Here is a 104,921-nt window from a genome sequence, read left to right as displayed (position 1 = left end):
CCATGTGCAAAGCAAGTGTCCTTTTGCACTGTGCTATCGCCCAGGGAGTTACTGCTTCTCGTCAGAGTGCTCAGGCTCTGTCTGAGCATTGACTGAAGCGGGTGGGACGTGAGCAACGCTGACAAGGATGCGTGTTCCAAGCAGATCCGGGGGAATGTTCGTTCGGCAACGATGGCCAAGAGGCAAGTGGAGCAGAACGAGGCACAAGCTCAGGGACGCGCAGAGGACGCAGGTCACTCGGAGGCTGGAGACATGTCGAGTGCAGGGGACAGAAAACAAGGGGAGCATTCCAGGGAGCCGGGGTCCCGCGCTGGGGCTAAGGCTGCCAGCGGGTCAGGCACACAGATGAGACAAGGAGGACAGCAGGAGGAGATGCTGGCCGCTACCATGGAGGCAAGAAGGTGCTTGGACTACCTCCCCGCCACCCCCCACCCCACCCCCTGCAGACAGAAGAAGAAACGGAAGCGTCTGCGTGTCCCCCGCAGGGAGGAGGTGTTGACATGTTAGACAGGGGCGGGGAGGAGAGAAAGAGGAGCGAGCAGATGGTCCCGTGGCGGGGCTGCGCCACTGGAAGGATGGAGCTGTCGCTTACAGAGGCGGCCGAGACCAGGATAGGCAAGTTCCGCTGGGGAAGGCCAGGGCTGGGTTCTGGATTCTTGCAAGGTCCAGGCGCCTCCCAGTGGCGGGGTGGGGAAGGCGTGCACAGATGGAGTTCCAGGGAGCAGCACTGCACAGATTGGTAAGGTCTGGTGCCCGGTCCCCCTCTGTTTCCTCTGCTGGCACCTGTTTCCTGAATCCCCCGCGCCATCGAGATGCTTGGCCTCAGGGTCTGTGACAGGTGCGGACCCCAAGTGAGAGGACCCTGTGCTTGGCTTAACGCTCTGCTCTTGCCGTGCTGACATTCTCAAGAATCTTGGTTTTGTTGGGTTTTGTTTTTGGGGGGGCCACTCCCGGCTGTGCTCAGAGCTTACTTCTTCTGGCTCTGTGCTCAGGGATCACTCCTGGCAAGGCTTGTGGGGGACCCTAGGGGATGCCAGGGATCAAACCAAGATGGATCACGTGCAAGGCAAGTATCTCCCCCTTTTACTATATCTCTGCCCCCTCTTTCTTGTCTTGAGGGGCTATACCCAGTAGTGCTCAGAGCCTGATGCGGTGCCAGGGATCAAACCCAGGCCTCCTCCTGCAAACCTTTGGGGCTGCCTCTCCAGCTCCATAGCAAGGGTCCAGCATCTTCATTTGCAGAGGTCTTGAAAATCACACAGCTGGTCCTGCTCCCAAATGGGTCCAAATGGGTCTCTTTACCCCAAACTTTTCCTTTGAACACTGTCTCCTACCCAGCTCTTACCCTGACATCTCCATACAGGTGATTGGCTGATACATTCTTCGGACAAATGTATCCCAATTTGTAAATTCAGAACCTCCTCTCATCTGTACTCCTCTTTCTGATCCACCATTCCCACACGAAACCTAGAGTCAGACTTGCTACTTTCCTGACATTCTCCATCCATCACCCAAACCCCTAGTAAGTCCCTTTGTCTGTCAGTGGTGGGGTGAAACCTCCCAAGCGGTGCTGCTCAGGAAGACCACGGCTGGGCAAGGTGGTCAGATGCTCAAGCCCTGCGGTGCAGGGACCACACCCAGATGCTTGGGATCCATCCATGAGGTACTGGGATCAAACTGAGGTTAGTGGGTCCTAACCCCTATACTATCTCAATAGTACACACACACACACACACACACACACACAGAGTTAGTCTTGAGGATTGTATTTCAAAGTGTGTTCACATCATGATTTCTCTCTACTTCCAGGGCTGCTGTCTTATCTGGTACCTTGGGTTCACCAATCTCACTCCAACCCAAAGCAAAATAGGGTTTATTTTCTACACACAGCCCATATATACCTAGAGGCCACACCTGCCTGCTCAAGGATTCCTCCTGGCTCTTTGCTCAGGAATTATTCTGCGGTGCTCAGGGGACCCTATGGGATGAGTGGGGTTGGAGCCAGGTCAGCCGGGTGCAAGGGCAAACACCCTCACTACGGTTCTACTGCTCGGCCGACAGTTGCATTTCAGTTCCTCAGTCCGCAATACGTGCTTTGCCTACCTAGAAACCACCTCTCCCACTTCCCTCCAGCAATTGGTTTAGGCTGGCATCTCTCTCTCTCTCTCTCTCTCTCTCTCTCTCTCTCTCTCTCTCTCTCTCTCTCTCTCTCTCTCTCTCTCTCTCTGTGCCTCATTTTTCTCAACTCAAGTATCACAATCTGAAACTAGCTCTATGGTCGCCTGGCGGACCCAGAAAGTGACAGCCAGGCCAAGGGCTGCTGGGCTGTGAGTTTACAGGAAGGGAACCCCCAGGAATGGGGACAGGAGGAGAGCAACACGGGGAGAGGGGCCATGGGGAGACCTGGCCATCTCCAAAGGCAACAACGCTTCCCCGAAATCAGACTCTGTCTCAGAGGCCAGCAGATGGGGAGCAAATATCAAGGAGTCCCAGCTCTCTGCCCTCAAGGTTCACCCACAAGGCGTGAGCTCCACCCCCACTTTTTAGGCTGTGTATGTGTAGTCGGGATTCAAGAAGTCACCGGCAGCTTCACAGCAGGACAGAGCAGGACACGGGGGCTGTGAGCTCAGCCACGGAGCAACTGTGAGGCTTTAAGAGATAATTAAATCATTCAATTTGCTGTGACAAATGGAAGGAAGGAAGGAAGGAAGGAAGGAAGGAAGGAAGGAAGGAAGGAAGGAAGGAAGGAAGGAAGGAAGGAAGGAAGGAAGGAAGGAAGGAAGGGAGGGAGGGAGGGAGGGAGGGAGGGAGGGAGGGAGGGAGGAGAAAGGGAGGGAGGGAGGGAGGAAGAAAGGAAGAAAAAAGAAAGAAGAGAGGAGGAAGAAGGAAGTAAGGAAATAGAAAGGGAGGATGGAAGAAGGAAAGAAAGAAAGAAAGAAAGAAAGAAAGAAAGAAAGAAAAGAAAGAAAGAAAGAAAGAAAAAGGAAAGAAAGAAAGAAAGAAAGAAAGAAAGAAAGAAAGAAAGAAAGAAAGAAAGAAAGAAAGAAAGAAAGAAAGAAAGAAAGAAAGAAAAGGAAAGAAAGAAAGAAAGAAAGAAAGAAAGAAAGAAAGAAAGAAAGAAAGAAAGAAAGAAAGAAAAAAGAAAGAAAGAAAGAAAGAAAGAAAGAAAGAAAGAAAGAAAGAAAGAGAGAGAGAGAGAAAGAGAGAGAGAGGGAAGGGAGAAGGAGGGAGGGAGGGAAGGAAGGAAGGAGGAGGAAGGAAGGAAGGAAGGAAGGAAGGAGAGGAAGGAAGGAGAAGGAAGGAAGGAAGGAAGGAAGGAAGGAAGGAAGGGAAAGGAAGGAAAGGAGGGAGGGAGGGAGGAAAGGAAAGATCCAGAACGATCTCTCTCATGTGTGGGGCTTATACACACAGCAAGGTATCAGCAATGGTCCACATAACTGAATTTGGGGAGGCGGGTTTGGGGCCCTGGGGGAGGTGGCGGGCACACTGGTACGGGGTGTGGTGCTAGAATTATGTGCATGGGAAATCATCATTAACAGTGTTGCAAATCACAGAACCTTGATCAATTTTTTAAAAGTAATAACAATTTCGTAAATCATTTTGCCCGAGCAAATAGTACAGCAGGAAGAGCACTCACCTTGCTCATGGGCGACCTGGGTTTGTTCTGGCTCCTCAGATGGTTCTCTGAGCCCCCTGGGTCCCCCCAGAACACTGAGCCAGAAGTAATCCCTGAGCACTGCCAGGTGTGAACCCCAAAACAAAACTACAAAACACAATGGGGCTGGAGCAATGACACAGCGGGTAGGGCATTTGCCTTGCACCTGAGCGACCTGGGTTCGATTCCCAGCATCCCATATGGTCCCCTGAGCACTGCCAGGGGTAATTCCTGAGTGCAGAGCCAGGAGTAACCCCTGTGCATCGCAGGATGTGACCCAAAAAGCAAACAAACAAACAAACCACAAGGCTAAAGAGTCTGAATACAAGACAGTGGGGCTGGAACTGACGGAAGGAGAAGCCAAAGGCGTGAGGCAGTGCTGGAGAGCTGGGTCAGGCCCAAATCCTGTAGGTCCCCTGGCTTTCCTCCAAGAGAGCTGCTTGGGTGGTGCGGGGGGCTCAGGGGAATAGCTCAGTGGCTTAGAGCAAGAATTCTTCAAGGTTTTCTATTTGCAGCGCCTTTTTGCTCAAACACGGTGAGCACTGCCAGAAACCCGTTGGATTCATCATGTATTTGGTTTAATTTTGGGACCTTGTGCTGTGTTTGGTCGGGAATCAGAAAATGTTTACTGTTGCCAAGTTTTTGCAACTCCCCCCCCCCCCCGACACACACACACACATACACATTTAGTCACAACCCACAGTTTAAGAAGCAAGGGCTTAGGGCTGGAGTGATAGTACAGCAGGTAGGGCGTTAGCCTTGCATGCAGCTGACCTGGGTTCGATTCCCAGTATCCTGGATGGTCCCCTGAGCAACATCAGGAGGAATTCCTGAGTGCAGAGCTAGGAGTAACTCCTGGGCATTGCTGGGTGTGACAGAAGGAGGAGGAATTGCTGGGTGTGACAGAAGGAGAAGGAGAAGGAGAGAGGAGGAGGAGGAGGAGGAGGAGGAGGAGGAGGAGGAGGAGGAGGAGGAGGAGGAGGAGGAGGAGGAGAAGGAGAAGGAGAAGGAGAAGGAGAACAAGGACTGCCTGCTGGGGCTGGAGTGATAGCACAGCAGGTAGGGCATTTGCCTTGCACGCGGCTGACCCGGGTTCGAATCCCAGCATCCCACATGGTCCCTTGAGCACCGCCAGGGATAATTCCTGAGTGCATGAGCCAGGAATGATTTCCTGTGCATTGTCAGGTGTGACCCTGACAATGAAAAAAAAAAAAGGACTGCCTGCCAACCATGTGTCTTAGGTTCAATCCTTGGCACTGCCTGGCAGCTCTACCTACTATAAATCCTGGCATTGCAAGCAATTCCAGTCACCTGGCAGCTTGGTAGAAAAGCCGTACAACCCTTGGAGAACACCACTAAAGGATGTGTGAGCAGTGGAAGCAGAAGCATGATCCCTGGTGAGCATGTGTGTGAATGCCTGAGTGCCCCCACAATGGGTGTGTCAGCCAGAGGGGCTGCACAGGAGCTAAGAGAGGAGGCACTACTGAAGGTATGAGCAGCAAGCGAGTTGCCTGGATGACCCTGGTTGTCACGACAGTCACAGAGATAAGGAAGGCAGGGGAAAGGGGAGCATGGTTTTGGTTTTGTTCCATAGGACTTCAATGAGGCAGAGAGATAGTGTAGCGGGTAGGGTGCTTGCACTGCATGTGATTGACAGGGTTCTATCCCCAGAGCCCCATAGAGTTCCCCAAAACCACTAGGACTGATCACTGCACACAGAGCCAGGAGTAAGCCTTGAGCACTGCTGGTGTGGAGAAGGAGAAGGAGGAGGAGGAGGAGGAGGAGGAGGAGGAGGAGGAGAAAGAGGAGGAGGAGGAGGAGGAGGAGGAGAAAGAGAAAGAGGAGGAGGAGGAGGAGGAGGAGGAAGAACAAGAAGAACAGCAAGAACAAGAACAAGAAGAACAACAAGAACAAGAACAAGATGAAGAAGAAAAAGAAGCGACAAGCTGGGGTATTCCCGAAGCACCACCAGGTCTGGCCCCCAAAGTGAAGAGAGAATCAGTAAATGTGTCGACTGCAGGGGTGTGCGGAGAGGAGGGTGCTACCGAGAGCAAGGTCGTAAACGCTTAATGACCCCTGAGTGTCAGGGGCTCCCAGCTCCTGGAGCCCAAGCAGGGACCAGAAATCTTGCAGGGCTGCTGCAGCCAGCAGGAACGCTCCCTTTCATGTGATGGGCGCTTGCGTGATTAACACGTTCTCGGTTTCCACTTAAGACTTTGAATCGGTTTATAGGGAAGCCCTGGGAGTCGTTTCAGAGGGTTGACATGGCTCAGGCCTGATCCAGTCACCCATGTGTTAGTCATTGCAAGTGGCAAATCTAAAATCAAATAGCATGTGCTATCTCGATAGCCGGGAAAGTGGGAGGGAGCACACGCTTTGCATGAGGAGCCTGGGTTCATCTCCTGATCCCCCAAGCACTGCAGGGAGCAGTTCCTGAGCACCCAGCCAGGAGTAGCTCCCTAGCAATGTTAGGCGTGGCCCCAAAACTAATAATGATGAACCCTTCCTTAGCAAAAGGACTGCAATTCCTGCCTACGCTTGAGGGCCCAGCTTCAATTTTATGCCAGCTCATGGGAGCATTCAAAGAAGAACACTGCCCTGGGCTTGCGTGTGTCTTCTAGAGCACAGATGTCCTTTTATTTGGGGCCTTTCATCTGTCTGTCTGTCTGTCTGTCTGTCTCTTTCATTCTACACTCTCCTTTTTTTTTTTTGCTTCTTGGGTCATACCCGGCGTTGCACAGGGATTACTCCTGGCTCATGCACTCAGGAATTAGTCCTGGCGGTGCTCAGGGGACCATATGGGATGCTGGGACTTGAACCCAGGTCGGCCGCGTGCAAGGCAAACGCCCTACCTGCTGTGCTATTGCTCCAGCCCTACACTCTCCTTTTAATTAGCATCCTTCCTCAATAAAACTATGTTTTCAATCTTTGTTAAGAACAAAATTTCTATTGACTGAAAAATAGAAGGAAAATATAGTGTTATAGGGACCCTCCTATGATGTTGATGAGTAGAAGGGATCCGAGTATGGTCGTGGGGCGACTAGATGACTGGTGGAAATATAAGATCTATAGGTTAGACAGATGCTGATGCATAAGTCTATCCACCCGAACCTAGGTGCTGTGAACCAATGTTCCTGTAATTTTAAAAGGGGGTGAGGGTCAAAGAGGCCAGTGCAGCTGATAAGGCCCTAGCTTTGCACTCAGCATACCCAGGTTCAATTCCTGGCACCGAATATGGTCCCCTGAGTGCTGCCAGGAGTGATCCCAGGGCACAGAGCCCAGAGTCAGCCCCAAGCACAGCCAAGCATGGCTTCAAAACAAAAGAGAAGAAAAGAAAATTCTGGGGCTCAACAACTCTGGGGACAAATTTCAACGTGACCATTTGCTTGCTATGTGTCCTTGGCCTTGCTGAGTTCGTTCCCGCAGATGTAACCAGAGCTCATAATTGCAAAGAGTGCAAAGGATTCAATGCTGATGCAGATGCAGGAGTGGATGTTGGGCAGAGGATGTGTGGGCCTAGCACAGGGCCAGAGTCAGGATTCAACGACCAACTGGGACCTCAAGCACCCAATCTGGGACTTCCTTTCACCACTTGCTCAAAGGATTTGAAGGTGCTGAAGGGAAACTAAGACCTAGACTATGTCTCTTTAGCATGGAATTGGACGGTGGGAACCAGGAGATGGTTTAACAGGCTGTAGCATTTGTCTTGCAAACCTAAGCCGTGAGTTAGACACCCAGTGCCCTTTTATTTTTTTTTCACAATTTATTTTATATTTATTAAGTGTTTATTTTAGGCCCAATACTTTGTAGAAAATTTAATTTTACCCAAAGTATTTCATTCAAATTAACTTTCCTGGCCACTAGAAGGTTTTCTTCTTCTTTTTTCTGTTTGTTTGCTTTTTGTTTTTTTTTTTTTCTCTTTGGGTCACACCCGGCAATGCACAGAGGTTACTCCAGGCTCTGCACTCAGGAATTACTCCTGGCAGTGCTCAGGGGACCATATGGGATGCTGGGAATCGAACCCGGGTCGGCCACATGCAAGGCAAACGCCCTATCCGCTGTGCTATCGCTCCAGCCCCCTGTTTCTAATTTTTTTCAATAAATCACCATAAGATACAGTTACAGACTTACAAGCTTTCGTGATTATGTTTCAGTTATACAACGTCAAGTACCCATCCCTCCACCAGTGCCCATTCTCCACCACCAATGTTCACCCAGTGGCCTTTATGCCCCAGGCACGAGTCTGGCAGCTCTGCTGTGTGTCATCCCCAGCCTCGAAAGTGATGCCAGACACACGCAAGTGTGGGGCAGCACTGCAACTAAAGAAATGTGGAAACACACATCACTGGGAACTATCGATGTCGGTGGGATGTGGGGAAAAAGGAACTTCCATCCACTCCTGGTGGGAATTGTTGTCTGGTGCAACCCCTATAGAAAACACTATGGAAATTTCTCAGAATTTCCATAGTCAGAATTGAGCTGCCATAGGACCCAGTTATTCCACTTCTGGACACAGAAACATTCACTCCAAAGGGCATTTGCACATCATTATTCATGAATCAGCTGCCATAGGACCCAGTTATTCCACTTCTGGACACAAAAACATTCACTCCAAAGGACATTTGCACATCATTATTCATGAATCAACCTAGTAATCTGATGATAGATAGTGGATTATAAAGGTGTGGTAGGTGCCATAGTGATAGGACAGCTGATAGGGCACTTGCCGTGCACATGGCTCACCTGGGTTCGACCCCGGGCATCCCATATGGTCCCCCAAGCACTGCCAGGAGTAATCCCTGTGTGCAGAACCAGGAGTAACCCCTGAACATCGCTGGGTGTGGACCAAAACAAAAAATTTTTTAGTAAAAAAATTCTTTAAAAATATGCAGGCGTGGTATAAATGCATAATGAAATACTATGCAAATTCAAGGAATGAGGAAATCATGCAATTCGCTGCAAGCTGGATGGAACCAGGAAATATCATAAGTGAAGTCAGAAGAAGAAAGTCAAACACGGGATTATCTCACTACCTGTGATAGACAGGATAAATGGCCCAGGAAATACAAGATATTAACTGGGAGGATACCAAGATCACCCTTGCCCCAGAGTACAGGAAGGAGAAGGGCCGGGAAGGAAAGAAATTGAGGGGGAAACTAAGAAGAGGAAGACAGACAGTAAGGAAGGACAGTGTAAGGGCAAAACTGACGCCATGACAGGCAGCAGAAATGAGAAGAATCAGGTAGGCCTCAGGTTCAGTTCCTGGAACTGAAACCGATTCAGTTTCCCAGCAGTAAAACAATGTGTAACTAGCCAACGTGAACCCACCTAGGAAAGTTCCTGGGCTCAGCAAGGGGGCTCAATTCATCAACTCTCACAGTGCCCCAGAAGTTGCTTTTTGTTAACCCTAAAAGAACAAGAAGTCTTGGGGCTGGAGCGATAGCACAGTGGGTAAGGCGTTTGCCTTGTATGCAGCAGACCCAGGTTTGATTCCCAGCATCCCATATGGTCCCCTGAGCACTGCCAGGAGTGATTCCTGAGTGCAGAGCCAAGAGTAACCCCTGTGCATTGCCGGGTGTAACTCAAAAAGCAAATAAATAAATAAATAAGAACAAGAAATCATAAAATTTCTATGTAATCATAAAATTGGTCCTGCTACTGGAAATTATTGTTTAATAGTTGCCTAACCACTGCTACCCTAGACACTTGCCAAAACACCTTTGTTTGGTAGCTAAGTAAGATTCTATTCTGAAAAGACAAGGCATATACTGCTTATGTAAGCAAACCCTATAGAAACTGCTTGCTGCCTGAAGTCATGGTCACTATCAAGAGATCATTCTGTGGGTGAGATAGTTGACCCCAGGATACTGGAATAAAACTCCTACTGCTTTTGAAGTATCGAGTTCAAGTTCGTGTTTCTGTCCATCTCCCTGTTTGGGAACTCAGAATCCTGGGCTTAACAACAGCAGTGAAGGGTCTTGAGAGTCTCGGTGGGGTAGCGGGGTGGAATAGCTCTGTACCCGAACCAGAGTTATTAACAAAGAGAGTGGGAGACCCAAGCCACAGCAACCAAGCTTAAAACTGGGCCTGTCAAGGTGGCAGGCTGGGGGGCAGGAAGGGACCTGGGGGACACTGGGGGGGTAATGGTGGGGGGGAAGCCGACGCTGGTGGTGGGATCAGTACCGGGACATTATGTCTGAAACGAAACTAGCAATGACATCATAAATCACAGTTCTTTAATTTTTTTTTTTAAAAGAAATGAGTGGGGCTGGAGTGATAGCATAGCGGGTAGGGCGTTTGCTTTGCACACGGCCGACCTGGGTTCGAATCCCAGCATCCCATATGGTCCCTTGAGCACCACCAGGGATAATTCCTGAGTGCATGAGCCAGGAATGACTCCTGTGCATTGCCAGGTATGACCCCAAAAGCAAAAAAAAATGAGTAAGGGCCAGAGCAACAGGAGAGCAGGTAGGGCATTTGTCTTGCATGTAGCAACCTGACTTTGATTCTTAGCACCCCAGAGTTCTCCTGAACCACTCCAGGAGTGATCCCTGAGTGCAGAGTCAGGAGTAAGGAGTAAGCCCTGAGCCTTATCACTGGTGTGTGTGGCCCCCCACCAAAAAAAAAGAAGAGAGGAAGGAAGGAAGGAAGGAAGGAAGGAAGGAAGGAAGGAAGGAAGGAAGGAAGGAAGGAAGGAAGGAAGGAAGGAAGGAAGGAAGGAAGGAAGGAAGGAAGGAAGGAAGGGAGGGAGGGAGGGAGGGAGGGAGGCAGGGAGGGAGGGAGAAAGAAAGGGAGAAAGAGAGAAAGGGTAGAAAGAGAGAAAGAAAGAAAGAAAGAAAGAAAGAAAGAAAGAAAGAAAGAAAGAAGAAAGAAAGAAAGAAAGAAAGAAAGAAAGAAAGACAAAGAAAGAAAGAAAGAAAGAAAGAAAGAAAGAAAGAAAGAAAGAAAGAAAGAAGGGAGGGAGGGAGGGAGGGAGGGAGGGAGGGAGGGAGGGAGGGAGGGAGGGAGGGAGGGAGGAAGAGAAGAAAGAGGAAGGAAGGAAGGAAGGAAGGAAGGAAGGAAGGAAGGAAGGAAGGAAGGAAGGAAGGAAGGAAGGAAGGAAGGGAGGGAGGGAGGGAGGGAGGGAGGAGAAAGGGAGAAAGAAAAAGAAAGAAAGAAAAGAAAGAAAGAAAGAAAGAAAGAAAGAAAGAAAGAAAGAAAGAAAGAAAGAAAGAAAGAACGAAAGAAAGAAAAGAAAAGAAAGAAAGAAAGAAAGAGGGAGGGAGGGAGGGGAGGGAGGAAGGGAGGAAGAGAAGAAAAAGAGAAAGAAAGAAAGGAAGAGAGAAAGAAAGAGAGAAAGAAAGAAAGAGAGAGAGAGAGAAAGAAAGAAAGAAAGAAAGAAAGAAAGAAAGAAAGAAAGAAGAAAGAAGAATAGAGAACGACCAAGAAAGATACCACAGCTCAAAAAGAAAAGAAAGAAAGAAAGAAAGAAAGAGAGAGAGAGAGAAAGAAGAAAAAGGATCTCTGTATCTCTATAGGGTGACCTTGATGATACCTTGAAGAAAAGTGTCTTGGATCTGATTTTGCATGACCATGTGCTAAATGCTTAGAATCTTGCCTCTCACACACTAAGCTGTGTAAAAATGAGTTATTATCATTGTGATGACGGCCCAAGTAATAGTACACCAGGTAGGGTGTTTGCCTTGCACACAGCTGACCCAGGTTCAATCCCCAGCACTCTATATGGTTCCCCAAGCACCACCAGAGATGATTCCTGAGTGCAGAGCCAGGAGCAATCCCTGAACACAACTGGGTGTGGAAAAAAGAAATATATATTTTTTCTTTGCAAAAATTATAATGTATAAATAATATAATATATAAAAATATATACAATAGCAATTTGACCATTTCTCTCAGAGGTTTGTTCTTTGCATATTTGTCTTCCTAAGTGACTGTGAGCATTTCTCACTGCTGGGATTTAAATGCAAATAGCACAGCGGGCAGGGCACTTGTCTGCAGGTAAAGACCTGGGTTGGGTCCTCAGCACCCAGTAGATCTCCTGAGCAAAGTAGTACGGGTGCCCTTGTCTCCTTTTTCTCAAGAATGTTCTTTCTTACTTGAGGGCATGGGGAGGTCACACCTGGCAAGGTTTAAAGGGCTGCTCTCAGCTTGGAGCTCAGGGGTCTCTCCTGGAGGTGTTCAGGGGACCGTGTGATGCCAAGTATCAAACCCAGGCCTCCTGCATGCAAAGGCTGCGCCCAGTCTGTTGAGCGTCTACCCAGCTCCCTAAGAGAGTGCGTCTGAGTAAGGAACCAACAATTTCCCTGTGCCCTTGCAGAGAGGTTCATGAAGTTGGCAGTCGCGGACAGAGTTCAGAGGACCAAGCAACTATACGCGGAAACAAAGATCCCATTTTTGAAGCTTCCTGACTGTCCACAACTTTATTTATTTTTCCCCCCTCAAAGCCACTCCATAGTCATTTCAGTATAAAAATAGGTGTGAACTGTGCACTTTGGAAAAGAACGGTGGCGTGGCCGCCGTGGGCTAAGACCGGTATTGTTCAGGGAGAGAAATTCCTGTTCGCTGGTGTTGTTTTGGGTTGGGCTGACCTTATGAACTGGGTTTCTTTTCAGATGGGTGTATTTTTCCTTATTGCAAATTTCCTTCAATTCATCAGCAGAGATCCGAGCCGTTTTGCGGGGATCTTGGGGCCCTGGTTTGGACAGCTTAGGTGGCTTCTGTGCTCGCTTCTCCGGCAGGGCTCTTAGGGGCATGGGGAAAGTATTTGATTGGCATTTCCCGTTTTACCCCAGGGAATCCAGCTTTCTTTTCCTTTTTTTTTTTTTTTTTTGGCCTTGGGGCCACACCCAGCTGTGCTCAGGGGTCACTCCTGGCTCTGTTCTCAGGACACACTCCTGGTGGTGCTCAGGGACTACACGGGGTGGCGGGAATTGAACTCAGGCCCAGCACATGCAATGCAGGCGCCCTACCCACCATCCTCTGGGGCTCCTGCTTCACTTTCTGTCGCTACTCTCTGCTTTCCTCCCCCGTGAATTTCTTCCTTTGGTTCTCTTTTTTTTTTTTTTCTTTTTGGGTCACACCCAGCGATGCTCAGGGGTTACTCCTGGCTTTGCACTCAGGAATTACTCCTGGCGGTGCTTGGGGGACCATATGGGATGCTGGGGATCGAACCCGGGTCAGCGGCGTGCAAGGCAAACGCCCTCCCCGCTGTGCTATCACTCTGGCCCCATCTTTTTTTTTTTTTAATTGTAAGAGAATCTAATATATTTTGTTAAACAATTATGTTGAAAAGGCCTTCATAGAGTTTTTGTTTGTTTGTTTGTTTGTTTTGTTGTTTTTTGTTTGGGAGAATTTTTTTGTTTTGTTTTGTTTGGAGGGGGGCACATCTCGCAGTGCTCAGGGCTTACCTCTGGCTCTGCACTCAGGGGTCATTCCTGGTGGGGTTCAGAGGCCCATACGGGGTGCCAAGAATAGAACCAGTGTCACCTGCATGCTAGGCAGCAAGGCAATCGCCCTTCTCACCGTACTGTCTCTCCAGCCCCCAGATTTTTCTTTTCTCAAGAGTTCAGGTAACAGGTAACAGGGTACAGTAGTGGCGGGAAGGTGTTGATATGCAAAGTTCCTTGCTTATTCTTTTGAATGAAATTCAGTTGCTATTGCATAGCCTCACAGGGACACAGTGTTCCAATAGATGTGGTATATTTATTGTCTACATTATGTAGTATCTTTTCCCCTAAAAACCCGAGGGAGCCCCTTCCTCACAGGGCCTGCCTTTAGATTTCTTGATCACCCCAGGAAGTGGACACCTTGTTTCTGCTGGAGAAAAAAGATTCTTTTTTTTTTTAATTTTATTGAATCACCGTGAGATAGTTACAAGCGTTCATATTTGGGTTACAATCTCACAATGATCAAACACCCATCCTTCCACCAGTGCACATTCCCCACCACCAATATCCCGGGTATACCCCCCTTCCCCACCCTCCCCCTGCCTCCATGGCAGACAATATTCCCCATACTCTCTCTTTTGGGCATTATGGCTTGCAACACATACACTGAGAGGTCATCATGGTTGGTCCATTATCTACTTTCAGCATGCATCTCCCATCCCAACTGCTTCCTCCAGCCATCATTTTCTTAGTGATCCCTTCTCTATTCCATCTGCCTTCTCCCTTCCACTCATCAAGCAGTCTTCCAGCTATGGGGCAATCCCCCTGGCCATTGTATCTACTGTCCTTGGGTGTCAGCCTCATGTGATGTTATTTTATACTCCACAAATGAGTGCAGTCCTTCTATGTCTGTCCCTCTCTTTCTCACTCATTTCACTTAGCATGATACTCTCCATGTCATTACTTCATCTCTCCTAACAGCTGCATAGTATTCCATTGTGTAGATGTGCCAAAGTTTCTTTAACCAGTCATCTGTTTTAGGGCACTCGGGTTGTTTCCATATTTTGGCTATTGTGAACAGTGCTGCAATGAACATATAGGTACAGATGTCATTTCTACTGTGCTAAAAAAGGTTGATCTTACAGCAGAATGCAACTGTGGTTAAGGTAGAGTTATGAAGCATGTGCATTTTGACCCTCAAGGCAGAAAGAACAGCATGTAATTGGAAAATGAGTTTGCACTACTGGCCTGTGAAGTGTATAAGGCAATCTCACAAATCCAAGAAAGCAAGAAAGCAAAGCACCCACCCTATTTTATTGAGGTCCATGATTTATAGTACTATATTCCTATTTTATTTGGGGGGGGGACACACCGAGCAATGCTCAGGGCTTAATCCTGGTTCTGTGTGCAGGATCACTCTTGAGGACCATATGTTGTGCTGGGGATTGAACCCAGTTCGGCAGCATGCAGGGCAAATGCACTACCTGCTGTACTTGTTCTTTTTTTTTTTTTTTTTTTCGATTTTTGGGTCACACCTGATGATGCACAGGAGTTAGTCCTGGCTTCTTTTTTTAAGGTACTTTCTTTTTTTTTTTTTTTACTTTCTTTCTAATTTTATTTTCATAGATACCAAATAGGAGGGAAGGTCAGAGGAAAATACACAGAATATACAAGACATTCTATCTTTCAAAATTGCTGCTCGTTGCTCTTTAATCCACAGAGGTGACTCCTAGCACACTTGTCGTCAGAACACCTGACATTCCAGAACACAGCTCTTTTGCTATTTAACTTATTCTTTTATTGAATCACCATGTGGAAAGTTACAAAGCTTTCAGGTTTAAGTCTCAGTTATACAATGCTCGAACTGTGATTCTTGGTGGTGGAATATGTGCACTGGTGAAGGGATGGGTGTTCGAGTCCTGGCTTTGCACTCAGGAATTACTCCTGGCGGTGCCCGGGGGACAATATGGGATGCTGGGAATCGAACCCCGGTCAGCCAAGTGTAAGGCAGATGCTCTACCTGCTGTGCTATTGCTCCAGCGCCCCCTGCTGTACTATTTCTTTGGCCTGTTTTCCAGGACTGTACTGGTAGCTTCCTGCATACAACATTCCAACACCGCCCCTCCACCAGGGTCCACTTCCCTCCGCCCACATCCCAAGGACCCTTCCACCTCCCCCTCCTGCTTCAAGCTCCATTCTCTAGACAAACTCCCCAGGACTGATGCCTTTGGCTGTTTGCTGTTTCCTTACTATGTTTCTTTATATGCCACATAGGAGAGAGTTGTTGGGGTTTTTTTGTTGTTGTTATTGTTTTTGTGGTGGTTGTGATACCAATAGACCAATAAAGCTAAACCTCTGACATACCACAAAATTGTAAACCAATGATAAGTGATAAAACAATTTTCAAAGACTGTAAATTATAACAGTTATCACTGTATCACTGTCATCCCATTGTTCATCAATTTGCCCGAGTGGGCACCAGTAATGTCTCCATTGTGAGACTTGCTACTGTTTTTGGCATATCAGATACGCCAAAGCAAGGCAAAAACCCTACCTGCTGTTATAAATTTTAAAAATTAATTCTATGAATTACCTTGCACGCGGCCGACCTGGGTTCGATTCCTCCGTCCTCTTGGAGAGCCCAGCAAGCTACTGAGAGTATCCCACCTGCACAGCAGAGCCTGGCAAGCTACCTGTGGCATATCCGATATGCCCAAAACAGTAACAACAAGTCTCACGGTGGAGATGTTACTGGTGCCCGCTCAAGCAAATCTATGAGCAACAGGATGACAGTGACAGTGACAGTGATTCTATGCTAATACATTTTCAATTTTAAATGGATAAACCCTACAATTCTTCATAAATTTCTATTCACAAAGAGGAATCGAAAGAGCTATACTAGGAGTATCACGTCTCACTCAAGTGAGAGAAGGAATCCGGAGATCCGACCTCTGTCAACGATCAAGAATCAGGGACACTGTCTCATTTGCCAAGACATCAAAAATCAGATGGGCCGGACATGTAATGCAATTCAGAGATGACTGCTGGACTAGAGCTGTTACCGACTGGATTCCATGGGACATCAAAAGACCGAGTGGCCGCCCACCAACGAAATGGTCAGACTTCTTCGTTAAAACCCTGAATGAACAGTTTGAGGCTCTTCCTGTTCCTGGAGATATCATTGGGCTACACTAGCATACGACAGGGACAATTGGAGACGTTATTGGCACCCGCTGGAGCAAATCAAAGATCAACGGGAAGACAAGTGATACAAGTGAAACCCTACAAATACACAACTTAATCGGCGTGAGGAGAGAAATTTTTTTAAGTTTAAAAGAAAATATGAATTGGTCTATAAAACTATAAAAGTGTGCTTTAGGGCAGGAGTGATAGTGCAGCAAGTAAGAGTACTCGCCATGCACGTGACCAAGTGGGGTTCAATCCCTGGCACCCTATATTGTCCCCTGAGCACTGATCCCTAACCGCAGAGCCAAGAATAAGCCCTAAGCACGGCTTTGAATGTGACTCAAAAAATAAAACAAAGGGGGGCTGGAGCGATAGCACAGCAGGTAGGGCCTTTGCCTTGCACGCGGCCGACTCGGGTTCGAATCCCAGCATCCCATATGGTCCCCTGAGCACAGCCAGGGGTAATTCCTGAGTGCAGAGCCAGGAGTAACCCCTGTGCATCGCCAGGTGTGACCCAAAAAGCAAAAAAATAAAAAATAAATAAATAAATAAATAAATAAATAAAACAAAGGTAAGTATACCTTATCCTTAAAAAATTATGTTCTTTGTTAGAAAATATCATATTATACTGGGGACATAGGTGGTGGGAAATGCGCGCTGGTGGAAGGATGGGTGTTTGATCATTGTATGATTATAACTCAAACATGAAAGCTTGTAACTGTATCTCATGGTGATTCAATAAATAAACATATATATCAACTCAAAATAAAAGAAAATATTATTATAGATAACTGCATTAAGTATTTGATTTAATAAGAAGAAAAATATCTATCAATGCAAAAAAAATCACCTGAATAGACATAGGAAAAACATTCTAAAAAAAATAAAACATTTATTCATTAAAGAATATTGAGGCCAAGAAAAAGAAAAAAAAAAGAATATTGAGGCCAAAGAGAAAGTACAGTGGGTAAGGTACTTGCTTGGCATGCAGCCAACCTGAGTTCTATCCCCCCCACCCTATATGGTCCTTCAAGCCCACCAGGATTGATTCCTGAGTGCAGTTGTTAGGAGTAAGCCCTGAGCACTGTCAGGTGTGGCCCAAAACAGCAATAACCAAAAAAATAAAAGTAAAAATAAGAATATAAGACTCGTGGGGGGCTGGAGTGATAGCACAGCGGGTAAGGCGTTTGCCTTGCACTAGGCCGACCCGGGTTCGAATCCCAGCACCCCATATGGTCCCCTGAGCACCGCCAGGACTAATTCCTGAGTGCATGAGCCAGGAGTAACCCCTGTGCATCGCCGGGTGTGACCCAAAAAGAAAAAAAAAAAGAATATAAGACTCTTAGCAGGCTAGGAATAAACAAACCTTGTTTTGTTTATTTTGGCCTATAAGCACAACGCTGGGAGTGGCCTCTGAATACACAAAAGCACAAAGCCGGGAGTGGCCCAGAATTTCTTAAAAATAAGAAATAAAAATGAGATAACTAAAAAATAGAGGATTAACTTGATGTCCCATTTGATAATTCCACTCATCTCCTGGCATGGGAACAAATATTTCTATATAAGCGATGACTCACTAGGAAACCTAAGTATCTCAATGAAAAGATTTTTGTTCAAACATCACCGAATTTAGAAATTGAAGGGGGAAACAAATGATGGCTTTCAAAATATATGTTACCGAAAATAACACTGACCCTTGATATTTGAGGAATCCTCTGGAGAGAAAAGGATTTCATCCTGTGCAGATAAACGAGGTCAACTCATCGACAGCCTCGGGTTTAATTAGCTAAACTCTTCCAGATGGCGAACATTCAAAGGCAAAGGAATTATTTCGAGCTCCCTGGAATTGTTAATAAGCATAACAATATGTTACATGTAAGAGAAAATATGTGTCTTTTATCTTGGCCTTTCCAGGGAGAAGGAGGAAGTCCTTGTTAGAATACTGTGACTTGCAATTCGTTCATGAAAAGAGATTTTTTTTTTAAATATATTCAATATCAAACCAACAAAGATTGAAGGTTCCCTTTTCTCCTGCTAAGCGCAGGGTCAGGGGACAAAGGCCAGGACCTGTCCTCGGAGACTCCACGGTGGAGCCTGAGGTTGCGTTCTGTGTCCTGGCCAGACACAGGGGCCCCGGAGCTGTTTGTTGGATCAATGGACGGGGAGAAACACAGACTCTGTTAATAAAAGGATCCAACGAATGTCTACAGCGGGAGGGACGCAGGAGGCCCCAAGCTGTCAGTGGGGGCTTCCCAAAGACATTTGTCACGTAGGGGCACAGGAGACTTCCAGCCCCCCAGAAAAAAGCAAGGTAGCAACACAGAGAAAAGAAACAGGGACATGTGTCTCCGCCCCGGCTACAATCTGCCAATCTGCCTGGCCAAAACCTAATGTGTACATGGAGCACGCCTCGGCAGAAATAATCCCACAAATGGCAGGGGTGGTGCCTTTATTTGTTTTTTTTGGGGGGCCACACCCAGCACTGCTCGAGGTTACTCCTGGCTCTGTACTCAGGAATCACTCCTGGCTGTGCTCAGGGGACCATATGGGATGCCGGGAAATTGAACCCGGTTGGCCATGTACAAGGCAAGCTCCTTACCGGCTGTACTATCCCTCTGGCCCAGACAAGAGGCTCCTTTAAAGAGGACCCTGACATCTACATTTAGCATTTTCTTTCTTTATTTCTGTTTGCTTTTCTTTTTTTTTTCATTTGTTTTTTGGGTCCTACCCAGTCATGCTCAGGGCTTACTCTCTGTAATACTCAGGGTTCCTGTGTGGTGCCAGGGATCCAATCCAGCTCAGCTGCATGCAAAAAGCAAGTGCCTTAGCCCCTGTGCTCTCCTTCCGGTTCCTAAATCTAGCATTTCAGAAAGCTGTTGGGAGATGCAGTATAGAGGATGCTTGGAAGTCCAGAAGGAAGGAAAAGATATCGGAGGTTAAGTGTCTATTTGTGACTTGCACTAGGATGGATGTCCTGCCTCTCTAGTTTAAATTTAAAGGGGGGTGGGGGAGCAGAGACGGAGAGGGAGGAGTGATAGTATAGTGGGTAGGGCATTTGCCTTGCACAAGGACGACCCAGGTTCAATCCCTGGCTTCCCATATGGTCCGCCCCAGCTCTGCCAGTAGTGATCCCTGAGTGAAGAGCCAGGAGTAACCCCTGAACATCACTGGGTGTGACTCAAAAAAAAAAAAACAATAAAAAAAATGAATGGACCTGGAGGCCAGAGAGATGCTATTGTCTTGTACTTAGCTAACGGGGATTTGATTCTCGGCATAGCCAGGAGTGATCCCTGGGTGCAGAGCCAGGAGTAAGCCCTGAGCACACCCAAAACAAAACAAAATTTAAATGACCTAGATTGAATTTGCAGTGTCCACAGTGGATGCATAATAGCCACCTCATTTTTGGAGGGAAGGGTGAATAATTTCCCCCAGGTCACACAGCTTGTAAAAGCCAGAAGCATCATCTGAAACCAGGGCTCCTAAAAACGCTCACTGGGATTGGGAAAGAAATCCCAAGATACTATCAACAAAACCATGAACTGAGGATGCCAAGGTAGAGGGTGGGAGGAAAAGGACTTCGGGACAGTGGTGCCAGGAGAGTGACCGAATGGTGGTAGGTGTTGGACACGGAGCAGGGCAGGAGCAACTCCATCATGCCTGGTTCCTGCTTCACGTCTTGTTGTACTTAAACTTTTTTGTTTTTCTTAAAACCCCGCTTCTCCCCCCTGGCCATCTGTGAGGGAAGGACATTTGGGCTGAAAACTCGGCCTTGGCAAATAGTTTCATAACCACTATCTGCTATCTATAGAAGGGACGCAGGCGGGCGGGCAGCCACCAGAATGTTCTGAGAACATGTTTAGATGACCTATCTGTAACTATTTGCTTGTACTATTTGAAAATATGCTTTCTTCTGAATTCTGAAACTTGCAATTTTCGCTTACGTTTTTGTTGGAATTTGTAAGCGCGGGCTATGACGTAAGCATCGACTATAAAATTTGCGGCTTTTCCCTTGTTCAGGGTCTTGCTTTGGCCTGCGTGCCTGAGAGCTTGACCCCAGCTAGCTAGCTTAATAAACTCCACTTGGGAGCTGGAGCTATCGCACTGCGGGCAGGGCATTTGCCTTGCATGCGGCCGGCCGACCTGGGTTTGATTCCCAGCATCCCATGTGGTCCCCCAAGCACCGCCAGGAGTAACTCCTGAGTGCAAAGCCAGGAGTAACCCTTGAGCATCGCTGGGTGTGACCCAAAAAAGCAAAAATAAATAAATAAATAAAATTAAATAAACTCCGCTTGTGTGTTACATTACTGGCTGAACTCTTTGTGCGGATTCGGAGAGGGGGAGAAATTATCGATACCAGACCCTAACAGTGAGCATGTACAGTGAGCCCCAAACATGTCAGCGCTACCCAAAGCCACAAGACCTCGATAAAAACAACTGGTTAGGGCCAGAGCGATAATGCAGCAGGGAAGGTGCTTACCTTGCATGCAACTGACCTGGGCTCAGTCACTGGCACCGCATATGGCTCCCTGCGCACTGCCAGGAGTGACCCCCCCCCCGAGCACAGAGCCAGGAGTAAGCTCTGAGCACTGCCAGGTGTGGCCCCCCAAAAAACAAAAAATTAATAAATATGTATGACTGATTGTAGGACCAGAGAGATAGTACAGCAGGTACAGTGCTCGGCTTCCGCAAGGCCAACCCTGGGTCATCACCTGCCACCACAGATGCCCTCTGCCTTTCCAGCGCCAGCCCTGCAGGAATGCTCCCTGAGCACAGAGCCAGGAGCACTGCCAGGTATGGCCCAACCCACCCCCCCAAAACATACACACAACATAAAAATATTTTTTTGTCTTTTGGAGACTTTTTTGTTTGTTTGGGGGCCACACCCAGCAGTGCTCAGGGGCTACTCCTGACTCTGTACTCAGAAATTATTCCTGGCAGTGCTTGGGGGACCATTTAGGATGCCGGGAATTGAATCTGGGTTGGCTGCATACAGAGCAAGCAACTAATCCACTATACTATCTAGCCACCCCCCCCTAAAAATAAATAGTTTAATAAAATACTAAAGATGGTCTTGAACTCCTCTTGGGTTAAAAAAAAAAATCTCACTGGGGTCTGGGATGTGGTTCAGAGGTAGAACATATGTTTTACATGTATGAGACATTGGCTTCCGTCACTGGCAGCTCAAAAACTTAATCAGAATAAAATTTGGGAAAGCAAAATTTCCTTGCAAATCATGTGAGGGAAAATATACAGTGGAAGGTTGAGGCAAGTGAATGACTATTAAGAAAAAAGACCCATGAAGACATGAGGGAGGAAAAAGTATGCATATCCAAAAGGATATTTACAGTAAGGGCGATACAACACCGGAAGTGGAAAGATAATCATAGAAAAACCACAGCGCGTGTTTTTCAAAGGCAAAGCCCTGGGGAGGGAAAGCCAACTATACAATAATGCCATTCACAGGGCATCCTGAGCTTTGGTTTTACTCTTTCACCTTCCCCCCACTTTTTTTTTTTATTTTAACTTTAAACAATTTGTCCTGAGTAACTAAGATGCAAAGATACAGCTCATGATCTTGCAAACTCAAATGCTCTAAATCAGAAACAGATGGTGCCTCGTGTACCCTGTTTCCTAGAAACTGCAGAATTTTGAGGACAACACTCTCTAAGCCACACCGTGGATTTCGGTTCCTTCACAGACCCTGGCGCAGGGCTCAGTCATGCATTTACTTGCTGCCGGTTGGATCAGAACATCTGTTTTTCTTGCTTGAGAGTCTTTTCAAAGGTTTAAAGTTCTCTCTGTTTTCATTGTCTCACTTTCTAATTACGAAAGTAATTCATCTTAAGAGTAGAAAGAAAATACAGTGGGGAAGGCACTTGCTTTGCACGTGGCCAATCCAGGTTCAATGCCCCGGAACTACATATGGTCTCCCCAAGCCCCACTAGGAAGGACCCCCGAGAGCAGAGCCAGGAGAAAGACCCGAGCACCACCTGAGTGGTCCCAAAGAAGAACAATCATGTCATTAATCTTTATTGTTAAATTGTTTCAAATATTGAACAAGAAAGAGCTTGGAGAGCCCCAGGAACCCTTCCTTCCGCCAGTGGCAGTAACCCCACCACCGTTAAAATGACACCAGGGGCAGAGAGAAGGGCTAGGGCACGTGTTCTGCACGTGTGAGGTCCCCCAGCATCTGCGCAAGTGACCCCTGAATAGCCCCTGCGAAACCAGGGGTCCAAAACCAAAGCAAAACAACAGCAAAAGATAGCAACAATTTTCTTCTAGTCATTTTTCTTCACACACACTTACACACTCACACACACACACACACACGGACACAGAGTTCACATAAAATAGTGTGAATGATTTTCAACCTGCTTTATGCACAGAATACTTCATTATTATTTTTCCAGATCACTAAAGATTTATAATGACTGCTAATATACCATCATGCTGCTATAAAATGACTCAATCTTTTTTTTTTTTTTTTTTTTTTGCTTTTTGGGTCACACCTGGCGATGCACAGGGGTCACTCCTGGCTCTGCACTCAGGAATTACTCCTGGCGGTGCTCAGGGGACCATATGGGATGCTGGGAATCAAACCTGAGTCGGCCACGTGCAAGGCAAACGCCCTACCCGCTGTGCTATTGCTCCAGCCCCAAAATGACTCAATCTTTTCGTCTCACAAACACTATTCATTGAGTGTCAAGTGTCTCAGAACCGGCCGGGCATGGGGTGCCATTGGGAAGGGAGATGGACAGACACATGATCATCAATGTCTAGCTAATTTGAGAACTTAGATCTTCGAGAAGGGCACTATGAAACCTGGCGAGCAAATATTTACCTCCCGACGTGAGGAAGCTTCACCTCAGAGATTAAAGGTCACGTGGAGCGCTGGCTCCCCTGACAGGGGGTGACAGGAACAGTCCCTGAGTCTGTAGTCTTCCTCCAAACACCATCAGCTCCCTGCTGGGAATAGCTAGGAATATAGCTCAAAGATAAATTCTCTTGTCTTTCATTTGTGAGGTTGGGTATTGGGCATTGGGTGTTGAGTTTAAAGCCCAACACTATAAAGAAAAAAAAAAAGTTTAACCAAGAAGTCCAGGGTCTGGAGAGATAGCAGGTAGCCTCCTCCTATCCCCGCAAAAATAAATAAATAAATACATTTTATTTTAATAAAATTAAAAATCCGGAGTTCCAACCTCCATTGATGATCAAGAATCAGGGACGCTGTCTTGTTTGCCAAGGCATCAAAAATCAGATGGGCCATACACATAATGCGATTCAGAGATGACCACCAGACTAGAGCTGTAACAAACTGGATTCCACAGGACATCAAAAGACTACGTGGCCACCCACCTACGAGATGGTCAGACTTCTTCGTCAAAACCCTGAATGAGGGGCCGGAGCGATAGCACAGTGGGTAGGGCGTTTGCCTTGCACGCAGCCGACCCGGGTTCGATCCCCGGCATCCCATATGGTCCCCCAAGCACCGCCAGGAGTAATTCCTGAGTGCAAAGCCAGGAGTAACCACTGAGCATCGCTGGGTGTGACCCAAAAAAAAAAAGCAAAAAAAAAAAAAAACCCTGAATGAACGGTTTGAGGCTCTTCCTGTTCCTGGAGCGAGAGGATATCATTGGGTTACATTAGCACACAACAGGGACAAATGGAAAGGTTACTGGCACCCGCCTGAGCAAATCAAAGATCAACGGGATGACAAGTGATACAAGTGATATAAAATTAAAGATAAACCAAGAGCCCCAGGCTAACCATGACTTGGGGAGGAGTTGTTTGTATTATTTTATCTCGTTGTCGCTGTTTTTGGTTTCGGGGGGGGGTCACCCCCAGCAGTGCCCAGGGGTTACACCTGGCTCTGAATCCAGGGATCACTCCTGATGGGGATCAGGGATCATATGTGCTGAAGATTGTAAAAAAAAGATAAGCAGGGTCCAGAAAGACCTCAGCGGAAAGCACATACCTCATGTGTGTGAGGTCCTGACTTCAATGCCTGGCACCCCAACAAGTCAACCTCCCTCCCAGCAACACCACCATCACAGATATATCTATCTGGTGATCCCCAGGGGAAGACAGTCATAGAGGGGTCCCATCCCCCGTGCAAAACAAATCAAGCAAACCCACTCACCCATGACTGGGGACGAGGCTCAGTGGCAGAGCAAGTACCTTGCCTGTGTGCCATCCTGGGTTTGATTCCTGATACCACGTGTCCCCCAGCATTGCTGGCTGTGGCCCAGTGGCCCCTGGGCACTGCTGGGCCTGAGCACCAAACTGTCAAGTAGCCTGGGGTGTGGCCCCTATTCCACACAAAGCAAGTGACCCCTAGTTGAGAGACACTGGACAAAACACCTGATCGGTCTCTGCAAAACTGTCAAGGCCATCGCAACTAAGAGAAATCTGAGGAATATTCAGACCCCAGAAACTAGGGAGAGAAGACGATTCAATGTCACATGGTGTCCTGGACAGAACTGCAGGACAAAAAGGGACATTAGAGGGCTGGAGAGATAGGACAGCAGGTAAGGCACTTGCTTGGCACTCGACCAACTGCGAGTCAATCCCCAGCACCACACTGGGTCCCTCAAGTATCACCAGGAATGATCCCAAATGAGCAATGATCCCAAATGAGCAATGAGCACAGAGCCAGGAGTCAGCCCTGGGTCCCAGAGCTGGACCTCAGGAGCAGAGCACTTCCCTTGCATTTGGGAGGCCCTGGCTTGAGCCCCTGGACCAGGGAAAAAAGAAGGACACTGGGTAAAAGGAAATACAAAGTAGTTCAGCTTTTAATTCATCAGGCATATAAATTTGGTTCGTGAGCTGTGATAAATTTATCACAGTGATGTCAGTCAACAGTAAAGGAAGCAGGAGGCAGTCTAGCATCTTTATAAAGCTAAAACTGGCCTCAAGTGAAAAGCTCATTTTAGGGCCGGGTTTGATCCCTGACATTCATTGTGACCCGATTTGACCCGGGTTTGATCCTCGACACTTCATATGGTCCCCCAAGCCCTGCCAGGAGTGATCCCTGAGCCCAGAGCCAGGAGTCAGCCCTAGCACTGCTGTGTGTGACACTCCCCCCCCCACCAAAAAAAAAGAAAGAAAGAAGAGAAGAGGAAAGACTTATTTTAATTTGATTTGGATACCTCATCTGGTTACTGTTACTGTTTTTGACATATTGAATACACCACGGGTAGCTTGCCAGACTCTGCCGTGCGGGCGGGATACTCTCAGTAGCTCTCCAAAAGGGGTGGAGGAATTGAACCCAGGTCGGCGCGTGCAAGGCAAACGCCCTACCCACTGTGCTATCTCTCCAGTAACAAGTCTCACAATGGAGACGTTACTGGTGCCCGCTCAAGCAAATCAATGAACAACGGGACGACCGTGCTACAGTGCTACCACATCCGGTGTTGCTCAGAAGCTATTCCAAGCTCAGTACTCAGAAGATTCAACCCAGGGTTTCCGCATACAAAAATGCATTCATGTCTTCTGGTTTTTGAAACTGTCTCTCCAATTGCATAACTATGTTCTTTTGGGGGAGGAGTGTGTGGGTCACACCCAAGGGTACTCAGGGGTTTACTCCTCCTGGCTCAGTGCTCTGGAGTCACTCCTGGCAATGTTCTAGGACCAAATGAGGTAGTGGGGATTGAAGGATCGAATCAGTGTCAGCTGCACACACAAGTGCCTTAACCCCTGTACTGTTTCTCTAGCTCTGACAGAGCTTCTTTTTTTTTTCCTTTTTGGGTCACACCCGGCTATGCACAGGGGTTACTCCTGGCTCTGCACTCAGGAATTATCCCCTGGCAGTGCTCAGGGGACCATATGGGATGCTGGGAATCGAACCCAGGTCGGCTGCATGCAAGGCAAACACCCTACCTGCTGTACTATCGCTCCAGCCCCCCTTATTTTTGCTTTTTGGGTCACACTCAGCCATGCACAGGGGTTACTCCTGGCTCTGCACTCAGGAATTACTCCTGGCGGTGCTCGGGGAACCATACGGCATGCTGGGAATCGAACCCAAGTTGGCCACGTGCAAAGCAAACGCCCTCCTCACTGTGCTATCTATCGCTCCAGCCCCACATAGTTTCTGCTTTTTCCTTATGTGACTTTTGGCCATTGGTATGTCTTCTTTGAGGAGGTTACTGTTCATCTCTTCTCCTCAGTTTTTTTCCATCCTACATCTTGAAGCACTTCCCTGACTGCTTCCTTGAGTAAAGTCCCAAGAGGGAAATTGCTGAATTATACTGTATACATTTTTGTTAACCAGAGACTGTTCTTTCAAAATGCTCTCATTAGCTGTTCTGCTGACTGTTTTGTTTGGATTTGGTTTGGGGCCATTGCTGGCGGTGCTCAGGTTTACTCCTGGCGGTGCTCTAGGGACCACGTAAGATGCCAGCGATGGAGCCAGTGCCAGCTGCGTGCAAGGCATGCAAGGCCTCGACCCTCTTTGTTTCAGGGTCACACCTGAGAGTACTTAGAGTTTACTCCTGGCTCTGAGCTCAGGGATTCCCCCCTGTCAGGCTTGGGACACCTTAGGTGGCGCTGAGGATGGACCCTGGGTCAGCTGCAGGCCAGTGCCCTACCTACCAGCTGTATTCTATGGTTTGGTCCAGCAGGCTCCTGACTAATGTCTTTGTCATATCTTTATCCTTGTTGTTTCCCCCTCTAGAATCCTGAAACTGGAAGGAAACCTGGAAGATCACAAGTCTCAGCTGCCTCTTTTACAAATAAGGGACCTGGGGCCCAAGAGGTGAGCGGCTTCCCCAAGGCTGGGCAGCAGCTAACAGTGGAAGGAGGAACCCAGAGCCTCCCCGATCCTCGCTCCATCCCAGCCGTCCAGGGGTCTCGGACAGAACCCAGTTCTCTGCTGCAGAGTCACAGCCAACTCTCTATTTTCTGCAGGCAAGTCTAAGAGTCTTTGTCCTAAACATGCTGGCTAGAAGCCAAAGGGATTTTTTCTTTCATTTTTTTTTTAATGTGGGGGCCACACCCAGAGGGTCACTCCTGGTGGCGTTTGGGTTACTACGCCGTACCAGGGATCAGGCCTGGGGTTTCTGCAGGCAAAGCTTATATTCCACTCTCTCCCCCATCCTGAAGGAATTTATATTTATTATTTTATATTTATATCTTATATTTATATTATAAATATAAAAAATATATTTATATTTATTATTTTAAATAAATATAAAGAATGAATTCAGGGACTGCAGAGTACAGGAGGTAAGGTGTTTGCCTTGCCTGCAGCTGACATGGGTTCAAATCCCCCAGCACAGGACACCCGCCTCCCCCACCGCCAGCACGGCCAGGGGTCACTTCTCAACAGAACCAAGAATGGCCACTGAGCATTGCCAGTGACTCTCCCCTGACACACACACCCCCAAATTATTTGACGAAATCCCTAATCCAATCATCTTTCCTTTCTGAGCTGTTGCTTCCCCACCCCCCGCAAAAAAAATCTAAATTCCAAACAACCCACTCACTACTTAGCCTTCCGACAAGACCTTGTAGGAGTTCAGCAGGCGGAGAGCTGGGGTGGGCATCTCTTCAGAAGCTTTAGAGAGCAAAGTCATTTCAGGGAAAGGCCTCTGAGTGAGAACAAAGGGCGCCTTTTCTGTTAAGTGGTCTGTCCTATGGCTCAAAGTTCATTTCCTTGCCTGTATGGTCTCTAGACGCGGAAAATCCCAGACTTGGCATCGGTAAGGAAGAAGAGGGCGACGGAAAGGAAGGGAGAGAATTGTTAGACTTCTTGGCTGCAATTCAGAAACAAATAGTTCCCCAGCCTGGCATTGTTGGGGGCCAGCGTCAGGAGCAGCCCGAGAAGGCGGACGAGGAACATTCCCGTTCCGGACTTGGCTCTGCTCCCCGTGGCCCAACAGAAACGGGTGCGTCAGTAGGACTCTGGCGATATGCAAGAGCGATACAAACAATCGCAGGGTGTGCCCTTGGGGGAGGCCCCCAGCAGACACTTCGCCAGGCTGAGACGACGCTTTGCTGTTGTCATCCTTGAACATTTTACTTATTTCATTTCCAGAAATTCTTCCAGGATTGGTGGGGGGGAGGGTGGCGCTAGGTGGGACCAGCTCAAACTAAATCATGTCTGGGCTTTGGAAAAGTATCGTGCCCTGGCTTCGAACCTGGGGCTTCTAATCAGGGTCCACAGTCCCTGCTCTGAGATATGGAAACGGCTTCTTTCAGTGTGCTTCTGGTGGTCTGCGGCAGAGCTTGGCTGGTGAAATGAGGAAGGAGTGAGAGGGCCCAAAATGCTCCCTACCAACAGGGGTTTTCAAATCACCGAAGTTTGAGAGGAAGAGAATGAGAAGGCAAGCTCCTGAGGTCATCAGGAGCAGATAAAAGAAGGAAAGAATTAGGGACTGGATAGCGATAGCACAGCGGGTAGGGCGTTTGCCTTGCATGCAGTCAACCCGGGTTTGATTCCCAGCATCCCATATGGTCCCCAGAGCACCGCCAGGAGTAATTCCTGAGTGCGTGAGCCAGGAGTAACCCCTGAGCATCGCCGTGTGTGACACAAAAAGCAAAAAAAAAAAAAAAAAAAAGAATGAAAGAATTAGATGGGGGTGAGGTGGGGTGGAGGCCTGGAGAGATAGTACAGTGGGCAAGGGGCTTACCTTGCATACAGCCCATCCAGGTTGGATCCCAGCACCAAGGATGATTCCCCCAAGCACCATCAGGAGTGATCCCGGAGCACAAGGGGCTTGCCTTACATGCAGCCTACTCAGGTTTGATCCCCAATACCTCATATGGTCCTCTGAGCTCTGCCAGCAGTGACCCCAGACAACCACTAGTGGGTTTGGCCACAAGACCAAAATAATAAAATAATAATAATAATAATACAGAAAAATTCCGGGGGTGCTGGAGCGATAGCACAGCGGGTAGGGCGTTTGCCTTGCATGCAGCCAACCCAGGTTCAATTCCCAGCTTCTCATATGGTCCCCCAAGCACCGTCAGGAGTAATTTCTGAGTGCATGAATCAGGAGTAACCCCTGTGCATCACTGGGTATGACCCAAAAAGCAAAAAAAAAAAAAAAATCCTGATTGTTATTTCTGCCATTATCACTTTTCAGAAGACGCAAAGGATGGGCAGACAGGTGCTGTCACCATTGTTCAGCCCCGGGCCTTGGGGGTCTGGCTTTGAAGCCTCACCCACCGTGGACAGTGGTAGAGCTCCTGGTCTCGCTCAGAGGCTCAGACCTAGGCCTCCTGCAGGCTACACCTGTGCTCAGCCCCCTGATTTCTCCCCCCAGCAGCCTGAGGCGTTCAGAAGGACAGATGAGAGGAAAAGTCCTTCCTGAACACCTGATCTAAATAAGTCTCTATAAATATCTGAATCTCTAGCTTCTTAACTGCACTGTGTGCCTTCACATAAAAACGTCATTCTCAGCTCAGTTCAAAGCAGGTAAAATAGATTGCAAATAAAACCTCTTGACTGCTTCAACTTTGATCTTGGTCTTTTTCGGGGTGGGGGTGGGGGGTGGTATTAAGGCCTACTTTAGACTCACTCCTGGTGGTGTTCAAAGGATGATGAGGTGCTGGGGGATCATCAAACCTGGGCCTCCTGGATCTGGAGAGCTAATACAACATGTAGGACAATTGTCTTGCATGCAGTCGCCCGGGTTCAATCCCCAGCATCCCATCACGAAATCACGAATCACGAAATCCCCGTTAATTATCCATTTCTCGAGCGGGCTCAGTAACCTCTCCATTCGTCCTTTCCCTGAGATCTCAGAAGTCTCTCTTGACTCGGCCCTCCCAAGGATGTCGCCCTGGAGGCTCTTTCCGGGTCAGGGGAATGAGATCCAGCTTGTTACTGGATTTAGCATATGAATACAACATGGGAAGCTTGCAAGGCTGTCCCCATGTGGGCAGGAAACTCTCAGAAGATCGCCAGTTTCTCCCAGAGGGAGAAGTAGGCTACAAGATATCGCTTCTGGGAGCTGCTTTTAAGTCTCTGGATGTTGGCCGTTGATAGGATTACACACACCTGGGTTCCTCTGCCAGTTACCTTCATGCGTGAGGCCTGTCCGAACGTGTGGAGAGGGGCCTCGAGCATGGCTGTAGCTAGGTTCCGGTGGTCTTGGGCTGCCGGGAGCTCTGCTCCGGGTGGGCAGGGAAGCTGGAGCCATATGTGACTGCCAATGGCATCATTCGAGCTCCATTCTTTTTTTTTTTTCTTTTTTTCTTTTTTTTTTCTTTTTTCCTTTTTTCTTTTTATTTTGGCTTTTGGGTCACACCACCCAGCAATGCTCAGGGGTTACTCCTGCCTCTGCACTCAGGAACTACTCCTGGCGGTGCTTGTGGGACCACACGGGATGCTGGGGATTGAACCCAGGATGGTCGGGTGCAAGGCAAATGCCCTGCCCGCTGTACTATTGCCCCAAGGCAAACGCCCTGCCCGCTGTGCTATTGCTCCAAGGCAAACGCCCTGCCCACTGGACTGTCACTCGGGCCGTCCATTCTTTTTAATTCAGGGGCAAATGGAGTCCATCTAGCACATGCCAGTTCCAGGCACCTGGTAACCACAACAGGAACCAGCGGGTTGTAAGCGTGGCAATTAGCAAGAGGAAGTGGAAAAGTGGCAGAGCTCAGGGTGCGGGCACGGCTGTGCGGCAGCCCCGCCCCAGCGCCCCCGAAGTGTGGGGGGGGGGCCGCAGGGAGCGTCATCCATCACCGTTGCCTCCGCGTGAACCCTCGCCAGACCCCGCCAGCGCTGGTTGGGATGGGTTGTGCACTTCTATTTTTAGAAGCAAAACTCAGGACAGATGGTTCATGCGAGGATTTTATTTTTCTGATTTTGTGAATTAAATTAGGTGCCAGTTTAAATAAGAACACACACAAAAAAAAACACAAGACACTGAAGTGTGTGGGTAGGATGATGACAGTTGGAAATGATCACTCTGGACAAGAACTGAGTGCTGAAAGGAGGTAGAGGGATATGCGTGATAGCCTTTCAGTACCTGTATGGCGAACCACAGCGCCCAGAAGGAGAGACAGAGACAGAGACAGAGACAGAGAGAGTCTGCCACAAGGCAGGCTGGGCTGAGGGAAGGGAAATATACACTAGTGGAAGGATGAAAGGATGGATGTTGGAACATTGTATGACTAAAGCCCAGTCATGAACAACTTTTTAACTATGTATCTCAATCAGAGAGTGAGAGTCAGAGCAAGAGAGACAGAGAGAGAGAGAGCGAGACAGAGAGACATAGAGAGACAGAGACAGAGAGAGACAGAGAGAGAGAGATGGTACCTCTCCCATGGAAGATGGAGAATAAATATCTGGACAAGTGGTCCGTAAGTGGAAGTCCACAGACTGGGGGGGTCAGTTTCAGGGTCACTCAGGCTTTTAGGGGCCATCATAGGGCCCTGGAGTCAGGCAGGGGCGGGGAGATTTGGTTTTCTGAGTAGGTGAGAAAACACCAACTTCACTTCTTTCACAATGTTCTGGACCTCACCGGGCGGTGCTCAGGGCTCATTCCCAGCTCTGTGTTCAGGGACACTCCTGGCGGAGTCCGGCCCATCGTGTGTGGTGCTGGGATCACAGGGGTTGGCTGCATTCAAAGCGAGCACCTTAACCCCTGCTCTAGCTCCTAACTCCCCACGATTTTGCTTTTTCGACGAGATCGGGCGCGTTCAGGGTGGTACGGTCATAGACACAATTTTGCTTTTCAAAGAAACTTCTATAGGTCTGCTCTGGGGTTTTTCTGGGGACAATTTCACAACTCTAGAGAGTATTTCAGAACAGAAATTCAGAACTTACTTGTGCTTCCATCCCCCATCCCCCCACCCCTGGCTTCTCTGAGTCACCAATCTTGGCCTGATGTGTCCTCGCTTCCTATAAGGCTCTCGAAGGGCCACATGACTCAAAGACTCAGGTTGGATCAACTTTAGGGAGAAAAATAAAAAAGGACCAGAACAATGGAACAGCCAGAAGGGCATTTGCCTTGCTCACAGAGGATGCAGGTTCGATCCCCAGCATCCCGTGTAGTTCTAGGCTCCGCCAGGAAGTGATCCCTAGAGTCAGTCCTCGCTGATCAACACTGCTGGATGTGACCCAAAACCAAATCCCCCCCCCCAAAAAAAAATTCAGCTAGAGAAATAATCCAGCAGGTAAGGTGCTTGCCTTGCACACGACCGACCCCCGGCACCAATGTGATTCTGCAAGCCAGAATCTATTTTATTTTATTTTACTTTATTTTATTTTGCTTTTTGGGTCACACCCAGCAATGCACAGGGGTTACTCCTGGCTCTGCACTCGAATTACACCTGGTGGTGCTCAGGGGACCATATGGGATGCTGGGATTCGAACCCGGGTTGGCCACGTGTAAGGCAAATGCCTGACCCGCTATACTATCACTCCAACCCCTGCAGCCAGAATCTAAAGGTTTGTTTGTCTCGCCCCTTCCTTTGTGTCTTTAGCTACCCTCTAGGGGCGAGTTCCTCCATTATCTGTCTCTCTCCCTCTCGGTGATTTCACAGACCATGACCAGCTCCAGTTCCAGCCACATGGTCTCGAATGTCTGGGGGTGTTGGGGACGTGGCCCCAAGGTAGAGCACTGGCCTGGAACGTGCGAGACCCTGGGCTCCATCCCTGGTAGTGCGTTTTATCTGGAAAATTCATTCTCCTTATGGTTCCTATCTCTCGCATACGTCCTAATTATTTTACTGTTAGCTCGATTTCTTCTCCGTCTCTCAAGCTTGAAGAGCCTCCAGCGCAGAACCTGCCATTTTTTTCCCCCTTCTGTCCATAAATATCTTCATGGACAATGAGTCACTGTGAGTCAGAGCCAGGCATCCAGAGATGCCCCCCAAAATGAGGCTGCAAAACCCTGCCTGTGTCCGGCTTCCTCCTGCAGGATCTCTCGAACCCCAGCGCCCAGCAGTGGGGAGGCTGTCTCGGTGAAGGAAAGGTACAAAAAGCTCCTGCCAGCAATTTGAAACACAGTCACTGATGAATGCAGCAACACAGGGCAGAGGAAATTAAAAAAAAAAAAATACACCTACAGAAATAGAAAATGTGAAGTCATTTGCATTGTGGTTGCATTCCAAGTCATTTCTGCTAGCACTGATAGCAATTACTGCAAATAATTGTCCCAGAGCTGGGAACCAGCTCAAAGGGCTGGAACCTTGCATGCAGGAGGCCTGTGTTGGATCCCTGACACCACACGGTCCCTCAAGAAACAAACCAGGAATAGTCCCTGAACACTGCTGGGTAGGCCTCATTTCTCCTTAAAAGAGGGAGAAGGAATCAAAACAAAAGTAATTTGGGGCCAGCGAAATAGTACACAGGTAACGGCACTTGCCTTGTATGCAGCTGACCCCGATTGGATCCCCGATCCCCTAAACACCACCGGGTGTGGCCCACACCTGTCCCCCAAAAGGGTAATTTTCCCTCGGGTAGTAAATTGCACTTCTAGAGGAAAAGTATATCGGGGGCGGGGGGAAGTATTCAATGTCGAGTAACAGTAATTTCAGTGAAGGAAACTATTACCTAGAAATAAAGATCCATAGAGAAATGAAGTGGGGACTGGAGCCATAGCACAGCGGGTAGAGCGTTTGCCTTGCACGAGGCTGACCCAAGTTCAATTCCCAGCATCCCATATGGTCCCCCGAGCACCGCCAGGAGTAATTCCTGAGTGCATGAACCAGGAGTAACTCCTATGCATTGCCAGGTGTGACCCCAAAAAAAAGCAAAAAAAAAAAAAAAAAACAGAAATAAAATGTGGAGGCCAGAGAAGATAGTCAGCAGGTAGGGTACTTGCCTGGCACACGACCAAGCCAGGGTTGATTCCTGGCACTCCATCTGGTAACCCAAGCCCATCAGAGTGATCCTTGAGCATGGCCTGGTGTTGGCCCCAAAGAAACAAAAAACAATAACAACAGAAAACCAGGAAGATAACTGCTGGCTTATCACAACATCCCTGACGTTCACTGTCTGGAACATGAATACGAAGGTCAAAGTAAGCTTTGTACCACACACGCAAAGACATTTGCAACATATGGTGAAAATGGCAGTAAAACTGTGTCTCCCAAATATTTTCCATGGGCCCACGTCCAGCGAGCTGCTGCTCCTTGCGAAGAGCCAGAAGCGTCTGGAAAGCCTGCCCTGTAGGAGCCCATTGGCAGGTCACGGAGCGCGTAGTCACACCGCAGGACGTCACTGAAGCATTCCACAGTGTTTTCTGGAAAGTTCAGCAGGAAGGAAACATGCTTCATTCAGTTATCATCATTTCCTATTTGAGCCAGCCATTCTTTCGAAACCATCAAAGTCTTCTTTCAAGGAATAGCTCATGTTAGCTGTGTACATTTTGCTTTTAAAGCTCAATTTCCAAGATTGTTCCCTTAGACTCAACCCATGGGAGGTGATTTGGAACACCCAGACTTCCTCTGAATATAATGTCAAATAGCAAGCATGAACATTTCAGTGCGTAAAAAACTTCCTGCACAAGGGGATGGCATACAGGTAAGGCATTTGCCTTGTATGTGGCAGACCTTGGTTTGATCTCCAGCACCATATATGGTCCCCTTCACCCAGCCAAGAGTGACCTTGAGCACAGACTCAGAAGTATGCCCTGAGCACAGCTGGGTGTGGCCCAAAAGCAAACAAAACCCCCAAACAATGGGCAGAGTGTTACCAAGACTACTGTTTGTGCTAAGTTTTTTTTTTTTTGGGGGGGGTGGGAGATACCTGGGAAGGGCCACACCCGACAGTACTCAGGAGACCACTCCTAGCAGTGCCTGGAGGATCTTATGTGGTGCGTGGATAGATCCTGGGTCAGCTGTATGCATGGCAAGACCTTACCCACAATTACCCCGGCCCAACCCCACAGTCTGTTTCTAAATGAAGTCAACACTTGGCCACTAGATGGCGGTATGGTTCCATTTATCGTATAGCCTTTCCATACTGGGTGGGTTGGTTTTTTTTTTCTTTGCCTGTTTTTTTTATTGAACCACCTGAGATACACTGTTGGTGGGCACTACTCCAGCTCTTTTAGAAAACAATGTGGACATTCCTAAAAAAAAAAAAAAAAAAAAAAAAAACTAGAAATTGAGCTTCCATAGGACCCAGCAATACAACTCCCAGGAATATACCTTAGGGGTCCAAAAACGTAATGCAAAAAAGGCATTTGCACTCCTAGGTTCACTGCAACACTATTCACAGGAGCCAGCAATGCTTGGGGGTCACGCCTGGCTCTACACACTCAGGAATTACTCCTGGGTGTGCTTGGGTAACTTGGATGAGTCACGTACAAGGCAAGTGCCCTCCCCACTGTACTATCAGTCCAGACCCCATACTGGTTTGTTTGGTTATGTTTGGTAGTTTGTTTTGTAATTGAGAAGATATTTGGGGTTTCTAAGAATCATAGATGCAATCACTCACTCATTCACTCAGCCATTCCTCAAACACATATTAGCTACTTTTATCTTTTTTTTTTTTTTTTTTTTTGCTTTTTGGGTCACACCCAGCGATGCTGGGGAAGGGGGTTCACTCCTGGCTCTGCACTCAGGAATTACCCCTGGCTGTGCTCAGGGGACCATATGGGATGCTGGGAATCAAACCTGGGTCGGCCGCGTGCAAGGCAAATGCCCTACCTGCTGTGCTATCACTCCAGTCCCACAGTAGCTACTTTTAAGTTCTAAAAACTCAGATGAGGGGCCGGAGTGATAGCACAGCAGGTAGGGCGTTTGCCTTACACGCGGCCGACCCGGGTTCGATCCCCGGCATCCCATATGGTCCCCCAAGCACCGCCAGGAGTAATTCCTGAGTGCAAAGCCAGGAGTAACCCCTGAGCATCGCTGGGTGTGACCCAAAAAGCAAAAAAAAAAAAAAAAAAAAGAAAAAAACTCAGATGAGTGTTGAGGATACGAAGGGAAATGAAGACAGCTTGTTGTCAATGATTCTAATTCCTGAGCAGAGAGAATATGTATGGGTTTAAGGTTATCAACTTGAATAGGGCTGTCAGGTTTTTTTTTGTTTTTTGGGTTTTTTTTGGGGGGGGTCACACCCGGCTATGCACAGGGGTTTCTCCTGGCTCTTCACTCAGGAATTACCCCTGGTGGTGCTCAGGGGACGATATGGGATGCTGGGATTAGAACCCCGGTCGGCCTCGTGCAAGGTAAACGCCCTACCCGCTGTGCTATCGCTCCAGCCCCGGGCTGTCAGGTTTGATCTCCAGTGCCATATACGGTCCCCGAGGACTATAACAGAGAACCAGGAAGAGCACCTAAGCACCCAGGGCATGGTACCAAAACAGAAAACACAAATCCCAGGCTTGGAGACATGCTCACAGGGCTGACGCACATGCTGTGCATGCAGGAAGCCCAGGTCATCCCCCAGTACCACCAGGAGCAAATTCCTGAGCACAGAGTTGGGAGTAATCCTGGAGAAGTAGGGGGGAGGAGGGACTGTGATTCCTGAGACCTTGAGGGCATGGTGCTACATGAAATACGTCAGTGCAAGGGGCTGGAATGATAGCACAGTGGATAGGGCGTTTGCCTTGCACGCAGCCGACCCGGGTTCAAATCCCAGCATCCCATATGGTCCCCTGAGCACCGCCAGGGGTGACCCCTGTGCATTGCTGGGTGTGACCCAAAAAGCAAAAAAAAAAAAATACGTCAGTACAAGATTGTGATTCATGTGCATTGGTGGAGGGTGGGTGTTTGATCATTGTATGACTGAAACTCAAACATGAAAGCTTTGTAAGTGTAGCTCATGATGATTCAATTAAGAAAAAAAGATTGTAATTCAAGAGAAATATAGGTTTGGGCATTCAGATATACAGAAGCTTGCTTGTTTGATTTGATTCCTCCTTTCTTTCTTTCTTTCTTTCTTTCTTTCTTTCTTTCTTTCTTTCATCCTTTTCTTTTTCTTTCTTTCTCTCATTCTACTTTTCTTTCTCTCTCTTTTTCTTTCTTTCTTCCTTTCCTTCTTTTCTTTCTTTCTTTCTTTCTTTCTTTCTTTCTTTCTTTTCTTCCTTCCTTTCTTCCTTTCTTTCTTTCCACACCTGGCTGTGCTCACTCAGGGATCACTCCTGGTGTTGCTCAGGGGACCATACGTGTTGCCAGGAATCTAACCCAGGTTGGTCACATGCAAGGTAAGGGGTCATATGCAAGGTAACCTACTTTCCCAGAATATTACTCTTCTTTGAAGGATGTTAAGGGGATGAAATTAGCATGTGACCTATTTAGGGACTGAGGATATAACTCAGCGGATGCCTGACCTGTCAGAGACTCTGCATTTCGGTCCTCAGTACCAAAACCAAACTCACAGCAGTGGGGATGTGCTCGGTGGCAGAGCATCTGCCTCTGCAGGGCCAAAGCCTGTGGGTGAGCTCCTCGGCACCGCTGTGTGAGGCCCGGGAAACAATTTAAAGGAGAAAATTGAAAAGGAGTGTGACCTATTTAGCAAATCATGAAACTATGGATAGATAATTATATTCTGCCCTCCCTCAAGAAAGCCCAGAGCTGGGGAGAGATCCCAAAGGACTAGAATGTGTGCCTGGCAGGCCGGGTACCCCGCATGCTGTGGGGTCTCCCTGGAAGCAGCAATTTAGCAGCATCATTGAGGAGCGTTCCTCTCTCCCCCAGCAAAAAGATGTACACATGCTAATTCCCAGAACCTGTAACTGTGGCTAAGTGCCTCCAGGTGCAAATGTTACACCACTAACTGTTGTGCTCCTTTGAATAGCAGCAACAGAAAACTCATCCAATAATGGGGCTGGAGAGATAGCACAGTGGGTAAGGTGCTTACCTGGCCTGAAGCCAACCCAGGTTCAATTCCTGGCACCCTATATGGTTCCCTAAGCACCAACAGGAGTGATCCTTGAGCAATAAAGCCAGAAGTAAGCCTTAAGCACCACTGGGTAAGCCCCCTGCCCTCATCCTCAAAAAAAAAAAAAAGAAGAAGAAGAAGAAGAAGAAAGAAAACTCATAAAATAGAACATACAGAGCAACAATAATCAGAAGGGAAATCACTCAGTAGGATGAAACCCAAATCCTCCCGATAGTGGAGGAAAACACAGTTACATTCAGAACAGTAAAAGTGGGGCTGGAGAGATCGAGGCAGCCAGGCGAGGTGTTTGCTGTGCGTGGGACCACTGCATCCATCCAACCTTGGTTCATCCCTCACATTGCGTGGGTACATGAGCAAACAGGTATGGCCCTGAGAACAAGAACAAAGTCAGCGCCCCACCTACTCAGAAAAGATGCTTCTCCCCTGCAAGCATCCTCCCAGCATTTCTGGGCGTACCAGGAATGAAACCAGATGCCGAGGATGGAATCTATCTGCAAGTCACTGAAATCATTCCACCAAGGAATGGTTAAGAGGTTCTGTGTGGGGGCTGGAGTGATAGCACAGCGAGTAGGGCATTTGCCTTGCACGCAGCCAACCCAGGTTCAATTCCCAGCTTCCCATATGGTCCCCCAGCACCGCCAAGAGTAATTCCTGAGTGCAAGAGCTAGGAATAACCCATGTGCATCACTGGGTGTGACCCAAAAAGCAAAAAAAAAGAGGTTCTGTGTGACCCCTGGTGGGTATGCCTGCGAACACCCCAACTAAACCCTGCCAAGCCCCATAACCAAGCCTGGGTGACCCTGAGTCATCTCAGAAGCACAATGAGGCAGGAAGGGAAGGAGGGAAGAGCTGTGTGCTAGCCAGCCCTGCTCCCGGCTCCCCAGGAAATCCCTCTTCCTTTTTTGTCAGGGATTTCCCCAGACTTCTGGAAGGTGCTCCCTCCCATGGATGGAGGCGTTAAGGGCACAAAACTGATTGGGGTGTCTTCCCAGGGATAATACCTCTCTCCCCTTTTGGTGTTCACAAATATTCCCAGGGCAAGACTTGTGGGGCCTCAGCGTGTTAGGGAATTTGCAATGCTCATGATCTATTTTCCCTTCGAGACCCCTCTGCTTGCTCTCCACAGGCCTTGGGAGGGAGCTGGGCTCGGGGGTGGAAATCTCTACATGAAGAATTAGTTGCGCGCTGGGGTAGCAAATGCTGTGGCTTGTTTTCACCGGGGGTCCTCAGATGGAGCAGGTGTCCCCTCTCTGCTCACTCCAGATGATCCCCCGGTAGCCAAAACTTTCAAAAGAAAAACCCAGGTACGTGAGAATAGGCTCTGAAGGCCACATGGTGGCAGAGACAGTTTATCCTTTCCCATCTCCCAGCCCCTTTGGGGTCCTGGCGGTCACGCCCACAAATTACCTCCAGGTCATATTTAAGCACGCCACTGGCCTTGATCCAGAGACTCAAAATGAATCTCAAAATGGATTAGCTCCCTACAGAGATGTCTCTGGACCCAAATCATTTACATATTTAGAATTCCAGGAGCATGCGGCTGCTTTTGTGGCCAGCAACCTCTCATGATATTCATAATAAGCAATATTCATCATCATCATCATCATCATTATCATCATCATCATCCCATTGATCATCGATTTTCTCAAGTGGTTTCAGTAACGTCTCCATTCGTCCTAGCCCTGAGATTTTAGAAAACTCTCTTTACTCATCCTTCCCAACGGTACTGCATTGGAGGCTCTTTCAGGGCCAGGGGAATGAGATCCATCATTGTCACTGGTTTTGGCATATGAATAAGCAATATTAGAAAAATAAATTATCTAGAGTCTGCCTATGGTGGGCAGACTTAAATGGTGGTGGGAAAATTCGAAATAATGGTAGTGGGAAGGAAGGTGTAATGGTAGTGGGAAGGTGTAATGGTGGTGGGACTGGTGTTGATATATTGAATGTGATCAATTAATATGAACAACCTTGTGAAAATAAAATTTAAAAAAAAAAACACTTCCCTAGGCTAAGTGGTTTCCTAAGACTCTTTCTATGTTCTCATTTTTATCAGATTATTTGGTAGTCGAAGGGGTCTGGTGCTCAGGGGTCACTCCTGGATTTGCAAGGGGACCATATGAGGTGCCAGGGATTGAATCCAGGTAAGTCGCATATAAGGCAAGTGCCCTACCTGCTGTACTATTGTTTCGGCCCCTAGATTCACTTTTTTAAAAAATAATATGTAACACGGCCGACCTGGGTTCGATTCCCAGCATCCCATATGGTCCCCTGAGCACCGCCAGGAGTGGTTCCTGAGTGCAGAGCCAGGAGTAACCCCTGTGCATCACCAGGTGTGACCCAAGAAGCAAATACGTAAGTAAATAAATAAATTTAAAAAAAAATATGTAAGCTCAATTGCATTCAGCATAGAGTGCTTTATTCAGTGAAAGAGAAATGTTGGAGCTCCTGGTTCTGATTTTGATGGTGGTCTTTGTAGTGGTGGGGATTGAACCCAAAGGTCTCATACAGGCAAGCTAAGTGCTCCATCACTGAGCTACATTTCTGGCCAAGAGAGAAATGCTAGGGTCTTTCGATCTGGAAATACTGATTCAGAAAATAGGTTTAAATGCGAGTTCTGCTTAAGAATCGTCATTTAAATTATGAAATATGCTTATAAGTGGATGGTCATGGAGAGTGTCTGAATGAAATGAGTCAGAAAGAGAGGGACAGACATAGAATGACTACATTTTTTTTCTTTTTGGGTCACACTGGGCAATGCACAGGGGTTACTCCTGGCTCTACACTCAGGAATTACCCTTGGCGGTGCTCAGGGGACCATATGGGATGCTGGGAATCGAACCCGGGACAGCTGCGTGCTAGGCAAACGCCCTACCCACTGTGCTATCGCTCCAGCCCCAAATGACTACATTCATTTGTGGAATATAAAATAACACAATATGAGACAGACACCCAAGGACAGTAGAGAAAAGGGCCAGGAAGATTGCTCCACGGTTGGTAGCCTGCCTCATGAGCTGGGGGAGAATGCAGATGGAATAGAGAAGGGATCACTAGGTCAATGATGGCTGGAGGGATTGCTCAGGATGGAGATGTGTGCTGAAAGTAGATAAAGGACCAAACATGATGGCCTCTCAGTATCTGTATTGCAAACCATACAGTAGAGAGAGAGGAAGAGGGAAATTGTCTGCCATAGAGGCAGGGGTAGGGGTAAGGTGGGGGGTGGGGGATACTGGGGACATTGGTGGTGGAAAAATGTACACTGGTGAAGGGATGGGTGTTCAATCATTGTATGAATGAAACTCAAACATGAAAGCTTTGTTACTGTATCTCACAGTGATTCAATTAAAAAAAAAGAATCCTCATCCACGGATCAAAGAGATAGTACAGTGGTTAGGGCCTAGCCTTGTCTGTGGCAGACCCGGGTTCAATCCCCAGCATCCTATACGGTCCGAGCACCAAAAAAGGCATCATGGTGAAGGTGCTTATGCTGCGCCCAGCAACTTAATTTTTGATTGAAATTTTATTTAGCACACTGTGATTTACAAAGTTGCTCATGGTACAGTTATTTCAGTTGCTCAGTGTTCCAACACCAATCCCTCCAACAGTGTGACCTTGCCTTCACCCACGTCCCCAGTTGCCCACCCACCCGCCAAGCCTCTTCACAGGCACATGATAATTTACAACATATTGCTTGTTCCAGCATAAATCTCCCAATGGTGCTACAAAAGTCATTGATGATTTACTGAGCTGTTAGGTGCCAGTTGAGCCTTCTGTGTCATTATTTTCACTGATTGGGCGTCTATGAAACTTTTCCATCTAATTTTTCTATCTAATTATCTGTGCTCCTATTGGGCTGTCAGCGCTGTGAAATTTGGAGTTGTCGTGGCCGTGCGCTCCAGGAGCTATGGAACTGGGATGACTCAGCGGCTTGGTGTCTCTTTGGGATGAGTCAGGTTGCTGTGAAGCTGGGCTGTTTATATGCAGGAGGACGGCAGGTGTGAGTGCAGTGCTGGTTCTCTTGTGGGATGCTGGGAATCGAACCCAGGTCGGCTGTGTGCAAGACAAATGCCTACCCGCTGTGCTATTGTCCAGCCCTACTCTAATCCACTTTTTTAAATTTTATTTTATTGAATCACCGTGAAAAAAATACAAAGCTTTCAGGTTTAAGTCTCAGTCATATAATGATTAAACCCCCATCCCTTCACCAGTACACATGTTCCACCACCAAAAACCCCAATATACCCCCACCCCCTACCCGAGTAGCTAATGATCTTCACTTTATTCTCTCTATACTTTGAATACATTCAATATTTCAATAGAGAACTCACTATTATTGTTTGGAATTTTCCCCCAACAATCAGGCCGGCTGAAAAGGCATCATTTAATAATTTGTTTTCCATTGCTGAGAATGAAGACTCTATTGGATTTTTGGATTTCTGATATTTTAGCTCAGTTCACAGTCTAGATGCATTTCTGTAAGAAGCCGCTCTTGGTGCCAAAATGGGTTAGAAGACCTCTCGGGATATAGTCTTTAGGAGCAGAGGGTCCGTTTCGCACGAGGCAGCTCTGGATCTTATCTGGGCAGACTCTAATCCACTTTTATTGGAGGGGGGCATATCAGGTGATGCTCAGGGGTTACTTCTGGCTCTGCACACAGAAATATACTCCTGGTGGAGCTCAGAGGCCAAATTGGATGCCGGGGATTCAGCCTGGGTGAGCCGCATGCAAGGCCAACACTCTACCCGCTGTACTATCACTCCTGCCCCAAATGTACTTTTTTTAGGGAGGGGACCACACCCAGGATTTATTCTTGGCACTGTGCTTGCAAATATTTCCTGGTGGGACTGGGTAAATCATATGGGGTGCCTGAGTTTGAATCCTGGTTGGCAACATACAAGGCAAGAGCCTGATCTCTATATCAGCACTCAAGTCCCCCAAATCTACTCTTTCCGGTGCCACTCAGGACCTCCTCAGATCACACCTGAATTCAAAGTGCTGGGGGCTGGAGCGATAGCACAGCGGGTAGGGCGTTTGCCTTGCATGCGGCCAAGCCAGGTTCGAATCCCAGCATCCCATATGGTCCCCTAAGCACCGTCAGGGGTGATTCCTGAGTGCATGAGCCAGGAGTGACCCCTGTGCATCGCCAGGTGTGACCCAAAAAGCAAAAAAAAAAAAAAAAAAAGTGCTAGGGTTGATTTCCTAAGAACAAACTGAAAAAAGGTGAGAGATCAAAACAGGATGGATCAATGAATGACAGAGAAGAATGTGGTCACCAATAGTAACAAGAACTAATAATATAAGTATTTATTGGGTTTTTTTTTTCTTTTTGGGTCACACCCGGTGATGCACAGGGGTTACTCCTGGCTCTGCACTCAGGAATTATACCTGGCAGTGCTTGGGGACCATGTGGGGTGCTGGGAATCGAACCCAGTTGGCTGCGTGCAAGGCAGACGTCCTATCCACTGTGCTATTGCTCCAGCCCCGTTTTTTTTTTAAAGGGGGGCACACCCAGCAATACTCGGGGTTTATTCCTGGCTCTGTGTTCAGGGATCACTCCTGGCAGTGCTCAGGGGACCATATAAGGTGCTGGGATTGAACCAGGGTCAACCACATGCAAAACTAGTACCTTACCTGCTGTATTATCGCTCTGGGTCCATGATTCTTATTTTTTGAGCCCCCAGTCTTCCACATACAAAGCAGGTGCTAAGGGCTGGAGAGATAGCACAGCGGGTAGGGCATTTGTCTTGCACGTAGCCGACCCGGGTTCAAATCCCAGCATCCCATATGGTCCCCTGAGCATGGCCAGGGGTAATTCCTGAGTGCAGAGCCAGGAGTAACTCCTGTGCATTGCCAGGTGTGACCCAAAAAGCAAAAAAAAAAAAAAAAAAAAAAAAAAGCAGGTGCTGAATTTTTTTAGCTCCATCACTCCCTTCCTCCCTCCCGCTCCTCTTTCTCCCCCCCCCCCACACACAGGTCCTAGTAAAAAGTATTTAACAAAAGCTGGGTAGAACTGTTTTACATCCGGCAACCCTCAAAGATCACTCCTAGCGGGCTCAGGAGACCATATGCAGTGTGAGGAAATGAACCAGGGTTGGTGGCGTGCACGGCAAACAAGCTCCTTACGAATTGTAGTATCTATCTCTCAGATCCCTGAATTTCATTTTATTTTTCAAATCTCCTCTAAAGGTCTGGGATGCTGCTGGAGGTGGTGGGTGCGCATACTTGTTACATGTAGGTGGTCCTCCCTGGGTTTCATGCAGGGAACTGAAGACAACAACAACAACAACGCTTTCCTTCATATCCAGACTCCTGTCTGCCCAGAGACGTGCATGAAGTCAAAATATTTCCCCATTATCAGATCAGGAGTGGAAGGAGAGACACGTTCACTGCGTGCACGCACGCGAGGCCTTTCTTTATGCGATCACTTCCGCCGCTTGCAACACCGCTGTGGAAGGAGGCTGGACCGTTTGCAACGCAAAAACAAACCCCAACCCCAAAGGGCTCTGCACGCTCTGCCCATTCTCGGACCTCGCGACCCGCCGCCCACACCCCATCGAAGCCGGGGCAGGTGCGCGCAAAGCTCGCGCCCGGCAGGGGGCGCCCCTGCGCCCGGCCCCGCCGCCGCCCGCGCCCGCGCTTTCAAAAAGGACACAAACCCGGCCCCGCCCCACGCCCCGAGGCCGCCAAAAACCAGGGCACCGCCCCCCTCCGCAGCCCGGACGCCTCCTAGACGGCCGAGCTACGGCTCCTCAGGAAGAGGGGCGACCCCTCGGTGCCCCTATGTCGCACCCCCCACGCCTCATCCAACGCGCAGCCCCCGGTGCGCCCCCCTCCTCGCCCGGTCCAGGCGCCCAGAGTCTCCCGGCGCGCGGGGCCCCGCCCCCCGGAAGTGACGCGCGTGCCGGCGCCGCCCGCGTCCCGTCGTGCCTTGCGGCGGCGGCGGCGGCGGCGGCGCGAAGATGGCGGCGGCGGGAGCCCTGGAACGGAGCTTCGTGGAGCTGAGCGGCGCCGAGCGCGAGAGGCCCCGGCGCTTCCGGGAGCTCACCGTGTGCGGCAGTGGTAGGGAAGCAGCCCCCCGGCTTGCGCGGGCTTGGTCCTTCCCGAGCCGCCTCCTCGCCCCCTCGGTCCCCGCCCCCGTCCCCCTCCCCGCCCCCGGCGCATCCTGGGGTGGGGGGGAAAAGTGTCCCAGGCCCGGAGGCCGCGGGATCCCCCCGGGGGGCTGCCCCTCCTCCCCCCCCCCCGGCCCGGCGCGCGCTGTCAGCCCGGGAGCCCCCGTCCTGCCGTCCGCACCCACACCCCCCGGCCCACGTGCGCAGGCTGAGCGCCCGCCCGTGTCTTGGCAGGGCCCGCGAGCGCGCCGGGCGGGAAGCACAGCGAGAGCGCGGGCGGCTTCTGCTACTCGGAGAGCGGCCAGCTCTTCTCCGTCACCAGGAACAGGTTCATTCACTGGTGAGTGCCGCGGGGGGCGCCTCGGGAGGGGGGGGCGCAGGGCGGGGCGGGTCGCGCCCGCCGCACACCCCCCAGGTGACCGTTGTCTTAGGCGGTCAGGACAGCGGGTGGGATGGGTGGGGGGCGGAGAGGGCGTCTTCTACTTGGATCTGAACCTTAGGAGCGGTGCTGCCCAGGCAGAGTAGGAAGCCGAGGAAATGTCGCGGAGGGCGGGATATCATGTATCCCTGTCACTGTATCACTGTCAACCCGTTGTTCTTGGATTTGGGCCAGCGGGCGCCAGTAACGTCCCCGTCGCGTGCTAGTATAGCCCGATGGCGTGTTGGGGGCTCTTTCAGGGTCAGGGGAATGAGGACCTTCGTTCGTTGTTACGGTTTTTGGCATATCCAGTACGCCATGGGTAGCTTGCCCGGCTCTGTCATGCAGGCGATGGATACTCTTAGGTAGCTTGTGGGGCTCTCCGAGAGGTAGAGGCTTTTACAGATGTTCCCAGTCTACCGGATGTAAGCTTTTGGTCGCCTGGCATGTTGTAAGGATCTGCACACTGACAAACACGCACCTTTCTGCGTCTCTGGGCAGCACTTGGGACATCTGCGGCCTCAGGTTGATCTCCCTGAGATTGATGGAGTGTGCCTGGAGGTTATTGAGCTGCTGGCAGAGTAGGACCTTATCTCAGAGGGTCTGTGCCAGGTCCACCCGGTGGTTGGCTGGCAGCACCCCACAGTGGATGAGCCACTAGGCGCACTGGCCGCTGCGGTTTCTCTGTTCCCCACCGATGCCATCCTGTCCGAATCTTGCAAAACAGCTGGCGATGTCCATCAGGAATCAGGTGTAGCGTTCCATGCCTGGCGTGCTGAGCCGCACATTGTCTAAGGCAAGATGGTGAGCCAGGCTCGGGAGAGCACGAGGGGTTCAGGTGGCCTCGGCACCATCTTGCCTCCAATCAAATATGTTGTAATTATGAAAAATGAGTAGGGAGTATGTTATGGTATGTCGCGTGGCCATTTTTGCAGTCGTGCGGTTTAGGAGTATGTCCACTCATATGTGAAGCTCGGCCTGAGCGTGTGGAAAGTGGCCTGGAGCGTGGCGGCAGTTGGGTTGTGGATGTCGGCTGCTGGGACTGGGTCCCTTGGGGCGGGGAGGGCTCTCATCCGCCCCCCTCTGGTGCGCCCCGAGTGAAAACAGCCTGGTGTGGAGTCCAGTGGCAGATATAAACCCAGAAAACCACCTGTCAACGTGAACCCGTTTTGTGTTTTCTTGTTTTTGTTTGGAGGAGGGTGCCATTGGGGCTACACCCTGCTGTTGCTCGGGGGCTACTCCTGGCTCATTGCTCAGGGATCACTCCTGCTTGGGGGAGTGTATGCAGTGCTGGGGATCCAACTGGGGTTGACTGGCATGCAAGGCAAGCACCTCAACCCCTGTGCTGTCTCTCAGGCCCCACAGTCACCATTTCCATCATGCCTCTTGTGATGTCATTTTAAGAAGGAAAAGGGTAGAGGTCTAGAAAGACCTAAGAGTGCCTTGGTGTTGGGGCTGTGAGCAGCTAATGGGCAGACCCTGTGGTGTTAGCGGGAGGACAGAGGAGGCCTTTGCATTTCACCTGAGGCCGGAAAGCTGAGAGGTTAGCCTGGCGCGGTGGGTTGGGGATGAAGGCAGTTCGGCAAGCAGAGCCCCACTTTCCAAAGCCCAGGACTGAAAGAACTGGGTGGGTTTGAGGCTTGAACTGCAGGCCCTTGCAGCTTAAGTGCAGTGCGTGATGTCAACGTAGTGTGAGAGCTGCCAGGACAGGGAAAGGTCAGCAAGACTTAGAGCACGGGCACTCGGGCCGCTTTAAAGGTTTTTGAGGGCTGGAACAATAAATAGGACAGCGGGTAGGGCGTTTGCCTTGCACACAGCTGACCTGGGTTCAATCCCCACCACCCCAAGGGTCCCCTGAGCCTATTAGGAGTAAGCCTTGAGCATTGCCGATTTGATCCCAAAACAAAAAAAAGTTTTGACGCTGATCTTAGGTACAGTAAAAACCCACTAAAGGGTTTTCAAGGGTTGCTAGCATGACTCAAATTGCAGCCTTCAGAAATCAGTCTGCTTTAGTAGACACAAGGGCCAGGAATACTGCTCCATAGTTGGAAGCCTGTCTCAAGAGCTAGGGGAGAAGGCGATGGAATATAGGTCACTAAGTCATTGATGGTTGGAAGAATCGATCGGGATGGGAAATGTGTGCTGAAAGTAGAGAAAGAACCAAACGCGATAGCCTCTCCGTATCTGTATTGCAAACCATAATGCTCAAAAGTAGAGAGAGCATAAGGGGGGAAATTGTCTGCCGTAGAGGCAGGGGGAGGGTTGGAGGGGGGGTATACTGGGGACATTGGTGGTAGAGAGTGTGCACTGGTGGAGGGATGGGTGTTTAATCATTGTGTGACTGAAACTCAAACATGAAAGTTTTGTAACTATCTTACGGTGATACAATTAAAAAAAATTAGTCTGCTTTGTGGAAAATAGATTTGGGCAGACGGGTCTAGTACAGAAGAACAGTTTGCTTTTGTGAGATGCTGGTGGTTCGTTTGTGGGCATGGCTAGAGAAGGGGAAGGAGTTTAATTCAGGCTACACTGAGTGAGTCAACTTGGTGTCTCTTGATGAGCACCATTGTGGGGCTGGAGCCCAGTGAGGGCAGTGGAAGGCGTAAGGACACTGCTCGTGTCCAGAGTCACTGGCTCCAGACTGGGCGGAGAGGCTGCCCTTTACTGGCACGTTGCAGATGGGCTTGGGGTCCATGTGAATGATGCTTTTCTTTCGCTTTATTTTTATTTCTCCTGCCCAGCAGTTCTTCATGGTGGTACATGGGCTGTAGGCTCACATGATTGCAATGGGGGTGGGGTGATCACGTGTGGGGACGAAGTTTGCTGCTGAGGGGTCAAACTCAGCCTCGTATCCTCTTTCCACCAAGCTATGCCTGTGACTCCACGAATAGTTTTTGTACCCACTGAATCTGAAGTACCTTTAGCAGCTCTTTGAAAGTGTTAGGTAAGCCCTGGAATGTACAGGGGTGAGTCTGGGAGAGAGAATGTGTTAGAGGTGCATGTCCTGTTTCTTTAAGAACATTTTGAGGGGCCGGGAACATGGTTCAAGTGTGAGAGTATATGCCCAGCATGTATAAGGCTCGGAATTTGATCCCCGGTAGCCCCCCTCCCCCCCCTGCAGGGCTGCAGCAGTGAAACATTTTTGAAGATCTACTGTGTTGCGTTCAATGTTTAGGTAATATTTAGCAGGCCACAAAGCAGACAAAGTATCTAAGGAGGGAGACAATAACCACAGAGCTGGGAGATTGGACTGTTGGGAGGGCCCATGAGTCTTGGGTTCAGGCTCTGGCATCACGTGATCCCCGGAGCATTGAAAGGCTCCAGCACCGCAGGGCCTTGGCAGGAGAGTGTGTCACCCGAGCAGTCCACAGAAGAGGGAGCAGGAGGCATGGTCAGGGAGGCGGAATGCTAAGAGTCAAGGGAGACGGACTGAAGAGTCCAGTGAGATTGGTTGTATTGACCTTGGAAAGAGGACAGGTTGAAGAGTAAGAGGTAGAAGTAGGTGAAGGAATAGGGGAGCACGTGATAGGAATGGGTGCAGAAAGGCCGAGGAGTATGTTTGAAGACCCTTGAAGGTGCCATGGGTGCAGGAAGAATGCTACATAAAGAGATTGACCATGAATTGGCTTGATTGGGGGGAAGGATGTGAGAAATAGGGAACTGAGGCCACGGGACTGCGGGGCATTCTCCAGCAAAGTGCTGTTTGTGTTTCTAAGCTAATCACGTGACGTTTCGGGGGAAAGATCCCCTTCTCCCTTGAACAAGAAGAAGGAAAGCTAAGCGGAAATAGCATTGCTTTCCATCCATGCAGAGGTAATCTTGGAGTCTTGTCCACACAACTAATGGGTGGGGAAGGGTGTACGTTTTCATTGTCGTGGACTTTGACTACATTAAATATCCTAAGTAGATGCACTGAACGGCAGAGCCTGGCAAGCTACCTGTGGCGTACTCCATATGCCAAAACCAGTAACAACGACAGTCCTCATTTGCTTGATCCTGAAAGAGCCCCCAATACGCCATCAGGTTACACTAGCACGCGGCAGGGACAAATGGAGATATTATTGGCGCCCGCTCAAGCCAATCAGTGAACAAAGGGATGACAGTGATACAGTGAAATAGATGCACTGCCAAGATTGGGGATGCTTTCACTTAAAAGAGAACCCCACAGAAGACTTAAATCTTCCATCATGCTTTTCTGGAAGTCTGCATGCTATAACGGTTTAGCGTATGCCAAAGTTGGTCTGAAGTATTCACCCCCAGTTCTAGTTTTCCAGTGGACAGAGGTCTCGTGAAAATTTTAATTCTTGTTTTGAGTATTTCAGTTCAAAGGCCAGAAAGAAAGTAATGCAACTCTAATAATGTATCTCTTTTTAACAAACAGGAAGGTCTCTGGAGAGTCTGTGGAGCTGGTCGAAGAGTCCCTCGACTTGAACTTGTTGAATAATGCCGTTCGCCTTAAATTCCAAAACTGCAGCGTCTTGCCCAGCGGGGTGCACATCTCCGAGACGCAAAATCACGTGATAATCTTGATCGTGACCAACCAGACAGTGCACAGGCTCCTCCTGCCGCACCCGTCCCGGATGTACAGGAGTGTAAGTGCGCTGAGCGTCACAGTCTAGTGCCCAGAGAGGGGTGGCCGGTGGAGAGGTGGTTCTGGGGCAGAGTGTGTTGGGGGTGATGGCCACAGAGTCATGGCTGGCTGATGCAGACACCCTGGGTGAGCATTTGTTTGGGGTGTTCCTCAGCTATTCGTGGTGCCGTGTTTGTGGGACCGCACAGTGCTGGGCCTGGAACCCGGGCTTCCCTCGCATGTGGCCTGCCCTCAGTCCTCTTGAGCCAATTCTTCAGCACTTCTGAGTTAGCTTTGTGGTTGGTTTTGGGGCTCCCCTGCTCGTGGTGCTTAGGGCTTACTCCCAGTCGTGTTCAGGCCAGGGATCATACGCAGTGCTAGGGATCAAACCTGGCTTGGTCATATGCGAGGCGAGTACCGTGTTCCCTGTGCTCTCTCCAGCCTCATTGTTAACCCAGCAGTGCTTGGGGGTGACTCCTGACTTTGCACTCCAGAATTACTTCTGGCGATCCTTGAGCGCAGAGCCAGAAGTCAGCTCTGAGCCCAGCTGGGTGTGGCTTCCCCAGTCGCCTACCCCCCACCTTAAAAAAAGAATTTCTCCGGCAGTGCTCGGGAGACATACTGGATGCTGGAGATTGAACCCACATCAGCTGTGTGCAAAACAATCCCCCAGCCATTGTACTGTCTGTCCAGCCCATGGAGTTACTGTTTTGAATGATCACGCACATGTTCTCATTGTTACAATAACTAGGGTCAGACATACCCCAGGCTGTGTCACTCGCATCCTCTTTGGTTATGGAATCACTGTGTGTGTGTAGTGGCAGTGCTGGTACTTGGGATGCTAACGCGGGTTGCTTTGCTGTTCATACGCATGGTTGCCCGGGGTCACACTTGCAGGCACAGCCTGAATTAGCTGTGGCACCAGGGATCACAGAGGGGAGTTGCCAGGCACAGAGAGCTGGGCTGTCAGGGCGCAGCCGTGCAAAGTGTGGACTCTGTGTTCTGAACCACCAAGCCCGGAACCCCCCCACCCACCACTCCCACCTCCCACAAAGCTTTTCTTTTTGAGCTTGGCAACTTTGAAAAGTTTTGTGGCAATTGAGAGGAACTGGGCAAAATTCATTGTGATTTTTTTTTTTTTCTTTTTGGGTCACACCCGGCGACGCACAGGGTTATTCCTGGCTCTGCACTCAAGAATTACTCCTGGCAGTGCTCAGGGGACCTACCATATGGGATGCTGGGAATCAACCCAAGTGTGCAAGGCAAATGCTCTACCCACTGTGCTATTGCCCCAAAATTCATTGTGATTTTGATAATTTTTCATTTTTTTCCTTATGGCCCCAGGAATTGTTAACTGAGAATCAAATGCAGTCAGTGTTCACTGATATTGGGAAAGTTGACTTCTCGGATCCTTGCAACTACCAGCTTATTCCAGCCGTTCCTGGACTCGCCCCTAATGCTGCCGCCTCGGCCGCCTGGCTTAGCAGTGACGGCGAGGCTCTGTTTGCTCTGCCGTCAGCTTCCGGCGGGATCTTTGTTCTAAAACTGCCTTCTTATGACGTACCTGGTAAGAGTGGACACCGAGCATGGTTTACCTGCTTTCAAACAGGGAGTGCTGGTGTTGAGATCCAACTGAAAGTCCAGTTCTGTTATTCTGCATGGCCGCGACTCCCTCCCCCACCTGAGAGATCTAAGGTTCTTAAGATCACATCTCCTCCTCCTTTCTTCCCAGGCAGGGAGCTTGTGCAGTGAGTGAGCTCCTTGGCGTGTTGGGGCACAGACCGGGGGGCAGACTATAATATGGACAAGTTGTCTGGTCGCCAGCTCAGGCAGAGGCTCTGTAACACAAATTCCTTCAGATTGGGACATGAGCTGCAGCAATAGCTGCGGGTCACCACCGTCTCTGGCCTGTGTTGTGTTAACTTCCTAGATACCTATCTTGACTGCAGAGACTTACCGGGTAGGAGCCAGAGCGATCATACAGTGGGGAGGGGGTTTGCAAGGGCATGCATGTGGCTGACCCAGGTTCAGTCCCCAGCACCTATATTATAGTACCCTGAGCATCACTGGGTGTGACTCAAAAATTAAAAATTAAAAAAATTTTAAAAAAGGAAAGAAGCTTCTCAGGCAGACCAGTTTGTTTAAAAGTTTGTGGGCAAGTCGGATCGTGTTCTTCTGCTGCTCTGAGCTTGGACGAACCCCGAGACCCCACATTGGCTTACAGAAGTTCCCCCACTGCCTCTCCCACTTCGGCTTCTCTTTCCTGTCCCAGACCCCCTTCCCACACTGCCACATGCCTGTTGGAGTTCTTGGAACATACCGGGCACACCTACCTCAGGGCTTTTGCCTGGGGCTGGCCCATCACCAGTTTGGCTCCTTCTCTTATTTATTTAGGACTTTTCTCGGCACCCTTCCTGACCACCGTTTTCAGAATCATGCACACGTGACATTTTCTGCCTCCTTTATGTATATTTTGATTCACTCGCTACTGTTCTGCTCAGTTAAGTAAACTGGGTTTCTCCTCTTCTCTGGACTATAAGGCCTGTGAGAATGTCACAGGCTTCCCACTGCTGTATCCTGGGCCTCTTAAGTGTGCCTTTTGTTCTTTGAGGGGCTTTTAGGTTTTGAGTTTTTGCGGGTATATGTGCATTATTTGGGCCACACCTGGCCATGCTCAGGACTTACTCCTGGCACTGCACTCTGGGATCACTCCTCATACGGCTTGGTGGCGGGGACCACATGGGTGCTGGGGATCCTGCCCGGGTTGGCCGTGTGGAAGGCAGGTGCCCTGCCCCTTGTCCTGCCTACCAGGACTTGGGGGACCAAGTGCGGGGTTCAGTCCAGTGATTCCCGCCTGCTGAGCCTGCACGCCAGCCCTTTAAGCTACCTCCCCAGCCCAAGAATGAGGTGGGTCCGTGGGGGTTGCTCAGCAGGCTGCGGTCATGCTCCACATGCAGGATGTCCAGGCGCAGGCCCCAGCTCCAGTACCACAGGGTCACCACCACAAGCAACGGCCAAGCACGGCTGGGTCTGCCCCCCGCCCCAACCCCTTGCCAAAAGATTCTTCCAAGCACCAGTGTGGTGGGTTACTGGTAGCTTATCTAATGGAGTGTGGGCATGGGTGACACCTGGGTGTGCTCAGGGATCATTCCTGGCTGTCTGGACCATATGCAAGGCCCCGGATTTAATCCAGGTTGGCCGCTTGCGAAGCAAGCACTTACCCTCTCTCTGCTCACTCTCCTGCCCGTGGGTTACTGTTTGCAAATGCAAGTGTTTCTCTTAGAATCTAAATCTGATAGTTTTATTGACCCAGTAACATTTCAGAACATTTTAGTTATGTGATCTATGTGGAGAGGTAACCCTCAAATTTGGTTTGGTTTGGGGTCACACCTGGTGATGCTCAGGAATTATCCCTGACTCTGCACTCATGAATCACTCCTGGTGGTGCTTGGGGGATCATATAGGTGTCAGGGATTGAACCCTGGTCTGCCATGTGCAAAGCAATCATCTACCCGCTGTACTCTCTCTCAAATTTCCTTGCTGTGCTATAGAAACAGGCGGGTAACTGGCCCTTGGAGCCTTGTTGGTAGCTCTCGCCTTCCCGCTTTTCTCGGGTTTGCTCCCTGTCCTGGGGATTCTGCAATGTCATTGGTGTCTTCAATCTTGCAGGGGTGGTGTCGGTGGTGGAACTGAAGCAGAGTTCCGTGATGCAGCGATTGCTCATCGGCTGGATGCCAACAGCTATCAGGTGAGTTGTGTCCAGCAGGTGAAAAGTCAGAGGCCTGAGGATTTTGCCTGTCTGCACAGTTCTGCCTGCTAGTGCTTCCCACATCTGACCCCAAGGTGCCTGCACGACACCGTTTAGGGTCTGACGCCTCTCCTGCAGAAGCGCCTTTGGCAGCAGACCCTCGCTCAGTGTCCAGGCCACACTGCCCTGTCTGGTTTACCAGACCCAGTTTTACACCATATTTGAAGTAGAAAATTCTTGAAGGCCACTTAAGGACAGCAGCCCAGTCTCCCCAACCACCCCCAGGAAGTTGCCTTTTTTTCTTTTTTCTTTTTGGGTCACACCTGGCGATGCACAGGGGTTACTCTTGGCTCTGCACTCAGGAATGGCAGTGCTCAGGGGACCATATGGGATGCTGGGAATCAAACCCGGGTCAGCCGCGTGCAAGGCAAACACCCTATCTGCTATGCTATCACTCCAGCTCCAGGAAGTTGCCTTTTATCGTCACTCTTGAGTTTTTCTTTTTCGGTTTTAAAATACAGTTTTTGGCACTAAAGCATTAGTATAATGGGTAGGGCACTTACTTTGCATGCAGCTGACCTGGATTTAGTCCCTGGCATCTCATATGGTCCCCCATGCACTGCTGGGAATAATTCTTAAGTGCAGAGCCAGGAGTAACCCCTGAGCATTGCTGGGTGGGCCAAAAGAAAATGAAGTATCATTTGTTTGGGGTCGGTGCAATGGTACAGCAGGTTGGGCACTTGTCTTGCATGCAGCCTACTTGGGTTTGGTCCCCGGCACCTCATAGGGTCCCTGAGTCCTGTCAGGATGATCCTGAGCACAGCCCAGTATAACCCAAGAAGAAATGTGTTTGTCATTTCATCTTATCTCTTAAATTGCAAAGTCTAACAGTCAGCTGGTGGCAGTAGGAGCACTCTCAGTCTTGGCCTTCCATTTTTAGGGGTGACCAGGGCCCGTCAGATCGTCCTCTCAGCCTTGCTGTGCATTGTATGGAGCGTGATGCCTTCATCTTTGCACTGTGCCAGGATCACAAGCTGCGAATGTGGTCTTACAAGGTAAGCACTGCGTTAGAATTACTGCGAATTCAAACAGGGCTGCAGGGGCTGGATTACATAGTTTAGCAGGTAGAGCACTTACCTTGCATATGGCTGACCCACGTTGGATTCTTGTACGTCAGTATGGTTCCCCCACGTTCACCAGGAGTGGTTCCTGAGTGCAGAGCTAGAAGTCAGCCTGAGCATCTCTGGGTGTGGCCCAGAAGCCAAGAGAAAAAAATAAACTAAAAAATGGGGCTACAAATTGTCAGGAACTACTATCAGTCTTGCTGCTTTAGTTGAAGATGACCATGTCACTATGGAGAATTATGGGCAGTTTTCACATTTAGATAGTTCAGCTTGATTTTCATTAATTCCTCTCCTTATTCAGATTTTATGAAAATTAAGACTTATAGAAAGATCTACATATATAAGATAGGGCTGGGGAGAGCACGGCTGGACAGAATGTGTGCTTGGTGTCCCTAAGAACTACCAGGTGGGGCCCAAGAACCAAAAATAAGGAAATAGAATGCAGAGCACTCACTTTGCTTAAGAGAAACGCTTTTTTAAAAGAATTTTTTTTTTTTTTTTTTTTTTTTTTTTGCTTTTTTGGGTCACACCCAGCGATGCACAGGGGTTACTCCTGGCTCTGCACTCAGGAATTATCCCTGGCAGTGCTCAGGGGACCATATGGGATGCTGGGAATTGAACCCGGTTCGGCTGCGTGCAAGGCAAACGCCTTACCCGCTGTGCTATTGCTCCAGCCCCTAAAAGAATTTTTTTGATTTAATAGATTTTTTTATTTAGAGCCGTGATTTACTCCATTATTGATTGTTGAGTTTCAGCATGTAGTAATCCAGCACCATTCTCACCACCAGTGTCGTCTTCCCTCCAGCAGTGATCCCAGGTGCCACCTTAACAGGCCCATTTCCAAGTTTGGTGGCTGTAGTTTGGATCTCCTATTCTCAGTGTTGTTGCGTTTGTGCTTTGGACACATAGCTTTGCCACTCCCCCACATTGCGGATATACCCGAGGCCCCTAACCCCTGACCTTCACCCGTTAAGTCCCTTCTCAGCTTCTTCCCTTGCTCAATTTCATTTCCTCTTCATCCTTCTCCCTGGGGTCAAGGGTGATCTTGGCATCTCTCCTCCCAATTTCATTCAACCCGGTATATTCTAGTTCCATCCAGGTGGCAGCAAATTGCATCATTTTATTGTGAGGAAAAAATGTTACTAAAATGCAAGTTGGTTAGGGCTGGAGAGATTGCTCATGAGTTTGCGCATATGCCTTACAAGCATCAGGTCGGGGTCCCTGGAGCACTTCCAGGAGCAGCCACCCAAGCCCTGCCAAAAGTGACCTAAAGATCCCCTCCTCCAAAAATTTTTAACAATGCCAGTTGGCTAAATAGTTTCCAAGGTTCCCAGATAGGCCTGAGAGTGTGACTTAGTGGTAGAAGCTCATGTTTCCCACGCATGCCTTAGGTTCAATCCCCAGCATCCACAGCAGTGGTAAAGAGACCCACAGACAAAACAGTCCTGATGCTAGACTAAAGAGCTAGTTTCTCATGATCCTTCTAAATCCTGTAGGTGAAACTGGGGCCATTTTGCAGCATGTAAGGGCTGCCTTGCACATCGCTGACCCTTTTTCTATCCCCAGCATCCCATATGGTCCTCCACCCCCTGCTAGGAGTAGTTCCTGAGTGCAGAGTGTGGAGTAAGCCCTGAGCACCACTAGCTAGGCATGGCCTTCCACTCCGCACCCCCCACAAAAACAACCTGTTGGAGAGGGGTGGGGGGCAAAAAGCGTTTAGCAGATAAACTAGGTAGAGTGCCGGGCACCATCCTTTAAAGCCTGAGGGGACGTTTTACTAACCTGACTATTCTGTGACACCTGGCTAATCCTTTTCTCCGAGTAGGATCAAATGTGCCTCATGGTAGCTGACATGCTGGAGTTTGTCCCTGTAAATAAAGACCTTCGGCTCACCGCTGGGACAGGACACAAATTACGACTTGCGTATTCCTCTTCCATGGGACTCTGTCTGGGGGTGTACCTGCACGCACCCAACCGCGGCCAGGTAGGAACAGGGTGCACTGCGGGTCTTATGCGGGTGCGGATATGGAGAGAGTCTCTGGAGACTGAGTGCATGTAAGCTCATCATGTAAGCCGAGCAGTTTCACACGTTACCTGTAGATATGCTCTGGCTTTTTGGCTGGGGGAGGGGCCATGCAATGCCCAGGGCTCCTGCATGCAAAACATGTGCTCCAGCCCTCTGAGCTGTCCCTCCTGTCCCACATATGGAAGTATATTAGTGTAGTAACATATATTAATATGTTGGTGTAATTTGGTTTGGGCTGCAGCACGGTGGTAGAGCGTTTGCCTTGCATGCAGCCGACCCAGGTTTGATTCCTTCGCCCCTCTTGGAGAGCCCGGCAAGGCTACCTCACCCGCACAGCAGAGCCTGGCAAGCTACCCGTGGTGTATTCAATATGCAAAAACAGTAACAAGTCTCACAGTGGAGATGTTACTGGTGTCCGGTCGAGCATATCGATGAGCAGCCGGATGACAGTGATAACAGTGAATTTGGTTTGGTTTGGGCTTGGGGGGTCACTCCAGGCCATTTTTGAAGACCATTTGGTATTGAAAGTGGAGTCCAGGCCTTCTGACTACTGAGCCATCAGTCCTTTGAGTTCTGTCTCTTTCTATCCCTTTCTATCCCCCTTTTTTTTTTTAAAAAAAAAACCTTTTTCCTTTTTCCTCCTTGTGATGCCCCGGGATCACACAGTTGGTGGTGGTGATTCCTGGGAGTCATATACTTCTTTTTTTTTTTTTTTTTTTTTGCTTTTTGGGTCCCACCTGGCGATGCTCAGGGGTTACTCCTGGCTCTGCACTCAGGAATTACTCCTGGCGGTGCTCAGGGGACCATATGGGATGCTGGGATTTGAACCCGGGTTGGCCGCGTGCGAGGCACACGCCCTACCCGCTGTGCTATCGCTCTAGCCCCATGCTATCGTTCCAGCCCCACATATACTTCTTATAGTACCAGGAACTGCTTGCAGTACTTCCAGAGTAAAATTTAGTGATGTGGGGTGGTTTAATTCATGGGTTCCGACATGTGAGGGATATGTCCTCCCGCTGAGCCATAATGCCCCCCCACTCCCAAAACCTGATAGGTCACTTTTTTCTCTCTTTTTTATTTTTTTTGGGGGGGGATTCCAAAGAATTTAATGGTGAGAGTCAGGGAAGTGTGGGGCTGAGGGTCTGCTTTCATGCCTCGAGTGGGGAGGAGCTGGTGTCAGCAGGCGGTTTCTGGGGGGACCCTGGCTCCCCATGAGGATGGTGAAGGGGGAGGGGTGGCTCCCCTGGAGGGAGGGGGCTTGTCCTGAAGCATTCACTGTCAACCCCTTTTCACGAGTCGTCCTCTCCACGTAGGCAGGGCACAAAGCAGCTCAGGGCTCTCACGAGACAGCCTGGGCGCCCTCTGGGTGCCTGTCCCCTTTGGACTAAGCACCGGGGCCTCCTGATCTTCCAACGGAAGTTTAGGAAAAGTCGGCGGCGGTGGCCAGCCTGAGTGTGCTGGGTGTCCACTGCTTGGGGAGACTGGCTGAGGGTCTGAGGCTCCGGAGGCTGCTCGCAGTTGATGGGCCTGGCCTCTGAGTGGCAGGGAGAGGACAGACGTGGAGCGGGGAGGGCACCCACGGAAGGGGCCGTGGTCTGGGAGGTCTCTGCAGCCATGGCCATGGACGTGCCCGGCTCCCCGCTCCTGACCTGCTGCTTCCGTCCCTGTGAGACACCGGGCTCCTTCTCCGTTTCCGCTCCAGCACTGTGTGGGGCCACCGCTGGCCTCCCGGGGCGAGCAGAGGGGACAGTGCACTGCGGGGGAGCACACGCTGGCTTGCCTGGACGGGCCGCAGGGGCGGCAGTGCCTGGACGGGCCGCAGGGGCAGCAGTGCCTGGACGGGCCACAGGGGCGGCAGTGTCTGGACGGGTCGTCAGGAACATGGACGGTGGGATAGAGCCGGAGAGAGCAGCACGGTAGGGAGGAGACGGGATGGCCTTGTTCCTGCAGACCCTGCAGGATGGGCTGATGCACAGCAGGTGGTCCCAACGCAGGTCGTTCTGGTATGCCTCCAAAGGGTTGCTGAGGGCAGGGAAGGGAAGAGATTGCGGAGAACGGGCAACAACATAAAAGTATAGCACCTCAAGCACCCCCAGAAAGAGGGCCGTGGGATCACTAGTGCTCAGCTGTGAGCCTAAGCGCAATGAAGTCTCAGACCGGGGTGTCATCAGAACGATCATCAGAACGATCATAGTCCATATACTGGATTCGATCATCCTGACCACAAGCTGCCTATGGCAACTGAGCCGTGAGCGCGTGGCTCTGCCTTATATAGGGCCGCCTGCATCACAAAGGGGGAAGAGTCCAATAGGGTTCCAGAGGGGTGCGAAGCCATGTGTCCACCATCCCCTCCCCCACCCTTCCTACCCATTTGGCCTACCCTTCCTGGACCCTTTCTCTGGGTCCCTCTGCTCTGAACGCCTTCCTATTTTCCAACCCCCACCCCCCGCCTTCATCCCACCATGTGCTTTATCCCCAGGAAGGGTCTTGCTTGTTCTCTCTGGAACCCTGCTCTTCCCTGGGTCCTCTTGACTCTCTGGGGATAACTTTGACTTTGCTCTTGACAACTCATTTCTTTCTTTTTTTTTTTTTTAATTTTATTGAATCACCATGTGGAGGGTTACATAGTTCTCAGGATTATGTCAGTTATACAATACTCAAACATCCTTCCCTTCACCAGTGCCCCTATTCCATCACCAACCACCCCAGTATACCTCCCGCCCCCTCCCGCCCCCCCAGTCCCCACCCTTGTAAGTGATAAGTTTCACTTCGTTTACGCTTTATCTTGGTTACATTCTATGTTTCAGCACATAACTCGCTATTATTGCTGGGGTTTCCCCCAAAAAAGAAAAAGACAGTCCTACTGTCAAGGAAGCATTTGGTAGTTCTCCATTGCTGAGAATGTAGAGATACTAAGTCCCGCTGTTTGTTACATAACTTTTCTATTTTTTCCCCCCCTCGTCCCGTGCCACCGAATTCACGCCTGTTTAGTAATCACCACGCTGCCTAAGGGGGAAAAAAAAACCAAAAAGATGGTTATTTCCCATCATCAGCCGTCGTGGGACTCTGGTTTAGTTGATAGTCTGGTAGAATGTCTGCAAGCAGTTTCTGGAACCAAAAGTAGTGCGCAGGTGCGCAGGTATCGGCCCCGGCTTGAGATTCCACCTGCGTCGCGCTGTTCCATGTACATAATAATTTATTCCCTTGTATCCCATTCCCACGCCACCAGGTCCGTGTCAACTTAATGGACATCATACTATGGTTAACGCCACGCCTCGTTTCTTCCCGAGAAAGAAGGATATTTCTTCTCAGCCGGCAATGGGGATATGGCTTAGTTCAATCTAGAGAGATGGCTACCACTTTGATTGCCTTCAATATTTCAACAAAAGACTTAATATTCTTGTTAGGATTTCCCACCAAAGTCCGACCCATTAAAAAGGAACCATTTCATATTGCTGATGATTAAATGATATTAGGTCGCGCGGCCACGGCAGCGGCCGCGCGGTTTTGGGTTTCTATATAAAGTCCAGGGAAAGTACAGGCAGAAATTACACGTCACTACAAACTTTTACCCTTTTTTGGTCCCCCCAAAGTCCAACCCGTTACTAAGGAACCATTTCATATTGCTGATGATTAGATGACAGTGGCCGCACGGTTTTGGGTTTCTGTATAAAGTCCAGGGAAAATTCTGCCTGAAATTCTATCGCTACAATCTTTTACCCTTTTATGGTGCTCATAAGAAGGGAAAACCTAGAGGAATACCAGGCCCCCGCAGGAGCAGCCTGGCGGAAACGCTCAGTTCACATACTGCAAGTTTTTCAGTGGGCTGCTGGTGTCCAAAGTAGCTCTTTTGGCCTCCTCGGTCATACTGGAGCGGCAGGCCCGGCGAGTGGGAAGCCCACGTGGCTGCTCTGTCCTTAAGTGTCCGCGGTGGGCGGAGACCGGTACTTCCCCACCCCGCGATGTCCCGCAAGCTGCGCCGTGCATTTGGGTCCGTGTCTCCATTTTGTGCTCAGAGAAGTGGGGTGGAGGCTGTGCTGTGCCCAGGAGGGGTTGGGAGAGAGAGAGAGATTTAAAAAAAAAGGGGACGCCGGGCCCCCGCAGGGGCAGTCTGGCGGAAACGCTCAGTTCACATACTGCAAGTTTTTCAGTGGGCTGCTCTCTCTCTCTTTTTTTTTTTTGCTTTGGTTTTTGTTTTGGGGCCACATCAGGTGATGCCCAGGGGTTGCTTCTGGCTCTGCACTAAGGAATCAGCCTGGTGGTGCTCAGGGGACCATATGGATGCCAGGACTAGAACCTGGGTCAGCCGCATGCACGGCTAGTACCCTACCCACTGTGCTATCACTCTGGCACCCCCAACAGGGAATTTTCTCCACCAAATTATGTGTTTAAAATATTACCCAAGATTGGGGCTGGAGTTATAGCCCAGCGGGTAGGGCATTTGCCTTGCATGCGGCCGACCTGGGTTTGATTCCCAGCATCCTATATGGTCCCCCAGCACCGCCAGGAGTCAGTCCAGAGTGCAGAGTCAAGAGTAACCCCTATGCATTGCCAGGTGTGACCAAAAAAGAAAAAAAAAATCCAAAAAAAAAAAAAAACGGGCTAAGGGCTAGAGCAATAGTACAGCAGATAGGGCATTTGCCATGCACGCAGCCTATCTGGGTTCGATTCCTAGCATCCCATATGGTCCCCTGAGCGCCCCACCAGGAGTGCTTCCTGAGTAAAAAAGCCAGGAGTAACCCCTGTGCATTGCTGGGTATGACCCAAAAAGTGAAAAGGAAAAAAGAAAACAAGCTAGACAATCAGTCCAGCAGGTAGGGCACTTGCCTTGTATGTGATCAACCCAGGATTGAGCCCTTTCTGTTTGAGAAACTGCCCTACTTTGTCATTTTACATGCATGCCAGTAGTGTATGAAGATTCGAATTTCTCCACATCCTTGCCAATGTTTAGTTATTTGGGGCCTGATTATTTGGTGAGCAGCCGTTCCTACTGGAGAGAGATGGTGTCTCACTGGGAAAGGGGTGGTAAGGTACATAGTTTCAGTTTTGCCAGATGGAAAAAAGTTTTGGAGATTGGTTGCAAGGCAAAATTAATTATACATGTATATTTTTTGTCTCATTTTGGGGGCAGATCTGTCTGTTCTCAGGTTGTACTCGTAGCTTGGTACTCAGGAATCTTTCCTGCGGATGCTGGGGGTAACGTGAGGTACCAGAGATCAAACCCAGGACATGGTGCAGGCAAGACGTGTGTTTCAGCCCTCTGAGCTGTCTCCTTGGCCCAGTGTACTTAACGCTTCTACTGTACACTTTAGAATGGCTGACGTGACCGATATGCTATGCATTCTTTACTGCTGTGAAAATTGGGGGTAGGGGCTGGAGCAATAGCACAGCAGGTAGGCATTTGCCTTGCACACGGCCGACCCAGGTTTGATTCCCAGCATCTCAATATGGTCCCCTGAGCACCGCCAAGAGTAATCCCTGTGCATCGCTGGGTGTGAACCAAAAAAGAAAAAAAAATGGGGGCTGGAGTTAAGGATTATTCGCCTTGCATGCATAAAACTGATTTCCAGCACCATGGATGGCTCCCTGAGCACAGAGCCTGGAGTAAGTCCCAAGCATTCTGGGTGTGGCCCCATCCCCCTACCACCAAAAAGCAAATTGGGTTCTGAATGTCTACTGACCATCTCGTGATAAATTCTCGATTTGTGTTTGAACAGTTCTGCGTTTTCCAATTGGCGGGCGCTGAGAATAACCGCTACAGTCTAGATCACATTTCCTCCCTCTTCACTTCTCAGGTAAGTCAGAATCCTCCTTTGCCTTTAATACGGGTACAGGAGAAAAGGACTTGGTGACCAAGTTGGAAGGGAATTGAAATCCTAGACTATTTGGCGATGGAAGCAAACAGCATTTTCTATGGGTTTTCATGGGTGCATGGACTTCCCTCCTGATACAGATTGATCTAGCCACAACCTTCACCCCGTTGTTTCTGTCTTGTTTTAACTTTTCCTTTTTGTTTTTGTTTTGGCACATTTCCTCCTAGGAGACACTGATTGACTTTGCCTTAAACACTACAGATATCTGGGCCCTGTGGCACGATGCTGAGAACCACACGGTTGTGAAATACATCAACTTTGAACAGTACGGTCCCTTCCCTGTCTTCCCGCTATCCCCGCAGGAGAGGGGAGCCAGGCGCCTGGCTTGTTGTTGCCCACTAACAGAAATGCCTCCTATCGCATTTTGTGGTCTTTTTAATCTTCCGCTTTCAGGGTAAAGTGAGGATTCTTGGGGGTGGGATGAAGTAGGGTTTCTTTACTTATTGGGAGAAATAGCACTGATTTCAAGGAACTTGACTTCTAAGCAAAAGCTATTCCTGAGTCCCCCAACTTCCAAAAGGTGTCATGGTCCCTTTTTCCCTAGTGTCTCGTTGTAAGATGAGAAATAAATCAGTCTTCTCAAGAGTTTTTTAGATGGGAAACTCGGCCCGGAGAGATAGAACAGCAGGCAGATCGTTTTGACTTGCAAGAAGCCGTTCCCAGTGCCCATTATGGGCCTCCGGACACAGAACACTGCTGGGCGTGATCCCCAGGCACAGGCTGGACTATGCTCTGAGCACCAGTGTGGCCCAAGAAACAGTAGTAAAAACAAACCAAAAAAAGCAGGAGACTGGGGCTGGAGAAAGAGTACAGGAGGTAAGGCCTTGCATCTGGCCAACCCCAGTTCAATCCCTGGCACTGAACATGGTCCCCTGAGCACCCCCAGGGGTCGGTCACACCAGAGCACAGAGCCAGCAATAGTGTGGCCAAACCTCACCCTCGTGAATAAAATTAAAAAGTAAAGATCAGGGGCTGGAGTGATAGCACAGCAGGTAGGGCATTTGCCTTGCACTCGGGCGACCCGGGCTTGACTCCCAGCATCCCATATGGTTCCCTGTGCACCACCAGGAGTAATTCCTGAGTAAAGAGCCAGGAATAACCCTTGTGCATCGCCAGGTGTCACCAAAATAGCAAAAAAACAAAAAAAGTAAATATCAGTTTTTAGTCAAACACTTGTGTGACCCCCTGAAATACCTGTGAAGGATTCCCTGGAACCTCAAACTAAACATACTAAACATTAGGGATCCCTTATAATTTTATATTCTGGGATGGAATTCTGGAAATGTCCTCAGAATCCCCCATAGCCACACTTCAATATTGGAGTGTCAGAGCTGGAGTGGTGGCACAGCGGGTAGGGCGTTTGCCTTGCACCAGGCTGACCCGGGTTCGATTCCCAGCATCCCATATGGTCCCCTGAGCACTGCCAGGGGTAATTCCTGAGTGCAGAGCCAGGAGTGACCCTTGTGCATCGCCGGATGTGACCCAAAAAAAGTTAGCTCTTAGTGATAGGGTTGTGGTCTGGTTTTTCTGCAGGGGATGGGCCGGGGGAAGGAGGGGTTAGTGTTCAGGGCTTACTCCTGACTCTGCACTTAGGGGTCACTCCTGGCAGTATTTGGGGGACCATATGTGATGCCAGGAATCAGTCCTATGTCAGCTGCTGCCTGCAAGGCCAGCGCCCTACCTGCTGTCCTGATACTCCAGCCCCTGGGCTTAAATCTCTCATTTTCAGGATGGGGCCCATTAACACTACTAAGAGCTCTTCTAGGGAGCCACCAGTTACTAAGCGTCAGAGGGGTGTTTTTGTTAGAACGATGATGTAGTTACAGAGATTCAGCGGTGAGGCCCTCCCCGCCGGTGCTGGCAGCAGCGTAAGCTTTGTTCTGTTCTCTGTCATTTTGATGTGAACTGATGTCTTTTTCTCTCTCTAGCAATGTTGCAGGTCAGTGGAATCCAGTTTTTATGCAGCCTTTGCCAGAGGAGGAGATCATCATCCGCGATGATCAGGACCCAAGAGTAAGCAGTCCTGAGAGCGCGTGTAAGGGGACAGTTGGCCCCGATGGGTCGCTCAAGAAACTCTGGTCACAGTAGTCGGAACTCTCAGCTGTGGGGAACTGGGACAGATGGATGCTTCAGAGGGTGAAGGTGTTAAACTGTGTGGCTGAGGTCAGGGCTGGAGCAGTGCCTTCGGGTCCTGAGCTCATGTCTCCTGTTTGCTTGTTGCGTCAACCGTCCCGGGCCTGTGCATTCTGTCACCTTAGCCCCAGAGGAGAGCGGCCCCGGATGTGAGATCAACCCGAGTCAGTTCCTGCGGATTCCCAGAATAGACGCCTCTAATCAGAAGCATATACTCTCAGACACGAGAAATAGAATGTACTGATTTGGCATGGTCCAGTCCGGGGGTTTCAAGTGTGAAGGGTGCTGAAGTCCGCTAGATGAGTCTCCGTCCCCAGAGAACACCGAGGAAGGTCAGGGAGAGGAAGGTATTAGAGGGGACAGACTAGAGGTCCACTGTGCCACTTGGACTAGAGGTTTGGTGTGTAATTTAGACAGGAATGGCAGAGAGAGCAAAACAGGCCAGCCTGCCTGCTCTCCAGGCAAACACTCCAAGCTAGATGGTCAAGGTCTTAGTTGCAGCTTTGGGGGGACCCCGACATGAGAGATCGTAGGCCTCGTTCCCAGCACTGTGGCACTACCAGAATCACCTCAGTACCTGAAATGAAATGCTACCTTCATTGGCCCTTGCCTTCTGTCAAAAAGCCAAAATTGGGGCCGGAGCGATAGCACAACGGGTAGGACGTTTGCCTTGCATGCGGCTGACCCGGGTTCAATCCCCGGCACCCCATATGGTCCCCCAAGCACTGCCAGGGGTAATTCCTGAGTGTAAAGCCAGGGGTAACCCCTGAGCATCGCTGGGTTGTGACCCAAAAAGCAAAAAAAAAAAAAAAAAAAAAGCCAAAATTATATCTGAATCATTGTATCATTGTTTTTCTTTTCCATGATGGTCATTTTACTGTCCTCAGAAGTAAAAATACTCAGATGAATTTGACTCATTATAGGCTACATATTGGTTTATGAAAATTTAGTCATAATGCCAGGTTCAGTCCTCAGCATCGCATCTCATATGTTCTGCCAAGCACTACCTGGAGTGAGCCCTGAGCACCGCTGGGTGTGGTCCCAAAACTGTTGCTCCAGCTCCTTGCTTGTGTGTCTTTACGTAAAACCACTGTTGATTCTTCCTATTATGAGGGCTCTGTTAGGCTTATGAACACTTAATGTGTGTGATATGGAAACCCAAGTTGAGTAGCTCTCTTAGCCTTGGGAAGCAGGCTTGTGTCTTCTGTTAGTACTGGGTTAGTACTTGGGTTAGTACTGGGCAGGCTGTTTCTCCTGGCGGGGCCCAGTGGAGTGTCTGAGGGCACTCCAGTCCCAGTGGGCGAGACAGACTGGAAACCCATGACTAAGCAACTGCTTGTTCTTGCTGAAGTGTAGAAGGGCCCAAATTTCCAGTGCATATGTAAGCTCGGGTGCAAATATATTGTAATTTCTGAAACCCTTCTTGCAATGATACTAATTTCTGACTTCATTCCTAACAGGAGATATATTTGCAGAGTCTTTTTACACCAGGACAGTTCATAAATGCAGCTTTGTGCAAGGCATTACAGGTCAGTAGATACATGTTGTTTCTCTCTTTTTTTTTTAACAGTCTGTCGTACTTTTTTTTTTTTTTGCTTTTTGGGTCACACCTGGCGATGCACAAGGGGTCACTCCTGGCTCTGCACTCAGGAATTACCCCTGGCGGTGCTCAGGGGACCATATGGGATGCTGGGAATCGAACCCGGGTCGGCCACGTCTATCATACTTTAATGCTGTTACGCTATTGGTGGCGACTGGTGGTCCTTGTTAGGTGGCAGATGTGAAGCTCTGCACGTCTATTCTATATTTGGGGAGTGCCCCCTCCCAGCAGTGCTCAGTCCATGCAGTGCTTAAGCTCAAATCCAGTCCTTACACATGTGAGACATGTGCTTTACCGCTTCAGCCACATCCATGGCCCAACACACTGCGCATGTTTCTGTAGTGGGACAGTCTCATGTTTCTAAAACGCAATTCTAATGTCTTTTTTGTTTGTTTTTTTGGGTGGGTGACACCCAGCGGTGCTTGTGTTACTCCTGGCTCTGCACTGAGGAATTCCTCCCAGTGGTGCTCTGGGGACCATTTGGGATGCCAGGGATTGAACCTGGGTTGGCTGTGTGCAAGGGCCTTACCTGTTGTGCTATTGCTCCAGCCCCGATTCTAATGTTGTCAGACTCCTGGCAGCAGGGCTAATTGGAGGCACTTTCCCATCGAGGATTGCCAGTCGTAAATGGAGAAACCAACGCCTGCATGAGATTTGTCCTACTACACTGCATAGTCACTATATTGGAAAGATTTAGAATGTGTGTTGAGGCTGAAGAGACCTCACTGGGCCAGAGCACACATTTTGCATGCAGGAGTCTGGGGTTCAGTCCTGGCACCATGTGTAGTCTCCTGAGCAACTAGCCTTGGGTAGGTCCTGAGCACCACCAAATGTTTTCTTGAGTGCTTTCAGAGAGCTGGGATAGCAGGGCAGGTGGTTGTCTTGTACACATCCTAGATGGGTTTTGTACCTGGCACCACTGTCCCCTGAGCCCTGCCAGGCGTGATCCCTGAGTACTGCTGGGTATTGTCCCCTTTCCCTCCAAAGATAAAACTGTTGAGGATTTTTTATTTGTTTTTGTTGTTGTTGTTTCTTTTGGCTACACCCTAGAGGTGCCCAGGGCTTGCTCCTGGCTCTGCCCTCATTGGTTATTCCTGGCAGGGCTCGGGGATCATACGTGGTGCTGGGGATCAGACCCCCTTGGCCACAGGCAAGGCAGGAGCCCTCCCTGCTGTACTATCACTCTGGTCCCGGGATCACTTTTTTTTTTTTTTTTTTTGGTCTTTCTCTTCTGCTTCATATCAAGCGTAAATCATCTGTGTAACACCATTTCCCATGCACTTTCTGGCACACCAGACTTCTAAACAGTTGGTTTTTTTTTAGGAGACTCGTTCCCTGCCAGTTCCTTCCCCTGTCATTCCCGAGCTTCCCTTTGTGCCCCTCACAGACATCAGACATCTGTCATGTTTGCCGTCGTCCCATGGCTTCTCCCTGCCGACAGTCATTGCATTTCCTTTGGCTTTTTGAGTGATCCATGTGGACCTGATTATGATCCTTTGAGATACATGAATTTCTGTAGTTGGTCGTCTCTAGAGGGTCTCCCAAACAGAAACTGTGTGTGTCATTTTGGGGTAAAGCCCTCCTCTCTCCTCTCTCAATTGTGGGTTGTCTCTATGCCTTCTAAATTGCCGTTTTTTCTTCCATTCTGCTGTTATGTAATGCTCTATAACTTTTTTTTTTTAATTGTAGATATTCTGTCGAGGAACTGAGAGGAATTTAGATCTCTCCTGGAGTGAACTAAAGAAAGAAGTTACATTAGCTGTTGAAAGTGAGGTGAGGTTTGGATAAAGAAATAAATGATCTGGGCCAGCATGATAGTATAGCAGGCAGGGCACTTGTCCTGTATACGGTTACCCAGGTTCATTCCCCAGCACCACAGAGAGGAGGTCCCCTGATCCCTGCCATTAGTGATCACTGAGTACAGAGCCAGGAGTAATCCCAGAGACAGTAGGTATAGCAACAGAAACTCAAAATAAAGAAAAATATAATCATTCCTTATTGATATAGGGTAGATTGTTTCAAAGGAACTGTTGTTACTAGATCTTGTTAGTAGGAAACATACTCTCTTATTACAGAATCTCATATATACTTGCATATGTTTATGCATATATAAAATTCATGGCATCCAGTGTATAAGGGCTATCTATTCCTTTGGCTATCAATTAGGAAAATAAGTACTAGACAATTGATGGAGAGGGTCCTAATGGTTTCTTTCGTTGTTAATTTTTTCCCCCAGCTCCAAGGAAGTGTGACAGAGTATGAATTTTCCCAGGAGGAGTTTCGAAATTTGCAACAGGAATTCTGGTGCAAGTTCTATGCCTGCTGTCTTCAGTATCAGGAAGGCTTGTCTCATCCTCTTGCCCTCCTTCTGAATACGCAGACGAGCACGGTGTGCCTGCTGAAGAAGGTAAGGGTGCAGGAGCACTGGGCTGGCTTTGTACAACATCGGGCTGCTTCTGCCAAACAGTTTTCTTGCAGACTTGTAGCCTATTTGTATTTGGTCTTCTGTGTTATTTATGTTCTTCCACTTTATTTTTTTATTGGGACTTTTTTTTTATATTGAAGCAGTTTCAACCTTGAGATATTTAAGAATAGCATAAAAATTCTATATGCTTTCCTCAGAGACTCACCAGTTGTTATCTTCCATTTCCTTTATCTCTTGTCGATACATGTTTTTATTCCTTCCTCAATACTTGAAAGTCAATTGTAGCCATTATGTTCCTTTATTCTTAAAATATTCTCATTTCTGGGCTGGAGCGATAGCACAGCAGCAGGGCGTTTGACTTGAATGTAGCCGACCCAGGTTCGATTCCTCCACCCCTCTTGGAGAGCCCGGCAAGCTACCGAGAGTATCTTGCCCCCACAGCAGAGCCTGGCAAGCTACCCATGGCGTATCCGATATGCCAAAAACAGTAACAACAAGTCTCACACAATGGAGACGTACTGGTGCCCACTCGAGCAAATCAATGAGCAACGGGACAACAGTGATACAGTGATTCTCATTTCTATCCAAACAGAATGAGGGTACTTGGGGCTAGTGTACAGTAGGTAGGCCTTGCACATGGCCAACCCAGATTCAGTGCCCAGCATCCCATATGTCCCCTGAACACTGCCAGGAGTGATTCCGGAGTGCAGAGCCAGGAATAACCCCTGAGCATCACCGGGTGTGTCCCCCATCCCCAAAAAAAAGAGAAGGTGGGGCTGGAGTGATAGCACAGTGGGTAGGGCATTTGCCTTGCACGCAGCCAACCCGGGTTCTAATCCCAGCATCCCATATGGTCCCTTGAGCACCGCCAGGGGTAATTCCTGAGTGCATGAGCCAGGAGTAACCCCTGTGCGTTGCCGGGTGTGACCCAAAAAGCAAAAAAAAAAGAGAGAGAAGGAAAAAATACCATTTATATTCAACTCTTGCTAGTTGTACCTAGGCTAGGAATGTGGTTCGTTAGTGAAACATTTGCCATGTATGTATGAGGCTTGGTTTGAGCTCTGGAACTGGGACTGAGGAGGGCTGCAGGGGGAGGGCCAGAGCTTAGCACAGTGGGAAGGTACTTCCTTCCATGCAGCAGACCTGCACTTAATCCCTAGCACTGCTTGTGGCCCCCTGAGCACAGAGCCAGGAATAGTCCCTGAGCTCCGCTAGGAATTATGGATCACTACTGACAGAGCTCAGGGCACCATACGGGATTCCGGGGGGCGAACTCAGGTCAGCCATATGCAAGGCTAGTGCCCTCCCTGCTATCCTATTGCTCAGGCCCCAATCCAGCTCATGCTTTGAACTGTCTCTTTATCATTTCTTCATGATAATACTCAGGTATCAGTTATGATACCTTTAGAAATTGACCGAAAAACTCCTAACTAGAGATTTCTATTTCTAGGGGTACCTGTCTTTTCTTGTGCCTTCCTCTTTAATGGATCATTTATATCTTCTGCCTGATGAGAACCTTTTGACGGAGGATGAGACAGCCATATCCGATGGTAATAGTGATTGTGATGTTGTGATGTCCTTCTTTGAGCTCTTGCCTGCCTGAGCAGCGCCCATGCTTTGTCGTTTAGTGGATGCAGAAACTTTGGTCACCACTGTGGTCACATTTTTGGTCAACAAAGCCTGGGTTGTCACATCGCAGTGGAGCATTTGCTCTGCATGTTTGATGATCAGGAACAGACTCAAGTACTGGGTGGAAAAACAACCTATAAACTAAAGAAGCCTATAAGCATCTGCCGGCCCTCAGCTGGCTCATGGCATTTAATCATGTATTTGGGTGTGACATTAATCAGTTTCCTTCTGACTTGACATCTGAGTGTTAACTTTCTCCTTTTCTTAGATGCGGATGTTGCTCGAGATGTTTTATGTCTTATAAAATGCCTCCGGCTGATCGGAGAATCAGTAACTATGGATATGTCCTTAATGATGGAAATGAGTTGTTTGAACCTCCAGTCTCCAGAAAAGGCCGCAGAACAGATTCTGGAAGATTTGATCACCACTGATGAGTAAGGAGAATTTAGGGTAAAGTGCATTTTCCTAATGGAAATTTAGCAACTTTTAGTGCCAGAGTCAAGGGCTCAGTGCACATTCAAGAATGTACAAAGAAGGGGACTGGAGAGATAGTAAATAGCCAGTGAGGTACTTGCCTTACACACGGCCAATCGGGTTCAATCCCTGGCACCCTAAATGATCCCCTGAGCTCCACCAAGAGTGATCCTGAGCACAGAGCCTGGAGTAAGCTCTAAGCACCCCCTAGTGCATGCAGCCCAGAAATCAAAAATACACACACACAAACACAAACACACACATTTGGATTTGTGATAAGCAAACAAAAAAGATGTATGAAATAGCAGTGGCTTAAAGAGCCAGAACCAGGACTAGTCCCTGAGTACTGCTGGGGGTGGCCTATAATCCCATTCCTCCAAGAAGTGAGTGGATTATCGATGTGTGAGTTTGTTTTTGTTTTTGTCCCCTTTTTTTGTTGGAGGGGGAGGTACACCGGTGATGCACAGGGGTTACTCCTGGCTTTGCACTCTGGAATTAACTCTTGGCGGTGCTAGGGGACCATGTGGGATGCTGGGAATAGAACCCCGGTTGGTTGCGTGCAAGGCACAAATGCCCTACCCGCTGTGCTTTCACTCCAGCCTCTGATGTGTGAGCTTTTACAATGAAAATCTTAACACTTAAATTTATGCCTGGGAATAGATGCACACTTAAGGTTTAGCTGGTTAATGGTTAACTGAGCTAGTGATCGTATGTGACTGGCTTAGAGGTCACATTTTTTGAAAGAGGCCTGGAGGTCACATCCTGATTTTGTGCTCAGGGATCACTCCTGGCAGTGTTGGGTGGGTAGGGCGCCGGGGTGCTGGGGATTGAACTGTGGACAGTTACATGCATGGCAAGCAGAGAGAGAGCATTTTAGAGATCTGCAGACGCTAGGATAAACGTACCTTGATTTGAGATTTGCTGTATTCATTCTTGAAGAGGATTTGAAAGAAACAGTTCTGGAGCCGGAGAGATAATATAGGAGTTAAAGCGTTTGCCTTGGTGTGACTGACACTGGTTTGATGCCCAGCACTGGATAAAACCCATGAGCATCACCAGGGTGGTCTCTGCGCTCAGAACCAGGAGTAAGCCCTGAGTACAGCCAGTTGCTCCCTCCCTTTCCCACACACAAAAGAATTTGTTTCTTGTGCAAATTCTTCCTTGGATGTAGAATGTCCAAGCAACTGTAGGACAGCCAGTTTTTAGCCCTGCCTGGGTGTTTCATAAGACAGTGTTGCTTACGGGGCAGAAAGGGTTCACCTTGTACATTCTTGGTCATAATGGGAGCTTTTTGTTTTGTCCTCGTAGAGAAAATGTGATGGAGGATATTTGTAGTAAACTGCAAGAGATCAGGAACCCCATCCACGCCATTGGACTTATCATACGGGAGATGGATTATGAGGCAGATGTGGAACTGGAAAAAGGATTTAATCCAGGTAGATGCCGAAACCACAGGTCCTGGAGCTGATGGAAGGGATTGGGCCCCGCACCTCACATGTGAAGGCCCCTGCTCACTGCCGGGGATAGCCCTGAGGGCCCCCAGTACTGTAGGGCCGCAGGCACTTCAGGCCTTGCCTCCCCGGGAATGAGCCGCCTGGCACCTAGGTGGGACTTCCCACCTCTTTCCCCCAAAAGAACAAGTCAGGCGCGTCTCTTTGCTGCATGGAGAGTGATGCCTGCTTTGTTCTCTGCACACCAGCTCAGCCTCTGAACGTGCGGATGCATCTCTCGCAGCTCCTGGGCAGCAGCACGGCAGGCACTGTTGTGTGCAGAAGCGTCGGTAAGATTGCTGGCACACGCTTCCTCATCTGCCGAGACCTGTTGATTTTACAGCAGCTCTTGGTGCGGCTGGGAGATGCGGTAAGTAACTTTGGGGTCATCTGAAACGTGCTCTAGACCCCTGCTACCTCGACTGTGGGTCTGAGTGTGGGGGCCATAATAGCCTGGGCGGCAGTGGAGGGTTTCTGAACGTTCAGTGCCCACCTTGTCCTGCTTCCGAGTGGTCCCTGGTAGCACAGACGGGCAAGCGAGGGTCGTGAGTAGTAAAGTTTAGGAAGCTTCGGTCTAGGCTCTGGACACAGAGTGACGTATTCAGCTCTGTAATTCAGCGAGATGTGCCTTTGCTCACCTCTCTATTTCCCAGGCTTGACCTTCGGTGAGTGCTCTGTGGCCCCAACACATTTGTTTTTTTTTTAAAAAATCAGACCAGGGGCCAGAGAGATAGCACAGCAGTAGAGTGCTTACCTTGCACACAGCTGACCTGGGTTTAATCCCTGGCATCTCAGATGGCCCCCCAAGCACCATCAGGTGTAATTCCTGAGTGCAGAGCCAGGAGTAACCACTCAGCATCAACAAGTGTGACCCAAAAAACAAAACAAAAATGTAAAAATTAGGGGCTGGTATGATAGTACATTGAGTATAGTGCTTGCCCTGCACACAGACAACCCGGATTCAAATCTGTTATTCTACATGGTCCTGCAACTACTACCAGGAGTGATTCTTGAGTACAGAGCTAGGTGTAACCCCTAAGCACCACCAGGTGAGGCAAAAATTAAAAGTGAAAAATCAGACCTTCGGGGGCCGGAGCGATAGCACAGCGGGTAGGGCGTTTGCCTTGCATGCGGCCGACCTGGGTTCGATCCCTGGCATCCCATATGGTCCCCCAAGAACTGCCAGGAGCAATTCCTGAGTGCAAAGCCAGGAGTAACCCCTGAGCATCGCTGGGTGTGACCCAAAAAGAAAGAAAGAAAGAAAGAAAGAAAGAAAGAAAGAAAAGAAAGAAAGAAAGAAAGAAAGAAAGAAAGAAAGAAAGAAAGAAAGAAAGAAAGAAAGAAAGAAAGAAAAAAGAAAAATCAGACCTTCGGAAGGGCTAGAGAGGGAGAGCACTGGGATAAGCTGCTGAGCACAGGACCCTGAGTAAACCTGAACACAGCTGGGTGTGGCCCCCAAAACTGAAAAGAGTTTTCATTAGGGCCAAGGATATAGATCACGTGATAGAGCACATGCCAAGAGTGTGTGAGGTCCAGGGTTTGATCCCAGCACTGCGTGGACCCTGGCCTTGGTTACCCCAAACAGCAAAAGCAAGTTATAACTAGGCCAGGGATATGAGCCAGGAAGGAGCCTTCATGCGGGAGGCCCATGGCCGTGGTCCCTGGAGGGTGGAGATGAGTTCCTATTGCCTGTCGTCCTTTGCCCGGGCTGTGTAGGTGATCCTGGGAGCTGGCCAGCTCTTTCAAGCCCAGCAGGACCTGCTGCACCGGACGGCTCCCCTGCTCTTGTCGTACTACCTCATTAAGTGGGCCAGTCAGTGCCTGGCCACCGACGTTCCAGTCGACACCTTGTGAGTACTGTTCTTCTCCTAGAATGGAATGTACCGCACGTGTTCTTATTTTCCCCTTCCCATGGTCATTAAAAGTTTTTAATGGGGGCTGGAGCAATAGCACAGCGGGTAGGGCATTTGCCTTGCATGCGGACAATCCGGGTTCGATTCCTAGTATCCCATATGGTCCCCAGTATCCCATATGAGCACCGCCAGGAGTAATTCCCAAGTGCAAAGCCAGGAGTAACCCCTGTGCATTGCCAGGTGTGACACAAAAAGGGGGGAAAAATGTTGTCTGTGATCCAGCAGGGAAAGTGTTCAGAGTTTTCCAATGTGAAGATCTAGGATCCCCAGAAAGTTAAACCAAAGCTCCTGCCACCCTATCCGATCCCTCTCCACAAACCAAATTTGGAAGAATTTTTTTTTTAATTTTATTTTATTGAATCACCATGTGGAAAATTACAATGCTTTCGGGCTTAAGTCTTAGTCATACAATGCTGAAACAACCATCCTTCACCAGTGCCCATATCCCACCACCGAAAAAAACACAGTACGCCTCCCATCCCGCCCACCCCTGCACCCCCTCCTTGTAACTGATAAATTTCACTTTACTTTCTATTTACTTTGGTCATTCAATATTTCAACACAATCCTCACCATTATTGTTAGGAGCACCCCACTAGAGTCAGACCTGTTGTGAAGGGAAATGAGGTCGTGCAGTCGCAGTAGCGGCCGCGCGGTTTTGGATTTCTGTACTTTAACAACTAAGTCCAGGGAGATTTCTTCCGGATATTGGATCATTGCAAGCTTGTAAACCCCATCTGTGGTCGTCATAATATGGCGGTCCCCACACCCTTCATCCCCGGGAAGGGACAGGCGAGAGAGAGAAATACCTTTCCCCTCCTGGGCGGGCATGGGGTCGCGGCTTGGTTCTCAGGCTGGAGACATTCTGCAAGTAGCTGCCCATGTTGAATTTGGTTCAGCTGGGTCTGGATTCACGCTCGTGCAGCTCCGGGGTCACATCTCAGCAGCGGTAGGAGGGGCCGGTGCCTCCCACCTGGAAGAATTTTTATTTTATTCTTTTAAATTAAAAAACAGTTGGGGCTGGAGCGATAGCACAGTGGGTAGTGCATTTGCCTTGCATGCAGCTGACTTGGGTTTGATTCCCAGCATCCCATATGGCCCTCCCGAGCACCGCCATGAGTAACCCCTGTGTGACCCAGAAAGAAAAAAAAAAGTTTTTAATGTTTTGTAACATGATTGACCTTCACAATCCAGACAACTTCCAGGGGTCTAAGAAGTGACTCCAAAGACTGGAGCCAAGTCTGAGAGAACTTTCGCTCATTGTTTTATTATTGTTCCGGGTGCTCGGGGGCGCATCCCAGCAGTAGAGTTTTTGACATTTTTAATCGGATAAGCCACCGTGGTCAGGGGAGCTGGCGCTGAGGGCTGCACTGCACAGTTCCCCGGGCGTAGTTGGGTTGTTGGCCCCTGCAACCTCCCCCACTCTGAAAAGAAGTTAAAGTTCCTGTTTTCTCTGCTAAGTAATATTAAATGTGTGGGGAACCCAGGAATTTCTGCTGACGCCAAAGGAGCACTCTGGGCTCTCCTGGGAGCAGCGTGACCAGCGCTGGTTTTCTAGGCTTTTTGGTGCCATCAGTGGGACTTGCATGTGCGTTTTGTCCACTGAGTTGACAGTATTATCAGCATCGTAACTGCTGGAGTGTGGTTTGTCATTGGACAGTTGACTCAGCTGTTGCTTTCCTTCTCGCAGAGAGTCTAATCTCCAACACCTATCGGTGCTGGAACTAACGGACTCTGGTACTTCCACTGGCAGTAAACTCGGTAAGTAAAGTCGCCGATTTGACGTTGATTGCATATTCATTAAATGGTCATTCGTGAGGCAGGAGAGTTTGTGCGGAGTTCAAGGCGCTCACCTGTGTGCCACTGACTCCTGCTCTGTGCCCGGCACAGCACACGGGCCCCCCACCTGTCACCCCGAGCCTGTTGGGTATAACCCCAGAAAAAAATAAGTTCTGCCACCTGTGGACAGGTTTGTTAGTCTCAGCTTTCAAATTGTGTGGGTAGATAGATGAGTGGATAGATACCTGCTGCCGTGATTTAATTTGGCAAGATTCAAGGACCGAGGAAACGATCCCAGGGACACACGCACAAGGTCCCAAGCTCTGTCCCAGCCCAGCTGGGCTTGAGCTGCACCATCTCTCAGGGCAGGGATCTCCACATATGCTCCGTTGGTGCTACCCTTGTGTCCATCACCCAAAGGGGCCCCCTCTTGCTTGCGAAATACTCTATGAAGTATTTATTTTGTGTCACTCTGAGACTTGGGATCTTGGGGACTTTGTCAGGAAGGGACTTAAATGCAGTGGTGCTGTAGAAAAGAGGCCTCAGTAGTCATGTTGATGTCCATGCCTCCAGGTTGTGTTTGTGTGGTGCTTCACCCTGTGCATGCTGTTTTTATGTGTTGTTACCAACAATGCATTTCATCACTTGAATGATGTTCATCGATTTAGTGATTAAAAAAAATGATGACTTGATAGACTGTCTTAATTGAAAATTGGGCTTACTATCATGATTGGTAATTGTCCTTTTGCTTTTGTAGTGTCCAGCCCTCAGACAATCTTGGAGTTATTTTTCCAAGAAGTTGCAAGAAAACACATTATGTCGCATCTCTTTTCTGAAGCAAAGCTGCCTCTGAGCCAAAATGGGATGAATTGGCCTGAAGTCATTACAGCAGTTACCAATTATTTATTGCAACTTTTGTATCCTTTTATTTTAAAGCCAGTTTCAAGGGCTAGGGAGGTAGCTCAGCTGGAACATCTGCCCAGGTTTAATCCCTGGAGAATATGTGGTGGTCCCAGCAATACCAAATGTGCTCCTCTGCCTTCACCCCCACCCCCCAAAAAAAGCTTCAAGATTTCTGTCTAAAGAAGTTCTTATTTGAGTTCTTATTCTGCCTGGAAATGAAGATCAGTGAAAAGTGTTTATTCCTTCAGTAGGAGGTGTGATATTTATTTTGAGGTGTGAGTCAAATTTTATTTTTGCTCAAGGAAATGAGCCTCATTCTCGGGGAATGCCCACAGAATACCTAGGACAGCCCTTTTAGACTACTCCTCGTTCATCACATATTTTACAGAGGCTCCGTGTGCCAGCACTTGGCTTGGCACCCTCTGCCAACAGCAGCCTTCTGCTGTGTACTAGCTGAGAGGACTGTGACCCCGAGGTGGGGTTGGTTCCAGGCACACCCCAGAGAAGTGCTGAGGCTCATTGTCGCTGTTTGCTGGGGAATTGTCTAGAGCTATGGGAAGAGCTTGTGAGCTTCTACTCTCTTTTTACCTTCTTTGGGTGTTTTTTTTTGGGAGGGGGGCGGAAAGGTTGTTGGGTTGGGTTTTGTTGTTTTTTTTGGTTTTGCTTTTGTTTTTTTTAAACTACTTCACAGTTTGATGGCCAATGTGCGTATTTAAGTTTTGCCAGAATGGTCTTTTATCTCCTTATCTAGTCATCAGATGGCCCAACAACCCTGGTTCTCTCTTTCTAGAATGTTTAATGGGAAATTGTCAGTATGTACAGTTGCAGGTAAGTACTGTTAAATAGTCTGAGGTTAATCATTTTTGTAAAGAATGGAATTTCTGGGGACCAGAGGGATAGTTCAGGGTTAAGGTACCCACCTCACATGTGGCCAATGCCAGTTTAATCCCTGGCACTACATATGGCCCCCCCAAGCAGCAGTAACCCCTACTAGGTGTGACCCCATACCGCCCCTTATCCCCTTCAAAAAAGAGAAAGGATTTCTGGAGGGTTTTTCTTTGTAAATTTTGCCTATATTTTACTTGGGCTACTAATAAGGACACTAAGGGCTGGAGCCATAGTATAGTAGGTAGCGTATTGGCCTTGCACACAGCTGGCCAGGATTTGATCCCCAGCATCCCGTATGATCCCTGGGCACCACCAGGAGTAATTCCTGAGCGCAGAGCCAGGAATGACCTCTGAGTACTGCCAGATGTGGCCCAAAAACTATATATATATATGTATATGTATATATATATGTGTGTGTGTGTGTGTATATATAAATATACACACACATACACACCTGTATACACACACACACACTTTAGAGATAATTATGTTAGAAATGGTATTATCTGTGTCTGGAAAGCTTGTACAGCAGGTAGGATGCGTACCTTATATATGGCCAACTCAGGTTCGATCCCCAGCACCTCATATAGTCCCTCTGGGCACTGCCAGGAGTAGCTCCTGTGTATTATCAAGTAATCTCTTAGTGACTCCTGGCTATGCACTCAGAAATTACTCCTGGTGGTATTTGGGGGACTATGGGATACAGGGGTTAATTAACCAGGTCAGCCGCACGTAAGGCAAGTGCCCCCTACCCACTGTACTTCTCTTAATTTGTGTTTGATTTTTGGACCATACCCATAGTGCTCAGGTCTTACTCCTGGCTCAGCACTCAGGGATCACTCTTGAAGGAGCTTGGGAACCACATGGGGATTAAACCCAGGTTGGCTTTATGCCATACAGGTGCCCTACCCACTGTACTATCTCTCCGGTCCCTGGTTTAGGTTTTATGGTGAAATAAGTAATACCAGTGGCCAGAATGAAAATACAGCGGGTAGGGCGTTTGCCTTGCACTTGGTCGACTGGGTTTGATCCTCCCATCCCATATGGTCCCCTGAGCACCACCTGGAGTAATACCTGAGTGCAGAGCCAGAAGTAAGCCCTGAGCATCGCTGAGTGTGACCCAAAACGCCAAATAAATAAATATTACCATTGCCTTCTAACCCTTTGCTGGGGCCAGAGAAGTAGTGCTGGGAACAGAGAAATAGTGCAGGGGTTTAGGCACTTGTCTGGCATGCATAAGACCCTTGTTTAATCCCCAATATTCCTCATGGTATCTGAGCACTGCCAAGAGTGGCCCCTAAACACATCTCGGTGCGACCCAAAGGTAAACAGATACTATACTGGAATCTCGTCATTGAACTTGTGAATACCACAGTGGGGAAATTGCCAAGTTGGAAAGTCTACGTGTGGGTGCCACCAAGTCCCGTGATCTTTCTCCAGGAGTCTGATCGAAAGCAGGAAGAGGTTGACACTGAGGTTTTCATCTTCGGTTGACTTCAGGATCTACAGCTTCTGTCTTTATCAGAACTTGGAGTTCCTTAAGGTTACTGACTTTCTGATCAGAAAACTCCTTTTCTGCCTTGCAGGATTACATCCAGCTGCTCCACCCCTGGTGTCAAGCCAATGTCGGCTCCTGTCGATTTATGCTCGGAAGGTGTTACCTGGTCATGGGAGAGGGACAAAAGGTGAGGCCTGTTTGGCCGGAGTGTACTGGAATGCAAGGCGGCACTTCACTTGCATCTAAGTGGAAGGGGTGGGGAGGCACAGAACTCGCTTGATGAAACAGACGGAAGACTCAGAATGCCCCTGGGGGTCAGACGTCTGTTTTGCTCCCCTTGGCACCTTGCCAGGTTCGTTAGGCCATGGGAAAATACATTAAAACCTTTCTGCCCACACACCAAGGGGGTAGCACAGCTGTCCAACTCTTGCCTTGCTTATGTGCAAGACCCTGGGTTTGAGCCCCAGCACTGCAGAAGACAAGAAACTAAAATTCCTGCCTCTATACAGGTGTTTTTGTGGTTGCATTTTTATAAATTGAGTTTATTTCTTTATTGCTTTTATTGTATTTTTTTGTTGCTGATGCTTTCTTCCCTTTAGGGTAGTTTACTAATTGCTGATTTATTTTATTTTTTGTCTGTCATTTTATGATAGGAATTTCCAAACATTCAAAAAAGTTTAAAAACATCTTTAATAATCATACCACTCACTCCAAGTGTTAATATGTACCCTGGTTGCTTTATTACGTGTTTATCAATTACATGATCAGGGTTTACTTTCTTACCAATGGCATATAAGTTAAGGAGTAAGATACCAAAGAGATACTCAGTCTGATTATTCTCTGATCAGATGAAGCTTAGAGTGGCAGAAAGTATGATGGCCTTAAGTATTTCTCTTGACATTCCTTAGCATGGTAACCCCTAACTCAGAGTGCCTCGCATTGAAACACATTGTCCTAAGTCACTTGGTGTTCTTGTGTTTCTCCAGGCTCTGGAATGTTTCTGCCAGGCCGCCTCTGAAGTGGGCAAGGAGGAGTTCTTAGACCGCCTGATCCGTTCGGAGGACAGTGAGATTGTGGCCACCCCCAGGCTGCAGTATTACGACAAGGTCCGTGATGTCACAGTTGATCCATTGACCCACCTATGTAAAAATGTCCCTGAAGTGTATTGCTCTGCTGTTTGGGAAGGAAAATGTACTACTGCTCCCTGGACTTCTGAATGAAGAAGAAACTTGATTTGCCTAGAGAAATTGAAGAAATGATACATTTTGGGAGTGGGGGAACGCCTCCCAAGCCATGCTCCACCAGCGATTCTTGGCTGGCTAGATGCAAGGGTTCAAGGATGTGGAGCTGCTGGGGTGCTGCAGTGCCTGGCATGCCCTTAACCCCCCTTTCCCCCCCTCTGGCGCAATGGCAGCCTCCAGGCCCAGATCCAGCTTTGCTCAGGGGAATCGAACCTGGGCTGCTGGGCTGGACACTATTTTCCAGCCCCCCATAGGGAGAGGCACTTTGGTCTACATTGGCGGTACCAGGTATTGAAGCTGGTCATCAGCATATAAGGCCCAGCCTGCACCCCTGTCTCCAGCGCAGGAATAGAACCTTTCCCCCTCCTGGTTTTGGGGCCTTATCCAGTGGTCTTCAGGCCTTACTCCTGTCTGCACTCGGGGATCAGTGCTGGCTCTGGATGGTGCTTGGGGCAAGTGTCATATTCACTATACTTCTCCAGACCAAAAATACATTTTTTTTGGTTTTCAGTTTTGGGGCCACACTCAGCAGTGCTCAGAGTTATTCCAGACAGTGCTTGGGGAACTGCATGAGGTATACGGGATTGAACCCATGTCAGCTGCCACACCCCTGTGTGTGTTCACGCCCCCTCCCTCCTCCCTTGCACTCCCCTGTGCTGATTAAGTATTTATCCACTGAAGAGTAAATTCAGGACTTGGGGCTAAAGAGACAATACAGTGAGTGAGGCTCTTGGCTTTTACGTGGCCAACCTGAGTTTGATCCCTGACATCCTGTGTGGTTCCCCAGCCCCACATGCTGGGCCCAGGATACATCAGACAGTAGAGCACTGGCCTTGCATGTTCGATTCCTTAGCATTACCCGGTCCCCTGAGCACTGAGCTGGGCGTAGTCCTTGAGCACCACCTGGTACAGCTCCAAAATAAAAATCATTTAAGTAGGGGCTGGAGCAATAGCATAGCGGGTAGGGCGTTTGCCTTGCACGCGGCCGACCCGGGTTCGAATCCCAGCATCCCATATGGTCCCCTAAGCACCGCCAGGAGTAATTCCTGAGTGTAGAACCAGGAGTAACCCCTGTGCATCGCCGGGTGTGACCCAAAAACAAACAAACAAAAAAATCATTTAAGTAATAAGAATACAACTAAACTTTCTAAGAATGCCACTTTAAAATCTGACCTTATACCACAAACTTGTCAGTTCAGGACAGAATGGAACCCTGAAAATCACCAGCCTGGTGGAGTTTTAAATGATCGCAGGTTTGGGGACAATTTGGCACAGCCTGGGCTCCAGTCTGTGTGCTGATGGATGTAATCAGGGTTTGGGGGCCTCACGCAGGGGTGCTGGGGCTAGGGGCCCAGTCTCCCCGAAACAAAGCTTGCACTCATCCCGTTGCACTCTCTTGAGCCCCATATTCCTTTCTTCCTTCACAACTGTCTGCTGAGTGGCCCCTGCGGACTGCAGTCTGCGGAAGGGCTGGGAGCCCCGCTGACTGGCAGCGGGAGCCCCGGCCTGTGTGTGACAGTGGAGCCTGAGAGCACAGCGCGAGGGTCCCCTATAATCCCGTCCATCTCCTCAGCATCTTCGTTTTCTTTTTTCATCTCACCTGCTGATTGGCCCTCTGCCCCATGTTGTCGCGGTCCTCACCAGAGCCACGCACGTGGTTGTGAGGTGCTACTGGGGACACGCACTGGGTTCTGGCTGCCACACTGGTGGAGCAGGCAGTTGCTCTCGGCCACCCCGTGGGCCAGGCCAGGCACTGAGAGTGGCAGCGCAGCCTCTCACCTGCCAGGCAGCCCTGAGCCACATTGGTTTGCCGTCCTCATTCCGTTCACAGCGCACTGGCCTGCCAGTCTCTATGGGGAATTTCTCCTGCTTTCTCCGTAGGTCTTACGTCTCCTCGACGTTGTGGGGCTGCCCGAGCTGGTCATTCAGTTGGCAGCGTCGGCAATCACCGAAGCAGGTGATGACTGGAAAAGTCAGGTGAGAGCAAGCTGGTGCTGCTCCTTGGGGGCGGTCGGGGGTGGGGGTGGAAGGTGTTTTCATGATGACTGTGGTGCTTTGGCCCCTGTGTTTCATATTTAGGCTACTCTACGGACTTGCATTTTTAAACATCATTTGGATCTGGGTCACAATAGCCAAGCATATGAAGCCTTAACCCAAATTCCGGATTCCAGCAGGTGACAATAAGCCTAATAAGTTTACATGTTTGTTTGTTGGGCGGGGGGGGGGGGGTGTTTGGTTTTTTTTTTTTTTTTTAAGCAGTTTTTGTTTCTGTTTGTTGGGGTGTGGGTGGAGGTTTGTTGGACATACCTAGTGGTTTTCAGGGGCTACTCAGGACCAGGCCTTGCAAGGGTTCACATTGGGTCCCTATATCCGAGGCATGCACGTAGCCATTGAGCTACCCTAACTCCCCAGTCCAGCTGTTTGCAAGGTTTTGGGTCTGGGATTTTGGTTTTTTTAATTTGGGGGGGGGGGTTGTTTGCTTGTTGGGGAAGGGGGGAACGTGATTGTTTGGTTTTATTTTGGGGGCCTCGGGTGGGAGAAACCACAACCACAGTGTTCATGCACCATTCCTGGTTTGATACTCAGGAGTGCCCTAGCAGTGCTTAGGGAACCATAAGTGGTACCCACGACCCTGGGTTGGCAGCTCCAGTATAAGGGAAGTGCCTTGACCCCTGTCTTCGCTCTCTTGTACAGTTTAGGTTTGGTTTCTAATTCCCTTTCTTCCCGTTCCTGGTTCTTGACATTGTGCTTTCTTATTTTTGGTGGGAGGGATGTGAGGCTGGGTTTGGGGCCACACCCAGTGGTGCTCAGGGTTTACTCCTGGCAGCAATTACTCAGGGAACACGTGAGACAGCCAAGAGCTGAACCCTGGTTGGCTGCATGCAAGGCAAGCTCCCTACCCACTGTGTTAATCTCTCCAGCCCTGTCATTGCAATTCCAGTGACTGACAGGTGTGCACACTCAAGCCCAGCAACAGTGCTCCCGGCAGGCTGTGGTGCTCACTGAGGTTTGAGCTCCCTTTTCGTTGCAGTGCCACGTGCATACAGGCTTGCCCGTCCATGGTCTTAGTTGGTGGGAGCACGTGTGTGACAGTTGTGGGGCTCACTCAAGTGCTGGCTGGGAGTTGCATTTCCTGGCCAGGGTTTTCACGCTTCTCTTAGTACCCGTGCTACATCTGGGAGTATGTTCCCCTTTTTTGTGGTGCTTACACGTACCTGACTACTGTGGGCCATAGGCCACTTGCAGAGCGAGGGCTCATCAAAAGCAGAGTTGCTCTGATCACACTGGAACACTGGGGCTTTCAAACTCTCTGCATTTTCTAAGCAAGTTCTCTAAGCCACTAACTCTTCCTCCAGGCAGTGCGGATTTTTTTTTTTTAAATTCTTTTGGGGGGGGGGGTCTCCCTGGTGGTGCTGGGTACCACCAGAGGTGCTCCAGGCAGTACTCAGGAAGCCATGTGGTGCCTGGGTAGAAGGCCTGGGCCTGCTGGGCATGCACTCCTGCCTCTTCAGGACATCCTCCCAGCCCCTACTGTGTCACCGTAGCATTCACTGGCCCTGTTTCATGCGTGATGACAGTTTGCCCTCGTTTCCTTTCTTTCCTTGCAGGCAGTTAGATTGTTTACGGCAGTTGGTGGTGGTTCTCTGTGAACGTTCGCAGCTGCAGGATCTTGTCGAGTTCCCCTATGTAAATCTGCACAACGAGGTAACTTCCCTTGCCCGCTGCTGACTGGATCCCAGCATGGGGTTCACCCTGCAACTGATTTTCGTGTCCAATTGCTTCCTCTTCCTCAGGTTGTGGGAATCATCGAGTCCAGAGCTAGAGCTGTGGACCTTATGACTCACAGTTACTACGAGCTGCTCTATGCCTTTCACATCTACCGACACAATTACCGCAAGGGTGAGCTGTTGTGCAGGCGGGCCCTGGGGGAGGCAGCTTCTCATTAGGATGCAGTTTATGTTGGGCTCAGAAAGTTCATATGGGCTTAAGGCACTTGGCTCTTCATGCAGCTAACCCACGTTTGAATCCTGGGTACCGCATATGATCCTCCAAGCACCCTCAGGAGCAATTCCTGAGCAGAGAGCCAGGAGTAGACTTACGGGGTTTGGGTTGTTTTGTCTAAATGCTAGTATCTTTTTCTTTTTTAATTAAGTTTTGCTTCTTAATTTTTGCCCTATTCTCAACTATTGAATGAGTTTTCACTCAAGCATTTGGATAAACATATATGTAAGATTAACTTCACTTTTGTGAAAATTAGCTATTAGCCTTAAGATACAGACTTACATTCTAGAATATTCATGAACGTGCAATTTCCGATTAGATGGCATTCTTTGTGGGTTTTTTGTTTGTTTGCTTGCTTATTTTGGTTTTTTGTTGATTGTTTTGGGCAGAGCTCCAGAGTTACTTCTGGCTCTGGACTCTGAAATCACTCCAGGCTCAGGGGACCATATATAATGCCAAGGATTGAACCTGGGTTGGCTGCTTGCAAGGCAAATGCCTGACCTGCTGTAGTATCGCTCTGGCCTCTGACATTCTATGTGTTTTCTGTCTGATTTTATTCTGCTTTGTTGGTGGGCTGGAGGCAAGCCCCCAGGCAGTGCTGAGGAGGAGTGGGGACCATTCCCAGTAAAATCTTTGCCCAACTGGACCAATGGTTTCATTCTCCAGCCTGGTCATGCAGTGCTGTTCGGGCCTCCTGGTGCTAGGGGCCACCAGGGCCTCCTCTGCCAGTGCTCAGGAGACCACACAGCACCTGGGAACATAGTTTGGGCTGGGGGCATACAACATGTAGTATTCCTGAGCCCTGAGCTAACTTAAATCCCTGCAAATTTAAATGGCATTTTTTTTACTAGAAGGACCTTGAATTTTTTTAACAGTTTTTGAATTCTTGTGCTGTTACACTTGCACTTTCTCTCTCTCCCCATCTCTCTCTCTCTCTCTCTCTCTCTCTCTCTCTCTCTCTCTCTCTCTGTCTCTTTCTCAGTTCTCTTCCCTCTTTCTCCCTGTCTTCCACACCCCACCCCCACCTTTCGAGTCAGATGTAGAGCCAGGACTAAAACTTGGTTATATGTTTGGAGTGTGTAAGACCCGAGGTTTGAGCCCCTTATTAAAAAAGAATAAACTGTAGATAAGAACTCTTTTTTAAGTATTTAATGCCATATGTAGTGGTGCTCCTAAATCAGTGCTCAGGAGTCCCTTAGTGCTCAGGATTAAGCATGTACATTTTTCCACTACCTCGATTTCTTCCTTTTTTTTTTTTTTTTTTTTTTAATGGGGTCCTTGGGATTCAACCCAGGTCAGCTGCATGCAAGGCAAGCTCCTTACCCTCTGTAATGTCTCTTGAACCCACTGTAATTTTCTTGGTTTGCTTTTGTTCTTTGGCCACATCTGGCAACATTCAGAGATTACTCTTGACAGTCCTCAAAGCGTGGAAACCTTATTTTCTGTCCTATCACTCCAGCTCTTCCACATGACTTTTTAAATAATTTTAAGTTAAGGTGGGTATAGTTTTCACTTTTACTATTCGATTAGTATGACCATCCTCCTAAAGGATTTATTCTGGTTGATTCTGTCTCAGCGGGCACAGTGATGTTCGAGTACGGGATGCGCCTCGGCAGAGAGGTCCGCACTCTGCGGGGCCTGGAGAAGCAAGGCAACTGTTACCTGGCTGCGCTCAACTGCTTGCGGCTCATCCGCCCGGAGTATGCATGGATCGTGCAGCCGGCAGCTGGCGCCGTGGTATGGAAATTTCCCCTCCTGGAGTTTGGGGATTATTTATTCCCTTGGGTTCTTTCAAAACCTCACTTCAGGGAGCTGTAGTATACACTTGCCTTGCATGTGACCAGCCTGGGTTCAATCTCCAGCATCCCATATGGTCCCCCGAGCCCACAGTCATAATTCCTGAGTGCAGAGCCAAGAGTGGCTCTTGAGCACCACTGGGTCTGGCCCCAAAATGAAAAAAAATAAAAACCAATCCTCATTTCTTTTGAAATTTGTACTGGTTTCTTTTAGTGTGTACTTTTTGCAAAAATTCAATTTTCATGTGTTGCCAGGTATATAATCCTTTCATTGCCAAGTTCAGGTGTATTATTACAGGAAGAAGTGCCATTCTTGGTATCAGATCTGACTGGCTTCAGCCTAGATCCTCCATCTCCTGCCTAAAATAAGGATGACACTAGTGTCTGCCTTACTGGGCTCAAGAGTGACCATTCATGTAGCTAACTTAGAACCTGCATGCAATGCTTAGTCAGAGGTAGCTTCTTTTATTGCAGTCACCTTTGTTAATTCAGTCAATAGTCATAGTCTATATTAGCTTTTTTGTTTGGGAGCCACACTTCACAGTGCTTAGGCAATACTCCCAGTTCTATGTTCTGGGGTCACTCCCAATGGTGCTGGGGAACCGTGTTGTGCAGCGATGGAACCTGAATCTCCCACATGCAAAACAGGCACTTCAGGCCCTGGAGCTATCTCCATGGCCCAAATAACTGCTTCCTTGGGGCGTGGGGAGTGCATTTGGGGCCACATACGGTGGGTCTTGGAAACTGCTCCCAGCTATGCACTTGGGGGTCTTTCCTAGTGGTGCTCCAGGGTATGATGTGGTTCCAGGGATCACACCTGAGTTGGCTACATATGGGACAAGTGTCTTAACCTCTCTCCAGCCCCTAACTCATTTTTATTTTTTTAATTTTTCCTTTTGGGGGCTGGGGTGGTTGTTGGGAGCAACCTGGAGGTGCTCAGGGACTATTCCTGGCTCTGTGCTAAAGAATGACCCTTGGCGGTGCTTAAGGAACTATTTGTGGTGTCTGGAATTCAAACACAGGTGGGCCACATGCAAGGCAAGTGCCTTAACACCTGTACTAGCTCTCCAGCCCCCACCCCCATTTCTTTGAGAATTACATCCCTTTATGGCAAACCTACACCAATTGAAATAACTAATTTATGTTCAAAGAGCTTAGGTGTAAATATGTAAATCATGGCTAATGATTTCAAATTCAAATAATTTTTCCCTTGGTATGTTTTTTTATAGTACGATCGCCCTGGCGCATCCCCTAAGAGGAATCATGATGGCGAATACACGGCTGCCCCAAGTGAGTCGGGTCACACACTGATTTGGTTTTGGGTTTTGAGTGTATTGGTACAATCTTGTACCAATGTAGAGGTTGACTGTTTTATAAAATAGTTACATGTAGGGGCTGGAGTGATAGCACAGCGGGTAGGGCGTTTGCCTTGCACGCGACCGACCCGGGTTCGAATCCCAGCATCCCATATGGTCCCCTGAGCACCGCCAGGAGTGATTCCTGAGTGCAGAGCCAGGAGTAACCCCTGTGCATTGCCAGGTGTGACCCAAAAAGCAAAAAAAAAAAAAAAATAGTTACATGTAATCTAGATTGTAGTCAATATGTTGTATCGCAACACACTTTATAGTTATTATATGATAGTACTGTTGCAAGAAATACTACAAGCACCTCTTTTGTTTGGTTTTGGTTTTGTATGTTGCGCCATATGCAGTGATGCTGAGCGGTTCCTCCCTTTTCTGTGCTCACAGTCTGTTCTGGTGATGTTCTGGGGACCACGCAGTGCCCGGGACTAACCCCAGCTATCTCCCTCCGTGGCCCTTTGAATTCTTTCTGCCCAGTGTATCATTTCATGCTGTAATCTGCTGGGAGTTGGTGTATCCCTTTGAAACAATAACTTTATCACTTGTCCTACTGAATTTGCACCAGATTTAGCCTGTTTGATGTTACTAGTGCCCTGTGAGCCTCTTCCCTATGGAGCTTAGGGCAAGAGTTGGCCACATCTGGTCTTGGTTCAGCCCCTCTGGCATTTTTCCAGTGTATTGATAGAGCTTTTCACAGCGTCTCATGAGAGCTCATGAGACGCTCCTCCTCCATCAGGGTCCTGCATGGACAGAACTTCCTAAGTGCCTCCTCATCTACATCCAGCTTCAGCTGATTTTTTCCTTGACGCTGAGTTTTGATTGGACTCACCTGCATGAATGAAGCAGAGAAGTTGCTTTGGATTTTGTTCACTTTCATTGAGGCCTCAGTTTTCTCCCCATCTTCAGGGCTTTTGAAATGAAACTGAACATTCCTTCATGTTCATGTGGGTATAGTAGACACTGCCTTCATTCTCCAGGATTAAAATTCTTTGGCTTTTTAGCAAACAGGCAAGTTGAAATCCTGGAACTGGAAGATCTGGAGAAAGAGTGTTCGCTGGCGCGTATCCGCCTCACCCTGGCCCAGCACGACCCGTCCGCCATCGCTGTTGCAGGTAGGAACACAGCACTGGCACTGCCAGCCAGGCAGGACTCGAAAAGGGTTTTGGGCCACGCAGAGGGTGATGTCCGCCAGCTGGTATCAGATGTGTCCTGGTGACTTGGAGACGCACATTGGCCCGCCAGCGATCGGCCTCCCTGTCATATGCCCAGAGTTGCACTCAATTATCCTTTTCTGTTTCCTCAGGCAGCTCATCAGCAGAGGAGATGGTCACTCTCTTGGTGCAGGCTGGCCTCTTTGACACTGCCCTGTCCCTCTGTCAGACTTTCAAGTTGCCCTTAACACCCATCTTTGAGGGGCTTGCTTTCAAGTATGTATGAAGTTGGCTCTTTATAGTCTTAATTTTCTAATGCAAAAATACTATTTTCTTGTAAATCACAGGGCGTCCAATCCAGTTGCACACAAGCGGTTTGTGGTTTAAAGAAGTCAATGTGTGTGTGTGTGTGTGTGTGTGTGTGTGTGTGTGTGTGTGTGTGTGTGTGTGTGTGTGTCTTGATTTATAGCTTCTCTTAAGACATCAGAAGTCAGAAGTCCTGGTTTCCTGGGTGCATAAGAGTGTATGGGGGGTGGTGCTGGAGCGATAGCACAGCGGGTAGGGCGTTTGCCTTGCACTCGGCCGACCCGGGTTTGATTCCCAGTGTCCCGTATGGTCCCCTGAGCACCGCCAGGGGTGATTCCTGAGTGCAGAGCCAGGAGTAACCCCTGTGCATCGCCAGGTGTGACCCCCTCCAAAAAAAGAATTGTGTCTGTGTGTGCACGCGCGCATGTGTCTTGATTTATAGCTTCTCTTAAGACAGATGCGTGTGTGTGTGTGTGTGTGTGTGTGTCTTGATTTATAGCTTCTCTTAGGACATCAGAAGTCAGAAGATCTGATTTCCTGAGCGCAAAAATCCTTGTCCCGTTAGATAACTGGGTTAAATAGTAACCTCTATTTTAGATAATGCTTTTGTTCACTCAGTCCTGTAGGATGTTCTTACCCCATAACCATTAAAATGCATTCCTTTTTTTTTTTTTTTTTTTTTTTTTAATTTTGGGTAACACCTGACTGTGCTCAGAGGCTCCCCCCATCCTTACCCACCCAGCTCAGTGGTGTTCCAGTCACCTTGTGCTCAGGACTCCTTCATGGAAAGCATACACTTTGGCCTCCCAAACTTTTTCTTTTGGTTTTGGTTTTGGTTTGTGTTTTTTGTTTGTTTGTTTGTTTGTTTTTTAATTTTTGGGCCACACCGGGCATGGTTTAGGGTTACTCTTGACTCTGCACTTAGGAATCATTTCTGGCGATGTTCAGGGGACCCATTGGGATGCCAGGAACTAGACCTGGGTTGGCCGCATGTAAGGCAAGTGCCCTACCTGCTGTTCTATCTCCCCGCCCCCTTCAGCTATCTTTCCAGCCCTAAAAGTATTCCTGTTGTGCCTAAGCGCCAGTTTAGTGATTTCTGAGCTAGAAATTGTTTTTTGTTTGTTTTGGGCCACACCGAGCACTACTCAGGCTGCTCCTGACACTGTCAGCAGTATTTGGGGACCATGTGGTGCCCAGGATAGAACCTGAACTTTCTGCATATGGAGCGTGCATCAGTCTATTGGGCTCTCTCTCCAGCCTCATCAATGATGTGGGTTTTTTTTGGCAAGGGGGGGTTGTGGGTTGTTTTTTTTTTAGGGATGGTTGGGTCACACCCATCAATGCTCAGAAGTTACTCCTGGCTCTGCTCAGGAACTACCCCTGGCGATGCTTGGGGGACCATATGGGGTACAGGGGACTGAACCCGGGTCAGCAGCATGCAAGGCAAATGCCCTACCTCCTGTACTATCACTCCGGCCCCAGCAATGACATGTTAAGACTGTCAGTGACCTGGGGCTGGAGAGACCGTCCAAAGGGTGAGGCATGGTGCTGACCCGTTCACTCGTTTACCCATGACAGTGCTGCATGTGGTCACATAAGTGACCCCTGAACACAGAGCCAGGAGTAATAACCCCTGAGCACCACCTGAGAAGGCCCAAAATCCTCCCTGGAAAAGCTGTTAGTGACCTTGTGAGTCATCCGGTGAGGACACTGTAGGGGTGAGGGAAGAACCAGTGTCCCAGTAGCGGATTCAGCGAAGTCAACACTTTGCTCTCTAGTTTTGGTGACCAAATAGCGAGATACGTTTCAGCACCTGCATTCACTGTGTGTGGTACTATGTCGCTACAGATGCATCAAGTTGCAGTTTGGCGGAGAGGCAGCACAAGCGGAAGCCTGGGCCTGGCTCGCAGCCAATCAGCTCTCGTCCGTCATAACCACAAAGGAGTCCAGGTACTGCTCCGGGCCTCCGCCCGCCCTGCCCAGCCTTTCCTGTGTCCAAACTCTGTTTAATTCTGTTGCCGTCTGCTGATTTCCATCTTTCTTGGCTAACTTTGGCCAAACTCACTTGCAAAAACTGAGAGTTTCTGATTGGGTAATACCATCAGGTATTATTTGGTGGCATTGTCCAAGCCAGGGTATCTTGGACTATGAAACGTATTCTTCATATTCCCTTCCTGAAAGAGAATCAAAACAGAGAGGTGGGAGGATAGTACAGCGGGAGGACACTTGCCTTGCATGTGACCACCCTGGGTTTTATCCCTGCCGCCCCTCATGATCCCCTAAGCCTGCCAGGATTAATTCCTGAGTGCAGAGCCGGAGTTAGCCCTGAGCACAGCCCGGTGTGATCCCAAGAGAAAACCCAGGAAGAATAATATGTGGTTGGGAGTCCATGTTTACCGAGCCGGAGTGTGCTGTTGTTTTCCTCCCACTGTGAGGTGGTCAGCCTGTGTCCACCCAGAACCTGCTGTCTCCAGTCTAGCAGACTTGCCCCACAACCCAACGGCCACATCTTATGAGCTCCTGCTCTGAGTACTTCCCGTGTGTCTGACTCAGGTCTACCAGAACGTTCTTCAGCTTCTCCCTCAGACTGCTCTGCCAACTCTAGTAAATTTCCCTTACTTAGTACTTTGAAATTGTAGCATCCTGCTTTTTGTCTTTTGTTTTTGTTTTGGGACCACACCTGTGTTCTCCTGGGTAGGGTGCAGCCAACCGGGATTCAGTCCCCGCTTTCCATATGGTCCCCTGAGTATCATAAGGCAGAGCTAGAAGTAACCCTTGAGTGCCACTGGGGTTACTCATGAAACAAAAACCAAAATAAGACAAAACAAGAATAATCTGGAACTCAGATCAGCAGAGATAGAGAACTTACTTTGCAGGCACGTGTGAGTAAGGAACTGGGTTTGATCCACAAAAGAAAAACGTAATCTGAACTTGATCATTTTTATTTTTCTGAAGTGCTACAGATGAAGCATGGCGATTATTATCCACCTACCTGGACAGGTATAAAGTCCAGAATAACTTATACCATCATTGTGTAATCAAGAAGCTCTTGACTCATGGGGTGCCTCTGCCTAACTGGCTCATAAACAGTTATAAGGTAAGTGGTGTCTTAGTACAAGAAGATGATCTTTGGGGAAACAGCAATAGTTGACACACAACTGACCCTGGTTCGATCCCGTGCACCACATGTGGGTCCAGAGCTCTACCGTGAGTGATCCCTGAGTGCAGAGCCAAGAGTAAGCCCTGAGCTAGCTGTGGCCCAAAAACAACAATAATGAAAAGACTGGAAAGCAGGCTATAATAAACACAGTTAATTAGGGCCAGAGCAATAGTACAGCAGTTAGGTTTGCCTTATACTCATCTGACCCCGGTTTGATCTCCAGCACCCAGTCTGGTCCCCCGAGCCTACCAGGAGTAATTCCTGAGTGCAGAGCCAGGAGTAACTCCTGATCATCTTTGAGTGTGGCCCAAAAGCAAAAGTAAAGACAAAAATAAAATTGTGTCTTGGGTTTCAAAACAAGGGGGATAGATGCCCAAAAGTAACTGAACTGGACCCTCCAACCCATGTGCCAAGATAGGCATAAACCAAGGTACTTGTTTATTTGTATTGATCAGAAATTTCGGCGTATTGAACACTCAACTCAGCATACTTTGTAAAGCCCATGCCCAGCTATGAAGGAAATGCACAGATGTTTTAGATATTTATAATCACCAACTTTTTTAAAACTTTGTTTAGACACAGATTTACAAAGTTGCTCATAATACAGTTGTTTCAGGTATTCAGTGTTCCAACACCAGTCCCACCACCAATGTGACCTTCCACCAGTGCCCAAATTTCCCACCCACGTTCCCCCATGCCTACTCTCTTACCAGGCACAAAATGATTTACATTGCTTACAGCATACACCTCACAGTGGTGTTACAGAAGTCATTGCCTGAGGAGTCACTGAGCTGTTAGGTGCTACTTGAGCCTTCTGTGTTTTTGTTTCATTCATTGAGCTTAGTGGGCTTCTATGTAACTTTCCCATCACATCTTCTATGCTCCTACTGGGCTCTCAGTGCTGTGAAATTTGGAGCTGTCACGCTCCTGGAGCTTGGTGTCTCTCTGAGAAGAGTCATGGAACTGGGCCATTTGTATGTCAGAGGCTGTCGGGTGACCGTGGGGCTCTGGTCCTTCTGGCAGGGGGATCTCGGCCCACCTGGGTCTACCTGTGATGGCTTAGCTGCAACATCTCTCCGAGACGAGTAATCATTGACTTTTTACAGCAGGTTGACGCTGCTGAGTTGCTCCGACTGTACTTGAACTATGACCTTTTAGAAGAAGCCGTGGATTTGGTGTCAGAATATGTGGATGCTGTATTGGGCAAAGGACATCAGTACTTTGGGATTGAGGTACACAGGAACAGTTTTTTCTGCATTAGACTAGACCCCGAGAGTAAATGAAGATAACCTTTACTAGTCAAATAGTTATGTAAAAATAGTTTTTCTGGGGGCTGGAGAGATAGCACAGCGGGTAGGGCGTTTGCCTTGCACGCGCCCGACCCGGGTTCAAATCCCAGCATCCCATATGGTCCCCTGAGCACGGCCAGGGGTAATTCCTGAGTGCAGAGCCAGGAGTAACCCCTGTGCATTGCCAGGTGTGACCCAAAAAGCAAAAAAAAAAAAAAAGAAATACACTATATGACTGAAATGCATACATGAAAGTTCATAAGTTTGTAACTGTACCTCAGGGTGATTTACTAATAAAAAAAATTAAAAAAAAAAATAGTTTTTCTGTAATAGATCAAGAACTGGCACTCTGAGAGTCCCTGTTTTTAAAATGGAAATCCATGGGCCCCAGAGCCAGCACAGAGGTCAGGCCTTGTGTGTGGCCACAGCAGCTGTAACCCAGGTTAGAATCCCCAGCACTATGTCTGGTCTGAGTATGCTGTGCCACAGATGTCAACCAAATTGAAAATTGTTTTCGTTTTGGGGCCACACCCAATGGTGCTCAGCACTTACTCCTGGCTTGGCGCTCAGAGATCATGCCTGGTAGGACTCAGGATCATAATGGGTGCTGGTAATTGAACCTAGGTCGACCATATGCTGGGCAAGCTCCCTACCCCCTGTACTGTCTCCGACACCCCCATATAAAAATTTTTTCAAAAATGTAAATACAGGAACTGGAGAGAACACAGCAGGTAGGGTTCCTTCCTTGTATGTGGCCAACCCTGGCATCCCATGTGGTTCCCATGCACCACCAGGAAAAATTCTTGAATAACCCAGGGCTGGGCTAGAGCGATAGCACAGTGGTTGGGCTTTCGCTTTTCATGCGGCCAACCCGTGTTTGATTCCTCCGCCCCTCTCGGAGAGCCTGGCAAGCTACTGGGAGTACGGAGCCCGCACAGCAGAGCCTGGCAAACTACCCGTGTGTATTGGATATGCCAAAAACAGTAACAATAAGTCTCTCAGTGAGAGACGTTACTGGTGCCCGCTCGAACAAATCGATGAGCAACGGGATGACGTACATGTGTAACCCAGGGCTAGAAAAAATTCTGGAGTAAAGGAATCACTATCACTTGCCTTATATGCCGCCATCCCCAGTTCAATATCCGCCACCCCGGTTCAATCCCCAGAGCTGCGAGTGCTCCTCTGAGCTCCGCCAGGTGTCACTCCTGAGTGCAGGACCAGGAACAGCTCCTGAGCATCGCCAAATGTGGTCCAGAAACTGTAAATAAATAGTAAAACAGAAATACATTAATTTATTTTTTTCTCTTTCATCAAAGGAATGTAACTATTGTTATTTGGAAAATAAATAAGAACAAAATAGTGATTTTCATGTTCCAGGAACTTCTATTGAGTATCTACGAATATTTTCTCATTTTCTCCTCCCAGCAGCAGATCCAGGGCTGGTTTTGTTTCGTGAAGAAGGGGTCGGGGTGGCAGTACGTGATAGTGTACAGGAAATCACTCCCAGTAGTGCTCAAGAGACCCCCCCCTCACTAAAACATTTTTTGTGAAGACCTCTGACTATAGCTGCCCATGAGAGATGATACACTTCGGAAACCAGAAAATGAAAAACCAGAGAGCTAGTCCAGGAGTAGGGTGGTAGTCACCTTGCTCGGCGCTGACCTGGGTCCAGCCTTCAGCACCACATACAGTTCCCGAGCTATGACCCTAAAACAATAAAAATAATAATAATGAACTGAAAGAAAAACGAAAATAAAGAAGAAATGAAATGACACACTTTTCAGACTCTCCTCAATAATAACTCTGTTTCCAGTTTCCGCTGTCGGCAACTGCCCCAATGGTGTGGCTTCCCTACTCATCCATCGACCAGCTTCTGCAGGCTCTTGGGGAGAACACTGCCAACAGCCACAATCTCGCGGTAAGTGACTCCTCCCCCGGTGCCTTTGCTGTGGGCCCAGGCTTGGGTGGGAAATCTTGGTGATTGCTCCTGGCTCCTCAAGAGTTGAAGGCTCCCGATGTTCGTTGCCCTGAGTCTCAGAAAGCCCTAGGAAGAAGTGTGGGCTGGAATTACACAGCACCAGGTGGCAGGCAGTTCACTCTCTGCAGGACTGTTCAGTTGGACAGACCCTGCCAGGAAACGAGTGTATAAGAAGCACTTACCCCTGCGGGGGCTCAGCATGCACAACCATCTTGGCCAGAAGCACACAAAATGATGGTGCTTCCATTACTCAAGCAGATGCTTTGTCCTGGTGACTTACTCGTCAATTTAACCTGGTATATCTCACAGGTGTGATTGAGGGGTGGTTGCTGGGAAGGTTACTCCAGGCAGTACTGGGAGTGAATCGACCATGGGGTGCTGGGACTTGAACCCAGGTTCCAAACCTGTGTCTCCTACATTTAAAACAAATGCTCAACCCATTGACTGTTTACTCTAACCAAATGTTTCTGTCTAGCCCAGTGATTCTCTTTATTGTTTGTTTTATTTGGGGGCCACACCTGGCAGTGCTCAAGGATCACTCCTGGGGCTGGAGCGATAGCACAGCGGGTAGGGCGTTTGCCTTGCATGCGGCCGACCCCGGTTCTAATCCCAGCATCCCATATGGTCCCCTGAGCACCGCCAGGGGTAATTCCTGAGTGAAGAGCCAAGAGTACCCCTGTGCATCGCCGGGTGTGACCCAAAAACCAAAAAAAAAAAAAAAAAAAGATCACTCCTGGTTGGCTTAGACCATATGGGGTGTCAGGGGTCGAACCCAGCTTGGTTGCTTGCAGGGCAAGCAGTCTACCTGCTGTGCTATCATTCTGGCCCATCTAGCGCAGTGATTCAGAGTATCAACCAAGTGATTTGGGGGTTTTTTTAAGCTACTTTTTTTAGTTGGTCGATGGAAAGAGAAAAGGATACCTGTGTTTTTATCAGTCGTATCTATGGATTTTGGTAAATCAGATGGTAACAAATAATGAAAATGAGATTATGTAACAATGAACAATTCTGTGTTTCTCTTAGCAGGTAGTTAAAGCACATCAGAGCCTCTCTGGTTCTGGGACAAGAATAGTAATGCTGAGGCTGGAGAGATAGCACAGCGGGTAGGGCATTTGCCTTGCACGAGGTCGACCCGGGTTTGATTCCCAGGATCCCATATGGTCCCCAAGCACCGCCAGGAATAATTCCTGCGTGCAAAGCCAGGAGTAACCCCTAAGCATTGCTGGGTGTGACCCAAAAAGCAAAAAAAAAAAAAAAAAGAATAGTAATGCCTTTGTTGAAAGTCTGGAGCTGGAGAGTTAGTAAGGTGGATAGGGCACTTGACTTACACGTGACAGGGCCAGCCAGGAGTAAGCCCTGAGCACCTGTGCAGGGTGGGGGGCCAGTAGGGGGAATGATGGAGGCTGGATTAATGGGACTAGTGTATGCTTTGATCCCCAGTATTGCATGTTTCCCTGAGCACCACCAGTAGTGGCACCTTTCAAAAAAAATAAAAGGCGGGGCTGGAGCGATAGCACAGCGGGTAGGGCGTTTGCCTTGCACGCGGCCGACCCGGATTCAATTCCCAGCATCCCATATGGTCCCCTGAGCACCGCCAGGAGTAATTCCTGAGCACAGAGCCAGGAGCAACCCCTGTGCATCGCTGGGTGTGACCCAAAAAGCAAAAAAATAAAATAAATAAAATAAAAGGCCAAAGCAATAATACAGTGTTTAGAATGCTTGTCGTGTATGCAGCCAACCCAGGTTCAATCCCCGGCATCTTATATGGCCCCCCAAGCTTTGAGAGGAGTAATTACTGAGCATAGCCAGGAGTGACTCTTGAATATTGCCGGGTGTGACCCAAGAACCAATTTTTTCTTTTTAAATTGGGGCCAGAAAACACCTGCTGTAGGGTGTTTTCTTTGCACACAAACGACCCAGGTTCGGTTCTCGGCATCCCATATGGTCCCCCACACACTTCTACCACTTGTCATCCCGTTGTTCGATTTGTTGAAGCGGGCGCAAGTAATGTCTCCATTCTCACCCCCACACAGCACCAGGAATAATTCCCTGAGACAGAGCCAGGAGTACTCCTGGGCATCACTGGGTGTGGCCTCAAAACCAAAAATAATAGTCGTCATCAGCATCATCATCATCATCAAGGGCTAGAAAGATAGTACAATCAGTAAAGTGTTTGCCTTGCATGCGACTGAGCTGGCTTCCATCCCTGGTACCCCATACTGTCCCAAGTATGATTCCAGAGTGTAGAGCCAGGAGTAAACCCTGAGCACAGCCAGCTGTGGCCCAAAAACCGAAAAATTAAATAAAGTGGATACAGGTAGATATACTTATTGGTGAGTGTGGAGCCAGTGAAGATGCTCAGTGGTAAAGCCTGCACATGTATTGAAACTTCGGTACTGCAAAAAGGGGGAAAAATACTGGTGTGAGGAGAAAAATAGAGTAAATAGAAATACTCCTAGATGATTTGCATATCTAGAAAATTAAGAATCCAAGGTTGGATGTGTTGGAAAGATAGTGCAATGGGTAGTTTACTTGTCTTCCTTACAGATAATCTGGGTTCTTACCCTAGCACCACATAATAGTTCCTAAACACAGTCAGTGTGCCTCCTCCCCTCAAAAAAAATTAATTCCAAGTTTGGAGAGATATATAAGATATTCTGGTTTTATTAGTAAAGTCACAGAAATTGAATGAAGAAGAGGGAATCTGGTGAAGTCAAGATGATCAGTAAGGGGGCTAGAGCCATAATATAGCAGGTAGGGTGTTTGCCATGCATGTGGCTAACCTGGGTTCAATCCCTGGTCCCCAGAGCGTTGCCAAGAGTGATTCCTGAGTGCAGAGCCAGGAGTAACACCTAAACACGACCAGGTGTGGCCCAAAAAGGCAGGAAAATAAGTGATCTGTAACTTCAGTCTTTCTTTGTCTTTGAGCTATTCTCTAATGATCCCTTTTCTTTTTCTTCAGCTGTCACAGAAAATTCTTGACAAATTGGAAGACTACCAGCAAAAAGTTGATAAGGCAACCCGGGATTTGTTATATCGCCGGAACTTGTGATCCAGATGGTTGCCTGGCCTTTGTAACCATGTGGTGCCTCTTGGGGCTTCAGACTTTCCCCCGTGGGAACCCTGTACTGCAGACTGATTCTCCTGCCCATAAATGACTGGCACAGCAGGGACGTTGGGGAGTCGGCTTTCTGTGGGAGCGACGACCACAAGGACAGGGGTGTCACAGGCCCTGTGCTTGCTGGCAGTGCTAATATACTTTGTGGTTTTCAACCTTGGACTCAAACAGCTGCTTTTGTATATGACTCACAAGCTTTTTTAGAGTTTATATTTTTTTAAAGTTTCAAAGACATTCTTTATCTGCAAATTAAAACTCACCTCCACTTTCCTTACTAGCTCTGGTCGTGGGTTTGTTGTGGCTGATCACCCAAAGCTGTCATAACAAATCTTTTCATTCTGCCATGTCACTTTTTTGTATTTCAATGGAATTATTTTGGTCCAAAACTGACATGTATTTTCTGTATTGCAAACAGAGGCGAATGATTTTGCATACTCTTTTCATTATTTATTGTGGAGTTTTTGTAGGATCTTCAATAAAGTATTCAGTCATTTGCCTAGGTTAAGCCTAAACTGATGACCAGCTTGTCAGATAAATGCCTTACTTTGAATCTGATTCTGAGGCTAAAGTTAAGTAAACTCTTAGCTAGGGAAAAATTGGAAATCTCTCTCTGTAAAAGTAATTTTCAGAGTAAATTGTTAAGTTCTGTGATGTATGGTAATCAAGCTGGACTTGATCAGACTGTCTAAAAATGTATCGAACCAAAACAGAAACTTGACTGGTCAGATTCAGAAGCATTCATGCCAACCAACTGGGGGGAAGTGAAAAATAAAATCTTGGATTTTATTCTGTATATTAAAGTTTATCTTTTAAGGAAATGATTTGGTTGTCTCATGTGTATATCCCTTGATTAGTTTTTCATAGCCCTTTTATTTTGCACTGTTGAGATTATATTTACTTTATATTTTGGTTGGGGGTGCCCAGGGGGGTCCACACCTAGCAGGGCTTGGTCATTATGCCTGGGTGATCAAACCCAGGGCTCCTGCGTGCAGGTGTATACTTACTAGCCCTTTGACCTCTGTCTCTTGACCCATCTTTTATCCTTTTCTTCTACCTTCCTCATTTTTACAATCAGACCAGAAGGTACCCCAATCTTTTTAATTTCTCACACTTTGGATCTGCAATTTTTATCTGCCCCCCTCACATTTCCCAATACCGTGCAGTATTTAGGGGTAATACCTGGCTCAGTGCTTGAGGTCACTCTTGATAGTGCTTGAAGGAACATATTAAGATGTGGGGCATCAAGTCCACTCCACATGTTCCAGTCCATTGAACTCAGTCTCTTGGGTCTGCATTTCTGTTTCATGTTTGAGCCACACCTGGCAGTGCTCAGGGCTTATTCCTGGCTCTGCATTCAAGGATCACTCCAGCAAACTCAGGACCTTACAGGTTGCTGGGGATCAAACCTGGGCTGGTCATGTGCAAGGCAAGTGCCCTACATGTTGTACTATGTGCTATGTCTTTGGACACAAATGAACTAATTTTGGAGAGACATCAAGCTGAAGGGTTGTCCCAGATAGACCAGTGTTGGGACTAAGAACTCGAAGGCCTTCTCGGAATGGGACTGTGGCAATTCATTGCCCTGCCCAAAGGCCCCGCAGCCCACACCCACAGCTGGCATCCTCTGACATGAACAGCTCAGCTCCACAACTAATCTCAAGAGACACCAGGGTGCTGAATTGTCCCAGCTCCACAGTTCCTGGAACATGCAGTCACATGGCACCTCCAAGTTTCACCGCACTGACAGCTCAGTAGGAGCGCAGCAAATCTGATGGGAAGCTGCATAGAAACCCACTAAGCTCTGGATGAAAACTAACACATACACACAAAATTTAAAAAGGGGCTGGAGTGATAGCACAGCGGGTAGGGCGTTTTGCCTTGTACAGTCAGCCCAGGTTCGAATCCCAGCATCCCACATGGTCCCCTGAGCACTGCCAGGAGTAATTCCTGAGTGCAGAGCCAGGAGTAACCCCTGTGCATTGCCGGGTGTGACCCAAAAAGCCCCCCAGTCCCCCCGCAAAAAAAAAAAAAGATTCACCTAGCACCAACCAGCTCAGTGACTCCTCAGATAATGACTTTAGTAACATTGTGCAATTCTCACAAGTTTTACTTGTCTTTTTTGATAATTTCATTTGCCATTTTGTTGTAACAAGCAAAATAAAGGAAATTATTTTGTGCCTGGGAAAGGGCAAGGTAAGAAAAAAACTGAGGGAAGGTAACACTGGTGGTAGAATTGGTATTGGAACATTGCCTGAAACAACTTTCTAATGAACAACTTTGCATATCGTGGTATTTAAATAAAGTTTCAAACATTTTAGGGCCAGAGAGTACAGTGGGTAGAGCACTTACTTGCTTTGCATGCTGCTGACTTGGGGGTTCAGCTTCCAGCACCACATGTGGGCCTCAGAGCATCTCCAGGAGTGATCCCTGATATAGTGTCAGGAATAACCCTTAGTGTGGTTTGTGCAGTTTCCAACTTTTTTTCTTTCCCTTTTTGGGCCACACCTAGTGAAACTCAGGGGTCACACCTTCTGCACTCAGGAAATACTCCCAGTGGCCCAGTGGTGCTCAGGAGACCATACAGGATGCTGGTGATTGAACCCAAGTCAGCCCCATGCAAGGCAAACACCCTACCCACTGTACTATCGCTCTGACCCCAACTATTTGGGAGCCCAAATAGATCGTATGGCGGGTAAGGCTCTTATCTTGCATGCCACCTGTGCAGGTTCAATCAACCCCCAGAACCACATCTGGTCTCCAAAGCCCCACCTGCTGTGATCACTGAGCTCAGAGCTTGGAGGCCTGCGTGCAGCTAAATTTGCTTTCCCTTCCCATCCCCCAACATAAAAAAAGGTGCTGACTGGTTCTGAGAGAGGACTGGTGAGGAAATGGTTTTGCAGGTTGGAACTGGGAAAAATGATGGAGGGTGACCAGGGCAGGTAGATGGAGTGTCCAAACACCACTGAGTTAAAGTCAGAGACAGGACCACCAAGCGCACTGCAGAAAGGTTTTTATTAGGGGTGGAGTGGGTGGAAGATGAACCCAGAGCGCCATACATGCTGGGTGTGTCCTTTGCAGTGAGCTATGCCCCCATTCCTGAAAATGGAATGTTTATAGTCAGAAAGAGGTGAGACGAAGTTGCTACTTCATCCAACTTGCCACTCGAAAATCAATACTTGAGGGCCTAGAGTTAGTGTAAAAATGAGTTTTCTCAGGGCTGGAATGATAGATAGCACAGCGTGTAGGGAGTTTGCCTTGCATGAGGCTGAACTGGGTTCGATTCTTAGCATCCCATATGGTACCCTGAGCATGGCCAGGAGCAATTCCTGAGTGCATGAGCCAGGAGTAACCCCTGTGCATCGCCAGATGTGACCCCAAAACAATACAAAACAAAACAAAATGGGTTTGCTGAGGGGCCCAGAATGTGGCTTCAGTACAGTTCTAGCATGCTGGTGACTCTGAGTTTGATCCCTGACAACTGGTGTCCGGCTCCCACATCTGAACCACGAGGGACCCCAAAATCAAGCAACACTGTATTCAGGGTCTGAGCCCTAGGGTAATGGACTGTTTCCCGTGAAAATAAATCTGACATCAGGTTGGGGCTTAGGGTTTGGGGTTCCTATAGGCGGTTTGGGAAAGTAGACTAGAATTACAAAATGGGTAGTGAGTGGGTTAGGGTTTAGAGGGGACATCTGATTGGCTTCGGGCATACTTAAGTCATGGGGGCAGACACGATGATCCATTCCTCATCCTTGAACAGGGACCTCTACAATCTGAAGCCTCTTATCTCAAGATGTGTGTGGGGCTGGAGTGATAGCACAGCGGGTAGGGCGTTTGCCTTGCACGCGGCCGACCCGGGTTCGAATCCCAGCATCCCATATGGTCCCCTGAGCACCGCCAGGGGTAATTCCTGAGTGCATGAGCCAGGAATGACTCCTGTGCATTGTCAGGTGTGACCCAAAGAGCAAAAAAAAAAAAAAAAAAAAAAAGTGTGTTGTGTGCAGGTCTGTACCAGTCTTTACTAGCCCTCTGGTCCATTTATCATTTATCATTAAACACACAATTCTTGGGAACATCACTCAGTCCCATAGGCCAGTAAGATTGTACAGCAGGTAGGGCGCTTGCCTTGCACACAACCCAGGTTAGATCCCTGGCACTATGGTCCCGCAAGCTTGCCAGGAGTGAGCCCTGAGCACTAAACGGTGTGGCCCCAAAACAAAAACAAACAGGAAGGGGGAGAGATCTGGAGTGTCTGCTTTGCATGCAGAGTCACAGGTGCAGTCCCCAGCAAGCGCATGTTCTCCCAAGCACTGTACTGGGAGCAGCTGGACCAACTCCTCCCCACGCTCCCCCCAAAATGTATGGTACGGGTAAAAAGATGGCCCAGCAGAAGGAACACATGCATTGGTCTCAATCCCCAGCACCAGCAGAAATAAGAGACGTGGACATGTATCATGCATGAAGTTGTCTAGCATGAGGCCCCTGAAAAGAGGCTTGGCTTAGTCCCCGCATGCCTGACGTGCTCACTAGATCAGCTGTGTCATCCTGCTCACACAGTCAGCTTTGCTGAGAGACTCTGGCAGCCTCACTGTCACTCAACTCTGCTGGCCCAACCACCTTCTTCTCAAAAGTGCCCCAAATTGTTATATATACATCTCAGCCCCTTCTCACAATGGGCTCAGAACATTTTTTTTCTTTTTTATTGATTCACCATGAGATACAGTTACAAAGCTTTCATGTTTGAGTTTCATTCATACAATGATCAATCACCCATCCCTTCACCAGCGCACATTTTTCACCACCAAAATCCCCAGTATCCCCCCACCCCCACTCCAACTCTTCCCCTGCCTGTGTGGGAAACAATTTCCACAGTACTCTCTCTCTACTATGATTACATTCAATATTTAGACACCAATCCCACCACCAGTCAAACCTGCCGAAAAGGCAATGCCAGACAATTTTTTTTTTGGTCACACCCGGCGATGCACAGGGTGCATCCTGGCTCTGCACTCAGGAATTATCCCTCGGGGGACCATATGGGATGCTGGGAATCGAACCCGGGTCAGCCGCATGCAAGGCAAACACCCTACCCGCTATGCTATTGCTCCAGCCCCAACAATTTGTTTTTTATTGCTTGTTACAGATGGCATATAATGTATAGGAATTCTAAAATTTTAATAATTAGGGTCTGGAGGGGCTGGAGCAATAGCATAGCGGGTAGGGTGTTTGCCTTGCATGCGGCTGACCCGGGTTTGATTCCCAGCATCCCATATGGTCCCCCGAGCACCGCCAGGAGTAATTCCTGAGTGCAGAGCTAGGAATCATCCCTGCGCATCGCTGGGTGTGGCCCAAAAAGCAGTAATAATAATAAAATAATAATAATAATAATAAAGGTTTGGAGAGATCTCTGCAGCGAGCTGCTTGGTTTCGAGATTCTAGCATGTATCTCTGGATCATGGACATGTAGTTGCTTAATAAGTAGCTGGGCGGGCTGGAGCGATAGCACAGCGGGTAGGGCGTTTGCCTTGCACGCGGCCGACCCGGGTTCTAATCCCAGCATCCCACATGGTCCCCTGAGCACCGCCAGGGGTAATTCCTGAGTGAAGAGCCAGGAGTAACCCCTGTGCATCGCCGGGTGTGACCCAAAAACAAAACAAACAAACAAACAAACAAAAAAGTAGCTGGGCATCATCTGAGGGTCCCATAGGGTGAGGAGGTGGGAGGAGAAGGGCCAACTCCTCCCCTGTCCTGTGAGGCTTGGCATTTGCCGGTTCAGAACTTTTTTTTTGGGGGGGGTGTCACACCTGGCACAGGGGTTACTCCTGGCTCATGCACTCAGGAATTACTCCTGGTGATGCTCAGGGGGCCATATGAAATGCTGGGAA

The 104,921-nt window shown here is 48.7% G+C and overlaps 1 protein-coding gene across 1 annotated transcript; it reads left to right on the top strand.

The window, feature by feature from the left end:
* Nucleotides 1-44,961: 44,961 nt before the first annotated feature.
* On the top strand, nt 44,962-99,857 carry NUP160 (nucleoporin 160). The gene is made up of 36 exons (XM_055143252.1): nt 44,962-45,094; nt 45,379-45,484; nt 49,944-50,154; nt 51,477-51,699; nt 53,802-53,880; nt 54,821-54,935; nt 56,830-56,988; nt 62,748-62,825; nt 63,071-63,168; nt 64,832-64,916; nt 66,497-66,565; nt 68,326-68,409; nt 68,873-69,043; nt 70,512-70,611; nt 70,959-71,124; nt 72,473-72,600; nt 72,864-73,024; nt 74,371-74,504; nt 76,257-76,327; nt 77,103-77,262; nt 78,007-78,076; nt 79,723-79,821; nt 80,621-80,740; nt 82,757-82,852; nt 82,955-83,049; nt 84,484-84,580; nt 84,670-84,775; nt 86,454-86,614; nt 87,903-87,963; nt 89,036-89,146; nt 89,338-89,461; nt 91,340-91,441; nt 92,447-92,588; nt 93,758-93,883; nt 95,754-95,858; nt 98,881-99,857. Exons 1-36 carry the CDS (start codon nt 44,995-44,997, stop codon nt 98,968-98,970), a joined length of 4,203 nt encoding a protein of 1,400 aa, XP_054999227.1. The 5' UTR covers nt 44,962-44,994; the 3' UTR covers nt 98,971-99,857.
* Nucleotides 99,858-104,921: the final 5,064 nt, after the last annotated feature.

The sequence above is a fragment of the Sorex araneus genome, chromosome 6 (assembly GCF_027595985.1).
Source record: "Sorex araneus isolate mSorAra2 chromosome 6, mSorAra2.pri, whole genome shotgun sequence".
Taxonomy (NCBI): Eukaryota; Metazoa; Chordata; class Mammalia; order Eulipotyphla; family Soricidae; genus Sorex; species Sorex araneus.
The sequence above is the reverse complement of the archived record's forward strand: the minus strand, read 5'-3'. Positions and strand labels throughout refer to the sequence as shown.

Bases quoted from the DNA above. Each gene is read 5' to 3' on its own strand.
- NUP160 (XM_055143252.1), top strand. From the start codon at position 44,995: ATGGCGGCGGCGGGAGCCCTGGAACGGAGCTTCGTGGAGCTGAGCGGC. The intron at 69,044-70,511 runs GTAAGGGTGCAG...TTCTATTTCTAG, and splicing joins CGGTGTGCCTGCTGAAGAAG to GGGTACCTGTCTTTTCTTGT. The intron at 95,859-98,880 runs GTAAGTGACTCC...CTTTTTCTTCAG, and splicing joins CCAACAGCCACAATCTCGCG to CTGTCACAGAAAATTCTTGA.